Source organism: Prunus dulcis, chromosome 6 (assembly GCF_902201215.1).
Source record: "Prunus dulcis chromosome 6, ALMONDv2, whole genome shotgun sequence".
NCBI classification, from domain to species: Eukaryota; Viridiplantae; Streptophyta; class Magnoliopsida; order Rosales; family Rosaceae; genus Prunus; species Prunus dulcis.
The window spans coordinates 6,198,784-6,309,715 of record NC_047655.1 but is presented as its reverse complement, the minus strand read 5'-3'; the positions used below and the strand labels follow the sequence as shown (position 1 = coordinate 6,309,715).

Sequence of the window (110,932 nt, the reverse complement as noted above, 5' to 3'; positions counted from 1 at the left end):
TTATCTTAATCTTATTTTTAATAGGATTAGATTTTATCTCTTAATATTACTTTCCTAGTTGAACTCTATTTTGATTTAGATTAAAAAAATATTATGTTTTCATTATCTTCGACTTGGAAAAGATGTTTTAATTAATATCCTATTTGGTTTCGTGTTTACATCTTGATATATATATTGTTTCATTGGATAAACAATTGATTGGAATGCAATTGAGAATATGACGAAACCATATAGGATTCTATGACTATCAAATTGAATGCATGGCAAGATATTGAGTTGTGGTTGTGGGTCTTCACGTGGATTGTGGAGAATAAGTTTGGTATAAATCATTGTGTGCATCTCTTAGGTTCGGGACAGTTTTTGATATTTGGGCCGAGCATATAGAATTCTTAAGCAAAAGCTGCTGTGCATATATTTGAGATAAATCATCAAGTGTTCTATATTTACTTGGTGATTTATCAAACACTTTAATAATTCATATTGCATTCATATGCATGTCAGTGACTCATACGGTTGAGGGCACCAAGACCGTGGTGGCGGTTTTCCTCCGGCGAGCTTGAAGCAATTGTGGCCAGTATTGCGTTCAACATAAGGAGTGTCGAAGATCATCCCGTGACAGAAATTGAGTTACGAAGAAGTTGGTAAACATTATCTAGAATGTGTCTAGGATAAGTGTGTGAGCACTTCTTGTAATCATCGTTCTATAGTGGATTTGTGTTGGACTGAAGAGTCATGTGGATTTTCTCCAGAGGTGGGGTTTTACCACGTAAAATAATTCTCTGCGTGTTCTTTTATTTTATGCTCAGCACGTTTCAGGATTGATAAGCCATATCAATCCTGCTACCGAAGTTATTTTTACTTATTTGATTATAATCTTAAATTGGCCTATTCACCATCCTCTAGGCATTTTTAGCCATCCTACAGGTATTTTCAATTGGTATCAGAGCAGGTTGCTAGACATACTCAGCAAGATCTAACATACCTTAGGATGGATCATGTCTCGGGCTCAATTGCACATCCACCATATTTTGATGGCAACAACTATGGCGCTTGGAAGGCCAAAATGAAGTCGTTTCTTTGGTCCTTAGATGAACGTGTATGGAGTACAATGGTTCATGGATTTCCTAAACCCACAAAGAAGATCGGAAAAGGAGATGAAGAAACCACAATCCTCAAAGCTAGAGAGGAGTGGACCACTGTAGAAGTCACACAACACTAATAATCAAAAAGGGTTAAATGCTTTATTTACTGCTGTCTCTTTAGATCAATTTGAATATATATCTGGTTGTGATACTTCTAAGTAAGCTTGGGATATTTTGCAGGTTACTCATGAAGGAACAGATACTGTTAAGGGAGCCAAGCTTCAAATGCATACTTTACAGTTTGAGACACTCATGATGGACGAGAATGAAACTTTTTCTGAATTTTATGCTAAACTGTATGTAATTGTGAATGCTTGTTCAAGTCCATGCAAACCTATGAGATGAAACATCTAGCTCCTAAAAAGAGCAAAAATGTTGCTTTCAAGGTTGTGAATGAAGAAGATGATGGGAATTCAAATGAAGATTGCAGTGATGAGGAATTAACGATTCTCACAAGACGATTCATGAACTTTCTCAAGAATCAGGATCCAAGGAGTCGAGATTCAAAAGGTATAAATTCTAAAAATAGGTTTGTTAACTATACTGATGGTGGGTCTAAATTTCGCAGGTCAAATGAACGAAAGAATCCAAGAGAAAAGGTCCAATGTTTTGAATGTGAAGGCTATGGACACATATCTTCGGAATGTGCCAACACCTTAAAGAAACAAAAGGATAGCAAGAATAAGGCAATGCATATTACTTGGAGTGATAGTGAATCGAAATGCGAGAATGATGAAAAGACGGTTGCACTCATAACCACAGTTAGCTTGGATGAATCACATGAGGATGATGATTGTAAAGAAGTTGCTATGCTGAAGCTGGAAAATTGCAGGATTGCAAACGAGTTTCAATCCCCTGATGCAGATTCTGAAAAGGTAAGTGCAGGTATGAACGAAAAATTGATGTTTTTGCAGAAAACATTGACTGATCAGAATAAATTAATTGCTTCTCTAACTTCTGACAACAAAGCCCTTGAACTTGAACTTAAAAATTCAAAGGAAAGGATTGTTTCTTTAACCATTGGTGCAGAAAAAATTGACAAGATGATTAGCATGGGACGAAGAGATGGTGACAAACGAGGCTTGGGATTTCAACCAAGTAATAAGTCTTCCGCTGTGTCTAAAACAAAGTTTGTCAAATCCACTTCACTCATTGAACCTTCTGCCCCTCATGAAGTCAAGAAATTTATTCCAATCTGTCACTTTTGTGGAACTCGTGGGCACATAAGACCAAGATGCAATAAGCTTCGAAATGAATTTGTTCGTTCAAATTCTCATGGCATGGGTGGAAAAGTAAGTATCCAACATAAGATTTCAAATCTTATGAATGAGGTAAACCGCTTATCCAAACTATCTTCTTTTCATTGTTTGCCATCAACTAAGACAAAGTTAGTTTGGAGGAAAAAGGAAAATCATAATTGTATGTTTGCCTCCACTAATGTTGTGCATGAACCCGTTGCTTTAGAAAATTTGGATCTTAAATGTCTTGTTGCAAAACCTTTGGATAATCTTCAATTTGACACTCTTAGAAAGTCTTTAGGTATTTGTTCTTTTGAATAATTGTTTGTATGCATGCCAAAAGACTCCAGCTATTATCTTCTCTGTTTTTGAATTTGGATTAAATTCTAAGTATTTTGTTCAGCACATGCAGGGATTGATAAGCAATATCAATCCTACTGACGTCTGGAAGTTTTTGCTGATCTTAGATTGGATTTTTGGCGTTGGATCACTTTGGGCAGTTTAATATTGGGTTTTTGTGAATGGCTATCAACTGTCTTTGTTTTTTATAAAGTCAATTAAATGCTCTTTTTATTAAATCTCATGTCTCTCTTTAGCACATGCACTCTAATCTTGTTTAATAATTTTGAATGAATCCTCATCTTGCCCTTGTCTTGATACTAGATTTGCATTATTCTTTTTGCTACTGAGCTCACAATTTTGTAACATCTCTTTAATTAAAAGAAAAGTAAAATAAGTGCTTGATCCTTGCCAAGTAACCGGGCCTCTTGTCTAACCAACGTCGAGGTTCGCGTCAAAAAGCTTTGATCTTATACACTTTGTTCTTCTTTGTAGCCTACATGACTCGGGTTAGTACATCCTAGGGGTGCTTTAACACCCATTGTCTTAAAGTCAACTGACTTGAGCACATTGATTTAGCACCCGTTACATGGGTCTTGTAGAAAGCTTAATAAAGTTAGCATTAAAAATAAAAAATAAAAATAAAAAATTCAAAAAAAAAAAAAAATGAAAGTGGTGACCTCTGTATGCATTTTGTATGTGTTTATTCTATGTTCTTGGCTTGCTCTTGATTGGATTTTTTTCTTTGTTATTAAGTAAGTTTGGTCACATAACACGAGATTGAGATTTAATATTCGCTCATTTGATGGACTTTATTTCTTACAAATATTTTTGATTCTCCATTTTATAATCCTTGTGTTTGATTAAACCTTTGTGATTTGATGTGCCCTAGATCCTGAAAGGCTTTGCTTCAAATGCTTCTAGAGAGATATTGGTATTGGTCTTGCTTGTCTATCCTTATGCATGGTGTTGGCATGTACTCCATATTTTTTTTTGGCTTGAATGAAGGAGGAGTCTTGGGTTCTCATTAAGCATAGTATTTGGTGATTCTATGTCTTTGTGGTGTTGTTATCTTTTCTAAGTGCTGTTTACGTTTTTATTTTATTGTTTAGATTTGTTTGCAGCTTTATCTTTTATTTATTCAAAAAATAAATAAACCAAAAAAAATATAAAATAAAACCAAAAACAAAAAAACAAAAAATTCGAAACATCATTTGTTTTCAAACACAGTGTTTATCCCTCATATGTTTGGTTTTTTTTTTTTGGTGATAAATTTTTTTCTCATATCTTAATGCATGCTACTGTTATCCCTTTCTTTTTCGCTTTTGACTTCTTACTATTTCTTGGGCATTCACTTGGTGATTTCTTTATGCCTTTAAATTAGCTCCTTTATGTTCTTTCCTTACCCTTTGGATTTCCTGACAAAAAGGGGGAGAGATGACTGTGTGAAATTATGATAAAAAGGTGGAGAAATTGTGTTGTGGAATTAAGGGGGAGTTGTGTTGTAATTTTGCTTTGGATTACATTTCTTCTCCCACATGCTTCACGGTTTTTGTTGTTTCATAATCTGCAGGGATTCAGAGCTTCGAACTTAGAGTAGGATTTCATTTGTTAAGTCCCATGCAATTTCTTTTGAGTTGTAATAGGTGTTTTGTCTAGGAAATGCCAAAGGGGGAGATTGTTAGTATGAAATTTGTATTGTCATTTCCTAGACTCTAGCATAGGTGAAAAATTAGTGTGTGAAGAATTGTTATTGGACGTTTTGGCACAACTCGTTCAATCCCATACTTCCGAGGCATGACTTGACCGATATGAGAAACTGATTTCAGGTAACTCATGACATAATCATGCATTCATTATAGGATTTTTAATTGGAGTTATTTTAACTCAAAGTATTTTTATCTTAATCTTATTTTTAAGAGATATTTAGTGATATACCCATTTCTAGCACTAATATTATAAATAAACCCTACACAATTGAATTCCTATAAACAAACCCAAAAAAAATCCAAAAAATGATAGCTAGCCTTATTAAATTTAATATTGATTATTAAATTACTTTGATGCCCTACTGAGTGCTTTGGGTATTTTTATGAGATTTTGGGGTTGGGCTTGTTTTAAGAAATTGATGGCAGTTTTGTAATTTATAAGAAGTTAAAAGCTTTTTTGTTATGTTGTAAATGGGCTTTGGGTGTGTTTCTAATGTCCATTTTATATAGGGTATTTTTATAATTTGGGCCCCCATATTGGGTATAATAGTGAATCTCCCTATTTTTAATAGGATTAGATTTTATCTCTTAATATTACTTTCCTAGTTGAACTCTATTTTGATTTAGATTAAAAAATATTATGTTTTCATTATCTTGGACTTGAAAAGGATGTTTTAATTAATATCCTATTGGTTTCGTGTTTGCATCTTGATATATATTGTTTCATTGGATAAACAATTGATTGGAGTGCAATTGAGAATATGACGAAACCATATAGGATTCTATGACTATCAAATTGAATGCATGGCAAGATATTGAGTTGTGGTTGTGGGTCTTCACGTGGATTGTGGAGAATAAGTTTGGTATAAATCATTGTGTGCATCTCTTAGGTTCGGGACAGTTTTTGATATTTGGGTTGAGCATATAGAATTCTTAAGCAAAAGCTGCTGTGCATATATTTGAGATAAATCATCAAGTGTTCTATGTTTACTTGGTGATTTATCAAACACTTTAATAATTCATATTGCATTCATATGCATGTCGGTGACTCATACGGTTGAGGGCACCAAGACCGTGGTGGCGGTTTTCCTCCGGCGAGCTTAAAGCAATTGTGGCCAGTATTGCGTTCAACATAAGGAGTGTCGAAGATCATCCCATGACAGAAGTTGAGTTACGAAGAAGTCGGTAAACATTATCTAGAATGTGTCTAGGATAAGTGTGTGAGCACTTCTTGTAATCATCGTTCTATAGTGGATTTGTGTTGGACTGAGGAGTCCCGTGGATTTTCCCCAGAGGTAGGGTTTTACCACGTAAAATAATTCTCTGCGTGTTCTTTTATTTTTTGCTCAACACGTTTCAGGATTGATAAGCCATATCAATCCTGCTACCGAAGTTTATTTTTACTTATTTGATTATAATCTTAAATTGGCCGATTCACCCTCCTCTAGGCATTTTTTGTAAGAACCCAAAACAAAATATCTAAAAAGAAAGAAAATATCTAAAAAAGTAAGGAAAATATCTTTTAGCAAAAACACAATTTTACCCTCGCATTATTTAATAGGAAAAAAGTTGACTTTTTGATCGGGAAATAATTTGGTAATTCTGATTAAGCCGTTGCGTAGAGCACGGCGAAACGAGTCCGTAGACACGGAGTAGACCCGAATCGGAGTTGTAACGAATGAGTTATGGTCAAAAGAGTCTCAGTGGCAGAACCGTAAATATTTCGAAGTTCAGTTTTATAAACCCAGCTTTCTTCTCTCTCGAACCATCTCGACCAGCCAACTTCAGACAGCGATTTCCCCCAACTCAGGCCACCGTTTCAGGCAATACCGGTCCCAAACGAACCACCTCACTTCCCTCTATCAGCCCTGCCCCTCCTCAGCCTCCATCCGCTACTGTAGTAGCCGAAAACTGCCACGAAACAGGCTGGTTCCAACAGTTTTTTTGAAAATTTTTGGGAGCTCGTTCTCTCACTTCCGACCACCAAATCAATCGAGTAAGGTATGGTTTCTCAGCTATTTTTCGTGTTCTAGCTGATGGGTATATGGGTTTCGATCGATTTTAGCTCTAAGGGGTTCGATTTTCGACTTGAAATCTGGCCGGAACTTCGGCCGCTCGAAACTACTATTTATGGTCACTTTTTGGGGGTTGTCCAAGAACAAAAGTGACTCCAAATAGGGTGTTTTACCTAGGGTAGGAGTTTGGAGTCTTAATTTCGAGATTTTTCGGCCACCCGAAATCGCTTTGGACACCCAAAGCTGCCCGCGCGCGCTGGAGCGCGTGGGCGAGGGTAGTGATGTAATTCTGTGCAGTTTTGTAACCCTGTATCGTCACGAGCGTGTGGGATTTCGCGGATCTCGATTCGGAGTCCGTTTGAGCCCCGAACAGATTTTCCATATCGCGCGATCCGTGGGTGCAGTGTCGTTAAATATTCGGATCGTACTGAATTTTGGATATGTCGGTCTACAAGATGTCATGATCGTGTAGGATTCGACGGATTACGAAACGGAGTCCCGGATACTCCGGAATCGCGAACCCTGGGGCTAGGGTTTGGATTTTAAGCGATAACGCAATTTTAGCTAATCCGACCGTTCATTTCAGACCCAATTCGCAGAACACGGTTCCCTCGCTGTAAGGAACTTTCTGGGAAGCCCAGATTGGCCATCAGAGATCGTAGACCCACGGGGTCCCGGGTCGGCCGATCATGCAGTTTATCATTTAGTTGAGCGTCGGACCTTCCCAAAACTGGTCCAAGTGTCTGAAAGGGCTAACGAGGGCATAAGAGTAACTTGGAAGGAGATGCACGTATTTCTAGGAACCGGGGGCAGGGGGTTTAGTTGAAATTCTTTTTAGTCAGCAGTCTATTAATTTAATTTTTATGGATAATCAGGCACCAGGAGCCCGACAGGATTGCAAAAGAGACCTTCGAAGGGTCGAAGTAGCTCGGACCATCTGTGAGTGGACTTTCTTTCATGAAATATTTTATATAAATGAGTTATATAGAGGTTTTCCATAAATAAGATTTTATAAGTGATTTTACATTGATTTTATATAAAAGAGTTTTTATAAACGAGTTTATTTGACTAAATTCCTTATTTGATCTTGAGTAAGCTTTATTGTGTTTCCGAGCATGATTAATACAGAAATAGTTCTATAAGTTGTGTGCTGCTTCCTTTTACATGCTTAAGAGTTATAGAAAACAGATTTTGAGGCTTATGACAGAAGAAATAGCAGCACAACTTGAGATTTCAGTTATTATTCATATTTTTTCTAAGGAATTTATTTTAAAACCACCTCGTACCCATTTATTTTTGGTGATTACCCAGAGTTGGACCGATGTCTACGGACATCCAGTCCGATTTCATTTTATGTCAGTGCACTTGACTTTGCCTCACGAGTTTCGGGGACGCTCGGACCGTGAGTGCCAGGATTTGCGGCTCGGCAGACTTGGTGTCCCGCGACCTGCCAGGATTGCGGCTCGGCTGACTTTATGTCCCCGAGACCTGCCAGGATTGCGGATCAGGCTGACTACGGTCCCCCGCATCCTGCCAGAGCGACTCGAGTTGACTTGGTGTCATCGAGGAATCTGCCGGCGGGACAGGCTGATCATAGTCCCTTGATTTTGCCAGTTTGCGGCTCGGGTAGCCTGCGTGACGCCCGAGACCTGCCAGGGAATTGACGGATAAGACAGGGGTACAATTAGGTGGTAATTTTAAAGAATTTTAAGCTCTTTTATACAGTTATGACTTTCAGCTATTTTATACTAGCTTCTCTGATTTTTTCAGGCATTGATACATTTATATAGTTTTGTTCAGTTATACAAGGTTTGAGTACAGTACTTTTATACAAGTTTGGTTTCAGTGTTTTATACAAGCTTTGATTTCAGTGCTTGTGAATAAAATTTATTGAGCTTGAATATGATTTACATAGAATGCTTGAGTTTAGAAGGCTTTAAATGGAATGTACGTATTCAGTTTATTTAACAATTTTTATAGTGGGGGTTATTATGATTGTTAAACTGTTTTCAAGAATTCTTATGTTCGGTCCACTCACATCTTCAAACTGTTTTCGTCCCCAGGCTGTAGAAGTACGCGGGATCCACCACCGGACCAATTATAGCTTCCGCACCAAGGTAGAGTTTGTAGAAAATCTTTGAAAACTTGAAAACTTTAAAGTATGCTCTGATATCTAGTATTAGTGGAAAACTGGAGATGAAATCTGTTACTTGAGATGTTCTGGCTGTTGGGATGGATTTACTGATTGTTTAGCAGGTGGAAAATTTTGGGATTGGTCAAAATACAGGGGAGACTCTGCCGAAATTTCGGCAGAAGTCTAAGGGCATTTTAAAGAGAATTTGAAACAAGAACGGTAAAAAGGTCTTTTGTGCCCGACATTCGCCAGGTGTCGGACACGCACAGGACTTGGCTCGAATTCCAAAGCGGAAAATTGGGTCGGGTCCTGTCATTTTTAGTCATCCTACAGGTATTTTCACAGCCTCCTCCATGGCTTTAGAATTGAACCATCCGCTTTCGGGTCCCTTCTAATTGCACCATATCCTTCAAATTTTGGTCAAATCTGACTTTGCTCTCTCAAACTCAAAATGATCCAGTTTCATCCTCGATCGAGATTTGGTAACCCACTTTACATTTTCCTGTCAACTTCATCTAAAAAACTTTGGTCAAATCTCACTTTGCTCTCTCAAACTCAAAATGACCCAGTTTCATCTTTGACCGAGATTTGGTAACCCACTTTACCTTTTCATGTCAACTTCATCTAAAAATCTTTTAATTTTGATGATGTGGCAAAGATGTATTTGTAATTTCATACACATAAATTATTATCTATCAATTGAATGGGTGACGCGGCAATTGATATCCACCTCCACATAAGAAACTTCAAAATCAATTTTAACTAAAAAAAAATTTACAATAAATAATAATAAAAAACTATCAGCCCCAAGCCACACCGTTCTCGACCCCAATCCCTAGCCCCGACTGCCCAGATTCATCCCAACTCAGGGCCCCAAGCTACCCATCCTCTCTCTATTTCTGCAAATTAAAAAAAGGGAGATTCACTATAATACCCAATATTGGAGCCTAAATTATAAAAAAACTCTATATGAAATGGACTTTAGAAACACACCCAAAACCCATTTACAACATAACAATAAGGCTTTTAACTTCTTTTAAATTACAAAACTGCCATTGATTTCTTAAAACAAACCCAACACAAAAACCTCATAAAACAGCCCAAAACACTCAATGGGGTATCAAAGTAATTTAATAATTAAAATTAAATTCAATAGGGCCAGCTATTATTTTTTGGGTTTTTTTGGGGTATGTTTATAGAAATTAAATAGTATAGGGTTTATTTATAGTTTTAGTGTTAAGAATGGGTATTTGACTAAATATCTCTTAAAAAAATCAACTAATTGAAAAAAATATTAATAATAATCAAACACTGTCGTAGTGGTAATAGGGTTTGGGATGACAATGATGTGGAGGAGAGAGAGACAGAGATAGCCCATGTAATGGGGTTCTAATTAATTATTTATTTTTTGTCCAAAAAAAAGTATTTATTTATTATTACTATAAAATACTATTAACTTTTAGGTCAAGGTTTGCCCAAATATTAGCATACGTCAAAGTTTTAATTGCTTTTTTTTTTTTTTTCTTTTTTTTTGAGAGAGGTTTTAACTGCATCTTTTGAGGCAAGAAAAGGTTTACTTCTTCCAATACTTCTTAATTTCATGTCCTTTTTAGGATCATTGAGTATGGCAACTGCATCTTTTGCATTCAGGTATTAAGGGTAAATGTGGTAAAGGAGGTTATGTGTTTTCTAAATGACATCATGCACCATACTAGTTACTGTTAAGAGTATTGTCCCACGTTGTTAAAAAGTTAAGAAACATATACGTGGCAGTGTTTTATTACGCAATAATGTTCTCACAATATTTATAGTCAAAAAAGCTCTCTCCACTGAAGTTTCTTTGAGGCATTTCGTCAAACACTTTATGGGCACAAACAGAAGGGCAATTTCTAGCATCTCCCTAACTTTTTCCAACAGCAGGGCCACATGATTCCAGAGTCTATTGCATGCCGTTGGGTCTCATCTGAAGTTACAAGTCTCCTACTTTCTTTTTCTGGGATGAAGATAACTGTCTTACTTTTAAAGGGAGCTCCAATTTTCACCAATAAACAACTTCCAACACAAATTGATGGTACCATGTCCCTAGTATTTGCTAGAAAACCAACCTATAATTGGATTCTGATCCATAAGAATATTGTTCCCAAGCCTTTCTTTGGCCTCTTCCTTTTCCTTCTTAAATTATCATACAATTGTGATAAGCATATGATATGAGTGTCAAGGTAAAAATATTAATTAATTTAGCATCATAAACTGTTTTGATTATTTGAGTCATGTGATAAGCTCAAAATATTTCATCCAATTTGGTCAAACCATATTAAAGAGTACATAATGGAACAACAAACTTGAATTACTAGAAAGCATTTAGATCATCAGAGCCTTTGTTATGTACAGGCCAATACACAAGAACAAGCCAACCAACATTCTCATCAGCCTAATTTTAAACCCTGTTCATGAAAGAAGCTTGAAGGATACAAAAGTATAAGATAAAACAAAAAGGGCCATCGGCAAGTTCTAAATCTTGGTTTATCTTTCCTTCACGGTTAGCTTTGTGCGTGGGGAAGCCATGCTGATTATAAGGTTATAAATCTAACTCAGGAATTTCTATCTTACTATATACAAGGTGACAGAATCCAAAACAATCACTAATGCCATGACATTTAAATTTCTTGCACATGCCTGCAAATTTGTGCAGCTTTCCTTCTGATTGATCACTGAAATCTTTCCCCATCAAAATTAATTATGTCACTGTGTCCTGCATTTTTGTCATTACAACGTGAGATTATTATTCACTCTAAAAGGAAAGAAGGCAAACTCCTAAACAAGCTTGAGCCTAAATATTTTCTAAAACAAATGAAGTGAGAAGTGGAGAGCACTACCATGACTATGATTGACTAAGAGGTTTTTTCAGCGGGATATCACATGAACAAAAAATTAGTTAAATGATAGGTACTAGCCACCAAGTACTCCATCATTGATAAATTTTGACTTAATTTGGATTTCCAGATTCACTCAACAAGAGTCTCAGTGACAAACCTTGACAATGAATTGAGTTTATCTCTGGTCCTGTCAGTTCTATTCCATCATCATTAAGCAATGTGATTCCAGATGATGTTATGTTATAAGGGAAGGCCAGAGGTGGTGATATGGGCGACTTTGCCAGCTTGATGAACCTCTTCCCTACAAGAAAAAACGAAAGTGTGGGATCAGTAATAGGGGAAAACAGTTTTGGATTCCACGTATTGTCATCATTGTCATCATCTCAGTAAAAGGTCAAATTTTCTCCATCTCTGGAACCATAAACTGTTATGACCATTCAATTCTAATTATATACAGTAAAATCATCGGTTTTAAAAAGATATCCACATCAATTTTGCTAAACAAATCAATCAAAATGAAAAAAGGGATTAATTATTGCTGTTAATCTTCTGATAGCTTCTGGAAGGCATTGAAGAGAATATAGGGCACACAGAGGCATTGAAGAGAATATAGGGCACACAGACTCATACATATTGACAAACCTAATAAATAGAGTTGCACGTATTCTGAAAGAAACATATCCATACAATTAGATCTGCAAAGATACCTCATATGAATAACTAAGCAGCAAGAGTCTGCTTCATGACAGTTTAATAATTTTCAAGCTAAAGCGTATATTGGGCAAACCAGATTTAGAATCCAGCACTAGACGTATGGTCACAGCATGAGCCCAGTGAATCCCCAAAGCAGCAACAAGATGAGAATCATATCCTGTATGATCCTCCACTGCTTTTTCCCTGCTCTGCCCTGCACAAAGAAAATATATTGCATTCATAACCCATACGGAGGATATCACAATCTGACAATACTGTCCTACCTTGAAAAGAATACTGGCAGGCTTCATCACGAGTTTGAGACCTCACTTGGTTTGTAACAACAACAGGGATTCGTGAAAATTCAGCAAGCGACCTGAATATGTTAAAGAGAGAAAAGGAGCTTTATTACCATCAGAAAGATACAACCACCAACACCAATAAAGTTTCAAATGTCTAGGATTCTCACTTAATAAAGGAAATATGCCAACCCAATAAATGCTGCCTGGCAGGTCCCTGTCCATATTCCCTGGAAAAAATATATCAGCATTTCTTGACAACTGGAAGAAAACTGGATAATCACTAAATATGATCATTCTATGGGAAGACATGTCTAAGTACACAAAATAATGAAATAAAAGGATTCATATAGCTGAACTAAACAGAGATATGACAATATACACCAATCTTATCCCATGCCCAGTACCTAGACAGGGATGTCAAACATGTTGAGGAATGAATGGGTTCTCCAATAATCCTATAAACAGTTAATAAAGTAAGGAAACATATTTGATTATTCAGAAAGCTAATTCTACTCATATATGGCCCTTCTAGCACATCAGAGTTTAGTATCACAAGTAATATTTCTTATCCTAAAACAAGGTTATATATGTAAATGATATGATATGGCCTAATTCTAATTATATAGGACCACAACTTGATCAGACTCTGGATATCCAGAACAGGTAACAAGCATAACAGAGAAATCTGAACTTACCCCGAAATAAGAGCAGCCATGCTATCGATGATTAGCAACTTCACTTGGTTTTGAAGGAGTGAAATCTTGAGTTGTTGCAAACTGGAACAAATTGACTTTTAACTCATGTAAACCTCTTAACAAGTAGGCATTATCCGCACAACTCATGCTTATGCATTTAGCTGTATCTCAGAAGTCCAAAGCACTTTTTCCCAATGCTTGGGTACCTCCAAGTTCCCTCCATGCCAGGACTAACAAACTTACTAAAGATAGGGAAAATGAAATTTTAATTTGACCAATACCTCTCAGTGAATTCAGAAAGTGATGCCGGCTGCAAAACAAGGATCCTACCTGCCATCTGAAATGCAAACAGAAGAAAACTGTCATTAAGTAAACATGATTCTCATTAAAACTTGTTCGAGAGACAGTAATAACTTTCAATCTACATTACCTCTTGGGCCATTCCTTTCGTGTGAAACATATCTGGAAAACTCTTCGATCCCATTTCTATCATCCTAAGCGAGTAACAAATCAGAAAACTTAAACATCTCCCGTTTCTTTGATGAACACAGTAGGCAAAATTTTATCACAAAATAGCTGATAATTAATGTTATAAAACGCTTTAATTACCTTTTTGAACTGAATTTAGATTCTACATCAATGTATATTACACGACCACCTAAACCTCCATAAGCCGTCGGCAACGAGGCCAACAATGCGAGCTTCAGGCAAAGCTGCAATCGAAATATTCATTCAAACAGATGCAAAGAGACATACAAATAGAAATGATTGACAGATGATGATCAGATGGGTGAAAGAACAAAAATTATACCTGAGTTTTGCCAATGCCAGCAGGACCAACCAGCTCAGTTAAAACCCCAAATGGAATCCCACCACATAAGGCATTGTCTAGTCCTTTGAGGCGGGTGGGGAGGTGGCCACCCATGTGCTCCTTCTGAACCCTTTGCTCCATTAGAGTTAACGCCTAATCAAACACAGCTAAAGCCACAGCATATCAGAAACACACCCAATTAAATAAAAATTAAAAAATTTCTAAAAATTGAAAAGGAAAATTAGGGTTTTGATGATCACAGTTTGATAGGGTGGACATGTAATTTCGCTGATACGAGCTATTGCAGACGTGACATCTGCTAAACTCACATCTAACACCTCCATTAACTCGAATTCGGTTAAAGACAAAGCTTCCTGAAAACCAATTCGCGTTTAACAAAAAAAAAAAAAGAAGACAATTTAGGAACTAATTTTTTTATTAAAAAAAACACAATAAAATGTTACCTTGGCGGTGGTGATGTTACGAGCTGCGAAAACGTTAGCGATGGATTTGGGGAGGCCCATCTGGTTGATGAGCTTGTTCGCCATTTTCACTCTGAGAAGTGCAGAAGCTTTTCCTTCGTCTTCCGTGTGCTTTCCCGCCAAATGTGAAGCCCCAAAGCGCCGATTTTGTCGTTTTAGTTTGGACCATGTTAAATAGGCCCAGTGGGCTATTCTTCTGGTCCAATATTAAGGCCCAAATCCAGCTCAATTTCCATTAAGTGAGGAATGTTTACAATCCAATAGGGTCCGAAACATGGAACTGGACTTCTTTTGTCACGTTACGTGACTAGATCACGTGGTGAAAAAGATAAATACTAATAACTAATAATACTGTATTCATGGTGTTTTTCTCATTAGAAACTTCGGATTTGGTGCCTTTATTATTTGTAAGGAAGATTGAGATTTATAAAACAACAATTACACACATATTTCCTACACCCACTTCAGTTTTGTGCACCGCTTTAACCATTTTGCATAGTTACCGTATCACTCAACATGTGTTACATATTACATTATGATTAAGCATGAACTCCTATATTTAATATGTGTAATTCGTGCCATATGATAGGTAATGAGGTAATGGTGTACTAAATAAAAATGGATGGTGCACTTGAATGCGGTGAGCAAAATTGCTCATGTTTGGAATGCTATTAGAGGCAACAACTTTTTCCGCAAGCATATTCACCAAATAGTATATATTAGAGTCTAACGTCTTAAAATTAAATAAGGAATAGGATGAACTTAAATTGAAAAAAAAATGACAGATTGACGCATTATTTGGAGACTGACCCCTCTTACTAATTTATTACGACTCCATTATCTTTTTCCAATAACCCATTAGAAAGATTTCAATCCGATTTTTATTTTTTATTTTTATATAGCAATATAGGGAGGGGTAAATACATGCTCTTAAACACTTGAATTACAAGTTCCTTGCCAATTCAATCTTTAAAATGAGACTAATCTTAAATATCTATTTAACTCACATATAGATGGTCTAATACTTACCAACCAACTTCTAATCTAACTACATTTCTCTTTCCATAAAACGTGCCATAAAAGAATTATACTTTATTCTTCTTCTAGAAGTTGCCCACCCTCCGCAGCCACATTTGTATGCCACAGTTTACTTGTACGAATTTGCAAGGAAGCATCCTCTCGGCTATCTATGACTTAGCAGTTTACGTACTGTAATTTGTACATAGCAAACAATAATGCTCCTCTGTTTGTGCCAATCTTTGTGTAACCACTAATTTTCATCTCTCTTTAAGATTTAATTCATGTTTCTTCATCAACTGGAATGAAGAATTTTATTTTTTTTATATTCCATGTTTGTAGAAATATCCATTAGACTAATACCTTGAATACGATATAAACCTAATCTGAACATCCTTGACCAACTAAGACATGTCAAAACTCCAACGTCTTTTTTGGAGTTTTCCATAACTTGGAATTTGGGTTGATTTCTTCAGGTCTCCCTCCTCTCTCTGGATCAAAGATAATGCTATTTTCAGTACAGTATGGACGGTCCCAAAATATAATTTTATTCTAGAAATGCGAAGAATTTGTATTTCAACCTTGCTGGATTGTAGCTGGATGGAGAAAATTGACCTACTTGAAAAGTTTAGGGAGGAAACAACATAAATTTCTCGCATGACAGCCCATATTTTTGTATTTATGGTAAAAACCCATGTTATCGTATTATGATAAAGTCAATTCTCAACACTACAGTCAACACTTAAGTTAGCCAATTAACAAAAAAATAAAAAAGCAAAAGAATTTGTAATTTAAGTGGTTAAGAATTTTATCTATGCGCTCGAACTGGAGTTCCCCTCCTATAATATCGCTTATATAAAATAAATAAAAAATAACAATCAAAGATAAAAAAAACCAAAAGATGCTAATTTCAACAGTGCTCGGTTCAGTAACAACAAAATGCGTAGTGCATAACATAATATTTATAACCACCATATCATATAACAACACCACACAAAGCAACCAAAGATACAGACCCAAAATACACTTCAAATGCAGAAATAATAACTCTTCCAAGTATGTCTCCTCTCTAAAACTCTCAGAAACAACACTGGAAGTGGTTCTTTTTTTTTCCTTCTTTTCCCTCACAAGACATGAACTGACTAAAGCAAGACACAGAAATAAAAGATAAGCTTCGATGGGTTATGGTCCTGCAAAACTCTCCAAAAATATGAGTTTTACAGGAAAAATAATTATCACATAACCCATGCTTGATTTGTACATCTAAAACCCAAACAACAATACTTTCTAGTCAAGCCATCTACAGAAAAAACAAAGCAGAGGCTTTGACCTGACTCAAAATACCAAAATTCTATAGCTTCATAGATATGGGGATAGGAAATGCTTCATAGTATGAATCAGAGAAATCCAGTGATTTTCTCATCAATTCACCAAGTAGGTGATGACCCATCTAGCCATCTGATCATGCCTATCAATTTGCATCAGAGCTGTAGGCACTTGATGGTGGGGTTTGAGAGGTAGAGCTTTCACCACCATCTTCTCCTCTGTTTTTCCCCTGCGCTCCAGGTTTGGAGGCCTTGTTGAGCACCACTTTGACCAATTTTTCAAAGATCTGAAGCTTGATGAGGCCCCTCCTTGGAGGAAAGCTTGTGTTTTTCTTCTCTTTGGGTGCTGGAGAAGCGGTTGCCATGGCTGCAGAGCAGAAAAAAAACAGAGTAAAGGGAAGTGAAGATGGAAGAGGAGGAGGAGGAGGAGGAGAATAAGAAGAGGAGATTATGAGAGAAGCAAAAGATTTTTAAGAGAAAGATGAGGAGAAGGAGATGAAATGAAAAAATCTGAACAGAGATTTGGAAAAGGGAAACAAGCAAGACTCGTAGAGAAACAGAGAAGAAGCAGAGCCTCTTCCTCTTGAAACAAAGGCAAATGATACAACTGGGAGGGGTGGGGGAAGGTATTATTTATAGACTAAACACACCCTTCAAAATTTTCCCTAAAATGCCAATTTTACCCTTAGATTCAGGGGATAAGAACGGATCTCTTACTTGGTCTCCAAGTCTTCCATTCATATCCAAGTCACTTTTCTTTTTCTTTTTTCTTAAATTGGGATTTTACAAATTTAAATTCCTTGATGTGAACAATACCCAAAAAAAAAAAAAAAAAAAAGGGTCTTGGGATGTTCTGCTTGCTGTTGTCTTGGTCATTGAAATAATTGTACATCGAACATGGACACTGTCTATGTAAAAGTCCCACATGTAACATCACAGAGCAGACTTTCACCCCAAGTCAATGAAACATAAGTGATGAGCTTCTCAGTGTTATCGTGCATTAATTGCTTATTAATACCTAGGCCTTCCCACAAAGTCGACTCATATAACTTGTCAACATTGCACATGTTTGACAATATAGGGTATGATTAGCTTTCCATTAAATTGCCTTCATAATCACTATCTGCCATCAATATGCCAGTTTGCTATGTTAGAGTTGCAAGCTCTCGTAATAAATCAACAATGTATATCAAATTTACACTCGTATATGAAGAATACATGTCCATATAAAAAGAGAAAAACGAATATAAAATAAACTCTTTTTGCAGCTCAAGCTTGAACTTACGATCACTTGCAAGCAAATAAGATTTTGATATTCTGTTATATAATTATTTAATCTCAAACTTTTCAGTTGTTAGAGAATAAGTTAACCACGTAAACACTATTGAGATTCAAAAAGAAAAAGAAGTAATAATCAAATATAAGTATGTCACGGATGTGGGAGCCACAAGGATGTATCTTTTTGCTTTATTCTCCTTATATATATAAAAAAAAATATAAGATACCACTCAATCCATTGTGAGGCGGCTTGAGATCCTAAAATGACTAGTTATGTTGTACAGCCATTGGGTCCCAGGTCCTTGGTCAAGACTCAAGTTGCAATCTCGATCCACACTGACCAAACCAAGTAAGCCAGCAAGGATGAATTGCTTTGGGGGAATATGCCAATGCAGTGGTCCTATTGTCGGTGCTCTGGTTTAATTTTGGGTCCCCCAAGACCTAGAAGAAAATGGTCCTTGGTTTGGTTTAATTTGTATAAAAGACTTCTGTAAGTAGGTAATGTTCTCTCACCAAATTTACGTTGTAAAAGAATTAGTTATAATGTTGCAAATTTTAATACAAAATTAATTTGACTAATAGTTTAGATTCACCATTTCGATAGCGATATAGACGAGCAAAAGAATATATTTGTCTCCCTAGAAACCGAACTAAAACCATTTAGTTTAGTAAATGAAGGACTCAATTATTGAAGTATTTCAAACGCAACATAGCATTGTGTCCCTACTTTGCTCTTGGGTTTTCTGTTAAACAAAGATATATTAAGAAGCGTTATAGACAAAATTAAAATGAAAAGCTCCCATTACTTGATGATGTGATTTGCAACTCCAACTTCATCGAAAAAGAAAATGTTTTTTAGTCGCACGCGTTTTTCCCTGCCATCTTCCATGGTCCACTTCAAATTGATACTTTTCGTGTATTAAAATGCTAGAAATCTAACTTCACCTTTCATTGATGTAACTCCCTCTATCTCCAACTGTCCCTAGTCAACTATCATTATGAAATTATTCGATTCTGATTCATACAAAAGGTTTTGATGAACATAATTTGATGGCCCTGCATTCATATTCTCTTGAAATTCATTCTAAAGTGCACTGATCCAGTCTATTATACTATTTTGAAATTTAGTTTAAAGAAAACCTCGCTTGTCTCTCTTTAAATACATCGTTATATGCAACTTGCAGTAAGAAAATGAAATAATTGTTGGAATGCTTGGAAATTAGGGTCTTGTGTGGAGAAATTATAGATACTACGCTAATACATCCACGTGTTACATCTTGTATACGTGTTATAATATGGATGTACGACATAATTTATTTTTCCCTTTTAGGATATGCTTTCCCATTATTACTGTAGCAATACAAAACCAAAACATCCTAATATTAAATTCAGTAACCACAAATGTATACAAAATATAAAAATTTATAACCATTATATGATATAACAACTACACATGAAGCAATCCAAGATACAAAGCCAAAATACCATATATGTCTTCTTTCTAAAACTAGCAGAAACAACACTGGAAACAGGTCCTTTTTTTTGTTTTTGTTTTCCCCCACAAGACATGAAACTGACTATAGCAAGACCAAACTATAAGACATCAAAATACAAGATAAGCTTAGCTTAGATGGGTAATGGTCCTGCAAAACCCTAAAAAAAATATGAGTTGTGCAGGAAATATAATTATCACATGACCCATGTTTGAATTCTACATCAAAAACCCAAAGGAAAATACTGTCTATTTGTAGTCTAGACATCTATTGAACAACAAAGCAGAAGCTTTGATCTCGAATAAAACACTATAATTCCATAGCTTCTTAGATAAGCAGGAAAGGAAATGCCTTCAAAGTAAGAAGCAGAGAAATCCAGTATCTAACCATGTGATCATGTGTATCAGAAATCAGAATTGGCATCAGAGTTGTAGGCACTTGGTGGTGGGGTTTGAGAGGCAGAGCCTCCTCCGCCACCTTCTTCACCTCTGTTTCTGCCCTGAGCTCCAGGTTTGGAGGTCATGGAGGAGGCCACTGCTTTGACCAAGTTTTCAAAAATCTGAACCTTGATCTGGCCTCTCTTGGGAGGAAGGTTGGTGTTTTTCTTCTCTTGGGGCGTAGAGGAAGTGCTTGCCATGGCGGCAGAACAGAGTAAGGGAAGTGGAGAAGGAAGTTGGATCACAGAAATAAGAGGATAAGGAGAGGAGATTTTAAAACATTTGAGAGAAAAACCAGAAAATTTAAAGGAGAAATAGGAGAGAGATGAAACGAGAAAATATGAACAATGATTTATGAAAAGGGGAAGTCAGAACTCTGTTGAGAAACAGAGACGAAGCAGAGTCTCTCTGCCTCTTAAACAGAGTTTTAGATCACAAAACTAAAGCAATTGAAGAAGTGGGAAGTTGGAGGAGCATGAGAGGGGGAGGGGGCTTATGTATTTATAACTTGTAAGTCCAGAACAATAGAAATTATTCCCCCTTTTTGTTTTTAAATATGTTGTTTGATGTTTTGGATTTCGGGGAAAAAACGGAAAATTATTATAATGGCAGGTTCTATGTAAACTATTTATGTTATATTGTACGTATAAGAATTACGATTATGTGGTGAGTCTCACATACATATCGTAAAAACTTTATATATTGATGAAAAGTATTTGGTGGTGGGGTATATTGAATAACACAACAAAAAATTTCCTATAAATTTCAGTTATTTGTTGGTGGGACAAGGTGCTCGATGAAATGTTTCAAAAAATATTAAGGAAATCAAATGGTGTATTATGCTAGAAGAAAAATTGATGGATCCTCCATTCCAATGATGTCATGGGCATATTTATACAAAAGTAGCCTCTGGACTTGGAGTGTCAGTTTGGTATACTCAACGGAATATCGTGGGACCCAAAAAATTGTGAGTTTAATGCTCTTTGTGAGGGCCGGTGTATTACATGGAGAAAATACTTGCATGGAATAGAGATAACAATATTTTGTTATTTTTGATTAATAACGCTAATATGTTATGACACACATGATAATTTTCTCACGTGACATAGCGTGAATGACCAGAGAGAATTCCTTTGGTTGCAAGTTGTTCCTATTCACAGCCAAGTCACCTTTTTATATATATAAAAAAATTAATCTGAAAGTTGGATTAGTTTAAATTAACTCTTTGATGTGAACATGCAAGACTTGAGCACACCACACACGTACGTGGATGCTTGAAGACTTTGAGCTATTGCTTGACTCCTTGGCTTTGGCATTCGTCACTGCTGACCTAACCGTTGGCAACTTGGCAAAGAAACATAGAAATCTAGAAATTATATGGTGTTGCAGTTTTCAAATTCACAAAAACCTCAAAATAAAAGGAATTAATCTGTTTTCTTTCATGAAATTTACAAGAATTGGTGCTACGAAGGCCTTCACATCCCACATAAACTCCTCAGCGCACAGAAACACACACACACACATGCTTTGACAATTGGGTGTGATCAGCTTCCACGAAATTTCCCAATAATCACTGCCCACCTTCTTTCGGAAGCTCCAACTTCACCATAAGTATGAACACAGCATGAAAACTATATTTTTGGTAAATGTAGGTGGGCCACGTGGCAGCCACCTAATGGCTAAGGGTTACGACCTTTTTTCTTGGTCACCGCTAAGAGGTGTCCCTCTTTTTATTGAACTGAAGGCGGCCTTCAAGACCTAAAAGACCGGTGCTCTCTCTAGTCTCTCTAGTCTCTCTAGTAGTGCAGACAGAAAGAGAGAGGGTCAAACGGCCGTCGTTTTATGGTTGCAGATTAAATCGGTTTGGGCCCCGGGTGCCCTGGACCATAGCCCACAGAGCAACGGAGGCTAGACCCAGAGATCTTAATTGGTTTGGGCCCTTGGGGACAGCCATAAAGTCAATCAGTTATCACTTTGGGGCCCACATAATCTCATAAATAAATAAAGTGGGGTCAGGGTTCAAGATTCGGTGACCACAATTTCAAATGCTCCTCCAACTACTCATCCATCCACTCACTGCACAGTGGTTTGGGGTTGGGTCCACTGACCCAATATTGAAGTTAAGGAGTCCTATAAATGTAGGGGGTATGCCCGTACTTTTTTTGTTTGTGATTAAATAAAGAGTGTATGTCTTTAAGAAGTAACAACTAAAAGAGCAAAGCCCCACTCTGTCAATATCGTATGTCATTTGCTTGTAATCGTGATGCGTTCATTGTCGTTTATCTTACACAAGTGGAAAGACAATTGAATTTAGCTCTTACGTGTAAAACTGTTACAACGTACGCGGTTTTGCTATGTCCTTTTCAAAATTGACAGTTTTTTTTGTCTCGTAATATCAAGTCAAATCGAGTGTCATTTATGATGGAAATGATTGGTGAAGATACGACCATGTATCCACGCATGCATATGCATATTTTGACATGACATAGTATAATATTACAGGTCAATCCTTTACATGACTAGACCCACCTGGGAATTTGAGTTCTTCATTAATTACATGACACATTGCATTCATATGCTTAACCTTTCTAGCAGTTTATTCTCAGCATCTATTTTGTTCCCCATGTGAAAAATATTGGTGCATGCCTCTTCTTGGAGATTAATTAATCTTAATGATGTTCCTTTTTGGTAGGAGCAGTTTAAATCAATGAACCTTAAAAAGACACCTTATGCTTAATTAAATTTCTCTAATTTATGGTTAACTGGGGTCTAGCCCAATTTTAAAAAAAACTTTAACTTACAAAATATTATTGAATAATAAACAAAATTCAAGAACCTTTTTACCATTGATGACGCATGGCTGGCTCTTTCTTGTTGGGGGGTTGCTTAAACCAAGCCACGCGTAGAATATGTCATTGTGATGTGGGTTTGCTGCAGTTCACTTAATTTTTTAATTTATTTTTGTTGGGTCGTTCTCTCTGTTTATCTTCTTTAATATGGCTCTTATTACAAGGAAACAGAAAATCTTATTTAACATGGAACTGAAACCTGTTACCTATATATAGACATTCTTCGGCAGGCAGTGATCTGCATGTACTGTTTTGGGCAATGATGTTCTGCACAAGTGTCAGGTGCACAAATACAACAAATAAATTATTGGATTGCGCATCATTATTTGTTTATAACATTCATATTATTTATATCCAGAACTTTGTAAGACTAATAGGATATAATAATATAAGTTGTAGTAAGGGGCTTTTTAAGCTCTGAGTGGTTAATGATATTTATCTCTGTATTCGAAGTTTTAAGTTCGACTCTTCACTTTTTAATATCAAGGTATCAAAATAATAATAATATGGGTTGTACAAAGAATGAGACATTGTTTCGACATATTTCCAAGGGTCCTCACGCGTTTCTGACTACATTTTGCTTCTGCCGGCCAATATAAAATACAGAAACTGCTTCTGCTTATCTAAAAGTTTGCAGAGTGTGACAAGCTAGAGCCAAGATTATCACGATTTTTGTTGCTACGATCACATAGAACCAAATAAAAAGCAAGTCAGAATTGCAAGAGCATAAACAATCTCTTGGGAACTGAAAACACTTAAATACTACCGCGTTTTTTTTGCCTATAGGTCATTTGGGAGGTCCACACGTTTAGTTACTTTCCAATGGTTTGTCTCTTTAGGTGACACACCCAAAAAAAATAAAAAAATGTAATGATTTATACTAAGCTCAATTACCACGCGTGAGATTCATGGAGAATATTGGACAATTGTCATATTCATAATTGTCTCTAACATACATGAAGAAAAAAAAAAAAAGGCTGCATTTAGTAGTATTTAAAACTTATAATTTTTGTCCACGGGAGGTCTAATTCAGCGAAAAAATACATTGACTTACATACTAAAAGTCTTAAGTTCGAACCTTCATAACATCATTTATATGTGTATGTTAGAAATTCCTCTTCTCTCTAGTTTAAGAGAAACACTTGTATTCATTTGTGTGTATATGAGAAATCTCTCTCCTCTCTAGTTTAAGAGAAACACTTGTGTGCAACATGGATAACACTATTTTGCTATCTCCAACCAATCATAAATTTTTTTCTTCTAATTTAAACTATCACTTGTACTATAAAAAAAACTATAATTATTTATTTATTTATTTATATTTAAGGTTAACACTAGTTGAAAAATCCAGCAACTTTTAAAAACAGAGGCATGACCAAAAAGGTAAATTCGAAATGAAAGTCGTGACTTAATCTAAAATGTTAGTGACATAAACCAAAAGTAATGAGTTGAACTCAACTAATCTAAAATAACAGCAGTGAAAATTTAAGTAGAGGATCCGAATTCCTTATTAATCGTTTTAGAACAATCCAACAATTAAACCGATTTGATAGTCAAGCTTTTTCATTTATAAAATACTAACTATAGTCGTGCAGTTGACATTATATAAAATGTATATTTTTAAAATCTCAACAATATCAACTAAATACAAGAACCATCAACAATGGAAGAGCGAGTAACAATCAGTGGGGTGTTTTTTTAGGGATGATAATAATTTAGTTCTCCAATTGGTTAAGACCTTGAATCTTTTCAATTTTTTTTGGGGAGAAATTCATGTTCAAATGCCTCCCAATCTTACAATTCTATGCCTCTAAATCCTAAGGTATCTTTTCTAATTTTTTTTTGGGATAAATCATATACAACGTATATCCCATCAAATTAAGGGCCAACCAACATACATTTTTATTAAGAATAATTTCACTTCTAATTAATAAGATATGAGATTGTTTGATAAGAGATTGTCAAGCGCTGCCGAATACTCTCTCTATAGTTGCTTGATATGACAAAATTACCCCTTACACTTCTACTGTAGAAGCCTTGGTCCCGAAGCAACACAATATCACCAAAGCTCTTTATAAAAAAAGATATTTCCTCTGCATTTTTCTCTGCTTCACTACCACAACCCATCCGAATCTCTCAAAAGCACACTCACTTTCTTTCTTTCTCTTCTCAGTTTCCCCAGAGAAAGAGAGTTCAGCTGCATCCTCCTCTGTTTTCCCCTGTTTCTCAGTCTCCCAATCTCCCTCTCTCCTCTGTTTCTCAGTCTCTGCTTTCCTCTGTTCCAAGCTCATACTCTATTTACCCCTCATATCCTTCGTGCCCGATTCGAAGAAGATGGAAACCCCAGGTTCAAAATCTAAGCTCAACCCAAGTCAAAGCTTACCTCCCAAAAGGGGACAGATAAAGATCAGGATAATCAAGGGACTGGTCAAGTCTCTGTCTTCCTTGGTTGGTGGCGGAGGTCGTAGGCCGAGAGAAGATGGAGGATTCCTGAGCTCCAATTCACATACCCCAGCTCAAACCCCAAGTGGGTTTTGCTCAGGAGCTCAATCCGATGGCTCTGGACCCCTCAGCTAGCTGAATTGAGGTTCTTCTTAGAAACCCCTCTGATGTTAATTATAGCCTTACACATAACCTTTGTTCATTTTTTAATTTATTTGGTCTTCGAGTTTTTGGGATGTGAGGTGCTGGTCGAGGAGTCTGGGTTTCAAGATTGAAATTTGGGGAACTGGGTAGCTTTGTTGGTGTTCCTATACCTTTGCAGAAGTGATGTAGGCCATTGGAGGGTTTTGTTTTACTGTTGCAGAAATGTAAAATTTGGTTTTTTTTTTTTTTTTTTTCGTTCGTATATAAATTAATTTCTTGTATTTATGTGTGAGATTTGTGTTGATTTCGTACGTTTGGAGTTGGATCCGAGCATTAATTTCATGTTGGTTTCAGAACGAGGCACGGTAGCTTTCCTTTTTAACAGTGAAACTCAAAACCAATAATTTACTTGTTATTTGGTATGTTTGGACTTGGATCTGAGCATTCATTTGATATTGATTTCTGGATGGTAACTTTCCTTTTACAGTCAAAACCAATCATTTACTGCTTATTGCTCTCTCTTTCTCTCTCTCTCTCTCTCTCTCTCTCTCTCTCTCTCTGAGTGCTGAATCTGAAAGACATCTTTGGTAACTTTTTTGGGTACAAAGCAGCTGTTGGCAACTTACCTTGATAGCTCTTTGCCCAGATCTATCTCTCTCTCTCTCTCTCTCTCTCTCTCTCTCCCCACAACAACACCCCCCCCAAAGAGTGAAGAAAAACTGCAGCTTTGGTAACTTTTTTTTGGGTACAAAGCAGCCTTGATGTTTGTTTCAGTAAAAGAGGCCTTGTAACTTTCTTTTAACAGTCAAAACCAATCATATGCTTGTTATTGTTCCCTTTCTCTCTCTCCAAGACTAAAAAAGAGTGAGGAAAAGAAGCAGCTTTGGTAGAAACTAGAAAACAAGCATATTTTGCCAACTTGACTGCAGTTTGCCGAAATCACTGGTGGATGATGGTAAATGCTCTTTCTGTTTAAAGCCAAACAGTCTTGTGCAGTTGACTAGTCGGTGCTTGGAAGTTGGTACTTGATCTGTTAAATTAAACTGGATTTGGATGTTGTTGTCCTTTATTTCTGTTATTGCGCGTTTTAAGATAAGCTAAGTTGAGGGATGAGATTGTTTGATGTGGGCTTGAAAAAAGGGGATTGGTTGAATTGAAATGAAGGAAAGGATGACACTTCGTAATACGTTGAACTGAATCTCAAAGAAATTTTTTTTTTTTGGTCAAATCGAGTTTCATTAAATAGAAGGTGAAAACAAAATTATATCAAAATGAACTTAAATAATTGAATTCACAATAAATGTAACAGATATAGAGTTCACTACAATAATAAAACTTTAATGAAAAAAAATGGCCAGCAAACATCATTTGTAGCCCAAACTTTTGGTTTTATTGGATAAGATAGTTTCAAAATATTATATTAAAAGATTGTCTTTTTTGGGCAAAGACTGCCACCAAACAAATTCTATTAAATTTGTTATTAGTTTGTTAAACTATGATTCTTTTTTGTTTCTTTGCGATGTAAACTGACAGAGTAGGGAACATATTGACCATACGTTTATGTACCATTTGGGTTTCTCCTCCTCTTTTCACACTCCACATTGCCATCCAAATTCCAAAATGGTGGCCTTTGAGCCAATTGTTATGACCATTATACCTAATTACATTATTTAATCAACTAATTTCATGCTGCCTGCAAAATTGAGTTCATTAATTCAACTTCTGTCTGAAATGAAAGCAATATGAAATCAAAAGGAGAAGTAACCGATCCTTTTGTTTTGATCATAATAATAGATATAATGATCGTCTGATAATTAAATTTAATACATATATCGTATTATCATAATGAGTTGAACGGACAGCAGCTCCAAATTTAATAATGAGTTGAATGGACAGCAGCTCCAGCTAGATATAGCAACAAACAAGTCTTCTTCCTCCTCCTCCTCAAAAATGATGTACCTTACTTGATCCGTCTTTTTCCCTTCTTAGAATCTTTGGTTTGGTTCAATCATTACAAACAATGGGTTTTTGCCACGTGTTGGGCTACACTGCAAGCCTATAGCTATAGGTGTATAATTAGGAATTTAGGATCGATTTTTCTAGATGCATCTTCTCCTTGGCCTAAGAAAATTAAGTTCCTTACCCACCAAGCAAAAGTAAGACTGATTTGAAGAAATGCTCTATTAATACGACTAATTTGATTTGAATTTGATTAGGGGAAATTAATGGGATTTTGTTATATCATCAACGACGTCTCTATTTTGGTGTTTACTTTCTAAAGAAAAGCAAACTATGATGCAGTGCTGAGAAAAGAAGATTAAAAAAAGATGGCCAACAAACACCAATAAATTCTATTGAATTCGTTATTTAGTCAGTGGTTTTTCGACTGTGACTTTTTTTATTCTTTTTTGTGTGACATAAATTGATAAAGTAGGGAACACTTTGGCCGTACGTCTATGGACCTTTAGGGCTGCTCCTCCTCTGTTCACACACTCACCATTATACCTAATCACAATATTAAACAATTTCTATAATACGAACAAACACATCTATAATTTCTCCCCTAGATAAGAAATGTCACATGTTGTTCTAGAACCTCAAACACAAAAAACTTTACTAATTGTGTTTACGTGAATCTTCAAACTCTCCTATCTTTGTCCCTTTCATTATCCTTTTTCGAGGAAAATTAGGGAATGATTGACTTGTGAGTCCTCTCTCTCTCTCTCTCTCTCTCTCTCTCATATGCAACGATATACACATGGATATGGAGATGAGTGTATAATATGCGAGAAGGCATCATATTATGCTGGCTTGACATCAGTAACTTTAAGGGGTGTGACATTTCGATCTCAAGTTGTGTTTAAAACTCGAATTATCACTATCTCAGATGGACGATTCAAAATTTTATTGGACAATGATGGGAAAAATTACAAAAGTTAAAGAAACAAATGTAAAGAAAATCCAGCCACAACACAACTGAATATTTAAATCGTAAAACATAACGTAACAGAGAGAAAACTAAACAATCATTGGAAAATAAAAATCACAAACACAGTTGAAAATGTTATCTTGGAAAACAAGATATGGGATCAGATGAGTGAATGAGGACGAGCTTACAACTCCAGTCTCAGTGTCAGTGTCAGTGGTGTCTATACCCCTCACTTCCCCCTCATTATTGAATTGCCAGGATGCATATCTTTGCAATATATAGATTTATAGTGAAACAACTCACCTGAAATGATAATTTTTGTAGGAGAGACGTTAGAGAAAAAGTAATGTGCAAGAACGAAAATTCTACAAGATAATGCTGTGCATAACAATAACAACATCCTTAACCAAAAATACTGTCTCAAAGTAACCCTCACTCATCCAACAAAGTCAAAGAAAATATTTCCAGTACATAAACAATAGCAACAGCATTTAGATTTATCACCCATCAAACAATGTTTCTAGTACATAAAACCTGTCTGCAATTTTATATGAGAAACTTCATGCAAATATAAAATCTGTCCACTGTGCTCTTGCATCAGTGGACAGAGGTTTGTAAGGGATCTTTGGTTGAAACAGAGGTTCTCCTATCGTCCCATACAAAATAAAATAGAAATTCCGTGAAACAGAATTAATACCAGAAATTCCGGATGCAAGTGAGAAGGCATTTTCACCTCCTGCCATACCCACGACCACTGTAATACCTTTATGGTCGTCAAAGATGCACCAGTTCATTGACCACAGATGCAAATTAATTTCACAGTGATTCTTTTATCAACGGCAACAAAGTAAGATCCACTTCATCTTAAGACAGTAATTGAACTATCAACTCCGTTGTTGATGCATCTGCAGATAAACCCTTCTCCACCATTTGTTGAATAAATACCATCGCCCTTGATGTCTCTTTGTTACTGATAAGCCCTCTGATAATTGTGTTATATGTGCAACCATTTGGAGAACAGCCTTTCCCTTCCATTTCAACCAGCAACTTTTCCGCTTCACTTGTTAGGCCCCCGATACAGAGTCCATTAATCATTATAGTGTATGTCCTCACATCAGGTTGAAGTCCTTTTGATGATAAACCACAAAAGAGATCCCTTGCAGATTCAATTTTTCCAGCTATGCACAAACCTTCAATAAGAATACTGTAAATCACAATATCAATATCCAACTTCTTCGCTTCCATCTCTCCAAACAATTGCATTGCCCTAGAAAGTTGTCGGTTTTTACACAGGCCATCCAGTAAAATAGAATAAGTTTGAGCATCAGGAAGTTGGCCACAAGCTTGCATCTTAGAGAACAACTTTTGTGCGTCCTGTATTCTGCCCGTTTTGCAAAAGCCGTCCAGAAGAGTGCTATAAGTAACGGTACTTGGAACCAGTCCCTTATGAGACATATCCAGAAAAAGCATCATGGCCTCATCAATCTTTTTATTCTTACAATATCCATTTATCAATGTGTTGTAACTAACAACATTAACCACCAAGCCCTTGCTAAGCATTAGTTCGAAAACTTCTTGTGCCTTGCCCATTTCTCCTCGCAAACAGTAACCATCCATGAGTGTAGTGTATGTAACCGTATCAGGATCAATATCTCTCTTAATCATCATTTCAACCACGCCTTCTGCTTCCACGACCATCCCCTCCTTACAAAGTGTGTCTACCAAGACGTTGAACGTTAACACATTTGGAAAGATATTTTTACTCACCATTTCATTCAACAACCTTGCAGCTTCTTTCCACTCGCCTAATTTGCAAACTCCATTCATCAAAGAGTTATAGGTAATGACATCTGGGGCAATACCCTTGCACATCATTTCTGAGAAGAGGTTTAATGCATCATCAACTAGTGTATCCTTACAAAGACTGTCGATGATTGTGTTATAGACAACTAGGCCAGGCTTGCAAGCTCCTTCCTCCATCTTCCTAAGCAACTGAATAGCGGCACTATTGTTACCTTTCATGCAAAAGCCCTTTACTAGTGTGCCATAAGTAACCACATTAGGCTGACAATTACCTCCCCTCATCATCTTGTGGAGAAGGGTTGCCGCCTCCGCCACTCTATTCTCAAGAAGAAAGCCGTTGATTAGAGTGGTGAAGGTAAAGACATCTGGTTCAAGACCAAGTTTGAAGAAATTTCCCAATACAGATAAACTAAACCCCATTTGGTTTAGATGACAATAACAATTTATGAGAATGTTTAGAGTATAAACATTAGGTCCAATTCCCGACACACCCATTTGGTTATACAAGGAGATGACGGCCGAATAATGTTTCAATTTCGCAACTTGACCCAATATTTGAGTGAAACGAACAACTGAAGGCGGAGGACGCATTTGAAGCATTCTATCAAACACATTGAAAGCATCCTCAACAGTTGTGATTTTCGATGAGTTTCTCACTGGCTGCTCTAGTTGGGTTCTTGTAGATTTGATTGGTTTAGAAGGTTGAGAGTGAAGGAAAGCAAAGTAATCGTTGGCGAAAACAACAACAACAGTGGAGTTAGAGTGAAGACAAGGCATACCTCTCCATCTCCTGCTGCTGCAATAAGAAGAAGAAGAAGCAGCTATATTCCGCATTTCAATAACAAACACGCTTTTTGAGTTTTCTACCTGCTTATTAGGAAAGAAAGGGCAAAAAAAATTGCAAAAGTCAATTTTGCTCCCTTAGTTTATCACTTCTTCACTTTTCATCCATATAGTTTCAGTTTTGTCAATTGTAGCTATTCAATGACAAGTCACCAATTTTGTCAATTTCTTTCACGACGTCATGGGTATTTTCGTCCATTTCTAGTTTTTAAAAAAATTAGAAACTTAAAATTAATTTTTTTAATTGCAAACAAGAAACATACAATTGATTTGTTATTGAATGAAATTCCCAAGTATGGTGTACATCGGCTCGAAACCAATGAATTTTTATCAATCCAATTTTTTTATTGAATTTGAGATTTTACAGTCCAATCCAATGTGTTCGGATGTCAAGATCCAATCCAATCCAATCCGATAGAAAATAGATAATCGCATAGAATTTAATCTGATAGAAAATACCATTAAGTATGTTCTAAATAGACATAAATTAATTTTAGAAAGCTACACTACACCATGAAGTTCGACATTTAGAGTTCAAGTTACATCCATTCCTTAAAAATAGAAACACTAAAGTCAACACAAAAACTTAGAAATCAAGAATTTTTATGCTATATTAATATATTTTTTTCGAAAGAATATCAACAAAATTGTGTTAGTGCCTTGGTGTAAGTGAAACGTGAAAGGTGGTTTAGGTTTGAACACTAGGAAAGGCAAATATTTGCATCTATTTTTAAAAGGTTGAATCGGTTTGGTTTGAATTGGATTTCAAACTCTGAATCCGCTATCATTTTTTGGATCCAATCCAATCCACCAATATTATCGAAACCAATAAAATTGGATTGCATTGGATTAGATTAATTGATTTTGACGGATTGGTTTGTATCTTGTACAACCCTATTCCTAAGTGACCAAAGTAGCAAATAACAATAAAAGCATTCTCAATCTAGCTCCAAATTCATTAATCAACAAAACCTAATATTAAAATCTCGCTCAAGTATATCATCTAAGAGTTTTCCTTCAATTGATGAAAATACCCTCACATCATAAAAGAAATTAAAGGAATTCGTGAGTTATCCTTAAAACTACAAAGGGATAATTGACCAAATTGAAACTACAAAGATGAAAAGTGAAAAAAAAAAAGAAAAAGTAAACTACAATTACCAAAAATGACTTTTAGCCCAAAAAAAACCTTGAAAAATGTATATTTAAAAAAAAAACATTTAGAGAGGTCAATTGTTGAAAAAAGCCCTCAACTTGCTACTACCCTACAAAAAAACACTTAGAGTGATCAATTGTTGAAAAAAGCCCTCAACTAGTTACTTATCATTATCTAATTTGTTTTTAGTGTGTTTTCACTCTTTTCATTTAAAACTATAGAATGATATTTTTTTTAATAAAGTATTTGACTTAAAGGGTTTATTAAAAATATAAAATGAGTGCTTATTTTCCCACTCCTCTTTTGTCTACTTGCACTCATTTATATTTTTTTAATACGTTTTACTATAACATACAGTTTCAAACAAGAGAGTGTAAGTGGACAAAAGATGAGTGGGAACATAAAATTTCTAACAAATAGAGTGTAAGTGAACAAAAGAGGAGTGAGAAAATCAGCTCCCTATAAAACACTATTAACATTTGCTGAAAAAAATAACTTGAGTAATATCAGGAGCAAATTTGTTTTTTATTTTTTTTATTTTTATATTAGGTAGGAAGGGGAGGGGGATTATATATAGTAGGAGTTCCTCCATCATGCTCGGTAAAGGCTCTGAACCTGAATGCACTTATGGAGGAAGAAGAAAAGAAGAGGAGAATTTGACCCACTTTTCCATTATAGTGCCACCACATGTGATAAAGAACTTCAATCCAAATAAAAATGCAAACAGAGGGCCCAATTTTATGGTTTGCCTTGAGCACCTTGGCTAGGGCAGGGCTGAATATTGCCCAAGTGCACTACTAAATTGAAGAATCATTTACACCATTTGAATAAATAAATAAAATTGTGGAGACCAAAGGCAGTGATGTGCTACTCGAAGGGCTATAATGGGCTGTAGCCCATGAAGGTTTTGGGGATTTAAAAAAAAATCAACATATATATTTAACATGTTTTTTTTATAAAAAAATAAAATAAGCTATAGTATATTATATGAACAAACAAAAGTACAAAGCAACTATGGTAAATTTTCTCCAGTGACCAAACACAACAACATGTTGAATTGATTTCGAGAGAATCACGCACAGCCCAAACAATGACTAAATCCTCGATCCAGCAACCAGAAGCACATATACTCAGACCTACAATACAAATCGGTCGCACAATGGTAGAATTGGCAAATCTGTATCGATAGCCAAAAGCTAAAAAGAAATTAAAATCCTCAATAGAAAACAACTTACAGCAAATTCTAAAGAGTTTTTGAAAATTATTAGTCTAAAAAAAAAAACTAAGAAACAAGACCACTGCTCCACATCTTACGGGCAACTCGAAAAAAAATTATAGAGCCATACCGGCTAAACCCATAGTCCCACACTAACTAAACCTGATCCCAATGCAACCAGACATATTATTCCCCTCTTTAGAGCTACAAACAATGTCTAGCAGTGACATTGTTTCACGGCGATTGCTTCCACATCACAAAATAAACCAACAATCTTGAAGTAAAAGGGAAAGAATGACAAAAGAAGGGACGAAATGAGAGGGAAGGAGGTTGCCAACCCCCAAAGGAGGAGGCGGCTAAGACTTTTTTCCTTTTTCTTTGAAAACTATTTTTTTGAAATTTTTTTAAAAACTTGTTTGTATATATCACAGTATGCACTAACCTAATAAAGTCTAAAAAAATCTAAGTTTTTATTAATTTAGTTGCAAGCTTTAATAAACATACACAATAAACTACGTACACTTTCAATTATGTTGTTGAACATATTTTCATTTTGATAATATGTGTTTTTTGGTTGCATTTAATATGTATTTGTTTTGTGTTAAAGCTTACTGGAAATTAACATTTTTCCCTACACTCAAGATCTTAAGTTCGATAACCCCAACATCCAATATAACTTATATAAAAAGAAAAAAAAAGAAGGAAATTAGTCAATGAAACTATGAACTAGCGTGTTATATATATAATGACAAGCAGTAATCTAAATTACAAGGTGGATGAGGGTTTCACACACACACACACACACACACACACACACACGCACTACCAAGGTGTAGGCCTCATCATTTGGGCCGCGGGCTCATGGGCCGATGGGGGCCCGCCTGGCCCATCGAAAAAAAGGCCGACCCGACTTGTTATGGGCTTTGAGATGGCCCGACCCTTCTTGGGCCGGGCTAGGCTTGGGCTTGGGTGTTTGAAGCTCGGGTCGGCCCATAGGCCAGGCCCGATTAAGCCCAATAAAGCCCGGCCCAGCCCGACCCCTTAGGCCCGCATACATATATAATTATGTATAAATAAGAGTTTAAATTTATGATTATATCACTTAAATCACATATATAATTTGTTTCATTTCATTTACTTTTATTTACTTATTACTAGTTTATAATTGGATGATTAGCACATTAATTTGTGTCAATTATTAATTCAACAAGTATATATATATATATAAATAAGATGAACAACATATCACATCACCAAATATAATCATATCACGAAACATAATCGTACCACCAAATATAATCATGCTTTTCTTGAACACATCACCAAATATTTGCATATTTATTCATACCATCCTTTAAAAAAATATTTTTTTGATACTTATTATAAATTATTTCTTAAAACGTATTACGATCTAATTACGTAATAACATCAAAAATAATACTTGGTTTTATTATTTTTGTGGAAAATCTTATAAATTGTATGACTTTATTGGGTGTTTTATGAATTTGGTTTGATGTGAAAATATTGAAATTAAGTGAGTTTAATCTCAAATTTGGACTAAAATGCCCTTATGATTAAGTTTATGATTTTTTTTAATGAAGTAGGGCCCTTTTAGGCTTGGCCCGTTGGGCTTAGCCCGGTCCGGTCTGATAGGCTTTCTCAAGCCCGGCTTATGGGTAAGGCTTGGGCTTTCAATTTTCTAAAAAAACCCAGCCCGGCCGGGCCCGATATTTTCTCTCTACTCTTTAAAGCCCGAAACCCTTGATATGCAAGTCAATACCCTTTTTAACTGGGCTAGACCTCATTGGCAAACTAACGTGTTTATACGATTTAATGTATGCTTTTATTTCTAGAAAGACTATAAAAATAGGAAATACCAATAAAAGTTATTAAAATTTAAACTAATAACTTTAGCTAGCCCACACCCATTGAATTTTTTTTTGTTATGCCTTTTCTGGTGACCATTTTGGATCGGAGGCAAGTAACTCCTTACCCTAGCCCTACAGTGGCTCAACCCTACCTATGTGGAATGTCCTATAAGACTCACAGTAATTTAAATTTACCAATCACCCAAGGAAAAGTAAGATAGTGTTTCTCAAAATATGAAATATTGGTACAATTTTCATTGAATGTTTGATATACATCCAAGGATTATACAAGTTTTTCTTAAGATAAAGAAAGAATTCAACATTAAAAAAAGGCTGATAAAGAAAGAAGCTCAAGAGTTGTACGGAAGTTGTAGATCCAGCGCTTAATTTATGAGAAGACTTTGGATCCAATATTAAAGTTAGGGATTTTTGTAGAAAAGTTTTCAATTTATCACCTTAAAGAAAAATTTAAGAGAAATATCATCTTAATTTTTCAAAATTCATGATTTATCATCTGACACCAGCCATTTAAGTCTTTCCATTTTCAAAAAATAAAAAAAGAGAAAAAAGATACCTCTCTCCCTTTCTCCTCCAACCCAACCCACCCGCCCCAAAAACACATCGCACAATCCCCCCTCCCCCTCTTCTCTCTCTTTCTCTCTGTCCCTCTATTTGAGCATGTATAATTTATTTTTATGGTGTTCATTGGGTATGGAACTGGAAAAAATTTCAATATACAAATGGAAAAATACCAAAATAAAAAATAAGAAGAAAAAGGTAGACTCGGGTCAGGTAGGGGAAGGTGAGAATTTATTTCAATTTTAATTGTGTAAAAGATATAAAAAAATAATAATAATGGTTTTCCCATTTTTAAAATAACCTTAAAATGGAAAGATTAAAATACCCTAAAAATGGATGGAAAATTGGATGATGTTAAAGTCAGACGACAAATCATGAATTTTGAAAAATTAAGGTGACATTTCTCTTTTAAAAAAAATTTAAGGTAACAAATTGAAACTGAGGTATAAGTTAAGGTGAGATTTCTACAAAAATCCCTTAAAGTTTTCACTTCACCGAATAAAAGAGTTTTTTATTATATTTTTTTAGCAAACGAAAAGAGTTCAAACTCTACCTATATATGTTATGTAAGACGAGAGTTGGTCAATCTAATATCAAGTAAATGGCAGTTCCAACTATGAAGTGTTGAAGAAAAAGTGCACGATGAAGGAAAAAATCAATAGTTGAGATATCAGAGGTGCATGAAGACGCAAATGATCAATAGTTGAGAGTTAAAAGGCTGACGCTCCTCTTGTGGTTTTGTTTCTGGTGGTTACCACCAAGAAATTATATTCAATTCGTTATTTAGTCAATAATTTTTCGAACTGTAATTCTTTTTTGTTTCTTTGCAACATAAATTGATAGAATGGGGAATACATCGGCCCTACGTTTATGTATCATTTGGGTTTCTCCTTCTCTTTTGACACTCCACATTGCCATCCAAATTCCAAAAGGGTGGCCTTTCAGCCAATTGTTACGACCATTATACCTAATTACATTATTTAATCAACTTTCCTGCTGCCTGCAAAATTGAGTTCATTAATTCAACTTCTGTCCGAAATGAAAGCAATATGAAATCAAAAGGAGAACTACCCGATCCTTTTGTTTCGATCATAATCATATCGTATGATCATAATCACATAATCACATTATCACATATATGAGATAGACATGTGTTAATTGAATGTGAAGAGATAATGTGGTCCTCCTACTACTTGGACTCAATGCAATCAAATTTAATAATGAGTTGAATGGACAGCAGTTCCAGCTAGATATAGCAACAAACAAGTCTTCTTCCTCGAATTATCACCATCTCAGATGGACGATTCAAAATTTTATAAAACAATGATGGGAAAAATTATCTGAGATGAACGATCCAAAACAACTATCACAGTCATTCAGAACCATGTGGATCTCATCTGTTCTTTCACCTGAAATAGACAACCTTTACTTCTGGTTGGGGAGCAAATGGGCTCCTATTAATTGGATATTGGAGAGTATGTACATATTAAAGAGCAGCCTTTTCATGTGAAAGTAACAACGCATGCGCCAATTTAAGGCAACAGACTTCAGTGATAACTTAAGCAAGTAGATTGCTAATCCAAATACATTTCGAACAGCCAACATAACAATAACAACATCCTTAACAAAAAATGCTGTAATACCTTTATGGTCATCAAAGATGCACCAGTTCATTGTCCACAGATGCAGATTAATTTCACAGTGATTCTTTTATCAACGGCAACAAAGCAGGATCCACTTCATCTTTCGACAGTAATTGAACTATCAACTCCGTTGTTGATGCATCTGCAGATAAACCCTTCTCCACCATTTGTTGAATAAGTACCATCGCCCTTGATGTCTCTTTGTTACTGATAAGCCCTCTGATAATTGTGTTATATGTACAACCATTTGGAGAACAGCCTTTCCCTTCCATTTCAACCAGCAACTTTTCCGCTTCACTTGTTAGGCCCCCGATACAGAGTCCATTAATCATTATAGTGTATGTCCTCACATCAGGTTGAAGTCCTTTTGATGATAAACCACAAAAGAGATCCCTTGCAGATTCAATTTTTCCAGCTATGCACAAACCTTCAATAAGAATACTGTAAATCACAATATCAATATCCAACTTCTTCGCTTTCATGTCTCCAAACAATTGCATTGCCCGAGAAAGTTGTCGGTTTTTACACAGGCCATCCAGTAAAATAGAATAAGTTTGAGCATCAGGAAGTTGGCCACAAGCTTGCATCTTAGAGAACAACTTTTGTGCGTCCTGTATTCTGCCCGTTTTGCAAAAGCCGTCCAGAAGAGTGCTATAAGTAACGGTACTTGGAACCAGTCCCTTATGAGACATATCCAGAAAAAGCATCATGGCCTCATCAATCTTTTTATTCTTACAATATCCATTTATCAATGTGTTGTAACTAACAACATTAACCACTGAGCCCTTGCTAAGCATTAGTTCGAAAACTTTTTGTGCCTTGCCCATTTCTCCTCGCAAACAGTAACCATCCATGAGTGTAGTGTATGTAACCGTATCAGGATCAATATCTCTCTTAATCATCATTTCAACCACGCCTTCTGCTTCCACGATCATCCCCTCCTTACAAAGTGTGTCTACCAAGACGTTGAACGTGAACACATTTGGAAAAATATTTTTACTCACCATTTCATTCAACAACCTTGTAGCTTCTTTCCACTCGCCTAATTTGCAAACTCCATTCATCAAAGAGTTATAGGTAATGACATCTGGGGCAATACCCTTGCACATCATTTCTGAGAAGAGGTTTAATGCATCATCAACTAGTGTATCCTTACAAAGACTGTCGATGATTGTGCTATAGACAACTAGGTCAGGCTTGCAAGCTCCTTCCTCCATCTTCCTAAGCAATTAAATAGCTGCACTGTTGTTACCTTTCATGCAAAAGCCCTTAACTAGTGTGCCATAAGTAACCACATTAGGCTGACAATTACCTCCCGCAATCATTTTGTTGAAAATTCCTGAAGCCTCCACCACTCTATTCTCGCTAAGAAAGCCGTTGATTAGAGTGTTGAAGGTAAAGACATCTGGTTCAAGACAAACTTTGAAGAATTTTCCCAAGACAGATAAACTAAACCCCATTTGGTTTAGATGACAATAACAATTAATGAGAATGGTTAGAGTGCACACAATAGGTCCAATTCCGGACGCACCCATTTGGTTATACAACCAGATGACTGCCGAATAATGTTTCAATTTCGCAACTTGACCCAATATTTGATTGAAACGAACAACTGAAGGCGGAGGACGCATTTGAAGCATTCTATCAAACACATTGAAAGCATCCTCAACAGTTGTGATTTTGGGTGAGTTTCTCACTGGCTGCTCTAGTTGGGTTCTTGTAGATTTGATTGGTTTAGAAGGTTGAGAGTGAAGGAAAGCAAAGTAATCGCTGGCGAAAACAACAACAGTGGAGTTAGAGTGAAGACAAGGCATACCTCTCCATCTCCTGCTGGTGCAATAAGAAGAAGAAAGCAGCTATATTCCGCATCACCATCTTCAGCATCTCTCGAATAATAGCACTGAGTAAGAAAATATGCAAACCTAGCCTTCATTCGAACGCGCTTTTTGAGATTTCTACTTGTTGGAGTGTGCACGGCCTCAGTTCCTCTTCTACTAGAGTAAATTAGGAAAGAGAGAAAAAAAAAAAAAAAGAAAAAAAAAAAAGAAAAAAAAAAGAAGAAGGCAAAAGTCAATTTTGATCCCTTTATCACTTCTTCACTTTTCATCAATGTAGTTTGAGTTTCGTCCATTGTGACCTGTAGTTTCATTCAACGACAAGTCACGAATTTTGTTAATTTCTTTCACGACTTCATGGATATTTTCTTCCATTTCTAGTTAAAAAAATATTAGAAACTTAAAAGTAAAATTTTTAATTGCAAAAAAGAAACATGCAATTGATTTGTTATTGAAATGAAATTCCGAAGTACGGGTGTACATCGGTTCGAAACCAATGAATTTTTATCAATTCAATCCAATTCAATTTTTCATGGCCTCATCAATCTTTTAATGCTTACAATATCCATTTGTTAATTAGGTTTTTCCCAAGTGAGAGGAAGAGAATTAGGTTTTTCCCAATTAGGGCGTTTATCCTCATCTCCAAATATGGAGAACTAAAATTGTTAACAATGGTGAACCAAAATAGGGAAAGAGAGAGAAACGAAAGAAATTGTAGATACTATTGAGAGGTATTGATATCACATGCCCAATCAACATCACTAGAGGCAAGCAATTGTAAAGAACGTGTTATATGTGTAATCCAAACTTGTAAGTTACTCTTCGTTTGGAAGAAGGAATTGAAAATTACATAGAATTCTAAAATGACGGAATTTAGATTTTTATAATTTCAATTTTTAGCAATTGAATATTTCAGTGTTTAGATTTATGTATGTCGAATTTTGTAAAGTGGTTATATTTCTAAGTATAGACTCATAGACCTTAACGTGCTTACAAAAGGTTACTTTTTCCCAACCCCATGTCTTTGAATTTGGAGTTCCAAAAAAGCCTTTTTTCTTCCATCAAAGTCATCCCATTATAATTTTGACTTGTATACAATATAGTATTTTAATACGACAAGCACAATTCAAGAAAAAAAAGTTCACATGTTGGTTTAGAACCCGAAACACGAAAAAAAAAAAATTACTCTTTTATTACCAAGAAAAAGACTTGGTTAATTTTTTTATTTTGTTTTATAATTGTATAAAAGATAATATTTTATTTGATAAAAATAAATCATATTATCACAATGAATTTAGAATCTACGTAGTTTTGTTTACATAACTTTTTGTTAGCATTGATAATATCTTTATGCAATACAAATAAGTTTGCAACTGAATTAGCCAACTCCAAAAATTCTATAGTGAGAGCCATATTCTATAGAATTCTTCTTCAATCCAAAGCATTGATAATATCGAAATTGCAGAAGAAGTAGGCCCAGACCAGGTCAAAGTTTAAGTTGGAATATTGGGCCCTCAAATAGAAACAAAAATATCAAACTTTCAACATGCAGCACTGGACAACTGAGCAGTGGAATTTTCTTGACCCAAGAAGTAAGCAAGGAAGAAGGAAAGAGAAAAAATTGACCAATGACTTTTATAAATAACAAACAGTAACCTTTGTTTTGGCTTTGGCTTTTCCGCATTCGAATTTGAAAGTTGAAAAGTTTGAAAACAACAAAGATCTTTTAGTGTGGTGGCTGTCAGAGACAGGCCTGTGGTGCCAAATGGCCCCTCCATAGCTTTTCCCTCACCAATATTCAGGCGGTCACTCCTCCACCAGCTTTTCTATTTATAGTCCCTCTCTCTTCTCCTCTTATCTTCTCTGTGTGTGTCAGTTTGAGAAACTGAGCAAGACTTTCTCTTTTTCTTGTTTTTGTTCCTGTCTCTCTCTCATAGAAGTTTGACAAACAGAAGGAAAGAGATGGAGAGTGAGGATAAGGTGAAGAGAGAAGGTCTTCCTTTGTACGGAGGCAAGTACATACAGTATAACATTCTGGGTAACCTCTTTGAAGTCTCCGCCAAATATGTTCCTCCTATTCACCCTGTCGGTCGCGGTGCATACGGCATCGTTTGGTATCTCTCTCTCCCTCCCTGTTATTTATTTTTTATTAAAAATTTCTGAACTTTTTGCTTTCTCTTTCTGTATCAGTGTTTTTTTTTTTTTTTTTTTTTTTTTTTTTCATTTTTTGGCTTAGAAATGGTATATCTGTTAGGATTCTGGTAAAAGCTGAGTTGGACTTTCACCATGGAATTGAAAAGTTGACTTCAAAATTGAATTGGGTAGGCTTTAGCTTAGTGGGTTTTGTTTTTCTTGGGTTCTAAATCTGATATTCAAATCCAATGAGGCACTACTTCATTTTATTCAATTCTGTCTTTATTGTTTTGACTTTTGGTTTGGGTGATTTTGTATTTGAATTGGAAATGGCGAGGCTTCTTGCTCATCAACTAGGAACAGTTCAAAAAACTTGTGAAGATAGATAGGTCTTTCAAATATTCTTACTGCACTCATTTGATAAATTTGGGAGATTTCTTGGTGAATATGTGGAAATATGTATCTTGATTTTACTCAATGTACTCGTGAGGCCAAAAAAGAAAAGTAGAGGTGGTTAATATTTCCTGATGGCAGCTGTGCAACAAACTCTGAGACAAAAGAAGAGGTTGCAATCAAGAAGATTGGGAATGCATTTGACAATAGGATCGATGCCAAGAGGACGCTTCGAGAGATCAAGCTTCTTTGCCATATGGATCATGACAATGTAAACCTTTTGCATTCAAATCCCATATACTCTGCTGTTACTTCCTTTAGCAAATTTGGAAATATCCAAATATGGATAAATGCTTGTTTTTTAAATGTCTGGTCAATGCTATTCATAAGCATACCATAAACTGCAAATCTTATTATAAGGAGTTTTGTTGTTAAGGCTAGTTACACTCGTTTCTTAACTTGTTTTACTGTGAATAATAATTGTATCATTATTTTGCAGATTGTCAAAATTAAGGACATCATAAGGCCAGCAGAGAGGGAAAAGTTCAATGATGTTTACATTGTATATGAACTAATGGATACTGACTTGAATCAGATAATACACTCCAGCCAGGCTTTGACAGATGATCACTGTCAGGTAAGTAGAGCGTCGATATATTCTGGACATTTTTTAGTAGGGATGTGGGAACTAGTTATAGAATAAGGTGAAGCTATTAAGTTTATGATGTCGATGAATCAAGTTCTTCATTGTTCAACAACAGCTCCTTGTCTCTTTGAACAAGAAAATTAAAAGTGACTGCTGCTGCTTAATTACAATTGACATTCTTTACATTTCCAATCAAGATACACATAGGTTTAGTGAATGAGGGGAAACAATCTAACTTTTAGGGCACTGTGTAGGTTAGTGTAACATAGAAGTGTGATAAGTTTGATTAGGACCACCTCAGGGCCATGATGTATACCAATTTTTCCCCTTAAATTTGCAAAGGCTCTTATGAAATGGGTCAAGCCATTCAATGATTAGTTACTTTGTATTGAACGTCTGGTTCATACTTGCTTCTTTTGTTTACTGCTATTTATAAAGTTGTTGCTTCTGTTACTAATCTCTCCTTCCTATGTGTTAGTCATGTTGTATTAGCAACATACATGCTCTGATTGTAGTATGAATATGTAACCCTATAAATTCTTTGAGATTGAAACTTAGATCACTTATCTTAAGCGACACGTAATGTTTTTGGCAGTACTTCCTGTATCAATTGCTGCGGGGATTGAAGTACATACACTCTGCAAATGTTTTGCACCGCGATCTGAAACCAAGCAACCTGCTTCTCAATGCAAATTGTGACCTTAAGATTTGTGACTTTGGGCTCGCGAGAACTACATCAGAGACAGATTTCATGACAGAATATGTTGTAACTCGTTGGTATCGAGCCCCTGAGTTACTGCTCAACTGTTCAGAATACACTGCAGCCATTGATATTTGGTCAGTAGGTTGCATTTTCATGGAGATTATTAGGAGGGAACCACTATTTCCCGGTAAAGACTATGTTCAACAGCTGAGTCTCATAACCGAGGTACTCATTTTCTCTGTAATTCTCTTGCAGTTCTTGAAATTAATAGATGTGATTTAGTGTCAGTTGAGTGTTGTATCATTGTGGACATCCTTTTAGAAGGGACGTCACAACTAGTTACCTATTTGAAAGTTGATACTAATAATTTACGATATTGATGAATCAAGTTTGTGATTGTTCAAAAACAGCTACTAGGTTCACCAGATGATTCAGATCTTGGATTTTTAAGAAGTGATAATGCTAGGAAGTATGTTAAGCAGCTCCCACATGTTCCAAAGCAACCCTTTGTGCAGAAATTCCCAAACGTCTCGCCACTGGCAATTGATCTTGCAGAAAAAATGCTAGTTTTTGATCCAAGCAAGCGTATAACTGGCAAGTCTCTTAGCATTTGGTAATGATTAATCTTCAATTTTCTCACTAATTTTCGAAATACTAATATCTACCGTCTCATTTGTCATATATAAAAAGTTGAGGAGGCACTAAATCATCCATTTTTATCAAGTCTTCATGAGATCAATGAGGAGCCCGTTTGCCCATCTCCTTTCGTCTTTGATTTCGAGCAGGCAACCCTGGATGAAGAAGATATAAAGGAGCTCGTATGGAGGGAGTCTCTACACTTCAACCCGGATGATATGTTGGGATAATTTTTTTCAGCAGCGATCTAATTTCTGTTTCTGTTTTTTTTCACTGCTACCACTGGCATCACGTTTAAAGGATGCTTTTGGTTTCGAAAGGTTGGTAATTATCATATGCGAGGAGATTCTATATAAGAAGATCAACTAGGGAGATGGTGTTCTCCGGCGTGTTGAGTGGATGAAATGGCAGCTTCATAACAAGAGTGGTAGTGTTGGTGTGTATAAAAAGAAGGCTTTGTTCTCCTGGCTTTGTTTGGATTTTGATGTGTTTTGTATATTGTAAATCCAATATGATTCAAAACCAAATAAAAATAAGAATATTACCGGGAAAACGGCACAAAGTGATTATTCTCCTCTGCATATTGTGTGGGGACTTTTTATGAACACCTTGAGAACATTCATGTTAGTACAGAAGATGAGCAATATCATGGTAACGGAGGGATGAGAGTAGAGATTTTAGGTTCGAACTTAAAAATCTCATTTCCACACCACTTGTGAAGTCTTCTAAGACCTCATTTTAACAAAAGAGTATAGATTTTCTGTTTAGTAGTTGTCGTTCGCGACATTTAAACTTAAAAATCTTCTAAAATACCATTAGACTATTGACCATTTTAAATGAGACAGTAGATATTAGTATTTTGAATAGTAAATTATACCAATCTTCTTCATATGATTTAGTCTGAATTATTATAACTGGTTCAATAGAATCGTTTCTCAGAAATAATTTGATCCAATAATAAACCGAAAAACGATCCTATTGGACCGGTTATAATTCGGGCTAAATCATATGAAGAAGATTGATATAATTTACTAGATACACCCAAACCAAACAGTGCCACCCCTTCAATTTCTCCAAGTTTTCTCGTTCAGGGCATCAAGTTAGTTAACTTAACCCGCGGGTGGCCTAAATCAAGTTCAGCCTCGTTTGTTTTCTCAGAGCTTCCGAATACTGAGAAAGGCGGGTCATCCTAAATCGAGTTCAGGCTCATTATTTTCTGGACAGCGAGTAACTAACTAGTATTGAAAACTCATAAGAAAGAAAAACAATGAGCCTCCGAATACTGAGAAAGGCTTCGCAGACGCAAAACGCAAAGCAATTATCCTCCAGTTTCTCCAAATTCACACGATCGTTCTCGCAGCTCTCCTCACAGTCCAAACCGTCCGTCAATCCCTCCTTTTCATTTTGTTTCTAATTTTTTTTTTTTTAAGGAGAAAATTTTGGTGATGTTCGTGAATCGTGAGCACAAATTGGGTTTGATTATGATTAATTTGGCAGGCCTTCCTTTGGCATTGCGTTCGACATCGACGGCGTCGTTTTACGCAGCGAAGCTCCGATCGGAGGCTCTCCTCAGGTCTTCAGAAGATTATACGACGATTCTGGTACCCTCACTTCTTATACCCACCTCCCATTTTTATTTATTTTATATTTTTTTAGGATTTTATTTGAAAAAATTTCAATTTGTGGGCAGGTAATCTTAGCATTCCGTACGTGTTCTTGACAAATGGTAAGTCTGTTGATTTGCGTTTTTATGCTGGGTTTTTGCCACTATAATCAAAGTAAAATGGTTTTGTTTTGTTTTTTGTTTTTTTGTTTTTTTGTTTTTTTGTTTTTTTGTTTTTTTTTTGTTTCTTTGGTTTTGAATAGGTGGTGGGTTTACTGAATCTAAAAGAGCCCTTGAGTTAAGTGAACTTTTGGGTGTCAAGATTTCACCTTTACAGGTATTTTTGTTAGAATGACCACAAATTTGATTATTTTATTCAAACTTCTATCATTACGTACTTGCAAATCTGTAATACTAAATGCTATTTTTTTGACTGCATGGTGTCGCATGCAGGTTTTACAGGGCCATACACCTTTTAAGCAGTTAGTAAACAGGTATGCATGTAAGCTTGAGTTATGGGTCAGAAGAAATTTTGTTTAACAGGTTATAGAGGGTATCTTAGTCTTACATTGAGTATTGGCAGTGTTGGGGCATGCTTCATTTTTCTCTGCCAACATTGTATATGCCTCTAGGATGATTGTGGGCATCAATAGTTGGGTACCTTAGTGAAATTACACATGGTGAAAATGAACCTGAGTTCTGTATCTAAGCAGAAGCATTTCATTATTACTTAATGGCAGCATTATGGAATTCCATGAAGGATGCCAATTTGTCACTTCACAACCATGATGTAGAGTGAGAATCAAATGGTCACAACTTATTGTGTGAACAATCTTGATCTGTTATGTTTGTTTGATTGATAGATTTCATCTTTGTCTCATTGTATTCTTCTATTCAAGATTTACAATTTTGACTACAGATTTGAGAATGAACTCATTGTTGCTGTGGGGAAAGGAGAACCTGCTGCAGTTATGTCTGAATATGGATTTAAGTATGTTTCTGGTTAGATTGTCTAGGCTAACTTGATTTTGGCATGTTGAATTTTTTCACAAATTTGAATAAAATGTCTGATCTGATCTGAGATTTTTGCTCTTGATTTTCTTTGGGGTTTTTTCCCCTCGTTTCAGAAATGTTCTTTCAATTGATGAGTATGCGTCCTGCTTTGAAAACATTGACCCACTAGCACCGTATAAAAAATGGACAACTAAGCAGGTTAAGGAGGTTGCTGCCAGAGACCTTGTATTCTCACAAAGAGTTCAGGCGGCGTTTATAGTTAGTGATTCTGTTGATTGGAGCAGAGACATTCAGGTTATCTTGGACAAGTTTATTTGATCATAATGTTATAGGACCTCATGTATGTACATTCACATTACCAAGAGGATTTAGGATTAATCAATGCCTCATGTTTGTTAGCTAGACATATGAATTACTGAAATGCTATCAATGCTGTCTTCAAATACTTTCGACAATTTCACCCTATTCCCACTTTCATGTTCTGTTAGAATTTCTCAAATCTATATGTTAGCCATTTTATAATCATTAAAGTATCAATTGACTAATGATGGATGTTTATACCAGGTCCTATGCGACATTTTAAGAACTGGTGGTCTTCCTGGTCGGGAAATAGGACACCAACCACATCTTTATTTTGCGCATGATGACCTTGCATACCAGGTTGATTCTCCTTCCCCTGTAATAAATTAATTGTTTTCTCGACTCCAATATAAATTCTTGGGTTTCTATGAGCTAGTTTTGATAATATAAAATATGTATGATGTACTGACAAGGTTCTACTAAAGGTAGGCTGCTTTTCCTACCGAGCGTTTTGGAATGGGAGCTTTCAGAATTGCACTAGAATCCATCTTTAATAGGTAAGCGTAGAAATATCCAAAAAGTGTATCATTGTACGTTTTCCTTCTAATCTTTCAATTAAAATGCTGAGATATGCTCTTCTAAACCCCTATTCCACTCAGATGAATTTGTAGCTGATCTCTGAGTTCAAAAGATGGCTCACTAGTTGAAATGGGATGGAATACATGAATGCTGTTTGATAGTGCTGATCATAAATTTGGGTTTTGTCAAAGTTTTTAACCCTTAATTAAGTTATACGAAATATAGCTTTGTGTGATGATTATGTTTCATATTACGTACCTTATGAAGGTTAAAGACTAAGAGGCCGATCAAGAGTTTAAGACCAACATGGGAAAAGATAATATGAAAAGATATGTGAAAATTAGAAAATAATGGAAAATGTGAATTCATTTGGTTGACCTCATTTGACTAGGACAAAGGCAAGGATGCTGAGCATGATGATTTCATGTGATGAGTTATGCATCATGCTAAAGCTGCTAGTTCAAATTAATATGCAGAATCCATCCTCATGCTCTGGAGTATACAACTTTTGGGAAACCAAATCCATTTGTATTCAATAATGCAGAACTTGTACTTAAGCAACTTGTGTCAGCTCTTCATGATAATCTTCAAGTTGCCAATCAAGCAAATGCTGGAAGTTACCAATTCCAAACACTGTATATGATAGGAGATAATCCTTCGGTTGACATCAATGGTGCACGACAGGTTTGTGTCTCTTGGTCTTGAATTTTGGTTGCGTAGTTTCTACATGAGTAAAATGAACACTATTTAACTTAAAATCAGAGAAGGAAATAATCAATCATATTTTTCATTTCAGGCGGGTCATCCCTGGTTTTCTATTCTGACAAGGACTGGGGTTTTCAAGGGAAAGGAAAATCATGCCGAATTTCCAGCGGATCTGGTAGTTTTTTAAAACTTTTCCTGCCTGCATGAAAATGTAGTATCATGTTTACTTTATAGTTCGTCCTCCCCTCTTTCTCAGGTGAGGGGTGGAACTTGAGTTTATAGGTAGAGATGTAATTGCAAATCTCATGCATTCAAATTTGTTTACAGATACCTGACTATGCTTGTGCAGGTTGTTGACACGGTGGAAGAAGCTGTAGACTTTGTTTTGAGAAAGGAATGCATCTCCTAGACTTTTATTCTGTACACTTTGTTCTTTTCTTTTCTTTTTTTGTTCCCCCCTCCCCCACAGATTTTATTAATTTTTGATAAATTTATTTGTGGTTTACAATATTTTTTGAGAACTCCATCTGAAAATATATTTTTAAATTTTATAAGGAGAATTTTGGGGAAGACAATTGAGGTGATATCTCAGATGAACCCCAGCTAGGCTCTCAATTTGGAGAAATACTTGCATGAAATGGGACAGCACTATTTTGCTATCCCTGGTCAATCACAATATGCCACGCGTAATAACTTTTCCAAGTGAGACTGTGATTGGCCGGAAATAGCAAAACAGTACTATACCCGTTTCATACAAGTTTTTTGGCTCAATTTGAGATCAATTCATGATGTACTTACAATGCGTTATTTGGAGATGAGACAAGAAATCAAATAAGAGAACTGGCGCTTTCATTTTGCTTTTGCTATACTGACTCATTTGATACAAAGAATGCAACAGAATGCATTTCATAATACCTAAAGCAAATTACCGTAAGGTGGTTTTTAGTATTGACCAATTTAACTCCCACCACCAAGCAGTAATTGTGATACAAAGTTCTTTTCTTTTGGTCTGAATTGTGGTGACAAAGTTGGCTCATCCGTAAATGTGGATTGTCTCGTGGTAAAAGGACTCAAAAAACATATGTAATAATTACATTACATAATAGGAGATCCAAAATGTGACTTCACATCCTAATGCAATACAATAAACCTCTGAAAGATTATTATGAGATTATCACCGAAAAAAAAGTCTTCACTTCAGCCATGCTCAAAGTTGAAAATTGATAACTTGTTTTGGTTGGCTCCCTTGCTTCCCAAGGGCCTTATCTATTGCAGCATTGAAATTGTCAAAAGGAACCAGCTCCATCCTACAAATAGGGGAAGCCTCTGATGTTAAACATAGATCAGTTCAAATTAACAAAAGTGGAGTTAAAAAAACAAAAAAGAAGAAGCCAAGTGTATAGTTAATGAAGGAGAACTTACTCATATTTTAACTTCCCTTCCCGTGCTAGGTCCAGGAGGGAATCTATCAAAACTCTACACTCTTTTGCCTTCTCTGTACTCATCCAATTCTGCAACCAGAATCCCCTCAAGGAAAGATCCTGCAAACATAGATATTTGAGACAAGATGACAGAACATAAAAACATCACAAACAGATACATGTCAGGGGAACTAATCAGAAATTTCTCTACTAACAGAAACTGGCGGGCAAAAAACTGTATTGCTTTAAGACAAAAGAAATCCTAAATCCTATTTCTTCATCTCCACCACCAGATGAAGAGCTAACCTAATCTAGGTCTTAAAATGCCTAAAAGGATTTCTGAAACTATACAAACTTTGAATTTCTAATCAAATAGACCTCCTAGGTTTGTAAAAATAACAGTCAATACAACTCAGTTGGGATGATTGAAGACTAGAATCATATCGGCCCATCAATGCATATAATGACACCTGGTCTACTCAATGTATAGTTGGAGCACGCAACCGTCATTGACCTCATCCTACTTTCTATTGGTATCACCCATATCTAACTGCTTCCTTTTCTTTGTAGTAATCAGATTTTCTTGAATGCTTTGTTATTCTTCCCTTTACTATTTCATGGTTTCCCCATGTCCACCTATTTAGAATTCCTTGTCATTTCCACATGTTTGCCTTTACTCCCCATCCCACCCACCCATACTAACTCGCAGTTCTCGGAGAAAAAAAAAAAAAATTGCAGTTCCTGAAGTGCAATATACTTTTCCCCCCAAAAGTAGAATTTCACTAAGTGGGGGAAAAAAAGAAAGACTTACCTTAAAAATGAAAGATGATGTTGATACAGTAATGGGTTTCTTAGACATTCCACCATATGTCACCATAGTTCCGCCCCGCCTAAAAACAATGCAGTACATTTAAAAAAGGACATTAGATTTTGAAAACACTAGGAAAAGGGAACATTGTTTAAATCATACAGTATTGAGAATCACACCCCAAAAATTTAAGAACCAAAGAAGCAGCATTGCCTCCAACGCAGTTAAATCCTAATGCAGGTTCAGGTATACCAGACTGGCATGTAAAGCAGATTAAATGCAGAAGATTAGTCAAACAACTCGGAAATAGAGGAAGAATCAAAGTGTAATTTATGATTTGATTAATAAGTCCACAACTTCTAGAAGACCCTTGACAATATCAACTATAATGAGACAATAAAGATATACCAGAAGACCCTTGACATTCTTGACTTCCAGTTGACTCTCAGTAAAAACTTCATCAGCACCAAGGTTTTTGAGTTTCTCTTTTACTTCATCAGACCCAGTCCTGTAGACACCAAACCATGGTCAATTATAGAAAGACCCTTTTCAGGAAAGTTTATTTTTCTGGAAGCAGAAATCTAAGTAAATAACTGCACACTCTGCTTAATTATATACTTTTTATAAGAATAGAAGACATACATCACAGTACACAAGCTGATTTCATATTATCACCTGTCCCTTATTATATTAATGTTATGGATGCCACGATGGTGCGCAAGCTGAATAATGCACTGCCCTACAATGCTTGTGGCTCCATTTTGAACAATAGCATCTCCTATTCAAACCAAATTGTAATCGGTGAGGAGAAGACAAAAGAAAGATGCATAGAAGTTACAGATGGTGCTGTACCTTCGTTTAAAGTAACGAAGTCTTCAAGCATTCTTAGAGCAGTCAAAGGATTAACCGTAATAGTGGCGGCATATTCCAGGGGTGATTTCTTATTTATTTTGTACCATACACTCTGATCCTTCACAATATAAGTCTGCCATGTCCCTAAGAAAAGATTATATATAAAGCCTCATTAAGGTCACAAAAGGCATGCAAACTATGTTCTATAACCACAAATTTGAGAAGATGTGAGAACAAATGAAGAATGTACCAAAAGAAGGCGGAGATGGGATGACTAAATCCCCGGGCAAGAGACCCTTAACTGCAGCCCCGACCGAATGTACTTCTCCTACACCTTCATATCCTCCAACTGCTGGCACTTGTGGCCTCACAGGGTATACCCCTTTCATGGTTCAATGCACAAATCCTCAACTAGTAAGCAACAAATAGTAAATTCAATACAGAAAATCTTCAAAACGTGATCTTAACAAGTTTGTCACTATGTTTACTGATGTTAAACTTTCTTTCTTCCTTTATTTATTTATTTTTTTTGGAAAACCTAACCATCAAGCAACTACTCGGAGCACATGTTCTAGTAAATTTAACTCCATTTTCTGAGCAACCAAACGGATAGTAATGGAACAATAAACCAAATGAGGCAATACCCAAAAAGAAAAAGGAAGAGAAAAAGATAAAAAAACCTTCAATTCGATTAATATCAGAAGGGTTGATTGGAGCAGCCAACATTTTCACGCACACATCGTTCTCTTTCACTTCAACTGGTGGCAACTGTATCACTCTTCCAACAGCAAAAACCACTAAATAAAAACTTCAAATTTGAAAAAGAAAAAGAAAAAAGGTGAATTTGTAAGACAAAGTTAGAGAGTGACCTGGTGACCCTATCGGGAGGACCGTGTTGCTCGTACACCACAGCCTTTGACGGCGGCGACAAGGTCGTCAAGAACGCCCGGAAGCTTAGGGTTTGGGTTCGCGGGTGGTTAACGGCGTAGTTTAGCGTGAGATTGCCGAGTGGTTTGAGAAATCTGAGAGTCGCCGATCGAACCAGAGACGCCATTTTCAATTTGAGCACCACTCTGCTCCAATTCGGGAAGCTGCAACAAGCTTGAGGAGTTATTCTGTCGTTTAAAACTGGACCGGGTTGAAACGGCCCAAACCCGAATAAAATATTCGAACCGTTAGACCCACTCCTCAGAAACACACAGACGTCTCGATTTGGGCCCGCTGGGTCAATCAAAGCTCGTTCCTCTCTCTCTCTCTCTCTCTCTCTCTCTCTCTCTCTCTCTACAAGGTATTTTCCTCTCTATTTAATATTATCACTGTCTTGCTTTGCCATTTACTTCTTGTTCAGTGGTCTACTAATTTAGTAAATTCAGCCTCCAAATAGTTTGAGTTGGCCCTTTTTTTTTCTTTTTTTTTGTGGTACAAGTTAGTCTAAACAACTAAGATGTCGTAAGAGTTCGAACCTGAAATATCTGGTACGCAAGTTAATGTTTTTTTTTCTAAAACCTGAAACGATCTGTCCATTATTTAATCCTTTGCCCATCATGTTTTCTGTATTATCAAACAGTAATATATCTTCTGTATTTTTGTGATATTAACTTTAACCCAATTGTGATATTACCTACATTGTTATGTAAGGGCAGATGTACACTCCTTTGCCTTTGTTGCTTCATAGACGGGTTTCATTGATGATTTTGAAGTCCGAAGGATCCATTTGGGAAAAATATATCTGAAACCAATGAAAGGTTACATAATTTTACGGTGTCTGCATTTTGCAAATGATTCTGTTGGAGTCTCATTGAAGTTTGAAAGTTATATACAGCAACATCTGTTTTCACTTTACTTTTAACTTTGTTTTCTGATGTTAGAATTAAGTTATCACGTGCTCTGTGGCTAGGTTTTTATTCCAGTGCATAAGTGTGTTGATATGTGGGCTTCATTTGGTGGCCGGTTCGGATTGAATTGGAGTTGAGTTTAAGTCAATCTTTACAAGTCTCACCCTTTTAGATCAACCAATATACCTCAAAACCGTATTCAAGGATTAGAAATTTACACACTATACAGAAGACTTTCCCTGAAAGTTCATTGAAATAATTGCTTCTCAACACATTAGATTCTTATTTCAATTTCCTTGTGGGTTGTCTGACTTTTTGTGTGTTTGAATCTTCTATCAAAGTTCCTCTGTGGTAGAAGAATCCACCAAAATCAGCGTAAAAGATTTATTTTTTTAAAATGGGTCAAAAAAACAATCATTTATTTTTGCTTTGCCATTCAAATCATTGTGGAACTTTGCTATTATTCAACAGTCATTGTACCTCTAAAGTCAAGCTGTCTTTCTTGGTCCATAATCAATATTTTCCCACCAATCAGATTAGGTACTTTCTTGAATGTTCTGTCATTTTGGTCATGATTTCTAACTCTCTACTTGAAAATTTGATTGAATTTGCAAGCTGCAAAGCAGTAATGAATAATAAAGACACTTTTGGCAATTGTAAACAGGAAGCAGAATGTGATAAATGTGTGGGTAACTGTATGGAAAAAATGACTTTTGGATCATGGTATTTATTGCTGGACTTTGAAGCACTGTGCCAACATTTAACCTAAAACCTCCTATTTTCTAACATTGAATTAATTGATCTGAAATTCTGAAGCTAACCTTTTTTAGATTTGGTCAAAATCTAAAAACCGCTACGTACGCAGGTGCATGGTTATATGGAATAATTTTTATGTTTAAGGTTATGTGATGAAAGAGATAAACGTAAATCACAAGGTGTGGTGCGGTTAGCAAACTGCCACCTCCAGTTAGAGAGTTATTTGGTACCTCAATGATAAGGGTTCGAAACTCGTTAAAAGCACCTTGTAGCGAGGGGCAAGCCGAATGCCAAGCGGGGATTAATCCCACCCTTCATATGTGGGGACACATTGTGGTTATTTACTCCCAAAAAAAAAAGGAGATAAACGTACAATTTTATATAGTTAGTTGAAGGTAAAGAAAAAATGATGTGGAGAGGGATAAATTCATATTGTCGGTTTGATTGGTCTGGTTTACCAGTGGAGTGGAAGGCAACCACAACATGCCCTTAGTTTGATTGGTCTGGTTTGCCAGTGGAGTCGAAGGCAACCACAACATGCCCCCATTACTCAGCTCAAGACACATTGTCGCTCACCTAAACCTAAAATAATGAAATTGTAAGCAACAAGAAAAAGTCACTACCATGCACCGTCACCAGCGCCTTCAACCATCATTGTCATTGCCACGAGGACCCCGTCATTCTTTATCAATAATAATATTAAGAGAATAATATTATCACATCAATTGATTTCAAAGTTGGTGAAATAAGTTGATGTCTCTAATATTATTGATAAAATAATCATTTTTCTCCAAAGATTTGTTGAATTTCAAAGCTAGTGTTATCTTAGTAATTAGCATAAATAGTATAATCACATTTAAATACATGATGGGAAATAATTTGTTTCAATCAATGTCTAATCTCTCAAGGGCCAGCTTTAACTTGTCTAATACTAACCACTAACCCAGTGTGATCTGGTAGATCTTGGTCTTCCATGTAAATACAATTTCTCATTGGTGTGTGTCCACTGCCTGAAACAGTGGAATTTTCTAACCCAGTCATAAAGTCATTATAATACTATTCTTTGTGCGCCGACCGTGATTGCTTCGTGATCAGCCTTTCCAACACGTATTGAGCAATAGGATTTGTAATTTTTTCAAATAGGCGGACCGTATTTTTCTTCACTTCTTTTAATGAATTAAAGAACATCGAAATTTTGTTTTAAAAAAGCGCATTTTTCTGAATTCTTAACAATTAAAAGTGATTATTGAAAAAGCACCGAAAAACACTTTTGCGATTCAACATCACTACAAATTTTTCTGTCAAACGATATTAAAAATATTTTTGATTGTTAAAAAATGATTTCCGACATTTCAGAAGCAGTCCCAAACCAACTTTTACTTTGTTTTATTACTTTCTCTAGGCTTACTATCCTCCGTTAATTTCTCCTATTTTCTTGAGGTACGGTTTTATATAGGGTATATGCCTTAACCACTTAGTTTTACTTTTGACTAAAGTATGACACAAACTGAATAGATTATTCAAAATGATGCAAAAAATTTATTGCCTTGGTTCATGTGCAAATAGAATAATATTTCTCGCATATTTGTGCAAATGATGCACACATATATATATATATAGTTATAGGGGTAGGGTGTTTATTTCTATAAATAATATATAATATACGACTTATAAGATTACGGTAACTCATTTTTAATGAGAGAGGTATACGTAGAAAGTCTCAAATTCGAATTCTCTTTGTATAAATTTCTTTTAAAGAAAAATAATAATAACCATTTTCCTAGCCCTTTTGGTGCAATTGGCAAGAAAGTTCAGACCAATTAAATGGTATTTTATCTGATGCTTTTTATTAATTATATTTAAAAAATTGTGTTGAGAGTTTATTTTTCATATAGGGAGAAAACAAAAGAAAAGAAATGACAACAGTACTTCTATTTATTTAGTTTACTCTTTCCTCGCGGAACCTTCTTTTATGCTTTGGAGACGGCAACAAAAGTCAGAGCTGCAAAAGTATACAAAACTTGGTCTTTGGGTTTGACAATAAAAGCTCCAAATTCAATAAAATACGTTGGAAATTAAAATATACAATGAAAAAGGAAGGATTATAACTTATGTTGTTTGTTTTAGTAGTAGTTTTTAGCAATAATGTTTTCATTTATAGATTGATAGCTATATGTTTTCAATGTAGTTATGGTAGTCCTAGATTGGGAATTTTTTTGCTACGTTATGATTGACTTTTATTCTCCGCCTAACACACATCCTTTAAACGTTCTACCATTTAAAATACGCTTATTAAAAGCTCAAAACAAGATAATGAAAATTCTCACATTCATTTTCCAAACCTTCAATCAAGCTAAGAGAATTTTGAGCTTTTTGACTATTCATTAACAATAACGACATATATAACAACAAAGAGTAGACATTGTCCCTTTTTTTAAAAAAATAATTTGTTTTTACAAACGGTAGGGAAATTGCATTCATAAATCACAAGTAGACATTGTCTTTTTAACACAATAAAAACTCTTTCAATAAGAAATGATCAGAATAGTTTACCGAAACTACTGTAGTCCCTAACGCATCAAATAATATTCACCTAAGCTAAACCCTAAATCCCAATGTGATCAAGTATATATAAGTTGGAATGGAACTTCAATTTGAAGAAACCTTAATGTGCAAATTGGTCAAGTGGTTGTTTTTAAACTAAAACAAGAAACACATGTATAATTGTATATCAACAACAAGGGGGAAAAAGTCAAGTATTGTATAGTGGGTAAGTTTTCTGTTATCTAAACCATCCCACAATTTAACAAGAAAAAGGATCTGAAAAAATATTTACCTCTTCTTCTGCTAATTACCCACCTAAATTCTAGTAACAACTTGTCGGTTCAAGAGTCGCACAGTAAATTAAATATAGTCAAATCTCAAGTGCCAACTACGTAGCGACGTGTCCGAATTTTATTGGTTGAATGATTAAATTTTTTATTTTAACTGTTCCGTTTCCCCTAGGAAATAACGCATCATAGTTATGGCGGGCGAGCGCGTGGATCACCGTCGGAACTTTCCTTTTTACAGCAAAGCATTATTAAGTGGAAACGCGTAAAGGCAGAGGGCCCATCTTGGAAGATTTAAAGCATCAAATTTTGTTTAATGGGAGATCTCGGGTTGTGGGGACTGCTGTGATGTTAAGCCGTCACCGGCAGGTAATGAAAACAAATCTCAGGAAAGAGAGATGTTTGGTTGCCCGAAGAAAAGGACAAAGATATGTTGCGGACCAGCTCGCAACTAAATCGCGTATGCCAATGGGTGAGCGCCACGTTATCAGATCATTTAGATGATCGGAACACGTAAAAGACAAAACAAAAATACCGTACCATAAATGCAAAGTTGACGAAACAGGCAAAATATGCCGGAACGACGGGCTCGGCTCTGATGTTTCGTCAAAACACGTGCAGCAGATTAAGGCCCCGTAATTGTAGAGTTTTGAAATTAGCGAGAATTATCAAGATCTCTTTTAACTCGGTTAGATTTTGTTAGCTTTATATCTTACTAGACATGTAAGTTTCATAATGTAAATATTGAATTTGGGAAAGTAAATCCCATATATGTTTCCTAAATTGTTGATTCCTGAATGAAGTGGAGTTTTAAAACGAAAGAGACTAACTGAGGAGTACAATAGTAACACTCTTACCCTTAATTATATTCACCACTTTTAACTAAGATGAATTAGCTTACAAAACATCGAGGAGCGCTAAGAATATTCTTGTAATGAATTTTTGCTTCTTTGAAATTACCATTAATTATTGTCAATGGGTCTAACTGTATTTGCTAAACATGTAATGTTATTCTCGATCATATATGACCGTTTTGAAGATAATATAATTTTAATTATGAAGAATAGAATAGGAAAATGGGAGTGAGAGTAATCTCGAATATCAAAATAAATTCAAATCGAAACATATTTATATACATCATATCAATAAAATTATGATCATGGTATCAAAGTGGAGTAACGATATATGTATAATATTATCGATTATATTTGTCACATATGTGATGAGTAAATTTATGAGAAATCGTTTTAAAGGTAAGTTGACCGCAAATAAGGGATTTGGTTAGTAAATGTGTTAGAAAAGGGCAAGTGGTAATACGACCCTCTCTGACCCCAAAAAAAGAAAGAAAAAACACCCTCGTGTGTGCAACGTGGCTGCTTTTAATTGTTTGAAATTGAATTTAATTTTGCGGTTGATTTGCATTACAGAAGGGAACCCTCCCATATATATTAGAGAAAAAAGTCACCAAGAAAGTACAAGAGTCTGTCACTTTGTGTCTGAGTTTTGCAACGCTCTCCTTTCTCATTCTGCTCTGCTCTGTTTTCTTGTTTGATTGGTTGGTTCTATGCTTTTGGTGCTCTGTTTTTGTGTGCAGTCGAGAGATAAAGGGGCGTGAGCAAACAAGAAAAGGAGAGAGAAAAGGAAAAGGGGTAAGATGAGCTGCTTTTGCTGCACTGAGAAATCAACCGAAGAATCAAAGAAGAAAAATACCAACATCAACGGCAACAAACCCAATCATCAAGGTAATTCTTTTCCAAAATTAATTTTTATTTAATTTTTGGGTCATTGAGATAAACACGTCGGGTTGATGATCATATCTGATTTTCATATTCAGATAGTCTCTTGGTGTGATTTTAATTTTTACATTGTGGGTTTTGTTTTTTTGGCTATTATTATTTCCCTTTTTGTTTAATTTTTATGGGTGGTACTCTTTTGCCTTACCTGGGATTATGTTCTTCCCTCTCTGAATTATTTGGTCATCAAATTTTTTTATTTAAAATTTTGGGTTAAAGTTTCTGAATTTGGTTTTGTTTGGTCCTGCTTTGCACCTTATATCGATTCAAAAGGTCGGTGCCCTCTTTGACTTTGCCATGAAACCACTGTCAATTTTTGAAATTTTGTAATGGATGGAGAAAGAAAGATGGCTAAATTTTTATGTAGTGAGAATGGGCTTTAATCACATTTATAAAATTTTCATACTTTTATATTCATCTGGGTTTGTTAATTTCTCATCTAGTGCCAAAGTTATTTGTTTTGGTTCTTGTGACTGTTCATTAACACCGCGTCTCATTCACTTTGTTTGTTTGTTTGCGTGATTGGTTGGGAAGGTCCAATCCATAATCCAAAGTCCCATAGTGTTGAACTTTGTCATTTTGTGTTTTTGTTTGCATTTAAATTTTAATGACTCCGGTTTTTTCAATCTCATTTTTGAGAAAATGAATCAATATAATTTTTTGGATTTTGGTTACCATGTGCCGAATTTTGTCTTTATGCTTGGCCTTCTCAATCTCACTTACTTACTTGTCTGTGTGCATGTTTGTATTTGTTCATTTTGATATGTCAGAAGTGAATTCAAATGGGAATGTTAAAAAGGAATTGGGTGTAAAAAAGGAGGAGGCCTCTAAGGATGACCAGTTATCGTTGGATGCAAAGGAGTGGAATATAAAGGAGGAGGTTTCTAAGGATGGAAAAACCAACGGCAAGCGAGCACAGACATTTACATTTGATGAACTTGCAGCAGCAACTGACGATTTCAGGTCTGATTGCTTTCTGGGTGAAGGAGGATTCGGAAAAGTTTACAAGGGTCACTTAGAGAAAATTAACCAGGTTTGTGCAGCTGAGTTTAAGCTCTACCAGTAAATCGAACTTCTTGTGATACCTATCAAACCCAAATTGACAAATAGTTTTTTTCTATTGAGTTATGAACTTGTACATTGAACCGAATGCTATTGGGATATCATGCGTGTTATACTCTTGTATCAAATGTGTTTTGTCAATTAATATATGAATTGTAAGCTTGAGGGGTGACCCAATTTTGCTATTGTCGTTGGTGTAGGTTGTTGCTATCAAGCAGCTTGATCGTAATGGGTGCCAAGGGATTAGAGAGTTTGTTGTCGAAGTATTGACACTAAGTCTGGCTGACCACCCTAATCTCGTCAAATTGATTGGGTTTTGTGCCGAGGGAGATCAGAGGCTATTGGTTTATGAATATATGCCATTAGGATCCTTGGAAAACCATTTGCATGGTATGCAACTGAGTCACTCCAAAAACCAATCCTTGTTGTATTATCGATTACCTTTTCACTTTCTGTGAAATATGCATCTTATTTTGAGGTGGCCATGAGTTATATTTGAATAGTACCCTTTTTTTTTTTTTTTTTCCTTTACAGATCTTTCACCCAGCAGGAAAGCGCTCGATTGGAATACAAGAATGAAGATAGCAGCTGGTGCAGCAAGGGGTTTAGAGTATCTGCATGAGAAAATGCAGCCCCCTGTTATATATCGTGATCTGAAATGCTCAAACATTTTGCTTGGTGAGGGGTATTATCCAAAGCTATCTGATTTTGGCTTGGCCAAAGTAGGTCCCAGTGGAGATAAGACTCATGTTTCTACTAGGGTTATGGGCACGTATGGGTATTGTGCACCTGATTATGCAATGACAGGTCAGCTGACTTTTAAGTCGGATGTTTATAGCTTTGGGGTTGTTCTTTTGGAGCTTATCACAGGAAGGAAAGCTATTGATAATACAAAACCTGTCAAAGAGCAGAACCTGGTAGCATGGGTAAGATAACTCTAGCACATTGCACTCTCTTCTCTGATATCTACTATTCCACTCCCTTCTATGGTACTGCATAGGTTGAATTAGTTTCGCAGTAGCTGCTGTCCTTTTGTAACATTGTGCGGCAAGCAATAATTATTGGAAATGCTGATTTTCTGGATTTTGCTTTTCTTTATCACTTTTCTTGGTAAAATTTAACTATGTCTGCTGCCCACTGGGATGGATGCGATTTATATAAATGCTACCAATTAGAATAGCAGTTTGTTGAAACTTATTTTCTTTAGAGATAAAGGGAAATAAATAGGGGCAGCAGTCAGTTGACACTTGAAAGAGACTATCCTTGGAAGTTAGAAGATTTTTTTCATTGCAGTTGATTTTTAGTCTCTATTGTCATCTGTAGTTTTGTTCTGATGTTTTGATATCCAAAGTAGCTTGAATTGCTGAGCATTTCGAATTTTGATGACCTCCGTGTGCAAGAAACTAGCTAATGTAGTTGTCTGCCCTATTTAAAAGTACAAATGAACTTTTACTTTTACTTTAACTGTTATATTGTTTTCAGGCAAGACCCCTGTTCAGATTGGGCTTATAAATCCCTAACCGTTATATTGTTTTCAGGCAAGACCGCTGTTTAGAGACCGGAAGAGATTTTCACAAATGGTGGATCCGTTGCTCCAAGGTCAGTATCCTGTCAGGGGACTATACCAAGCCCTTGCTATTGCTGCAATGTGCGTCCAGGAGCAGCCCAATATGCGGCCTGTCATAACAGATATAGTTACAGCGTTGAATTACCTTGCTTCCCAGAAATATGACCCCCAAATACATCCAGTTCAAAGCTCGAGAAGGGGTTCATCTTCTCCTAGAGGGAGGAGAGATGATGATATAAGGCAGATTGGAGGTAACGGACTGGAGAGAGACTGAGCTGGAGGACTAAATTAAGAATAAAGCAGCCAATACCATTTTGTGATTGTAGATGATGTGCCTAGTTATCAATTTTTGCATCATAGAAGATAACAGGTACTACTGCCATTCTTAATATTCACATACAGAGAGTTCCTGCTTTTTTTCTTCTTCTTCCTTTTCTTCCTCCAGTGTACATGAGAGCTGACGTTCTTGTATGTAAAATGCTTCATTGTAGGAACTTTTTTCCATTTTATTAGTTAGCCTTATTAATATCGATAATAGTTCCATTCTTTTGCCTACCGTGTCCCCCTTTTTTTCTCTCTTACTTTTTTTCCCCTAAATGTTTGTGTTGTTTCGTTTTGCTTTTCTCTAGCGCAATAAGTGCATCATGATGGATGTTCTCATGGGTAAAGCTTTATGATATAAAAAACGAAGTGGACATATCTACTTCCCCCTGTCTCCATTACGTTTTTTTTTTAACCCTGGATGTTTGCGTCGTTTCGTTTTGCTTTTCTCAAGCACAATAACTGCATCATGACGGATGTTCCCATGGGTAAGCGTTATCATAAAAAAGAAGTAGACATATCTACGTCCTCATGTCTCCATGCAGGTAATGTGGAATATCATTGTTGGATGCAATGTGTAAACTTGACGAGCCCCGCCTTCTCGTTGACTCGATGCAAAGAGGGAACTTGGAGGTTCTGGTGAATGATTTGTTAATATGTAGCTGGGGGTTGAGAGGGTGGTAAGTTTTGATGTTGGTATTTGCATGGTGATTGGAGAGCTGGTCTGCAATCCTCTTTTAGCCACACCACTGTAAAAACCTAGGCTGCCAAAGAGCTTTGAGTTTCTTTGGCATCTCGACGTTTCCTGGCACTGCACATCTAGAGGCGCTGATAGAGCCATGGAATGTACTTTTTTTGTATGGGTCATTTCAAAATGACTTACACTTCATATTGAAGTAATATGGAAAAAAGACGTCGTCTTTTATTTCGGGTAGCCATTTTGGCACTTCTCTTTTAACCTCATTTATTTTTTGGTTGGTAAATGCTATTTACTTTGACAATTGTGAGCCTCAAATCGTTGGTTCCGAAGTTCCTACAAAACCACGGCATCCATCCAAGAAGTTCATCCATTATTGCCAGTCCATTTCATCAACACGCGCTCTGAAAAAGTTGGCATTTTGTGACCGTCGTGCATGAACTCTTATTAATGACGCGTTTAATCATTAACGACTCATTTTTCCTCATGAGGATGAATGACACGTGTAATCATATATCGCCGATTGTCGCTAATGATTAGAAGTACCATTATACCCTTATCTAAGTCCATGTAAACGCACATATCTCCCCTCGTTTTCAACCCACATCTCCTTTTGTGCAAAAAGGGTATAATGGTCTCCGTGCAAAAAGGGTTGGTTTTCTAAAAAGTTCTAGAATAGGAAGCATTTTTGCTTAATTGCTTTGGACCACCATTTAACCATAAAATCTGGTCCAATTAGTATAATCAAAAGGGCCATCGTGTTTTATGCTCTCATCAATGCGACTCTAGACTACAATGCTTTGAGTTGAACTTATAATATTTGCAAATATATAGTTTCAATGTCATTTTCTTGGCCCCCATGTTTACCAACTTTCAACCTTTTATCTTCTACGACCTAATCAAAATTAGAATTATTCCATACTCACAATAAGAGTTTGACTCTCGTTCTCTTCCTTTTATAAACTATAAACTTCATTTGAGTTAAAAGAAGTGACAAAACAAACGAAAAATAGTTGTAGGGACAAGACTTAGAGGTCTAGAAATTATGACAGATAATGGATAACTGGATTCTTTTCCTCCCTAATGTCACAGAATGACTTTTTCGGAGTCTTCCTTCCGTGCGGCCTTAGACTTGATCGCCTCTCAATCTAGGCTACGGTGAGCTATTCAACTCATAGAACTATTCATCTGTTAAAGCTGTCTTGTTCAAACCACAATAAATAGGAGAAATCAAATATGCATTACCAATATATTAGGTTAAATAATTTTTTTTTTCTTTGCCAAAGTTAGGAAGGAGAAGGGTTTTTCTCACACACTATCACTGTGCTATGGGAATTCGATCGAACCTAAGATTATTGGTCTGCACGTTAAGGTCTTTTTCAACTGGACTAGACCCCATTAATAATTAAATAAACTATATTAAAGTATGGGAGATGGAGAGGGTCAATTGTAGGGGTTAGATGATTTAGATGGGGTTGAAAAGTTAGGTAGGTAGGGTAGGGTAAATATTTTTTTAAACCCAAGTCCTTAGAAGTTATTAAAAAATAAAAGCAATATGAAAATAATATTTTTGTTGAAATGGTAGGTGAGGAAAATAGGATACGTGGGTGAAAATAGCAACAGTTTTATTATAATTGCTCTTCAGCCTGTTCTGCTTCTATGAAGAGAAGTGATGGGTGATTCTATGGACACTCAAGTATTCTCTCTGGACACCCTAATAATTGCTTGCTTGTGTAGGGCTGGCAATGGGTCGTGTCTGGATTATATACATGTTAAGAATGCACGACCTAAACCCGACCTGTTTAATAAACGTGTCATTTATGGGTTGACTTGTTAATTTTTCGTGCGGGTTTCGAGTTGTGTCAATAGACCCGCTAAGTGGTAACAAATAAAAAATGCTATATTTTGATAATTTAATCAAGTAATTGCATTTTTTATTATTTATATATATAATAGTGATTACATTTTTGCATATCTCTATGTATGAAGATTGAGAAAGAGAAATAAAAGTAATTTAAAAAAATGAAGAAAATGAAGAAAAAAAGAAAGAAATGGGTTGGTGGGTTATATAGGTATTTTAGCAAGTTGACAGGTTATACAGGTATTTTAGCGAGTTGACTCAAATCCCACCCATTTATAAATGGGTTAGTAGCGAGTTGACTCGAAAGTTTAATTGTGCGGATTTCAAATCGTGTATCGAGTCGTATTGGAAATTGCCACACGTATCTGTGAACAACAAAGATTTGTTTATGGAACTGGGTGTCTAGAAAACAAATTAATGGGTGTCCATATATTAGTTCCTTACATTAGAAGTCACCGACCTGTCTAACTCACGTGCATTCCACGTGCAAAAATATTCCCGCCCAAAGTCGTTAAGAATCCGAACTACCAAAGACCCCCAAAATCAAAACCCTCGTAAATTCACAATTCACAACCCCACAAATCCACCCGAAAAAGAAAAAATGCAGCAGAGACTTTGGTCTTACTCTTCTCGAGTGCCTGATCAAGAGTATACTGTTGTGGCCATTGGCAGCGCAGCTCCACAGCAACCGCAGCTGAAGCACCACCACCACCACACTCCAAGAACAAACCCAGATGGCCTTCCGCACTACGACCCGCGTTCCGGCTTCGGAAAGAAGGAGGGTTCTTGGAGATCGGTGTCGGCGGAGAAGTGGATCCATGTCATTCCTGTGATTGTGCTCTTCTGCCTCTTTGTGCTCTGGTGGTTCTCTGTTTCAGGTATTACAAATTGGGACAGAGTTTGGGTTTCTTGGGTTTATCTGTTTGATTTCTTTGATGGGTTTCTGTTTCTTGGTAATTGATGGTCTTGATTTCTTGTTCGTTCTGCTTGTGAAAAGAAATCACCATTTGGGAAAATGGGTGTTTCCTGTTTGGTCTGGAATTTGTTTCTTGGGAGTGAAGATTGAGTTGTCGCTTTGATTTTTTTGGAAACTGTTACATGTGACTCCTGTGTTTGACTCTCAGGTATTACAAACTGGGACAAAGTTTCAATCTCTTTTTTTTTTTTTCTCTGCTTGATTTCTTTGATGGGTTTCTGTTCTTGCTTTGATTTCTTGTTCACTGAAAACAAATTACTGTTGTGGAAAAATGGTATAATCTGTGATTTCTTTGGTTCTTTTGGAAATTGGTACTTCTGTTCTGTATAGAAATTTTACTGTTTGTTTATTTGAAAAGCAATTTGGACAAAGATTCAAGCCTTTGGTTTCATTCTTGTTCTTTCTTTCTCTAATGGGTTTCTGTTTCTTGATAATTGCTTGTTGGGATTTCGTCTTCATTCTGTTTGTGAAAATAGGCTGCTGTTTGGGGACATGGGTATTTTCTGTTTGCCCTGAAATTCGTTTCGTGGGAGGGAAAATTGAGTTATTCCTTTGGTTGTTTTGGAAATTGTACTATTGTATATGATTTGAAAGGGAAATAAAATAGCAATAAGCATTAGCATAGCTGCATAAGAGACTTACACAAGAGATAGATCTTAATCTGTTACTTAAATTTGTTTCTTTGTGTTGTCTTTGTTTGGAAACAGTAAAAGTGGTGAGCATTGATCGAAGAATTACAGCTATACGTGAAACTGAGATACCACTCCCTCTCAACGAGACTCGAATTGATATCGCAGTCTTGGCAGCTGCTGCTATGTCACCAATAGCCTTGGTTCCTCAGAATCTCACAGTGAACAAGGCAACTGAAGTTCCAAGTGCTGAGAAAAAATGACTGAAGGACTATTTTCTTTTGTCTATAATAAAATAGCTTTGAGGAATCTATTTCTGTAAATCTTGTATTAGGGACTGAGATAGAGTCCAATAGCCAACTTTGTAGGTGTAAAAAAGTTTAGAACTGTGATTCATGGGGGAAACTATGAGACGTTCATACTTGATTTTGCTTGACCTTGCGCCGACGAACCAGCAAGGAACTTGTTGTAGTTAGAATTTACAGAGATAACAATAGTGAATGGTTTGCTTGGATCAAATTTACATAGAATGTAAGAGCAATGAATTCCCAGCTGTAGCTGGCTCATTTCACGATTGAAAATATTCAAATTTTCTTCTGTTGACTTTCTGCTGACACTAAAGCTAACAAGTGCCTTCTGCATTCTGTTTCCCTTTAAAAATTTCCATTGATCTTATTCCTATATCCCTCAAGAATCTGGGAAAGTGGGAAAAATAAACAGATACAAAAACAGATCAAGGAAATGTTTCTCTATTGCTGCTACAACTCACTAACCTCACCTACTCTGCAATAGTCAATCATTAGGTACATGGTCGTGTTCTTTTGTGACGGAAGAATTCTACAACAGTCTCTCCTTGGTGACTGCAAAAGAAATATTCTTTCAGTTAGTAATGGAATTATACAAATGTGGAATTTTTTTTTATGCCATACCTTTTGCCAACGAAGAGGATCTGGCCTTTTAAAGACTACAACAGTATCAACTGTTTCTGGTGAGGCCATTTTCCATCGGCAGTGAGGGACCGGAAATTTTTGACGAGTATAGTGAGCAATAATTTTCTTTCTACCTTCATCATACCGGGTTGAGTTCATATAGAAAATGAAGGCCTTCTGGCATGGATGCTTGTAGACAGGCCTAGTGTTGAATGCATATGCTGTGTAATCAGCTCTTCTATACCAATTCAGAAAAGTCCTTGAGGGCGTCTCTAGTTCTCTTGGAGAAATGATTCCCCTAAAGATTTGAACTACATAACCCCAAGAAATGGAGATGGACCAGTATCGATCTTTGTCGTAACAGATTGTTTGCTGCATAACACTAGCTGAGTCGAGCTTGACGGTTTGAAATAGATGGTGAAGTGCTTTCACTCGGGTCATGTGTGGGAATATTGGTTCCACTACATCAAGGTGGTGAAGGGAAACCAGTGGAGTCACAGGATGGGCACTCAGCAGGCCTAGCAGATCTCCATACACATCAAACTGCACAACCACAATAAACAGCATTTTCAGAATTGCAAATGAAGGTCACACACACAATTCACAGTTTGCATTTGGAATTTCTTCCTACAATTCATCCATATTGAGAAATGTAAAAGCTACCAAATGACATGTGACTGTTTTCTCAGTCAGAAATAAAAGTTCAAAGTGTGTCCATAAATGAACAGATGAAACATTGCCACATCTGTTGGGATCCAGAATTTTGGGATCTGTTTTGGCGTCTTCAGCGAAACTGGTGAAAACAAAAATAGTTACTCTTACCTGATGAAATCCAGTTTCCTTGGTAAGTGGCACGCCTAGCTCAGTCATACAAGCCTGCATTCTGTCATCACTGCCATATAACCCCGGATAGCGTTGGATGCACCGGTCCTGCATCTTTTCCAGCTCCACTGCCAAGGGATAACTTATAGCAAAACCCCCTCCACCATATGCCATTGAATATGAGAAAAATATGTTCTGAATGTGACTCTCCGATGAGCTTCCTACATAATAAAATTGTGTGTGGTCATACTTGTTGAGAATTCTCACCACATTTTCCACCATGAAAACTGTGTCATCATCCCCCATTACAAACCACCTCACATCCTTCACTCCGAGCCTCAATGTCTCTGAAACCACCCTCGAAATCCTCAATGCAGATCTCTGTCCTTGGCGATTTGTGTACTTAAATCCTCTGGTGTCCCCTGAAATCCGAATCTCGGGCAGTCCCTCGTTTCTTCTAATCCTTACTCTTTTGTCCAACCAAACGACCCCTCGAGTCTCCTTAGGCCTCCACCACACTTTGATGTACTCCTTCCTCTTTTCCCACAAATTCGACGAAGCTGCTATCCCAAACATAATGTGTTTAAGCTCTGTATCGAATCTCTGAGGCCTTTGTGGAAGTGCAGGTACTTGTGAGGCTTCTTCTTCTTTATTTTCCACAAGTTTAATATCAGAGGTAGTGACATTGGAGAGGCCTTCAAGATGCCGTGCCGTGGCGGTTGGACAATCTTGATGATCATAGAGGAGGTGGTTGGAAGAGTAGAGAACATAGAGAACAGAAACGGTGAGAAAAACCCAAGTGAGGGTGGCTCTGAAGCCTATCATTTGGGCCACTGCAGGTGCTGATTTCTTCTCAGAGTCTTCAAATTTGTGGCTGTTGTTGTTGTTGATGCTGCTGCCTCCCATTTGAGTTGAGTTTGGTTTGGAGAAAGGAGGTGGCAGAAAGATTAGTTGGCCTTTCAAAATTGTTCGGATCAAAGAGAGAGATGGAGGGTGGTGTGTTAAGTGTCCTAAAGTTTGTTGTGGAATGAACGAAGTTGAATGCGAGGAACTTGGTAGTTAATTGACCTTTCTGCCTAAATGACACATTTTGGTCGTGTTTTCCCGGTATATATGTGCAACTTTAAATTGCTAGGAGAAGAAAAAAAGTTGTATGGTTTGTGGGGATGCAGGACGTTTTTATGAGAAATTTCTGTACTCTTTCCCATGAAATCTGGTCACGTGATTAGCACGTGAGTAATTGAATGTGAGCAGGAAGTTGTATTTAAAAAAAATGGGTAAGAAATGTCATGCCCCGTGATTGACTGAGTATGGTGGTGGAGTTAGAAATTTGTCATTATAAGAGCAATATAAAAACTCTTACACATACATATGTGGGTTAGGTTAATTTGTTAAAAATGTGTGTCCGCTTATTGCATTTAAGTTCACATCCCTATCCCTATAAATTATAGTAATTTAGAATATCACCTTATGAAGAAAAAGTCCTACAAACAAAAAACTTTTTGACACATTTTATTAAATATTTGCTCTTATAGTAATAGACTTGTAGTTCAAATAATTAAGAGTAACCCTTGTATTTGAGGTTTTGCGTTCGATTCAACCCTCCTTAAATATTGCACGTATTAAATAAAAAAACAGTTGCTCCTCCATTTAAAGAAAAACTCAAACAATAGAATCAACGTTGCATATTTAATACATTGAGAATAAAGAAAAAGTTACTGGGATCAATTGCCCCACTTGGCTTCGCCACTTAATTTGAGTGGCATGTAGCTCACAGTTAAAATATGTCATGTGTTGCAAGTTTTTTTTTGCCAATAATTTAAGTTTTGTAATCAATAATATGTTTAATTTGACGTTACCTGCCACTCAACGTGTAACACTATAGGCCAATCTAACAAGTTTCATATTATATGAAGGGTGACAAACAAATAGTAATATACCATGAGAGTTGAGGCCACAAGAACCTAAAAGTTCCTTTGTTTCATTGGACATTTGTCTTTGTTTGGAGAGAGACTCTTATGCAACGGGGATAATACTTTTTTCTATTCCTGACAAATAACACAATGACACATAAGATAACTTTTTCACTTGTCATTATGTTATTGACTGGAGATAGCAAAACAATGTTATTTCTGTTACAAGTAATTATTTTTTTTTTTCCTTTGGTTGTGAAGCAACCCGAGACCACAAATTGTGTTGGGACCTTGGACGTAAAAGGGAAAACGTAGCAAAAATAGAAGGAAGAAAGGAAAGTAAACAACTATATTTTCATTCATACTTTCTCCACCAAACAGACTGGTGTATATACAGCTAGCTTCGATTGCCAATTGGCAATCGGTTGAGAGAGAAACTAACCAACTCCTGAATATATGGGAAAAAGTAAAAAATCTTATTTTGGGGAAAATAGCTAGATGATCTCTTGGGCTAAGGCTATGGCCCAAGGGAAGGGTTGGATCCTAACAAATTGACCTTAAGTGCTTGAGTCATCATTGTGCCCAGAATTGGAAAAAGCCCAGAACCCAATTTGGGCCATAACCATGGGTCATGAGTCTCATGACCCAAATCAAACCCACAAACAGTTGAGAAATTGACAACAACATCAAAGTGTGTGTGAGAGAGAGAGAGAGAGAGAGAGAGAGAGAGAGAGATCCAGTGTGACGCAGACACGTCTAGGTTAGTCTGTGGCTCAATGGGTTCCTTTACAACTTTATAGCGACGCATGGTGGCATGAATCTCATGCCCTCCAACTCCAAGCAATAACAATCAATCACAATCGTTGGGACCATCTTGGTTCAATCTGCCAGACCACAGTGGGGCCTACCAGGAAAGAGGCAGTACTTAACGAACAATGGGGGTGTCTCTGATGTGATCCCATCAAGCCGTGAACGGATAAGATGTTTTGTAAAAAAAGGAGTTCACGTGGCCATGGGACCTACCACATGTGTGAGTACCACATAATTAATGTGTGAGTATCATATATTTACTTTACTTTAGCCTGGTTCATGTTGCCCTGATTTTAAATTGTAATTTGTGAAGGCTTTATCATTACCCAAAAAGAGTAAATAAATTTTAAAAAAATTGTAAATGCTTTATAAATAATCGTATGTACGACCAAATTATTTCTCCATATCATACAGTTATTTCTTATATTAATTAATGATTGAATTTATATATTTATTATTAGCTTCTTTGCACGTGCTTTTTATAGAGGTTTTTTTTAAAAATATTTTAGAATATTATCTGATTTTTCTTTTAATTTTAATTTTTTTAATATGACAAAGTGTGAATTTATCATATTATCTTCATTTAATTAATAATTTTAATTCTTAACGCTTGTATTAACCAAGGGCATTTTATGGTATTTTGAATATTTTACTATTTTCTACCTTTTGCTTTATATATACTAGCCTCTTCTTATGCGCTTTCGTGATTGCGAGAGGTTTTTTTAAAAAAAATTTAAATTTATTTAAAAATAAAAAAAGATAATGGCCAGTTGTGTTCTATAAAAATAGAATTCATTATCTGATTTTTCTTTTAATTTAATTTTTTTTCCTTTACACAATTATGTGTGTAGAAATAATTAAGAGTATTACAATATGTATCTAGCATTTCTTAATCATGATTTGAGTTATTGAAATAGCCCTTGTATACAACGAGTAAGGTTTTTCTCCCAATCTCAACTTGTATTGATCATGAACCAACAATCAACTTGTATCCATCATGAATAGATTTGGGTTTCTATTCCTCCTGTTCTTTGGATGATACCATAATTTTGAAAACTAGAAAAAAATTGAAAGAACGATTTTGAACAAGAAACTACATTTGCCAAGCATAAATAGATTCCTTAACTTCCTTAATTCACCCTTAGGGTACGTTTGGTGGGCCAATATAACTAGACTATCATACTAAAGCTAGTCACAACTAGATATCGAACAATATCATTCATGTGAGTCGAACTTGAAATTTCTTCCAATCAAGTCGAGACAAATACCACTACTTTGTTTACTTTTTGTATATGTGCTAGTTTCACCCGAGGACAATTGTGCTCCTACAACTACAACTATCTTTATCAAACTTTAAACAGTTATCCATAACTTTCACTTTGTAGTTACTGATTATGGAAAGGTTATCCAAGAACCTAGTAACGTTTTTAAGCCACCAGCTGCTTTTGAAGACCCAAAAAAGATAAACTTTTGGTTCTAAAAAAAATAGTAACAAAGTTACAAAACCTAATGATAATAACATTCGAGAAAGTTCTAGTCCCCATGAGCTGTGTGTGTATATGTGTGTGTATATATATATATATATATATCTCCTTTGTTTCTCTTTCCAATGCATAATCATAGAAATCTTACTTTCTATCTGGTCTCATATTTTGTACTACTTATCAAGAACATGAATACGTGCCAGTAGGGAGAGACACAAAAACATAAGAAGCATTGCTGAGCGAGCTCCCAACGTGCTGTGCTTGATGAAGGCCTCTTAGATCTGCTGCTGCTTTCTGCTTTCTGTTTCTGCTTCTATTTCTGCTTTTGTTGCTGCCTGCCAGCCCATTTCCACTCTGTAAATAAACCAGCCAGAAAATCTTTGAAGGTAAGAGAGATTTAGAAGCAGAGAAAACTATACATATAATATTAGAAGGTATGCAGTTTTGTTATAGGAATATGTGCAGGAGCCATGTGAGAGTTTGGTATGGGGAGGGATGGGAGGCCAAACCTTTCCGACAATCATTCTATCTTTCTTGTGTTTTCTCTAATCTTAGTCTCTTTGCCCATTAAAAGTGCTCCCTTGCCCATTATCTTCTCGTCCCCTTCTCTCTTCTTCCTCTCTCTCCCATCCCAATTATTTTTCTTCAAATAAACCCATCAAAATTAAGCTTATTTGCCATATATATGGAGTAGTTGAGTATATATTTATGTTCTTCTTAGGACAATTGTTTCTAACAGCAGCACACAAGTTCACTTGAGGTACTACTATTGCCATCTTATTTTCTTCTATTTCTTCAATTCTACAATAATATATTCCATCTGGGTTCCTCAGAAAATGGAAGAAAATTGAATCAAACAAGCTTTTAGGTTCAATGATGGTTTCAGTTCATCAACATGATCACTTCTTTTGTTTTTTTTTTTTCTGGAATCCTAGATTTTGATAAACTAAAACCATCATTGAAACTTTTTTTAATTTTATATAAATAACACGATGGATAACTACTTGAGCTACAAGTTTTTTTTTTTTTTTTTTTTCTTGAGACTTTATATGCCAAAGCCAAAATGATGCATAATTTACAAGGTGTCTGTTTAAATTCTGCATCTCTGCTTAATTTGGCTTGGCAAACTTATTGCCAAAGTTATTTCTTTATGTTGTGCCTATGTTTCAATGACTTACACAAACTAAGCTTTTGTCATGTGATCATGTCTTCTGTGAATTATTTCCCACTCATGGGCATGGCAAAAGCAAGACAGGACTGTGGTGGCACACACACCCAACCTAAGCTCCCACTCTGGCCTCTTGTTCAAGTGTTGGTACAGTTTGCCATTGAAATTCAAAGTGCATGCCAGCGTGTCTATTATTTCAGTCACCTAACTTGTCTCTCTTGGCCAAACTCTGCCCTTAGAAATATGAGGTGCTCAGAAGAGAACTATAATTCAACTGACACAAAGGCATCAGTTGGGTTATGTGATCTGAGACTTGAGATGACATAAACACCCCTTGAAATTCCTTCTATTTACTTTACTGATTTGTTTCTAAGTCCACATATCGATCCCAAAGTTTGCACATCACCACTCTTGTCCTGAGTCTATTGTTCATAAAGCCAGCCATCCGACACCAACTCTCACACACTGCAGCCCCACAAATGAGGCTCATTGAGTGCAAGGAAAATAAGCATTACTCCAAAATTGTCTATCACTTATGTGTGTTGACATGGATCATTCATTCTATTTCACTCCCATTTTTTGTAATATCTCCTAGGTGTTAGCCATATCGGGGTCCAACTTGCAATGTGTTGTCATTGTTAGAATCATTTACTTTTGTCCCATTTTAACTATTATATCCATGCGGAAAAGAAAAAATAATTAAATGAGATTTTATTTAGCTACATATAACTATGATCGAACGACAAAACTAGCAATAAACAATGAAATTAGTATGGTATTAACGAAATTATTAGATAATCTTTTTCATATGATTGATTTTTTGCAGAAATAATCTTTAAAGAAGTCCGATGATATAAATCAGAACTAATTAAGTATGTTGTATTGTCAGACTCTTTGAGTAATTTAGATTTACAACCTAACATCTGAATTATGATATAACACAATCTACTAGTATCAAAACATCATTTTCATGGACATGGTGATATAAACACACAACATTTGTTTAGATAAAATTATACAAGGTTTATATTGCAGGCTTTACTTATTTATTTTTCTTTTGTTATTTGATATTCATGCAGAGATAATATTATGGAAGACGAACCAGACACAACGCCACCCTCTCTCATCCCACCATTCCCAAGAGACTCACGCGGCTCCCTCGAAGTCTTCAACCCCTCCTCCTCCTCCACCTTCTCCACTTCCACCTCACCTTTCCGCTCCCAACACACGTGGCAAAGCTGGATAGACCCACTTGGTGGCACCACCCTCGAACCCGAGACGGTACCCAAACTCACCTCCAAGTCCACCAGAGCCGACGACATCACCACCTCATGGTTGGCCCTCAAGGACGACGACGCCCCCCCAACAGCCCCATCTCCACCGTCCATTCACCACACAATCTCCGCCGTCGACGGGAACGACAAGTCGTCCGCTCCCTCCGACGACGCTGCGCAGAGAGCCGCGGAGTGGGGGCTGGTGCTGAAGACGGACACCGAGACGGGGAGGCTGCAAGGGGTGGGCGCTCGGACCTCGGGAGGACCCGAAGACCCGAATCCCAAACCGGGTCAGAGCGCCGCAGCTTCTTCTAGAAGGACATCGAACAATTCGGTTCAGAGCTCCGGCGAGTTCTCATCGGACGACGTCTTCGGAGGGAAAGAGAGAGGGATACCGAGAGCTTCGAACGATTTGAAAGACGCGCTGTCGACGTTTCAGCAGACGTTCGTGGTTTCGGACGCTACCAAACCCGATTACCCGATTATGTACGCCAGCGCCGGGTTTTTCAAAATGACCGGGTACACTTCCAAAGAGGTTATCGGCAGAAACTGGTACTGTTTTACTGTTGTCGTTGTTTGTTTGTTTGTTTTTTTTACTGCAATATGATAGCCTAAATTATGATCTATTAATTTAATTTATTGAATATTTAAACTTGGATGCAAGCTCGGAAACTCATCACCCTTCTCATAATTCACTTTATATTAATTTAATTTATCGAAGAACTCAAACTTAAGTGCAATCGAACTTGGGTGCAAATGATAGCCTAGCATACTACACTGGCCAACTAGATTTGCTTGATCTTGAAGTGTTTTTACTGTGTTAAAGTTTTGTCGGGAGGGTTTTGTTAACGGTAATAACGGTCTGAATTGGGAGGAGGGTAGTTTTGACAATTTGGGATTTGTGGGGTCCACTGTTTGCAGCCGGTTTTTACAAGGAGCGGGCACGGACCCGGAAGACGTGGCGCAGATAAGGGAGGCTTTGGAAAGGAACACGAGTTACTGTGGGAGGCTACTGAATTATAAGAAAGATGGGACCCCTTTTTGGAATTTACTCACTATTGCCCCCATAAAGGACGAGACTGGGAAAGTTCTCAAATTCATTGGGTTAGTCTCTTTCTTTTTGGATCTTTTTTTCCGTCTTATATTTGAATATTAGTTTGACTTATTACCAATGTGTAAGCCAAACATGTTGAAACAATGATCTACTTAATAAAGTTGATAACAAAAATAATCTGCCTAAGTTACCGTTTAAATTGACAGTCTAACAGTATAACATATCAAATATGAAAAAAAGAGTTTAAATTCACATATGAAATAAGAGAAATTTTTTAATTGGTTTATGTAATCATGGGGTGTGGGGTAGTAGAATTTCTACTGTAGAAACATGCTAAAGCACCTGATTGACTGAGTAGCAGCAAGCGGCCAAACACACACATGTAAGTCTAATAATAATGATCCTACTTTTGTTCCAAACTGGGATTGTGGACCTTCCTGCTATGAACTTTGCCAAGTAGCCATGTATATGTTCTTGCTGCCATTCGAATTCGATACTCGATGGACGGTGATGGATGGACATGGACATGGACATGGAAGACAAGGGGGGAATGTTCGATGGGGAATTTTTTGCATGCATGGGATATAATTTTGATACGTTGTTTGCTGATTTGGCAGAATGCTAGTGGAGGTGAGCAAGCATACTGAGGGGTCCAAGGATAAGATGCTGCGTCCCAATGGATTGCCTGAGTCTTTGATTCGATATGATGGTACGTATTGTACCCTTCCCCTTTTCTTTTTGTTTTCTTTATCAGATTTTGTTGGGGCAAATAATTGAACCAATATTAGCCATGAACTACACTGTTTGATAAAAAATGATGAGACTGAGAAAGAAATTTGCTCCTGCGAGCCTTGCAATTACTACAAATATTCAAAAAAACAAAAACCATTTAATTCCGAATTGGAAATGGAGAAATCTGTATTTCTACAGAAAAGAATTTCTCATTCCCATTGTTGTCTCATTGGCATTGCAACCTCCCAAGTTGAAATTGTGGAACACTATAATTTTTGTTTCCAGCAAGAAGGTGGACACACTGTGAATTATCTTTATGTTATGTATTTTCTCTAAAGTAAGCCAGACCTTGAACGGTTTTGTAGTAGAGATCAACATAAATATTGTTAAACATAGTATTGCTTGCTACCAGTCAAAGGTTTTTGTGCTAAATTGCCATCAAACTCAAGCTTTTTTTTCTGCAAATATGGCACACTACCGGCATATTTGACATTGCCACTTGATGGATTAAGCGTGAATCATGACAATAATTGCCAGATTGTCTTAGTTTTTGAAGTGATAAGACATGGCATAAAACTCTTTTTCCAGTTTTTCTATGAGCTAACTGATAACTGGTCTTATTGCAGCTCGTCAGAAAGAAATGGCTTCAAATTCAGTATCTGAACTAGTGCAGGCAGTGAAAAGACCCCGGTCACTTAGTGAGTCAATGAATCACCCCTTGTTTAGAAAGTCAGGAGGTGGCCGGACAGAGGAGAGAACAGAAGTGCTAGCGAGGAGAAACTCAGAAAGTGTGGCTCCACCTAGACGGAATTCACGTGGAGATCATCCTAAAATCTCAATGCAGCGTATCAGCGAGTTGCCTGAAAAGAAACAGAAAAAAACTAGCCGACTTTCTTTCATGGGGTATAATTTAATTCACAACTTCAACATTCACTCTACATTCCTTAGTTGCACCTAATTAATTAGGCTTTTATTTTCCAATCCTATTTCTCCATGCTGTAGGAGGATTAGGAAAAGTCAAACCATTGAGGAAAGCTTTGACACTGGAGTTCCTGTGGATACCTATGAGAGTGACAATGATGAGGAGAGACCTGACAGTCTTGATGACAAAGTAAGACAAAAGGAAATGAGGAAGGGTATTGATCTTGCCACAACACTGGAACGTATAGAGAAAAACTTCGTCATTACTGATCCGAGGCTGCCTGATAATCCCATTGTAAGATTGCCATTTAAAACAATTGGCTTTATTTTAACAATGCTATACAAATTTTGTGATATGAATTTTCACCATCGAGATGAAGATGCAAGATGTAAGTATGTGATATCTCTGAGTGTTTGTATTTCAGATATTTGCATCTGACAGCTTCTTGGAGCTTACAGAGTACAGTCGCGAAGAAATATTAGGAAGCAACTGCAGGTGTGCTTATTTATAAACTATAAGTTCCCATTAGAGAGTACATTGGTGCCACTTAAACCTGAATGTAAATTGAATTTCATTTGAAAATGGCACTTTGAAAAAATTGGTAATTTAAACTTAGATATCTGAAATTCAATGCAATGGAAATGACTTCTGAAGATGTAGATGGTGTAATACAGATCATGAAGGGTACAATTGATACCTCCATGCTCTTTTCTACGTTCCTTTGGTAAATGCATTTCACCTACAAGCTAAGTTATTTTGCTGGTCTGGCAAGTGGCATTTAGGTGGTCAATGGTGCTAATAACCTTAATCAAAGGCATTTGCTTTTCCAGTGCTGATCATCCCAAAATTTTAGAACTTAGAAGAGCATTCTGATTCATGTTGTTGCTTTGGATGTCGTAGGTTCCTGCAAGGACCTGAGACTGATCCAGCAACTGTGAGGAAAATAAGAGATGCAATTGACAACCAGACTGAAGTTACTGTACAGCTCATCAATTATACGAAAAGTGGTATGCTTTCTTTTGCAATTTTGAATGTATATAGCATGAAAGTCTCAGTTCATTGTGGAAGGCCTAACATTATTTTTATAGTAATGCTAAATTTGAACTTGAACCCTAATAAAAAGTTAACTTTTACACTTTTGCTCTCAATCCAGGTAAAAAGTTCTGGAACGTGTTTCATCTGCAGCCTATGCGTGATCAAAAGGTACTCTCTCCGATAATCTTTAGATGAAAGAAAACACTCTTACTGTTTGATAATAAAAAACAAACATACAAATACCAACAACAGAAAAGATGGTGGAACCGAATGACATATGACATTTTACTTGTTTATGTAAACAGGGGGAAGTTCAATATTTTATTGGGGTACAACTAGATGGCAGTGAGCATATTCAGCCTCTGAACAACTCTATTCCTGAAGATACCGTAAAAGAGAGTGAAAAACTGGTCTGAACTTTCTACATAATTTTCATTTCTATTTTATATTCCTAAATTATGCTCTTGAATGTCTTTCCAGTGTTAAACTTATTGTATACAATATACATCAGGATTTATAAGTTTTACAAATTTGCTTGATGTCTACTGTCAGGTCAGAGCAACTGCAGAAAATGTTGATGACGCAGCGAGAGAACTTCCTGATGCAAATATGGTAATGGCTTGTTGTTAATCCATGTCTTTCTAAAATATTACAGGTTGAACAAATTTGACAGCAGTTTTCTCTACCTGCAGAAACCAGAAGATCTGTGGATGAACCATTCAAAAGTTGTTCACCCAAAGCCTCATAGAAAGAATAGCCCCTCTTGGAGAGCCATCGAAAAGGTATTGATTTTTTCAGTTATGCATGGGTTAGTGGGCAGCATGTAATGGAAAAACACATCTCTCTTTTTCATAAATCCATTATTATTAATTTGGTTCACAAGTATACTATCAGTTGACAAACATAAGATGGATTTATCTTCTACACAAATTGTTTAAAACAAGTACCAGGGCTTTCTTCTATTGTGTTTCTTGAATATCTTCATCCGCTATATCATGGTAGATTTCTGAGTAAACCCTGATATTGCAGATTCTAGATAGTGGAGAGCAGATAGGATTGAAACATTTTAGGCCTATAAAGCCCTTGGGATCTGGTGATACTGGCAGGTTCGTATTTTCTTTTGTCGCATTTTTACCTCAGATTTTCAGTATTAGTACATGGAAATTGAGGAATTTTAATTACTTGGTGGATCTGATTCAAATCCATTGAGTGATAAAACTTATAGATCTTTAATATTAACTTCTCATGCCATGTTTTAACTAAATTTCATGCCTCCCTGGCATGGAGTAAGAACAGTTTTTTAAATTGTGAACTCAGCTTAATCATTCAACATTATATGTGCTTATGTCAGTGTACATTTGGTGGAACTCTGTGGAACTGGCCACTACTTCGCAATGAAGGCTATGGATAAGGGGATCATGCTCAATCGTAACAAGGTACGTAGTGAAAATCTGAAACTGATTTTGTGTACCCTGCTTACCTTGTTTTTACTCATCATTAGGAGTCAAGTTTTTAGGAACATTTTATACTGCCACTTTCATATCTCTTTACAGGACTCCTTTCGTTCCTTTCTTGCAGGTGCACAGAGCTTGTGCAGAGAGAGAGATCCTCGACGTGTTGGATCACCCTTTTCTTCCTGCATTGTATGCTTCATTTCAGGTTAGAAACTCTAGTATAAATAATACCTGTAAAAAGATAGTTATAAATTACTGATAATTGGAGGAACTGTCAGGACGTACTGCTGGTGATAATTATTTGATTAAGCACCCTAGAGAGAAACCTTTGCTTGCAATTGTAAATTCATTTCTTGCTTTTGGCTCATTGCTTTTAGCTTGCTGGTTTTCAAGTTTCCAAGAGTCAATGATGTTGCTTTACTTACATACGCATTTCTTCAAACTCCAACATCTATAAATTCTTTGCAGACCAAAACACATGTTTGCCTGATTACTGATTACTACCCTGGTGGAGAACTCTTCGTGCTTTTGGATAGACAACCCAGGAAGGTCCTTAAGGAAGATTCTGTGAGGTAAATTACATGAAAAAAGATAATAATTCTTAGGTAAAAGACACAATTGGAAATTTTTTATGAGAATTTTGAGCAGAAAACATGGTTTCGAAAGCAGCTGCACTTTCATTGCTGCTAAATAAATAATATCTAATTTTAGTTGGTCAAATGTGTGCTACTTTGATTCCCATTCTATGGTCTTACGAATTTCTTTATTAAGAACTGACTGAATTCTGTGTTGTGTTGTTGATGCTTGTAGATTTTATGTTACAGAGGTAGTTGTTGCATTGGAGTATCTTCACTGTCTGGGTAAGTTGTGTGCATCATTCACACATCTTTTTTAATTTAATATATGCATATAAATAAGGACAATGACGCGATTACGCAATACGAATTAATATTTAATATTTAAAGAAATTTTTATTTGACAGCATGAATTTTTAAAATATTAATTAAACCAAATTCAAGTTTGTAGTGGAATATTTCATATATAACTTCCCAGCATATTAATATGCAGTTCCCTGACAAAGTATAGTAATCACATATGTATGCTTCCATCTTCAACTTATTATATTGACCCTTCTGGTTTTCTTCCTTGTAGGTATAATTTACAGGGATTTGAAGCCTGAAAATGTTTTACTTCAGAGCAATGGGCATGTGTCCCTGACAGATTTTGATTTATCCTGTTTAACATCTTGCAAACCGCAGGTATCGCACCTGTTAATCTTCTTACTTTGGAGATTTATTATTTAAAGAAAAAATAATTGAAAGAAAAATTCCTTGATATTTTTAGACGAGAAAAAGTCTTTTCCACTCCTTGGTTTTGTTTAAAATATAAAAGGTTAAATTGACCCCATTCTATTTCATCTTATTGGCACCTCCTAGAGTTGTTATTAACTGGGTTGTGTTCTTCTTTAAGCTTTTACTCCCAAGCATAAACGAAAAGAAAAAACAACATAAAGGTCAACAGAATCCAATCTTCATGGCTGAACCAATGAGAGCATCAAATTCCTTTGTTGGCACTGAAGAGTACATAGCTCCGGTCTGACACTTTTCCATGATCTTTTTAATTATTTTTCTTAATAGTTCCTTGATTGAAGAAATGCACGCTTCATGCCCTTATCTTGAAATAACCAACACCTTTTTTTTTCAATAGGAAAAGTGCATGACATAAGCACCAGTAACACAAATTATTGAACTTGGATATTTCTCTGTTGCATATGCTATGATGAATTCCCTAGTTATGTTCCCTTCTATAACATGCCACAGGAAATCATTCAGTTGCTAGTTATACATGAGAAATCTCCATGTTTAGTTGCTTAAGCTTCCTCTGGTTTGATTTCTAGTCATACAGAAAGTGAAAACATCTTGATGAAGTTCATAACATATTAAATATAGCTAGGCTTGAAAGTTTTTAATCCAGTTACCATTAGGAGTTTGGTTGCTAAGGTCTAACTTTCTAGTTGTGCTAGTTAAAGTGTAGAAATTTAACGTGGAATCAAGTCGTATAGAACCCTGATCAGCAGGAAGGAAATAGGAAATTTATCCTTTGCTTCCGATACCCTCCCATCTCAATGGAATTTTGTTTCATTATACCTTCCAGATGATTTAATGTTCTACAGTTGTAAGTTTATAAAGGTATAGAAATCTTATGTAGGATAAAAGTAAAATAAAATTCCCATCATCAGGAAGTAAGAAGATATACTTGTCCTTGTTTCTCAAATGAGATGGTTTCACCAAAACTGTTTCATTAACTTTGCTGATGAGATGTTTCTCTCTTCACAATTAAATTGCGAATAGATTATAACTTTCAAGTTATGTCAAACTTTAGGATCTTTATATTGACTGCTCTATGTATTTTCCACTTGCAGGAAATCATAACTGGAGCAGGCCATACTAGTGCAGTGGACTGGTGGGCTCTTGGTAAGTAATTTATTCTATTTTGTGTTCAACGATTCTTTCTACTTATAATATGTAACCTGTGCATAAGAATGATGAGGAAATATCTTCACCTCCTCATCATGGGAATGCCGTAACTCTTCAAATTTGTTACTGAATTTGCATGAGTTGTGCATCAAATGACTGGACTCTAAACAAGCAAGCATATAGTAGCATTTACTTCAGCACAAACACATGCAAGACTAAATTTAAACTAATCACCTTCCATCCAGCATCTTAATTTGCTGATCTACTGCATCTTTTTTTAGGTATTCTTATCTATGAAATGCTCTATGGCTATACACCATTCAGGGGGAAAACAAGGCAAAAGACATTTGCCAATATTCTTCACAAGGATCTTAAGTTTCCAGGAAGTATATCGGTGAGATTTACTGTTTGCATGTATGCATGTACATACCTATATAAATGTGTATTTCTTTGCATATATATGTCTGTATGTGCATATGCGTCTCAAAACGTATTTATGATTGTTTGTATGTTGTAGTTGGAGGAGTCATTAGGATCTATAGAAAATAGCAGTTCATAGAACATAGACTTTATTTTTCCTTACCAAACTAGAGTTCTGAGTTAAACACATATTGAAAATACAGAGTGAAAACTTACCTCTCTATACGCTAAAGGCATTGTGTCTTAATGCAGGCAAGTCTTCAAGCAAAGCAGTTAATGTATCGGTTGTTGCACCGCGATCCCAAAAATAGACTGGGCTCACAGGAAGGAGCAAATGAAATTAAGCGCCACCCCTTCTTCAAGGGTGTCAACTGGGCTCTCGTTCGCTGCATGGTAACACCAAAAACCTTGCAAAATGCAATGCATGAAGTATAAAATGTATCATATATGTGAATTGTAATTCAAGCTTATAAATTAAGAAAATTCAATAAGGTTATACTAATGTGCAGAAACCTCCTCAACTCGATCTGCCTCTCTTTGCAAAAACTGAAGCCGAAAAGGAAGCAAATGCTGTGGATCCTGAGATGCAAGATTTACAGACAAACATTTTCTAAAAGGTTTATGCTGTTGCCAGCATGATTTACACCTTGTTTGCTTTCTCAATTAGAAATATCATCTGCTGCACATTTGAGTACTTGAACTGCATCTCACTTGCGAAACCACAAAGACAGGCTCTGGAAAACCCCCATCATCTTGCTGAAGAATTCAGGTCAAACTAATTGATCTGCTTGTGCGTTAAGGTTGACAATATTTCATAGAGGGCTAATCTTGGAGGCTGTTGCACTTTGTTGATGGAACTTGATCAGGGTTTTAACCATTGTTTTGTGTGATGTCTGCGAAGTGTAATGTTTCTGTAATCTATGTCAGTTTGTACTCTAAAAGTTTTGTAAATAAATTATATTCATTCATCCTGTTTGTTTATGTTTCTGTCCTTCTTAATCTATGCATGTTCTCTACTTCTTTGTTCACCATCGCTCAATTCTACTATGAATGGAACACCAGATGTCCTGTCTCAACAACAAATTCAAGTTTGCATTTTTTTCTCATGCTTCTCTGAGTTTGAATAAATGCATATCCAAACGTAGACACATAGACATTCGGATATCAAAACTTAAGCTGTCAGGGAAAGAGCCAACAATATATAGTCTCTTCCTACTTGTGAAGAGGCCGAGAAGCAGACAAATGTAGATGGACAGAAATGATTAGATACACAGCCCCCTTCACCATTCACTTTGCAAATCAACAAAGAAGTGAACAATAAGAACGGGTGGTTTCGAACAAAGACGTCGTGTAAATAGAGCTCTAATACTATGTCAGACAAAGATGGGAACCTAAAAGAAACTGTTAGGTAACATTCACAGGGTTTTTCTTGGTTGTTTTAGAACTGTATAAAACAACCAATCGAAAAGTCATAACGAATAGTAATGCTTTGGAAAAGTTCGTAGGAAAGCATCCAAAATATTTAGCTGAAATATCACATCTCCTTTTCATTAAACTTTTGAAAGTCTGTTGTCATGTTTGTTGAGTCCGACAAAAGTATTGAGAGCGAGAGAGAAAGAGACATTAATTTCTCTAATTCTGTCGTGTGGAACTTTTGTATGTATAGAAATCTTCAAATCGATCATGAGTAACAAGAATGTCACAAAATGCCAGTTTGTTGTGATCTGAATGTTAAAAACATGGTCAAAGCTCTCCCAACAAATTGTTGTATATGCATATGCACCTGTGGGTCTTTTGTCATGTGGTGAGTCCCACAGAAGAAGAAGGGTTTTATTTTTCTTTCTTTAAAAAAAAAAGAAAAAAAAAAGAAGGTATTTTTTAGTGAGAAGCAATGCATACCAAAATTGTTGCAAGCTGCTCATGCGGAAGCTCCAAGCAACCAACAGTCACCCTACTAGTTAATGCTTCTTTCTCACACACAGGGAGAGGTAGCTCTAGTTTTATGTACATCTTTACCTATTTCTTTGCATTTATTGGGCGGTTTATCTTAAGCCTCATTCTTTGACCAAGAATTAATAATCTCAAGCCTCATTCTATTATATATTATTGACTTTGCACAAGAAAGCCAATGGGGCAACCCTTGCACCCCACAATGATGCCTTCTTGGTGCTGTCTTGAATATCCTTGCTCGGTTTGGTCCACCCATGTGGCTCTTGATTTTGTTTTATGAATTATTATCATGCTTGGTTGTAACATTCATTGTTAATTCTTATATGGCATTCCCTCCCATCCAAGTCATCTTTGCATCCCCTACTACCTTAAAAGTAAATCATCTTTACATAAACAAAGGATAATGCTATCGTCAATCGTTAACGGGCACAATTTTTTACTATTGAACACATAAAATTCCCACAATACATTAGCAGTTAAAAATCAACGATTAGCATAGCACACGCTGGACAAAGCAATGGCATTGCCATACATAATGCAAGTAAGTTATATAAAACTTTTGTTAAGTTAGATTGAACCCAAATGAATGTTTCACATCTGAGACACGCCCTTAAGATTAGGGGGGCAATCATTGGGTAGTTTGTTGCAAGGGCAGGCTTATAGCATCAGGCATTAAACATATGACAGTGTGTACTACTGCACAGAAAGCTCAGACTTCTTCTGCTCCCATTTTTATATCCCAAATTTCTAGGTCCTCCTCTGCAACTCTCTCTCTCTTTTTTATCAATCCCCAGCCAAAACAGAAAAATAAAAAATAAAAAGGAAAAAAAAGAAGAAAAAAATCTCACATTGTTATCATTATTATCATCATTGTTACCAACTGTGATTATTGTTTACTAACATCAGGATTTGCACTCTCTGCAGTCTGCTCTGCACCAAACAAACATAAAGAATCTCCAACCTACTGGGCTAAACCAAAGCCATTATCACCAAACATCCAAGATCAAAAATCAAAACAAACTAAAACCCATCTAAAATAAGTTTGTAAGATCCATTTTACAGAAAAGAAGAGGCACAAATAAACTAATGGGTAGCATCAGCATGGCCACTGTCCTCTGACAGCTTCATATTTTTTCTAATGAAGTTTAGCACTTATAAGCAGAGACTGAGCCATTTAATAAAAGATTATTTATATCATACATATGGGTCCATAGCCTCCTTCCTCTTCCTCCTCCATACCCATAATTACAGCAAAGCAAACAAAACAAAAAAGGTACCCAGTGTGCAGCTATTTTAGTCCCCTCCCTAATAATGCTACCTTCTTCCTTTTACAAAAGAAACAGTTTTTTTTCTTTTTTTCTTAGGTTCGTTATTAAACATTTACACCATTAACAGACCTCTCTCTCTCTCTCTCTCTCTCTCTCTCTCTCTCTCTCTCTCTCTCAATCTTCTTGGATTCCTACTCTCCACTTTCCCGGAAAATATTTTACTTCTACTTCCCAGGAAACTATTCTTTATTAATTACCCTCTTCACTCTCTCTTCTCTCCACACCCCCATAATTTTCCTCTTCACTCACTCTCTCTCTCTCTCTACTTTCCCAGAAAATTTCATTTCTTGATTGATTTTCTTACCCACTTCACTCTCTCTCCAATCCTCCAAGAACCCATCACTTGAATCCCAATACCTGGTTTCTTGCTCAGCCATTCAACTCTCAGTGAGCTCCCAGAGCTCCAATGGCCGGCGAGAACGCTCTGAAATCTCGAGAGGTCTCAGCCATGATCAAACAGGGCTTCATCTCCGATCAAACGCTCTCATTCTCACCATCAAGATCCATATCCAAGCTCTACTCTCCCACTTCCTCGCCCTCCAAGACCCTCTCTTCTCCTCCCCCACCACCTCAACTCGCCGGGTCGACTCAGTCTTTAACTCGCCCGAGTCAGTCCCAAACGCTCTACGAGATGATGTCCGATGAGCAACACCGAGACTCCAAGCTCGCAGACCGAAAAGTCCACGAAAAAGTCCACAAACTCCTCCAAAACGCACCGTTCCGAAACCCCAATTGGGGAGGGCTAGTATCCGGTGACGTGAGGCTCACTGTGGTAGCCAAGGACGGGTTCAGGGTCACCATGGACGTGCACAAGAGCGTTTTGGCCGCGAAAAGCCGGTTTTTCGCCGATAAGCTCCGAAAAGATCGCGGGGTTTCTCACTGTGTCGAGATTTCGGACTGCGACGATGTTGAGGTGTATGTGGAAACTGTGGTGTTGATGTATTGTGAAGATTTGAAGAGGAGGTTGATGGGCGAGGAGGTCTCTAGGGTTTTGGGCTTGCTAAAGGTATGTGCTTTGGCTTTTACTTTTGCCTTTTCTTGACTGTAGCTATCAGCATTTCTATTTCTGGTTTGTCTTATCCTGTGTTTGGTTGCTGAGAAAGTGTTTGGGTGAGGCAGAAATCTTTTGTTTGGTTACTGGTTTTCACTTTTGAGATAAATGGTATAAGTGTGAATACCAGGAAAAATTCTGTCAGTTAAGCTTACTGAACAAGTCTCTGTCTTTGAGCAATGTGTAAAAGCTACATGAAATTTGAAAATAAGCAAAACTAATTTTACCAAAATTAGAGAAATAAAGAAAATTAACTTGATATATCATAAAAATAGTACAAACGAAAAAACCAATAACGTTTTTAAAAACAAACAGTCCCATCTTCCATTTTGCAGTGCAAAAGATTGTATTTTTGTTCTTCATTTTTTTTTTTGGGGGTTTTTTTGCTGTCTGATTTTAGCTGGGTAGCTGTATTAATTTGGGTTCTTGAGGATATTTTTGGACTATAAGGAAGAGTAATATGTTTTTTGTTCATTGAGTTTGCGATGTTGAATATTTGTACAATTACTTTTGTGTTGTAGGTATCTGCTGCTATCATGTATGATGAGGGGATTGGCTCATGCTTGGAGTATTTGAAAGCTGTTCCATGGTCTGAGGAAGAAGAGGGGAAAGTTATATCTCAGCTCAATGAACTTCAGCTTCATGATGACTTGGCCAGTGAAGTTCTCCTCAGAGTGTCATCTGAACCATCCACTTCTGCAAGAGCCGATGAGATCTTTATGAGACTGCTGACCGGTGTTCTTCAAGCAAAAGACGATAGGGCTCGTCGGGAAATGAAGACTCTCATCTCTCGGTTGCTTAGAGAAGATGCAGCCAGTGGCAGCAATAATAGGCTTGATGTCTCTAAAGAAACCCTTTACCACCTTTGCCATCGGTGTCTGAGTTCTCTTGTCCTGTGCTTATCTGAAGCCACGGGCATGGATGACAGTAGGAGGGATCGCGGGGTTTTGATGGCGGAGATAGCAAGAGAAGCTGATAACATGCAGTGGATTGTTGATATTCTGGTAGACAAGAAAATGGGTGATGAGTTTGTGAAATTGTGGGCTGATCAGAAGGAGCTCGCAGTCCTCCATTCAAAGATCCCAACCATGTACCGACATGAAATCAGTAGAATCACTGCTCAGCTATGCATTGCAATTGGGAGCAGACAATTGCTTGTGCCCAAAGAAACAAGATTTTCTTTGCTATCTACATGGCTAGAAGCTCTTTATGAAGACTTTGGATGGATGAGGAGGGCTTCTTTTAGATCTATTGATAAGAAACTGGTTGAAGAGGGGATAAGCCAAACCATTCTTACACTGCCCTTGCAGCAGCAACAGGGTATCTTGCTCAGTTGGTTTGATAGATTTCTAAACAAGGGCGACGACTGTCCAAACATTCAGAAGGCATTTGAGGTCTGGTGGAGACGAGCTTTTATCAAACATGTGTCGGAGCAGGAAAATACCCAGTTGCAAATAACTGTGTGTGATTATCCAAGCTGAACCAAGTTCACAAAATCAACATTTCTTTAGTTTTCTGGATCAGTCTTTGTATATTCTTCTCCTGCTTTAATCAATCCTTCTGGAGTGGCGCTATTGCCATATCTTATCCTACTCTACCATCATTTTCTAATAAATTTTGTTAATTACAATTAATCCTTGCATAAAATTACTTTAGAGAACATCTTTTAGAAAAAGAGCTGGTGACATAAAAGAATGAACGGAAAAGAGCACTGTTGGAGCAAGAAAAATCATAACCAACCAACCTACATTCAGGTTTCCTCTTTGAGCTCCATTTTGGTTTTGCTAGACCATTGGGACGGGAGATCTAGTCCAAAGTGCTTACATGCTGCTGTTATGTATGTTAGTAGCAATCGAGAGCACCATGACGAGACGACTTGCGAAACATTTTTTAGGTTTCTCAACATTCACTCTATCAAAGTTACACGATGCCAATTTTGAAGCTCAAAACTATCAAAAGTATATACAGAGTATACAGTACCGAGTATAATGTTAAATTGGGAAAACTACTTGTCTTTGCACAAATCTTGTAGGCAAGTTAAAGCCGCAATGAATCTGACAAGTTTACATCAAATGACTAGAAATCTGCCATGTACCATGTCCCCCATCTTCATTCAACATTCTCAGTTCAATTAGCAGAGCATGTGCATGATCCGGTAATCAAGCCGAAGATTGGATTGCTACCACGCCCCCCATCTTCATTTGACAGTCTGCACTAGTCTTCCAGGACCATCACAATGCTTCAGTCAATTCTCATATAGAAACATGAAGGCAACATATGCATTTGCTTTGGTGAAATAAGATGATTTACAACTATTTTTTCTTCCGCTCAAGTTAGACTTGGGCGTGGCCCATAATGCAGTTCCACGTCTGAATTTGATCCCAAATATGTGGGCTGCCTCAAATCAGAAGAAACTCTGCTCATGGAAGACAAGGAGGTTCACTTAAGAAAGCCAGCATCAACAGGCAGTTAGTGCATCAAAACCAACAAAAAGAAAATATTAATAGGGCATTGAGAGTAATACTGAAGGCAGATATTTTATGCCATTCTCGAATATCCATGAATGTCTCTTGTTATATATAGAAGTAGAAGGAAACAGACAACCTGCTATCACATATACCACCTGTAGGACGGATGGTCTAAAGAAAACTAAAAGCAGATGATTCATTAATAGATATTCTAAGACAGGATGGAGTTGATCCATTTAATTTTAACAAATAGTCAGCTTGACAGCATGCCGACTGCACATTTGATATGGTAAAACCAGGAGACTGGACAAGTACAGAATTAACTTCTCCAGGAGATATGCAGAAGTTGTAACCAGCGTTGACCAAAAAATAAGGTGATATATATTTTGATAAGTTATTAAGTTCTGGAAGGTTAGTGCAGCATTACCTCCCAAATATTCATATCACGAGGACATATTATATTCCACACTTCCCTATCACTTCCAAATCTAAATTACTGAAAAAATCAGGGGGCATACATGTGCAACATAAGAAAATATAAAGATCCAGCCTTTAAAACTCATGTATAAATATAGCATTCTCACCTTTGTCTAACTTTAAATATTCCAGTGCCTATCTGCATTGGTATACCCATGATTATGCTTTCACTTACTCCTTCAACCTTGTCAACTCTCCCATTTACGCATGCATTAAATAGAATATCATCTGTCCGCTCAAATGAAGCCATCATCAAAACACTTTTGTCCATCTTCTGAACACCGAATCTTGTGATTCCAAGAACTTCACCCTGTCATGCAAAAGAATTAACACATGAATATACATCCTCACCACATTTGCATATGTCTAATATATTAGAGTGTATTCCAATTTTTCTTTTTAGTTTTCCAGTCAAAAGATTCAGTATCAATAGAAACTACTCACCCGATACGTCATCACATCCGCTAAAAATATCATATGGCGATCATCTATGTTCATTCCATGCGATTTCATAGTATGCTTTATCTCCTCAATGATACAAACTCTCGCAGCTTCAATTCCAAGTGTCTGCTGCACTTCCATAACATTATTACTTGTGGTTTTACAACCATCAACTCCTTCAGTGCCCATTACTGCCAGAAGACCCGTGCTAAAAAGTTGGCACAAAAGATATTAAGATTAAAGAAACAACAGCTGGCTTTTAGAATCTCACTTTTTTTGTCAAGTAAAAAACAGCTAGCACTTAAAGTATGAATATGATAAAAAATAATAGAAGCACATTAATTCAAAACTGCTCACGCCCGTCGTTATATTGCATAGCACATAATCCACTTAGTTTTCTTGCTTTCTGTCATGCCAGAGATGGAACTACCCTGTTCTTTGAGGGCACCTCTCATCATAGGAAATATAATAATACTTTTAATAAGATGACTTGCATCGTCGCAACATATGAAGCAAGACAGGAAAGGGAAAAAGAAATTCAAAGGATTAAAGATAAGGCAGCAATAATGTTAGCATATGTACAACCCTCTCGTTTCCCCCTTCCACATCATTTTTGTAATTTCTCATCTATTATGTTTGCCTTCATTCAGGTAATGATAATCTTTTCTTTGCTAAGCAACGGGGTGTTTTTCTGTCAAATCTTATTACAGACTTTTGCTCCTCAATGAAGCTGACGATATATTCCAGCAACATGATTTGATCTGGAAATCTAAGGCCCCTCCTAAAGTGAAAGTTTTTGCTTAGATTATGGCTCATGGGAAGGCTAATACGTGTGACATGCAAAGAAGAAGACCCTTTTCCTGTCTTAGCCCTCAGTAGTGCATTCTTTGCAAGAACTGCTTAGAATCGACTGACCATATTTTCTTACAGTGCCCAGTGACTTTGAACCTATGGTTTCGATTGTTTAGGGAGTTCGGAATCAGTTGGGTCTTGCCCAAGGACTGCCAGTCTTTCTTGTCCAAGAAGCACAGAATCCCCGGGAACGGGAAGAAAGCCAATGTTTTATGGGCCTGTAGTGTATTGGCTGTTCTTTTGGTGGTTTGGTTAGAACGAAACAGATTAATTTTTTAGGACCAAGCAGGTCGTGAAACAGAGGAATTATGGGAGAAAGTTAGACTATGTTCTTCACTATGGAACTCGACTTCTTCAGTCTTTAGAGATATGTCCTTTAGGGTTATTTGGCTGGATTGGAAAGCAGCCATTTCCTAGCTATAAGTTGTGTGTGTGCTACTGGGGTTCTTTTGCTAGTAGCTTAGGGTTTGTTCAGTCTAGTTGCTCTTTCTTTGTATCTGTTTCTTTATGGCCACCTTGGCATTTCTGTATTTTATTGTTTATTGCAATAAAATTTGTTTCCTTTGAAAAAAAAAACAATATTTTCTCGGTAAGGCAGCTTCACTAATGAAAACTAGAAACTTTCTTTCATGGGGGAAACACATGACTAGGGTCTCACGTTTGGCTCCTATGGTTCATTGGTTGTTTGATCTTCCTTCTTTTCCAGAACAGAAGTGGAAGACAAGTACATAGAGAGATTCCTGTTTGGAGCTTTCTTACTGGGAATGTTGATCATTATTAAAAGGTGAAGTTACTGAAGCACAGGCCAAACCAACCTGGGTAGTGTTCTTCCTGAAAGTGATTTTGTGATAAATAAATTTGTTTACTAAGTTCAGGCGCCGAAAATTGACATGGCAACATGAATAAACCACCCAATCTGGAAAAGACAACTAACTAAATGTGCAACAAGAAGTATGCTGAATGACACCAATAGAAAGATATATGAACCACCAATTTGCATGAGACCTAAAATAAAACATGGGGAACAAACATATGCCAACACAATACTTTAAAGAGGTGTAACATGAAGCCGGTTCAAAAGCTACTAAAACTAGCAAAATAAATTTCAGAACAAACTCACCCTTCTGCAAACAACTTGTACTCCTTCTCTTCTCTTTTATCACCATCAGCACATGTAACTTCAAGATCCTTTTTATTCTTTTTAACGTCTTTTGCATCAATGACAACACGTTGAACAGTGCTTATACCCTGTTATTGAAAGAATGTAATGAATCACATCTGCACCAAACATTCTAAGCATGGCAAACTGAAACAAGAAAAAAAAAAAGAAAAAAAAGAAAAAAAAAAAGTGTCATTCATAAAAAGCAATATCCAGGAAAAAAGCCTCACCCTTACTATAACTTTTGGGAGCATACTCTTTAAATAGTAGAGGTTAAAATGGAGTCTACTTCTATCAGCCTCCTGAGGAAGAATTTCCAATTTTCTGATATCCAAAACCTTAACATGCTGCATGGTAGATGTGACCATGAGATATTAAGAAGTAAAGAACATAAAAAAAAAAAAATTAGAAAACTAACATGTATTCTCACCTCTTGCTTGAGTTTGATTCTCGGAGTTCGTAAAATTGATTCTTTTACGACATTAGCATCTATAGACAAGTGTGCATCTTGAATCATGACCATATCAAGAGTGATGACTATGGATGCTGATCTTGAAGTCATTACAATTTTTATACTCTTAGAGACCTTCATAATAATATCCAAATTTGTAAGTAAGATCATACATGGAGTTGGAGAGGAGACAGCACTATGCAAGTCAACAGAAACAATAAATTTGAGAAATATCAAATTAGTTGTTCAATAGTTTTAGATCCATATGAGTCCAACAAACCATTATACCTGAAATAACATAAACTACAACCAGAACATCAATCTTTACCTTAAAACATCCCGAAACATATCAAACCACTTGTTTGACTTTCTAACAAAGTAGTTGCTGAACAATCCAACTCACAGTTAAAAAAACCATTAACCTCGCAATCCAAAGACGTATAGAAAGAGAAACGCCAATTTGCATTGTTGACTTTTCACTTTCAGTTGAAAACTTGAAGCACATTAATACATGATGCAAACAAAAATATAAGTTAAATTCACAGCATCTCTAACAAATTAGTTACATACATACCTGCCCAAGAATTGTTTTCTCAATCCGACCTGCCACCACCCGTGCAAATTTCGCATTATTATTATGCTCAAGTATTGCAGTGACAATGGGTGTACTGATCTTTTTTGCTCCGTTTATTATTTCCTTGATACGAGGGACTCCAAGTGTAACGTCTAACATATTGTTAAGGATCAAATTGAAACACAGCCAGTAAATATCCAAAAGGACATGAAGTTGATACATATTTATCTTCCCTCAAAATAGATAAGCAAATGAACAAAGGATACTCATGCTTGCAACCCCAGCAAAGTGAAAAGTTTTCAGTGTCATCTGTGTCCCAGGTTCACCAATACTTTGAGCTCCAATTACTCCAATTGCTGTTCCAGCTTCGACTTTTTTTGAATGATAACGAGAAATGCAAATATTGAGAAAAACCTACAATTTGGATGTTAAGGAAATTTAATAGAGGCAACAAACTCTAGAAAATATAAAGGGCAAACTCTAGCACACAAAGGTATACAATGGACACCAAGACAACACTCAAACGTTACATAATACAGTTTTTTTTTTTTGGGTGTGAAAATCATTCAATGTCATTGATTAAACAGAGGAAAATTCAAGATTTGAGTACAAATGACAGCCCCAACAAAGGAGGGTTTATGCCATTACAGAAATCAAACTACCAACACAGATTGCATAACACAGTGAGCAGAAACATACAAATTGACAATTAACACTGCTCACTAGAGCCAAAATAGAAGAGAGTTAATAGATCTGATTGAGGTAACTTTTCACCACCAGTGCTAAATCAAGACCAGACAAGAGCTTGATTTGCTGGAGACCAGTTAGAAAAAGGAAACAGCTAAGTGCAACATCAATTACTCAATCTTATAAGAAAAAGCCTAAGCTTATTGGATGGAAACTCAAATTGCAAAACAACTCTCCTCCTTCAATAAACCACATCAGACATAGACTGATTTCTATAAGTTGTAGCTATCCTCTCACCTGAAAGGCTGGCACTTAGCATTTAAACATTCCAAAAATTGGGATGGAACAATTTTTATTTTTATTTTTGTCAAATACCGTGTAAAGATTTAATTAGAAAACAGCAGCAGTAAAGCATTAGGTCAAGCACAAAAAGAACAAAATCTAAACTCTGAAGACACAAAGGTGAAGGGCTTCTATCTGTCCACCCAAAAAGTCATCTTAGAAACTGCAGCCCATCTTCTATTCGTTTATAGCCAAAAATACCGAAACCTGCATGATGGAACAATTTTCCAAACTTTCTAATAGATCTCCTCTGCCATCATACAAGCATGAAGCATGTCCTTCACTGTCCTACGAACACCCAGTAGATCCCAAACAATGAAACCCATACCTCTACTGCAATGGAAATCTGACACCACCTGTCTGGCCAATGTACACCATATAATAATTCAAAACTATCCTCTATGTATCACATTAATAGTGGTAAAAAATTTATCAGGAACCGAGTCCAAATAAAGAAACCCAATTTTGGATTCCAGACTTCTTGTCAAGAGAAAGAACCATGATGCTTCCCCAATACAACTGCATAGAAAGCCTTCACCTCAAAGAAATCCCCACCACAAAATGCTCCGACCCACACCATTCTCTCCTATCTACCTAATCTATGCTCCATGTAAAGCACAGAAAATTTTCCATAAAAAATTAACCGTTATATTATAGATGACATTACGTGGCATGCCCATTGATATATATGTGTGTGTATATATATATTAACCATGCCATGCACATTACATACATACATATATATATATGTGTGTGTGTGTGTGTGTGTGGAAACAATCAAGTGTGAATGTCAGCAATGCACTCGCAAAAAACACATTGAACATTCAAACACCCTAGACCAACGTATTTTTGTCACAAGCGAACGGCAGAGTTTCATGCATATATGTATAGCTACGTACATATATATAGACATACAAATATGTAGAGAGAGAGAGAGAGAGAGAGAGAGAGAGAGAGAGAGAGAGAGAGAGAGAGTACAAACAAAAGAAAGAAAGAAAAAGGTGACCAATTTTAGAACATAAGAAAACAAGTACCTCGAGCTGTTTACAAGTAACACCAGAAATATTTTGGACAATCTTCTCCAGACTAGCAGACTTTTCCTTCCAAGCCGGACTTTGATCCAACACAAAAGTATCATGTGTTTTTCTTAATTCTTTTGCATATTTATCCAGGAATTCCTCTAAAGAACTTTTGAAACCTGCAGAGCAACCACGATCAGGAGTCATATCTTGTTTTGAAAGCCGGTCTTTCACGATCTCAGACACTTCTTCAAGGGACAAGCTTTCATTTTCTCCAGCAGGACACGTGGCCTGTAAATGAACATTATCAACTCAACAATGAAAAAATTACAATTAATTCCGAATCATAAAATAAAGGGTTTCATGCCTTAGCTTTCAAAAACAATCGACGAAAATCTAAAGGAGCTCCCCCTTCTCCTTCCATCATTGCAGGATCCATACCGTCATCCCCATAACAAAATTGAACTATGCAGCCACTTGCATTCCGTACTGTGTTATCGTACTGGACAGATAGGTCCTCTAAAATTTTCGACAATCTACGAGACATGTACCCAGTATCAGCTGTTTTCACCTGCAATGGTCATAAGAGAACCATATAAATAAAAAATGAAAGCCAAACAACACTCTCTTTGGCTGATAGAATCGAACCCCATGAAAACCAATGCATTCAAATGTAATTCTCAAGCACCATTGTGCCATAATGACCCACATAAAGCCAAGAGATGACAGCTCCAGCAAGGCCTGAAGTTTTGATATATATCTTACTTTACACCATCAGAAAATATCAGTGACAATATTTCATATATCTAGTTTACATTGATTACACATATGAAATAAGAGTAGCGTCACATTGAATGAATATATAAACATAATAGAAACAAAAAATGTGAATAATTCACAATATTTAGCACAAAACCCAAACTCTGAATCACAGACCACAACTTCTAGCTCAAGGATCCTACGAGCTATGATAATTTATGGAAATGAGCAGAAAATGCTATGAAGAACTCGATGCTAGATCAACTTCCCAGAATCCATTCTAGACCACCTCAAGCTCATTGTATTCCTTGAAAAAATAACTCATATTTTCTTGTGCCTTGTACTTGATAGAGAATAAATACAGCTGTGAAATACCATCAAGCTTAAGCCATTTGTAAATAGGCCCAACAACGGACCAAGCTCAATAATACTAACAGTCCACCTCATTTCCATAAAACTTAAAAATTAAGCCTTACATGTGCTTAACCTTAAACAAGGATCACCGCAATTTGAACATATGAACAAAAAACAAGGCTATGATGCTGTGTTATGAATGGTTGGCAAATTCATGGCTGTCTTGGCCTCTAAAATATTCAGGCCTTGCTTTAGGAGGGAATCCTAGAGCTGCAAGGTTTTGGAATCCAGTAATAAAGAAGATGAAAAAGAGGTTTCAAAGTTGGAAGAAGGTTTTTCTCTCAAAAGGAAGGAGATTTACTTTAACTCAAGCTGTGCTTGGAAGCTTGCCAACTTATTGCATTTCTTTATTTAAGATACCTAGTGAGGTAGCTGGTTTTGTGAGGAAATTTCTGTTGGATTTGGGGAGGACAAGAAAGACCACTTAGTCAGATGGGATTTAGTGTCTCAAAACAAAGATAAGGCAGGCTTGGGAATAGGTCATTCAGATACCAATAACAAGGCTTTTATTGGGCAAGTGGCTGTGGAGGATTCAGACAGAAAATGAGTCTCTATGGCGCACAGGGTCTCCATGGTTTTATGTTTCCTAGATTACATAATCCAATTTCGTTGAATCTTCTAATTATCCTGTAAGATGTAATTTTGAGTTTAGAAGGAATTTGTTGAGCTAGGAAAATCATCTTGATGCTGGTACTAGTAGATAGTGTTCTTTTATAACTCACCAGGACAGATGCAAGAAGATGGAGGCTAGATTCAACTGGGTTTTTGCATTGGTGTATAATGTGTAAATAGAGGGAGGAAACTGTCGACCACCTTTTTTACATTTGAATTTGCAGCGAGTTTTTGGCTATGGCTGAAAGGTGTATTGAGTAATTCCAATGAGTTGTATTTCATTTCTTTGTGAGAAGCATAAAGTATCAGCTAGTACGAAGAAGGCCAAGGTCATCCAGGGATGCATGGTTTCAGTTACATTTCGGGTGATTTAGATGGAGAGAAACAGAAGAATATTCAAGGATTATAGTAGGAGGAAGACGGGTTGAGGACTAACGAGACAATGTCAGGTTGTGGTTTGCTCTGGGTATCAGTTTCTATAGAGTTTAGGGATATATCTTTTTCAGATATTTTGTTATTGGTAGCTTGCTGTAGGTTAAATGTTTGGGTCTGATGTTTTTGATGTAGTTTAAGATTCTGCTTGTTTGCAGAAGTTTAGCCAATTGGCCAGGGCAGTGAGCCCGCCCCCTTGCACCGAAGTTCGAATCCCCCTCCCCATAGATTAGATTAATTTAGAGTAATTTAGACTATCCATTGTTTCAAAAAAATATTCGGCTTGTTTTTGACTGAAGTGGACTTCTTGTCCTCTATGTTGTATTTTCTTATAACCTTGTCTGGTACTAGTAATAACACTTATGCTTCCTTAAAAACTAAATATTAAAAAAAAAACAGTTAGACTGTTTTTGGGATACAGGACTACCAATTTATATCAACTCATGCAACACACAAACGAGAACGACTACCAGAGTAATGAGCTTGGCCAGTAACAATGTCATAAAATAGCTACTACTCTAAGTCTAAGTGGGCAGATGTACATGTTTATCAGGCAGTAGCCTCACTTGTATTACTTATCCATCTAGAATTGTCTTTATCATCCAATATATTTTAGCTGTATCAATGCTCCAGTAGCATGCCATATGCAAATTTGACAAGTCATGCAACGAGAAGAGTTGCAAAATTCAGGTCCAAATCAAGCAGTATAGAAAAAATGCACAGATTAATAATGTGATTTAGAAGCTTCATAATGTAAGAACTATTTAACATACAGCTGTATCGACAAGCCCCTCTCGCCCGCCCATAGTATGGAAAAAGAACTCTGTAGCTGTCAAGCCACTGTAAAAGGAACTAGCAACAAAGCCTTTAGCCTGCATAAATAATAACAGAATGACCCTTAATCACAAGAATATAGACCAATGGTTTCCTATAAACAAGATATATATTAGAGCTATAAACACAAACAAGAATGAAGAATAACAAAAAAAGGTTCTCCACCACAATGTTGAAAGATGTTTCATAATTCATCTCTCATAATGCATTACCTAAGTGACAATGAATTTTATAATTCAATTTTTTATAAACATGTTTTTACTTACTAAAGAACATGTTTTAGAGCCAGAAGGAACTCTAGTTAAACTTAAACTTTAGGACCAGCATAGGCTGCCCCCTCAGAGAATATCAGTTTCATACATAACCCATGCAATTTTATATATCCTTCTCTCTAGTTCTTAAATGTTGCTTCATTATTGATTTTCATGTTTCGGTTATGCTGTTTTAGAATTTTTGGTCTAGTCAATTTAGCATTTAAGTTCGCCCTTGCAAAAGTTAAATTCTGGGTCCACCACTGAATGCTCATGAATGTTAGTAGTTAGGGTAATGCAGTCAGATATGATCCAACTTTTTAGCTAGTCCTAAGATACATCTTGTATTACCAGTGAGAAGTTTTTTTTTTTTTTTTTTCCACAGACTAAGAAACACATAGAGTGGACAAAATGTTTTAAGACTCATTAAATATGAAAATTGCACAAAATATTTTTAGAAAGTAATTCTCCTAAAAATAAATAAAGATTTTTTCTTTGTTTTGAAAAGAGACATAATTTTATTAAAGTAGGAAAGCTAATTACAAAGAGTGGACAAGGAATCGACAATCTAGGAAGGAAGAAGTAAATACAAGAAGGTACAACTCAAAAAGATGTAAAATAGAACATGATAAACGAAAAATTCTAATCTTGCTTCAGAGCTGCTAAAAAATCCAACATTATAAAAGAATGGGCATAATCTTTAAAATCGGCCGAAATAGATGCCCATAAAGCTGCCCAGAACCTTCACTCTGTCCCAAAGTTCATCTACCCCGCGCCCTTATAATCCTTAAAGATGCTCGAAGACAAGATGCTGCATATTTTGTGTAGGTTTCATACTGACAGTACATGTCACTACACATAGAATTACTGGTTAAAAAGTGTACGGAACTTACTGCAGGGGTTTTTGCTTTTCTAGGGAAGTGAGGAAGGCTTCGATCTATGAATCCATTAGGTGCACGACGACCGCCAACCGATTGTTGACCAACACAGGCAATCATCTGGCTAATATTGATAGGAGATCCTTTAGAACCACACTGGGACATGATCAAAGGACTGTTTCTCCAATGTAGTGTTTGCATGCACAACTGTGAAAAATAAAGGTCAAAGGCTATTTTGAAACCATCATCTCTGAAAATATGATGACAATAAAATAGAAATAATTGCTAAACAAACTGAGCTGCTACCATGAATAGCTTTCTTGACAGCACACAAGCAAACATTAAGATTGCAAATGAAGACGAAGAAGTAATTACTAAGATTTGAGATTGACGCTTAAAAAAATACACTAAAAAAGAAATTCAAAACAGAAGTTCAGTGCATAATAAGCAAAAAATAATATATAAAACTCACCTTTCCAGTTTGATCTCTAATATTGTTTAATATTTTAGTTATCCCAGACTCAAGTGATTGTGCCGCATCACAACCGGGTTCAAGTGGTAGCTGTCCTTCATTATACAACTTTATCTTACCAGCACATTTGTTATAACCTTCCTTAATTATCTTTTCCTTTTCATTGTACAAATTGTCACTTGGTTGTACATCGCTAATCCCAATTGAGAATCCATGATTACCAATCCACCGAGCACTGCAATCCAAGCAAATACTAACAATATTAATCACATACTAATGTTGTATTTACCATATAAATGCTCACAAAACATATTTAAAATATATAGGCATCATAACAGACAAGTGATTAATAATTGAAACGCCCACCTATAATATTTATAATACTGACAATATTACAATAAGACAATTTCCAATTTACCAATGTAAGGTACTAAGGCTGGACATTTTCAAATGAAGACAAGAATAAATGCAGCCTAATTCAGTATGAAACTGAGTTAGGATAACCATCAAAGCTACAAAACAAATTGTAAGCTAAGACATAGAATAGTCCACTCCACTGGACTTAATAAAATAGGAAGACATGAAGACTATACAGCATCATGCAAATAGAAATGAGTGATTGACAGCCATTAAAACTACAGAATATATTGTAAATAGAAACATTCTAAGGATTCTAACTCTCAACACAATGTTCTTAGAGCACTCAAAAATGCATGTCGGACTAGGTTTTCTTTGTTCTTTTTGGTCAGAAGATACAGGCAAAATATTTAGGGTATCCAATTGGAATAAGGAATATCATAATAATGGTAGAAATTGAGTCACTTTTCGTTTTGATATTCTATACAAAATTTCATAAGCCTAAGTAGAGTTTATCAATTCCATTCCACCGGTTGCAAATTCCAATTTGAGTAAAAAAGTACATATATATATATATATACAGTTATTATCTCATCTGGATGACCATTATTATCGTACGGATGCCATTGTAAATAGGGAGGAAAATAGGGAGGGGTAGTAGAAAATACATGGCGTCAGCACGATAATAACGTCCGGATGTCCACTTAGGAGAATTTCTGTATATATATAAAGAAGTTGTATTCAACATGTTGAGTCACTTTTAGCCATACTTTATATACATATACATATATATACATATATATATATATAAAGAGTTCATATTCAACATGTTGAGTCACTTTTAGCCCTACTTCTTTTAGTGCTTGAAAATAAACTGCAACAAAAACTAAATTAGAAATCTGAAGAAAAAAAATTAAATTCGAATGTGAATTACGATGAACACAACCAAGATGGACTAAAAGAAGCTTGCATTCAAGAAAAACTGTGCTTGATAATACCTTAACTTAGCTAGGCGATTCATGCAAGAAGCAGCCGCATGAGCTTTATAGTCTCTGAGAAGTACAGAGTAAAGTCCATCCTTATTGCCATTTCCTAAAGTGATACAAATGCAAAACTGTGAATATCAATATCACTTGCTCAAATATCCAAAGTTGACAAAGAAAAACTCCAAAAAACAACCCACAGCTCAGAAAAAATTTAAGCTTCCAATCAATCAACTTTAACTAGCTAACAAACATTAGTATCCAACACAAGGGAGATTTGTAACACAGGTCTAAAGTACTTGGGAAATTTTCAACTGAAAACGTTAGTATGGTTATAAGGTTTTTTAGTAGAAGCTATGAGTGACATAGAAGAGAGAGCCCTTCAGAACCTTCTGGAAATGCTCCTGACAGCTTCCAACAGAGGGACGAGCATCTTCCAAGTAAATACACTCTGCACTGCCTTTAGTTACAGCAGCCCACATCTTCTACACTCTCCTCACATCTTAAATGAGTAAAAGCAACACATATATAGCCCTTTCCTAGAAGCCATCAGTCAAAATACCCTAGAATGAATAAAATTCTTAAATATACATGACCCAATCTGGCTACTCACCTGCTCCAAAGCTACCACCACAAACACTAACCATCATACTTTGAGGACATAAGGGCTCAGGAATCACTAGTCAGGATAACCAATAAATAAGCAGAGAGACCACACTTAAATATAAACCAGGCCAACTTCAGGTACAGGTTAGTACGCCTCAAAAGTTGAAAGTAGGTCACCTTCCATCACAGTCAATACATTGCTCTATCCAATTTTCCAATTATCTTCTCTTGAATCCAGAGAATGGAACCACTACTACTCTTTGGAGCAACACAAATTTGTCCAGATCATACCTGTTTTTCTTTCTAAGTGAAATACCACGTAGACCAGATTTCATCATATAGAGGATAGAGCCCTTCATAACCTTCTGCAAATGCCCCTGACAACTTCCAACAACAGAAGAATGGCCATGTTCATATAGTAAATTCCTATTCTGCCTGCTCACAGAAGTTCTTATGTCATCACAAGTCACATCTACTACTTTGTATCATTTTGAAATCTCAACCAACTTTGTTGAACCAATTCAGGTCCAATATAGCACCATACATATGCTACTTTACCAGGCTGATATTTCATATGCCCTGGCACCAGCACCATGAACCTATCTAGGACAATAAAATAGGCCCTCAAATATTTAATTTGAGAAATGTACTAAAAATGATACATCTTATTACTTGTGCTTCAATTTTAAAAAATGTAGAACTACTAAAAAAACATATATTGTCAAAAGACTGACCTAAGGTACCCTTCCCAAGTTGGCCAGCTATGAGCTCACTGTTACGAAAATAAACAAACCCATCATTTGGACACATTGCTTCAGGTCCTCCATCTTCAGTCTTGCTGTATGATTTCTCATTAACAGTAAAATTTAGATAGACTCTCACATTTGAATTTGGGCGTACTAGAACGCTAAATAATTGCTTCCCCGTCCATAGCTCTATTGGCTGCAAAACGACAACTGTGTTTCAGTTAGGAAAAGAACATATATATAAAAGAAATGATAAAGACATTGACCAAAATTCCAAAGTGTATATGTACAATTGTGTCACAATAGAAATAAACAATGGCTTTAGCAACTCACCTTAATTACAGCAGGTGTTGGCAAGTCAACAGGATCCGTTCCATCCCCCATATATGAACACATGAGTGAAAAGGATGCACGGTCATAAAATGTGTCCTTCCTTGTTATAAGGAAAGAGGATGTTAGAAAATCTTGAGTGGAAGCAACCAAAACCTCTCCATTTTTCGGAGTGCATAGATTGTTTTGCACCTGAAAAATACACTGAAATGTTACATGAAAACAAAATGCAGTTAACAGTCATCAGAAGCATAAGCAACTGAAGATGCCCCCGCGGGGGGGGAGACAGAAGCGGAGGAGGTGTGGGAGAAGGCAAAGTACTGGGCAGCGCTTTTGGTTTCTGTTTCTCCTTTTTTTAGGAATACATCCCTTTCAACCATTTTGTGTGATTGGAAGGCTGCAGTGTCTTCGTTAGGATTGGTTTTTTTTTTTTTTTTTTTTCCCCTCATAGTGGTAGATCTCTGTATTTGTTTTCTTGTTTCTTTCTATTATTGGTGGATTACTTGTCCACTTTTCTAAAATTTCTCCTTTTAAAAAACTTGTACATGATAAATAGCACCCCCATCAAACCCAGATCAGTGAAATGAAGCAGTATTTCATTTCATTTTCCCACATGAAAGATAATAAATAAATGAAAGGGTCCATGATGATAAATAGTCAATCAAAGTCTAAAAAGGGACAAACTAGACAACTAAGATGGAACTAATGTTGTTTCAGAAACGTCCTAGCTTAGCTGAGGTACATTCTTTATAAAATTTAGGAGCTGTTCAGCTGCCCCATATGCACTTACTCTGCAGATAAGTAGAACGTTTAACTAAAAAAGCATTAAAGGGTCACTACCCCTGTAGTCAAGTGGTATAAAATAAAATTACAGAAAAACCAAAGCTGACAGAAAGACAGCTTGGGAGGGAAAAGGGTACATAAATCACTGTAAACCTAATTCCAGATAAAACAACAATGGCTCAGGAGATTCAGGATTGAAAGAGCTAACCATTTGAATACTATATTGACTTGTGTGTGTAGGTTGGGTTAGGGTGGGACATGAGGAGGCGTTTCTTTAATCAATCAACATGTGATGAAAATAATTGCAATTTGTATATTCCTGTAATATTGAATCCCTCCCTATAAGATCCTGTTCCTAGCGGTCATGATAATGTCATAGGGCACTTTAGTCATCAGTTGGTTGGTTCCAACTTCAAAAAATATTATTCTCATTCTGTGTTCCATTAAGGGGTCCAATGGAAAGGTATGGTCCAGAAAGGGTCCAATTGAATGTTAGGCTTAAAATTTTGCATCCTTAGTCCTTTTTGTCATTAAAGCCATTGTTCCAGGCCACTTTTCCAATATGCATAAACTTGACATTCCTTATATGATAAACTTCGGAGATAGTAACAAAAATATTCGGAATTGCCCTCATGTCTTAAAAGTCTCCTTGCATCCGAATCGTGTTGATAGGTCATGGTCAGCTCACTCCTCTGGTAACTTTTCTTGTAAATCTCTCACAACAATGCTCAAATAATCCCAATGCAAAACTTTTAAGTTTTAATGTAGGGAAAAACTGTAGTTTTATGGAAACCAATTGGCATATATCTCAATGAAGTGAAGATTCAATCTAATTTACCCCCATCAACATAACAGCCTCTGTCCGAGCCTCCTCTGTTTGTGGGACATGCATATTCATTTCATCACCATCAAAATCAGCATTGTAAGGGTTGCAAACAGATTCATTAAACCTCAATGTTCTCCAAGGCATAACCTTAGCCTGCATTCACAAATTGATAAAGTGTGACCAAATATCAATAAAATTCATGTGAAAAACATATACAAAATTCATTCGAAATATGTAATCACCCTATGGCACATGATAGACATCCGATGCAAGCTTGGTTGTCTGTTGAAAAGAACAATGTCCCCATCTTCTAGATGACGTTCAACTATGTCACCATATTTGAGTCCGTCAGCAGCGTTCTTTCTGTTAACCTTTAAGGACCTTCAGCACAAAACAGTAAATTCAAATCACCATCAAAGCAAGCATTTCCATATAAGAAAAGAACAAAAAAAAAAAAGTTAATCCCCTACCATTCAGTGCCATCAGGATTTCTGAGCATTCTGGCACCAGGGTACTTATCAGGTCCATTACTGACGCACTGCCTCAACTTCTCAATATTATGATGGGAAACACGTTCTGGATAAGTTAAGATTTGAGCCATTTTGATAGGGACTCCAACCTAAATCCAATAAAAATTTAGAGGAAACAAACCTAACAACAGGCACATAAATTAAACTAGCATGAACGCTTGGCTCAGGTTTTAGCACAACATCTAACCTCAGTGATTTTCAAATTAGGGTCAGGTGATATAACAGTTCTGCCAGTATATTCAACACGCTTCCCTGATAAATTCCCACGAAAGCGCCCCCCCTTCCCTTTGAGGCGCTGTACAAAACCACTCAATGGCTTGGCAGTTTGCATGGAAAAGGGAACACCACGAATGTCACTATTTATATACTGTGCAACCTCAACTTGAAGTATATCCCAACTAGCCTGGACAACAATTCTCAGCATTAAGCATTATACAATCACAATATGGAACCACAAGTGACACCTACTATACCATTTAACTTCACCAGCAGAACAAGATGTAAAAAGATATTCAGATACACATACAAGAAAGATAATACAGCCACATGCAAAAGGAGGCCTCATAATTAACTCAGATATTCTAAACCATAAAAAGCGCACGCAAAGTTCTAGTGAACCGCTACAGAAACATAAAGAAGTTAACGTAGGAAAAATATCAATAAATGAATGTGATTATTTTTCTTTTTATAAGAATATTACCGTCAGCCAACCAAAACAAGACACATAAACTAAAATACAAGAACAAGCATCTCTCAGTTCAAAACAAAGAAAAAAGCTTCCTGGACAACTCACAGTAGAGCACACCTCCCCAATCCAGAAGAACTTCGCTAAGGGGAATGTCTTAAAATCTATGCACAAGAAGTCCACATAGAACCTAAATATATAATCTATCCCAAACTGAGTTCAAACTCTTCTCGCCTTCAAAGATTCACTTGTTCCATTCCAACCAAACAACCCATGATGAAGCCAAGCACATCATCAAAGAGTATACACCTTCTCAGATGCCCCTGCACCAAAACAATTTTCTAATAGCAACAATACATAGCTGTTCTAGGACACACCCACCTCTACCCAAACAACTTCAGCAAACCACTCCTTTTGGCCCCAATTGTACTTTCCTGCGTGACTTGTGCATATGTTTGACCCAAAAAAAAAAGAGTGACTTAAGCATGTTCTGTCGACAAAATTGACAGAATGTTGGACCAATGTGATATGGCTAGAAAACTAAAGGAGTTCTTGTTTGAGTTTTAAACTATAGAGACAACAGAAGAATGTAATCTGGTAAACTAACAAAAAAATAATGCATAAAATCATGAATGTGAATCATTTCTCAGCAAAACTAAAATATTTATCAGCATATATCTCACACAAACAGAAATCACATCATACGTCAAATACAGTAAATCAAGTATTTACTTGACCACACCAGCACATAACATCAGATACGAAACGAGTATTTTGGACTCATGCCTGGGAAGCAGTCCATATGAAGTCAAACATGCAGAATTTCATGTACAAATGTGAAGTAAATAAGGAGACTATACTAACAATAAACTATGAACAAAGACATCATTGAAGGCACAATACAACAAGCCTTGCAGTACTCCAGGTCAGACAAGTGTCCTCTATCATACCAAACATTTGGGTGCAGATTTTGCTTCTAATAAATCCCGTCTAAGAATAGCATTGGATTGAATAATTCTCTTTAACCTCTCTGTAATGTCATTTTCATTGCTGCAATAGGAAAAATTGAAACCCAATTAGCATCATTTGCAACTGTGCCACCTTAAAACCACTGGAATACCGCAGAAGGATATGATGACACCTAAGTAAAACATAAGAGAGAAAAAGGGAGAAAAAATCTGCAAATGAATAAATGGCATGTTGAGACAACCTCAGTGATCTATCCACAATAACAGAAGGCCGAATAGCTATAGGTGGCACAGCAATGTTTTTGATGATGAGGTTCTGCGGTCTATTCGAAAGATTAAGCAACTCGCAGTCCTGCAATAACAATAGAATATATAAATCTGCTTCAAGAGGAACAGAGATGCAAGAAAATGGCTAGCATCCACCATATTCTTTCTTTTTTCCTTTTTTTTGCTTACCAACTATAAAATTAAAGTTACCAAAATAATCAACTTCTATAGAATTAAAGGGTTCTTAAGACTCTCATATACAAGTACCTCATCAACCATCCTTTTAAACAGAGAATAAATTCTAGCAGGGTTTAGCATATGAGTTGCCACATTAAAGGATGCCTTGGACTCTTTCGTGTGAGAAAGTGTTGTTCGAAAGTCATCCATAACACCATTAAGTTTTGAACGATCATGAATAATGCCCAGCACACCCACGGCCTTCTTCACTGAACCTGTCATACATTACATATCGAGGCAATCACTACGCTTTTTGAAAGATGACAGAAGCTCCAGCCCCCGAAAAAAAAATTTGATGAAAGTATAAAGAAAAAATATAGAAACCAAACCATTTATAAATCCACATTTGGAGCACTTCACTGGTCTATAATTGGTTGTCAAGTTATTACACTTCTTCACTATCTTTTTCATCAACTCGGTTTTCCTCAAAGGCTCCATCTTGGGACTTCTCATCTTCTTCAAAAAGTCGTTGCGCATTCCCTCCTCCAAAAGTATGCCAGAACATAACTACAAAAATAATAATAATAGCGGAAATTTATCATGGAAACCCCTCGTGAATAAAATTCAACAATAAAAAGTTACTAGAAAGAAATCACAAATGGAAGGAACACAATTCTTGTACCTTGCAAATGCACTTCAAAATGTCCACAACAGTACTTAAATATCCAACATTCAAAACAGGGAGGGCAAGCACCAAGAATCCAAAGTGCCCTGGACAGTCCTTCATTACCGCACCACATGTCGCACACTCACCACTACTCTTATTTGCAGGGCCCTGAAACAAACAAGGACAGCCAAGTAAAGCATACTCCATAGTTTGAAAGCTACATAGTAATTCCTTCTTCTGTATTTAATCATTTCAAACTTGAATTGTCCATGTGAAATGTGAATGCACGTGAAATTAATACAAAGAAAATTGGAATGCGGAAAATGGTATCCAGTGTGTGAGTCAATTGTAGTGACGGTTCTGGCATAACTCATTCACTAAATCTAAACTTGCAACAATATCCAATTAAAACAACCAAAAAATGCTTCAACAATAACCAAAAGCATTTGCTATAACAATTGAAGGGTGAGAGTGTACCAAGCGGGGGTCCAATAAGCCGCCTTCGATAGGCTTTTGATTGGGATCATAATAATTGCATTTATAAATTTGAGTTTCAGCCATATTGACAATCTCCGTGTCGGACATGGCGCTGAATTGCCATTTTTCTCTACAGGCACAACGATACCATGCATTGAGTAATCGAAAATGACATGGTTTTACTAGATCAAACTGAACCAATTGAAATTCAAGAAAGAAAGAAAAAAGGTCTTACATTTTACGATGCCCTTCGTCTTCGATGAAGGGCTGTTTGGTGAAGATTAGGGTCTTGGCTTGGCCTCTATTCATCGTCCTCATTGATCAACACCACAAAAAAGACTACTTCGAGAGAAGAAAAAAAAGGGAGATAAAAATTGGTTAATTGGAGATATATTTGTACCCACAAAACTAGATTGAAATACTCAAAATTCCGGGCTAACTTGATAACAACTATTGAAATATTATAAAAGGATGTCTCTTTTGCATTTCGAAATTACTATGCTACAAATTTAAAGATATAATAAAGAACAAATACCAAATGGAGATGGCGCCGACTGTGTAGCTTCAATGGAGAAGGCGCAGGAACATGTGCAGTTGATTCGAGAAATAGAGAGAGCACTCAGTGTTGACGGGTAGAGAGAGAGAAGGCGGGGGACGACAGCTCAGAAAGGTTTTGGGTTGGGGTTTTAGGCTGGCTGGGTAAAGGGCTGCACAGTCGACATATACGTGAACAATATATAGTTTTGTTCCTTTTTTTTTTTCCCCCTTTTTTTTTCTTGCCAAATTGCACTGATCATAGGGTGTCACAAAAAATTGATGATACCCTCGTGGTTAAGGCATCAAGGCCGGAAAACCATAACACCAAGTTATATCGGATAGAAAAAATCGAAAAAAACTGTATTGATTAAAAAGTCAATAAACTGGCACTGAATCAATTCAAACTGATTTCAATACCGATTTCACACCTTACAAAATCAGATCAGATCAAACCAATTGCATTTTGTTTTTCTTTTTTTAATCATTTAAGTCCAATGCTTAATTTCTAATCCCATAACTAATATTTCCCCAAGTCCAGCTTCAAAGCATCTTTCTTTTTTAGGCCCAATTAACTCTCTTTGCATGAAATTGGATCATTTGTGAACTTTTAAGCCCAAAAAATAAATTTTTAGTTGGAATTTGTAAAAATAAATAAAAAAATATCTGGTCCGAAACTGGAAAAATAAAAAACCACATCGGAACCAGTTTAAACCGAATCGATCAGTTTCATAACAAAATTTCACCAAAACCAAACTGAACCACACCGATTAAATAATATCGATTTCGATTCTGTTGCAAGGTGAAAACCAGATTGGACCGGACAGTGCCCACCCCTACTCATGGTGCCCATCAAAAAATTGCATGTGAGAGTCACATCAGACGAATGTATTCCAATTCATCGTGTATTTAATAACACATAATGAATTTAAAAATGATTTAGTATGTTGAGCTCTTCCACCTCCATTCATGTGGGCAGAGGTTCAAAACCCTTAGACACCCAATGAATACTTATGTAAACCCCTCCTCCAATAGCTTGTACTAAAAAAAACAAAAATAGTTGATAAGCAAAAGATTCACTAGTATAGTGGTTTGAAGTAATTTCTCCCCAAACAAGGTCCTGGATTCGAGTTCTAGCACCCGTGTTGTGTGTATGAGTTTAGCATATTATCACCCCTCTCAATAGGAAATGTCAAAAGGTCATTTTTTTTGTTCATGTAGTTTACCACTTAAGTCCTTGTAGTTCAATTTAATCAATTGTGTCCTTGTAGTTTTGAATTCCAAGCAATTCAATAACAGTCTCCAATATCTGTCAATTACTCTAAATCATGTTTACATTGAGTGGCATTTCGGTCCAATATTACACCCCCTCCTCAACCACTCCCAAAGCGACCCTAACCCCTCTTGTAGCTTTTCTTATGTTTTCAAGTCTCGATGTCCCTTACCTTCAATCTTGAATACAAAAAATTGTGTAACCTTTTAGTTTTGTTTTCAGAAATTTGAGTTCATAAGGAGAGGTTTTGGGCAATGCATGAAATTAGGGTTGGAGTTTGATAATAGAGAGAGAGGGAAAAAGTGGATGTGAAGGTATACGAGCAGAATGTTGGGTTGGGAGGGGAGAAAGTGGTTGTAGGGGTGATTGGGTCTTGGTATAGGGTGGATAGTGGGTTGGTTTTGGAGGAGGTTGGATCAAGAGGGGGAGGAAAGATGGGAGAAGGTGGTTGTGGGGTGATTGGGGGTAAGAGTGGACCAAAATGCTCCTCCATGTGTATAGAAAGTAGAGTGATTTGGCGAAAATTAGGGTTTGTTCTTGAATTGTTTGGAATTCAAACTATTTTAACTACATGAACAAAATTTATCAAATTGAAACTACAAAAACCACAAATGGTGACTTTCAACCAAACTGAATTTCACAAAAAGAAAATCAAGCCAGAAAGAAGTAGGGCTAGTTTGGGATTGCTGTCATTTTAAAAAACAGTTGCTTTTGCTGTGCTTTGAAATTAATTAGCTGTAAAGTAAAGCAGCTTCATGTTTGGTAAACAATATTTTTAAAGTGCTGTTAATACAAAAAATATTGTCAAAAATGTTTGGTAAATTTTAATATAAAACTGTTGTGAGGATGGTGGTTGTGGAAGTGGAGGTGGAGGTGGTGGAGGTTGAAGAGGAGGAGGTGGTGGTGGAGGTGGGTTTGCGGAGGAGGATGTGGCGATGGCGGTAGAGGTGGTGGAGTTGGATGTGGAGGTGGAGGTGATATCATTTCTAAAAATTAATGATGGTATTTTGGGAATTAAAAATATTCATTAAAGGCTCATCTCAGCTTCTTTTAAAAGCAGCATTGAAAAGCAATCCAGAGTATGCTTTTAAAAGTTACTGTCAAAAGGCCACAACTTTTAAAATAATCAGGATATTTTATTTTTACCAAACACCTTAAACTGCTTAACTTTAAAGTGAAGCAGATTTTTGGCCCAAAAAAAAAATTCCAAACGGGGTTGTAGTAACATCCAACGGTCAAAGTTACTTGGAGCATACCTACTCAGTTGCATTCTCCGAACTCTCCATGTTATGACGTTTTATTTAAAGTGCTGCTAAACGAACTCTAAAATTAATTGAGTACACCCTATAATCTAAGTTAACTCT

General features: G+C 36.4%; 11 protein-coding genes and 1 pseudogene across 21 annotated transcripts; 6 read left to right on the top strand and 6 right to left on the bottom strand.

The window, feature by feature from the left end:
• Window positions 1–10,906: 10,906 nt before the first annotated feature.
• LOC117630106 (DNA repair protein RAD51 homolog 2) lies at window positions 10,907–14,549 on the bottom strand. Of its 4 annotated transcripts, XM_034362847.1 has the most exons (13): window positions 14,419–14,549; window positions 14,215–14,328; window positions 13,955–14,107; window positions 13,753–13,856; window positions 13,574–13,637; window positions 13,425–13,480; window positions 13,144–13,224; window positions 12,853–12,903; window positions 12,616–12,675; window positions 12,431–12,522; window positions 12,241–12,360; window positions 11,611–11,754; window positions 10,907–11,329 (listed from the first exon to the last, which is right to left on the bottom strand). In XM_034362847.1, exons 1-13 carry the CDS (start codon window positions 14,500–14,502, stop codon window positions 11,286–11,288), a joined length of 1,167 nt encoding a protein of 388 aa, XP_034218738.1. In that variant the 5' UTR covers window positions 14,503–14,549; the 3' UTR covers window positions 10,907–11,285. The 4 variants fall into 4 exon arrangements, with proteins under 4 accessions (XP_034218738.1, XP_034218739.1, XP_034218741.1 ...); XM_034362848.1 differs by lacking the exon at window positions 12,853–12,903; XM_034362850.1 differs by lacking the exon at window positions 14,215–14,328 and having other exon boundaries at window positions 13,955–14,121; window positions 14,419–14,483.
• Window positions 14,550–28,434: 13,885 nt separating this feature from the next.
• Window positions 28,435–30,987, bottom strand: LOC117630166 (putative pentatricopeptide repeat-containing protein At1g12700, mitochondrial). Its single transcript, XM_034362912.1, has 2 exons — window positions 29,048–30,987; window positions 28,435–28,653 (listed from the first exon to the last, which is right to left on the bottom strand). The coding sequence occupies exon 1, from the start codon at window positions 30,985–30,987 to the stop codon at window positions 29,215–29,217; it is 1,773 nt and encodes a 590-aa protein (XP_034218803.1). The 3' UTR covers window positions 28,435–28,653; window positions 29,048–29,214.
• Window positions 30,988–37,119: 6,132 nt separating this feature from the next.
• On the bottom strand, window positions 37,120–39,448 carry LOC117630105 (annotated as a pseudogene).
• Window positions 39,449–40,975: 1,527 nt separating this feature from the next.
• LOC117630109 (mitogen-activated protein kinase homolog NTF6-like) lies at window positions 40,976–44,409 on the top strand. Its single transcript, XM_034362857.1, has 6 exons — window positions 40,976–41,407; window positions 41,961–42,090; window positions 42,319–42,456; window positions 43,061–43,393; window positions 43,579–43,762; window positions 43,859–44,409. Exons 1-6 carry the CDS (start codon window positions 41,256–41,258, stop codon window positions 44,032–44,034), a joined length of 1,113 nt encoding a protein of 370 aa, XP_034218748.1. The 5' UTR covers window positions 40,976–41,255; the 3' UTR covers window positions 44,035–44,409.
• Window positions 44,410–44,858: 449 nt separating this feature from the next.
• LOC117630108 (uncharacterized protein YKR070W) lies at window positions 44,859–48,860 on the top strand. 2 transcript variants are annotated; one of them, XM_034362854.1, is made up of 12 exons: window positions 44,859–45,184; window positions 45,302–45,405; window positions 45,495–45,530; window positions 45,671–45,744; window positions 45,861–45,901; window positions 46,327–46,398; window positions 46,535–46,715; window positions 46,986–47,081; window positions 47,211–47,278; window positions 47,777–47,984; window positions 48,097–48,180; window positions 48,355–48,860. In XM_034362854.1, the coding sequence occupies exons 1-12, from the start codon at window positions 45,072–45,074 to the stop codon at window positions 48,412–48,414; spliced, it is 1,137 nt and encodes a 378-aa protein (XP_034218745.1). In that variant the 5' UTR covers window positions 44,859–45,071; the 3' UTR covers window positions 48,415–48,860. The 2 variants fall into 2 exon arrangements, with proteins under 2 accessions (XP_034218745.1, XP_034218746.1); XM_034362855.1 differs by lacking the exons at window positions 48,097–48,180; window positions 48,355–48,860 and having other exon boundaries at window positions 47,692–47,956.
• A 70-nt stretch (window positions 48,861–48,930) lies between these two features.
• LOC117630107 (enoyl-[acyl-carrier-protein] reductase, mitochondrial) lies at window positions 48,931–52,283 on the bottom strand. Of its 3 annotated transcripts, none has more exons than XM_034362851.1 (10): window positions 51,956–52,283; window positions 51,767–51,864; window positions 51,337–51,468; window positions 51,087–51,230; window positions 50,910–51,012; window positions 50,643–50,742; window positions 50,414–50,490; window positions 50,238–50,316; window positions 49,428–49,546; window positions 48,931–49,312 (listed from the first exon to the last, which is right to left on the bottom strand). In XM_034362851.1, exons 1-10 carry the CDS (start codon window positions 52,138–52,140, stop codon window positions 49,213–49,215), a joined length of 1,137 nt encoding a protein of 378 aa, XP_034218742.1. In that variant the 5' UTR covers window positions 52,141–52,283; the 3' UTR covers window positions 48,931–49,212. The 3 variants fall into 3 exon arrangements, with proteins under 3 accessions (XP_034218742.1, XP_034218744.1, XP_034218743.1); XM_034362853.1 differs by having other exon boundaries at window positions 51,767–51,854; window positions 51,956–52,171; XM_034362852.1 differs by having other exon boundaries at window positions 51,767–51,883; window positions 51,956–52,061.
• A 5,677-nt stretch (window positions 52,284–57,960) lies between these two features.
• Window positions 57,961–61,485, top strand: LOC117630870 (probable serine/threonine-protein kinase PBL5). Of its 2 annotated transcripts, none has more exons than XM_034363700.1 (5): window positions 57,961–58,250; window positions 59,075–59,334; window positions 59,564–59,753; window positions 59,898–60,289; window positions 60,902–61,485. In XM_034363700.1, exons 1-5 carry the CDS (start codon window positions 58,163–58,165, stop codon window positions 61,202–61,204), a joined length of 1,233 nt encoding a protein of 410 aa, XP_034219591.1. In that variant the 5' UTR covers window positions 57,961–58,162; the 3' UTR covers window positions 61,205–61,485. The 2 variants fall into 2 exon arrangements, with proteins under 2 accessions (XP_034219591.1, XP_034219590.1); XM_034363699.1 differs by having other exon boundaries at window positions 57,962–58,250; window positions 59,072–59,334.
• A 2,761-nt stretch (window positions 61,486–64,246) lies between these two features.
• Window positions 64,247–65,696, top strand: LOC117631617. Its single transcript, XM_034364868.1, has 2 exons — window positions 64,247–64,687; window positions 65,493–65,696. Exons 1-2 carry the CDS (start codon window positions 64,411–64,413, stop codon window positions 65,675–65,677), a joined length of 462 nt encoding a protein of 153 aa, XP_034220759.1. The 5' UTR covers window positions 64,247–64,410; the 3' UTR covers window positions 65,678–65,696.
• Window positions 65,697–65,907: 211 nt separating this feature from the next.
• On the bottom strand, window positions 65,908–68,121 carry LOC117631616. The gene is made up of 3 exons (XM_034364866.1): window positions 67,166–68,121; window positions 66,344–66,886; window positions 65,908–66,274 (listed from the first exon to the last, which is right to left on the bottom strand). The coding sequence occupies exons 1-3, from the start codon at window positions 68,069–68,071 to the stop codon at window positions 66,173–66,175; spliced, it is 1,551 nt and encodes a 516-aa protein (XP_034220757.1). The 5' UTR covers window positions 68,072–68,121; the 3' UTR covers window positions 65,908–66,172.
• A 3,377-nt stretch (window positions 68,122–71,498) lies between these two features.
• LOC117630053 (phototropin-1) lies at window positions 71,499–82,909 on the top strand. 3 transcript variants are annotated; one of them, XM_034362779.1, is made up of 23 exons: window positions 71,499–71,758; window positions 73,620–74,366; window positions 74,736–74,918; window positions 75,486–75,577; window positions 76,227–76,503; window positions 76,603–76,816; window positions 76,947–77,017; window positions 77,423–77,529; window positions 77,676–77,725; window positions 77,863–77,967; window positions 78,110–78,169; window positions 78,250–78,339; window positions 78,587–78,663; window positions 78,909–78,993; window positions 79,136–79,216; window positions 79,480–79,583; window positions 79,822–79,871; window positions 80,164–80,270; window positions 80,482–80,604; window positions 81,434–81,485; window positions 81,770–81,882; window positions 82,161–82,301; window positions 82,418–82,909. In XM_034362779.1, the coding sequence occupies exons 2-23, from the start codon at window positions 73,630–73,632 to the stop codon at window positions 82,520–82,522; spliced, it is 3,024 nt and encodes a 1,007-aa protein (XP_034218670.1). In that variant the 5' UTR covers window positions 71,499–71,758; window positions 73,620–73,629; the 3' UTR covers window positions 82,523–82,909. The 3 variants fall into 3 exon arrangements, with proteins under 3 accessions (XP_034218670.1, XP_034218668.1, XP_034218667.1); XM_034362777.1 differs by lacking the exon at window positions 71,499–71,758 and adding an exon at window positions 71,836–72,132; XM_034362776.1 differs by lacking the exon at window positions 71,499–71,758 and adding an exon at window positions 72,769–72,788.
• A 2,214-nt stretch (window positions 82,910–85,123) lies between these two features.
• LOC117629743 (BTB/POZ domain-containing protein At5g60050) lies at window positions 85,124–87,871 on the top strand. The gene is made up of 2 exons (XM_034362336.1): window positions 85,124–86,192; window positions 86,759–87,871. Exons 1-2 carry the CDS (start codon window positions 85,593–85,595, stop codon window positions 87,716–87,718), a joined length of 1,560 nt encoding a protein of 519 aa, XP_034218227.1. The 5' UTR covers window positions 85,124–85,592; the 3' UTR covers window positions 87,719–87,871.
• A 98-nt stretch (window positions 87,872–87,969) lies between these two features.
• Window positions 87,970–108,533, bottom strand: LOC117629742 (DNA-directed RNA polymerase III subunit 1). Of its 2 annotated transcripts, none has more exons than XM_034362333.1 (28): window positions 108,297–108,533; window positions 107,997–108,100; window positions 107,762–107,891; window positions 107,300–107,452; window positions 107,007–107,184; window positions 106,708–106,892; window positions 106,416–106,525; window positions 106,156–106,255; window positions 104,708–104,923; window positions 104,461–104,609; window positions 104,233–104,371; window positions 104,003–104,143; window positions 102,385–102,573; window positions 102,040–102,247; window positions 100,715–100,808; window positions 99,360–99,594; window positions 98,903–99,094; window positions 97,698–97,796; window positions 95,075–95,278; window positions 94,723–94,998; window positions 92,926–93,073; window positions 92,660–92,811; window positions 92,065–92,220; window positions 91,865–91,981; window positions 91,596–91,723; window positions 89,627–89,831; window positions 89,290–89,492; window positions 87,970–88,653 (listed from the first exon to the last, which is right to left on the bottom strand). In XM_034362333.1, the coding sequence occupies exons 2-28, from the start codon at window positions 108,077–108,079 to the stop codon at window positions 88,566–88,568; spliced, it is 4,278 nt and encodes a 1,425-aa protein (XP_034218224.1). In that variant the 5' UTR covers window positions 108,080–108,100; window positions 108,297–108,533; the 3' UTR covers window positions 87,970–88,565. The 2 variants fall into 2 exon arrangements, with proteins under 2 accessions (XP_034218224.1, XP_034218226.1); XM_034362335.1 differs by having other exon boundaries at window positions 107,997–108,103; window positions 108,297–108,451.
• Window positions 108,534–110,932: the final 2,399 nt, after the last annotated feature.

Coding starts and splice junctions, on each gene's coding strand:
- LOC117630870 (XM_034363699.1), top strand. CDS start 58,163: ATGAGCTGCTTTTGCTGCACTGAGAAATCAACCGAAGAATCAAAGAAG. Junction 59,335..59,563: donor ACTTAGAGAAAATTAACCAG/GTTTGTGCAGCT, acceptor TCGTTGGTGTAG/GTTGTTGCTATCAAGCAGCT. Junction 60,290..60,901: donor AGCAGAACCTGGTAGCATGG/GTAAGATAACTC, acceptor TATTGTTTTCAG/GCAAGACCGCTGTTTAGAGA.
- LOC117631616 (XM_034364866.1), bottom strand. CDS start 68,071: ATGGGAGGCAGCAGCATCAACAACAACAACAGCCACAAATTTGAAGAC. Junction 66,887..67,165: donor AGGAAACTGGATTTCATCAG/GTAAGAGTAACT, acceptor GTGGTTGTGCAG/TTTGATGTGTATGGAGATCT. Junction 66,275..66,343: donor ATCCTCTTCGTTGGCAAAAG/GTATGGCATAAA, acceptor TTTCTTTTGCAG/TCACCAAGGAGAGACTGTTG.
- LOC117629743 (XM_034362336.1), top strand. CDS start 85,593: ATGGCCGGCGAGAACGCTCTGAAATCTCGAGAGGTCTCAGCCATGATC. Junction 86,193..86,758: donor GGGTTTTGGGCTTGCTAAAG/GTATGTGCTTTG, acceptor TTTGTGTTGTAG/GTATCTGCTGCTATCATGTA.
- LOC117630053 (XM_034362776.1), top strand. Junction 76,817..76,946: donor GGCTGCCTGATAATCCCATT/GTAAGATTGCCA, acceptor TTTGTATTTCAG/ATATTTGCATCTGACAGCTT. Junction 77,530..77,675: donor CATCAATTATACGAAAAGTG/GTATGCTTTCTT, acceptor CTCTCAATCCAG/GTAAAAAGTTCTGGAACGTG.
- LOC117629742 (XM_034362333.1), bottom strand. CDS start 108,079: ATGAGGACGATGAATAGAGGCCAAGCCAAGACCCTAATCTTCACCAAA. Junction 106,526..106,707: donor TTAAAAGGATGGTTGATGAG/GTACTTGTATAT, acceptor TTGTTATTGCAG/GACTGCGAGTTGCTTAATCT. Junction 91,724..91,864: donor TCCCAAAAGTTATAGTAAGG/GTGAGGCTTTTT, acceptor TTTCAATAACAG/GGTATAAGCACTGTTCAACG.
- LOC117630107 (XM_034362851.1), bottom strand. CDS start 52,140: ATGGCGTCTCTGGTTCGATCGGCGACTCTCAGATTTCTCAAACCACTC. Junction 51,865..51,955: donor CCTCCCGATAGGGTCACCAG/GTCACTCTCTAA, acceptor TGCTGTTGGAAG/AGTGATACAGTTGCCACCAG. Junction 49,313..49,427: donor GAAGGGAAGTTAAAATATGA/GTAAGTTCTCCT, acceptor CCCTATTTGTAG/GATGGAGCTGGTTCCTTTTG.
- LOC117630109 (XM_034362857.1), top strand. CDS start 41,256: ATGGAGAGTGAGGATAAGGTGAAGAGAGAAGGTCTTCCTTTGTACGGA. Junction 41,408..41,960: donor GGTGCATACGGCATCGTTTG/GTATCTCTCTCT, acceptor TCCTGATGGCAG/CTGTGCAACAAACTCTGAGA. Junction 43,763..43,858: donor TCCAAGCAAGCGTATAACTG/GCAAGTCTCTTA, acceptor ATATATAAAAAG/TTGAGGAGGCACTAAATCAT.
- LOC117630166 (XM_034362912.1), bottom strand. CDS start 30,987: ATGCGGAATATAGCTGCTTCTTCTTCTTCTTATTGCAGCAGCAGGAGA.
- LOC117630106 (XM_034362847.1), bottom strand. CDS start 14,502: ATGGCGAACAAGCTCATCAACCAGATGGGCCTCCCCAAATCCATCGCT. Junction 13,857..13,954: donor CTGGCATTGGCAAAACTCAG/GTATAATTTTTG, acceptor TTTCGATTGCAG/CTTTGCCTGAAGCTCGCATT. Junction 13,638..13,752: donor TCTAAATTCAGTTCAAAAAG/GTAATTAAAGCG, acceptor TTACTCGCTTAG/GATGATAGAAATGGGATCGA.
- LOC117630108 (XM_034362854.1), top strand. CDS start 45,072: ATGAGCCTCCGAATACTGAGAAAGGCTTCGCAGACGCAAAACGCAAAG. Junction 45,531..45,670: donor GTACGTGTTCTTGACAAATG/GTAAGTCTGTTG, acceptor GGTTTTGAATAG/GTGGTGGGTTTACTGAATCT. Junction 47,082..47,210: donor ATGATGACCTTGCATACCAG/GTTGATTCTCCT, acceptor TACTAAAGGTAG/GCTGCTTTTCCTACCGAGCG.
- LOC117631617 (XM_034364868.1), top strand. CDS start 64,411: ATGCAGCAGAGACTTTGGTCTTACTCTTCTCGAGTGCCTGATCAAGAG. Junction 64,688..65,492: donor CTGGTGGTTCTCTGTTTCAG/GTATTACAAATT, acceptor GTTTGGAAACAG/TAAAAGTGGTGAGCATTGAT.